General features: G+C 42.5%; 3 protein-coding genes across 3 annotated transcripts in view; all 3 read right to left on the bottom strand.

The window, feature by feature from the left end:
- Nucleotides 1-6670: 6670 nt before the first annotated feature.
- Nucleotides 6671-28170, bottom strand: sucla2 (succinate-CoA ligase ADP-forming subunit beta). The gene is made up of 11 exons (XM_053877262.1): nt 28003-28170; nt 25036-25231; nt 22199-22298; nt 14089-14251; nt 13336-13464; nt 12695-12833; nt 12404-12565; nt 11368-11510; nt 10697-10817; nt 8702-8790; nt 6671-7512 (listed from the first exon to the last, which is right to left on the bottom strand). The coding sequence occupies exons 1-11, from the start codon at nt 28108-28110 to the stop codon at nt 7438-7440; spliced, it is 1425 nt and encodes a 474-aa protein (XP_053733237.1). The 5' UTR covers nt 28111-28170; the 3' UTR covers nt 6671-7437.
- Nucleotides 28171-46610: 18440 nt separating this feature from the next.
- ccnyl1 (cyclin Y-like 1) lies at nt 46611-95045 on the bottom strand. Its single transcript, XM_053876618.1, has 10 exons — nt 94293-95045; nt 86220-86294; nt 84081-84124; nt 83857-83957; nt 83315-83350; nt 83183-83234; nt 64246-64365; nt 55360-55526; nt 53198-53360; nt 46611-47228 (listed from the first exon to the last, which is right to left on the bottom strand). Exons 1-10 carry the CDS (start codon nt 94453-94455, stop codon nt 47112-47114), a joined length of 1038 nt encoding a protein of 345 aa, XP_053732593.1. The 5' UTR covers nt 94456-95045; the 3' UTR covers nt 46611-47111.
- Nucleotides 95046-105830: 10785 nt separating this feature from the next.
- med4 (mediator complex subunit 4) overlaps nt 105831-111081 on the bottom strand; it is a 10450-nt gene continuing 5199 nt past the window's right edge. The window contains exons 4-7 of the mRNA XM_053877959.1: nt 108436-108493; nt 108282-108368; nt 108084-108215; nt 105831-106779 (exon numbers count right to left, since the gene is read on the bottom strand). Coding sequence (XP_053733934.1) covers nt 106607-106779; nt 108084-108215; nt 108282-108368; nt 108436-108493 — 450 coding nt within the window. The 3' untranslated portion in view covers nt 105831-106606. The remainder of the gene's footprint in view (nt 106780-108083; nt 108216-108281; nt 108369-108435; nt 108494-111081) is intronic.

Here is a 111081-nt window from a genome sequence, read left to right as displayed (position 1 = left end):
AGAGCGTATCTTGTGGAGGAGGGGTTCGAGGGAGAGTGCATCGAGCATCCGTGACAGCCCTGGCCAACCCCTCTACACACTCTATAATGAGCACACTGACTGCCGTTGCCTTCAGGACCCTCTCAATATCGCTTTATAACACCTTGAGCTTAGCTACGAAATCAGCACTGAACCCGAAACTCTGCAGAACTTTCCAGAGGAATTGGTGTTCAACACGATCAAATACCTTTTCCTGGCCCAGGGAAATACAAAAAGTCGACAAAATCTTTTTTTTTTTCACATCCATGGAAAACGCCAACAGTTCGTTTCTCATCTTGAAAAAGCTCAGATATTTGTATATGCTGCATTTTATTTGAACTAGATTTATATTTGAGAAAGTTAAAGTGTAGAAAATAGTTGTTTAAGATTGTGTGTGGTGTTTTAATTTAAAAAAAAAAATAATAAAAAAATATTTTTATCAGAATTTTTTTTAATCAATTACTAGATATTTCTGACGACCCCATGTGGGGTCGCGACCCCAGGGTTGAAAAACTTTGCATTAGATCGAACGTTGCCGGTGACACCACTTTCCCATGTCTGGACAGCTCCCTGGTCAGAAATTCATCAGTAATGAAGGGAGTGACGTTGGATAGAACTATCGTCTCTCGAAGCAGCCGTTTACGGCAACTCCTGACTCCACCACACGGTTCACCTTTTCCACATGGTTCAGGAATATGACCACGCCACTGTTCATCCGAGCAGCCGATCTTATGCTGCTGTGCCCGATTTTTTCCCCCACAGCCAGACTAATGTCCTCCATGCTGCAGGGGAAAGTGGCAGTGATTTTAATCTCGTGTTTGTGGGTTCAAGATTTGAACTCCGTGCTAGCCATGGCGTGAGACACGCGGCCGGCAAGACGCAAACAACAGGACTTCAAACCTGTAACCCACGAAACAGCCCACAGAAAGACATCAAAGTTAACTACTAATGTGGTCTAGAAACACTACACCCGTGAAGTTACTATTTATTAATTAACACTACCTGAAATAAAGTACGAAAAAATCCGTTCGAGAGTTGAGAGTTGCAACCCGGTCTTAAAGCAATTTGTTCAAGTTGTCACGAATGTTTATGATCAATAACCATATTTAATCTACGTACACGTAAAAAAAACCAAAACCTTGCGAAATGACATGAAACCATGTGATAATTGCTAAGATACCATACCACGGTATTTGTCAAAGAAAAATCCAACCAGCAGCAGAACCAGGTGCAAGTCATGTTCATCAAACTTAACTCCAAAGAATAAATAAGTAAGGTGTAAATCAAAGTATCGCCATAAAACGTTCCAATTAATTTTCAAAACTTCAAAACTGCTTCAACAGGTGCTTACATGAACAGTGTTTACTGTTGGAGAGGGTGGCATCACTTTTTTGAATCCTTTTTAGTAACTTCTCCACAGTTGGTAACGATCACAGATTTGCAGCTGTCAAGTCAATTCAGTGACTCACTACTGTGGCTAATGTATTAAAACTGAGCACCTTGCAGTGTAAAACAAAAATACGTTTGCAGTGGGAAACAATTCCCACTGCAAACATCACTGAGACCAATGAGCTGATGTACAGAACAGCAACAGTGATCCTTGAGATGCATGGATCCCAGAAGGGCACTGTGAAGGCGAACAAAGGGCTAAAATCAAGGTGACAAGGAGAGAGGTAGGCCAATTGTCAGAACTCCAAAAAGGTGCAACCAGGATACCTGAGGGCTTGCTAATAACTTGGTCACCCGTCTGAAGAGATACACAAAAGAGACTGAAGCCCCGCGAATAAACTGGCTGCTCTCCACTGAACCAGCCAAAGTGTACTCTCAGTGGCACGGTAATAACACAAGAGCTAACCCACCAAGGCTGGAGACTGAACAGTGCTGGAAAGGCATATGGAAGAAAGAAGCATTACATAACACAGATGCACAGTGGCTAAAAGGTCTGTCACTGCCTGATGCGGTCTGCCTGCCTGATGCGGTCTGCCGGAAATTAACTGTGCACTTGATACTTATATTTTTGTTTTATTTGTATTTACTTAGTTTTCAGTGTACGACTTCAATGAAAATAGTAAAATCCTGCTTATTAATTGAATGTACACACTTAAATATACTTATGTATGGATGGTTTAAAATCATGAAAATTTTAATTGCTTCTACACTGACTGAGGGACTGATGAAGGATGTCAAATCTAAAGCTGAATCTAATCATGTCTTTGACAAGACGGCAGGTTGTTCTATACGGGATCCCACCGACAATACCTCCGGTTAGTGGTTTTGTCTGAGGAAGAAAAGAGGTCAGTTCTGCACGAGTGCCATGATCACCCTGGAACTGGAAACCATCGAGGTTTGAGGGCTACAAGAGACAGGGTTGTTTCTGGATACTACTGGCCAACATTAAATACTGTGATAAGTGTTTACATTACTTGCAGGTGATTCAACATAAATCTGAAAACCCTAGTTTTGAGTGCCCTGTAGTGAAAATCGATTACCTGCCAGCAGTTATTGTAGGTGTAGATGTAAAAGTTACTTATTTCTATTTCAGGTGAGGTGTTGCCATCAATGCCAACTCAACGACCCGATGAAGACCCAGACACCAACATTGCATCCCATTAAGGTATTGCGGGCATTTGTTTTTTGAATGCTAGAAAAATATAAAACACTTAAATTGCTAATGTTCCACTAGGTTACCGAAGCTTGGGATGTGGTTGGTTTGGACCTCATTGGCCCTCTCCCTGAAACTCCCAACGGGCACAAGTATATCATGACGATGACGGATCTCTACACCAAGTGGGTTGTTGCTGAACCGCTGAGCAGCAAGACTGCGAGTGCAAGTGTGCAGGGCTATCGTCAACAAGCTCTATTAGTTCGGCATGGTCAGGAAAATCATCACTGATCAAGGAAAGGAGTTTGTCAATGAGGTAATCATAAATTAATTTCTGTTTTTTGAAAGTTTTTACTCTTGATATTTATTATCGCCTACAACTGCAATTACATACACAGTTAAACACCCATGTCTTCAGGCTATTGAACATTAAACATGCTGTTTCCAGTGCCTATCGCCCCCAGACAAATGGACAGGCAAGTACCATGCTTTTTTCGATCCAGACATATTTTTTCCCTTATGTGTGATTTTTATATTTATGTATGGATATAATTGTATTTTCTCTTAAATTGCTTTGTATAATTTACTAATGTATTTGGATCTGAGTATTTTGGCCCAATTTAATATGGATCAATTAATCTAAGATGTTTTTCCCTTTAACGGTCAGGATGAGCGCACCAACCAGAATGTCAAGCGGGCACTGCGACAGTATGTAAATGAAGCACATGATGGATTGGGACATCCACCTACCACCTATCTTGACAGGTCCTTCACAACATCAAATTAGCACAGGAAAAACAGAAGAAATCTTATGGCAGCCGTAAGAAAAAATCTGTCCGAGTGTGCTCCATCAATGTTGGAGATGATGTCCTCATCTCAGAAAGCCAGAATCTTGGAAAATCTCGCACACCAGCTATGTCAAGTAGACACCAGGGACCATTCACTGTTACCAGCATCTCCACAAAAGGTGTGGCAACAGTGAGAAAAAGTGATGGGAGGCACCAGCAGCTCAATGTGAAACACCTCAGGCAATATAAGAGATCGGAGAGTATGAATTTACCTTGCATTTGTCTTCTCATATTCTTTTTTTGTCTGATCAGAGATCACTTTGATTCAAAGCTCCTAGCCATTATAACGGCAAAGTCGTCTCCATATCATTAGGTCTTCTTCAATTGAGTAAGATGGCGCTCAGTCATGACCATCCATATTGGACCAGCAAGAAGGGTGACCATCTTTATGCTTCATCTGGAGAGATGTGGCAGAAGACGTTGGGTCCTCTTCAGGATAAACTGGCAAGTGATATGTATAGAGCAAATGATTGGAATTATTTGATGAGATAATGCATATTTATTCACTAATGGCATGATATGATCTTTCTAGTTGTCCTATGTCCTGTATTTAAGCCTTGTTCTATGGCTGAAGGTTTGTATTATTAATGGAGTTTATGCATGCCAATCATTTGCATGTATGACTGTTCGTGTTTCAGCCTTGTTCCATGGCTTGCAGTCTGGATTTTAGCCATGTTCGATGGCTATGGGTAAGAATCTTTAAACATATTGGCATATTAATGCTTCAGTAGAAGTGTGACTGCGTATTATTTTTATTTGTTTTAGGCACATCGCCTTGTCTGTTGATGCTGGACCATGGAGGGAGAAAACAGGAAGTGAATTGGATGTAAGTCACTGATTGGCATGGCCATATAAATTATTTTTAACACGTTCATTGTGTTCATTTATGTGTATTTACATTTCAATGTTCCGTTTTTCAGAGCTTTCCTCAACAATCATCCAAAAACCACTGTGGAGTTATGATGATCATGGTAAATGCTGTTTTTGTAAGATGTTTTGCTTTTCATCATTCTCTAATATCCACATTCTCTTTGCCAGTATGCACTATGCATTTGCACCGGCCACCCATTCGACTTTCGCAAGGTTTTTTTTTTTTTTTTTTTTTTTTTGGTCACAGGATCTGCCCAGAACTGTACAGGATCTCCACCTGGCTGTGCAGTGGATACATGAAAATTCAGGCATCTTTAGTGGAGAACTGAAGATACCCACTTTCCATGCAATGTCAAACAATGAGCAGAAAGAGGCAATGAGATGTCTGCTGGAGGCGAATGACAGTGGCGATAACGATGATATCATCAGTGCCAGGCATCCTTTCATGTTTGTGTTTAACTACATGGAGGATATGAGAGTGTTTTTGCGTGAATGTTGGGATAAGAGAGGCTTGAAGGTGAATGCGGAATTTGTTCCAGCTGATAGTAAGTAGGTGCATGTTGTCTGTTTCATCTGTTGAATTCTGTTCAGTCAAAATGTTTGGTGGGTATAGATTAAGTTTTGTAAATAAATGTTTTTTGTTCCTAATGAGAGTTGTGATACTTGGGAAAACTTATTGATTTAAGTGACTGTTTCTGCTGTAATAAGATGAGTAACAGCCAAATTTTAGTACATATGATTGAACTGTAAGTACAGAGTCATTGTCAACTCTTCAAGAAGCAGCAGGTCGTGTTGACTGTTAGAAAATACCATTAGCCGAGCTGGTAAAGAGACAATCTGCTGTGGGACGGTTTTCAGGAAAATGTTTAACACTGGTAGTATTGCATGGCTACTCCAAAGAACTTCAAAGATCAGAAGGAAATGAGTCATAGTAACACACAACATAAACAGACTCAAGCGCTGCACCAAGTTAGACATAAGCCTTGTTCAGCTCAAGTATATAAGAGGGACAGAAGCATTAAGCTCCTGCTCCTAATAAATCTCAGTGAAATAAATGTAGGGAGAAATGTTTCCTCTACACTATGCAATGTATTAGAAGCAATTACATCGATATTAAATCTGTAATATCAGAAAAAAACGTTAAAAAAATGAACTGTTAAATATAGACCGTTTTAACAATGATTTTGCACATGCGTGTTACTAACATCCGGTTCCAGTCCCAGAACTTCCGGCGGACCGCATGAGGCAGTGACAAGGTCTAAGAGCAGAGCAGACCATACCAATCTCAAATAAGGTGCCGTTACCATCACAGTAGCAGACAGATCCCATCCAACTATTGGCCAATCACCTGCCACTCCACAACATGGAAACTCCTACCGGGCATTATTGCGGCAAAAATAAGTGGGCACATGGATCAATACATGACACTGACATAGAAGGGCAACGCAAAACACCAGCTGCAGCCGACTCGCTCGAGACTGTAGAACCAGACAGACCAACCTGATTTTGAAATCGATTACAAGAAAGCCTATGACTCACACTCATGGATCCGAGAATGTCTGAGACTATACAAGGTTAACAAGACTCTGAGGGCCTTCATTGCAAACTCGATGAGGCAATGGAATACCACCCTTGAGGCCAATTTCGAGCCAATTGCACAAGTGTCCATCAAATGTGGCATATACAAAGGAGATGCTCTATCCCCACTGCTGTTCTGCATAGGCCTGAACCCCCTCGGCCAAATCATCAACAAGACTGGCTATGACAGCCAAATACCTCAAGCGAGTAAGGCAAGTCCTCAAGCGTCTGCTCGATATCAGAAACAAAGTCTTGGCAATCAACAGCCATGCCCTGCCAGTGATCAGATACCGAGCTGGAATAATTAGTTGGCCAAAGGAGGAAATTCAGGCCACAGATGTTAAGACTCGGAAGTTGCTCACAATGTACGGAGGGTTCCACGTGCAAAGTAGGGGATCGAGAATTAATGAGCATCAGAGCCACTGTCCAAGGTGAAAGCTCCATGACTACATCAGGAAGATGGCTCCCAGAGATAAGGCACTTAGTGAGTGTCTCTGACAATGGAAACTGACAGAGAGGGAGGCTCAGATCTACCACACCAGGGAAGATCCCAAGTGCAGGCTGTGCAAAGAGGGTCCTGAAACAGTCCAGCACCTCACAACAGGGTGTAAGATGCTGGCAGGAAAAGCATAAATGGAACGCCATAACCAAGTAGCCGGTATAGTGTACAGAAACATCTGTGCAGAGTACAAACTGGAGACCCCGAGATACTGTTGGCTGGGGTAAAATGGCACTGAGGCACAAAATAAACAAATCACACTGATGTTCTTTTAATGTACTTTCTTCAACATCAAATTTGAAAGGACATCAAAATTAGTTATTTACAAGATTTAATAACTGACATACAACTCACCATGTCCTCCAGGACATTGAAGAAGACATATGTGACCAAAATGTAAAACAATCAGGTCATGTGTGCAAGGATGGTGGGGTCACACTGAGTCTCACACAGGCAGAGAGAACAATTAGACTCCACAGACCTTCCTCTTACTTCTGCAGGGCCACTAGAAGAGGATAGTAAAGTGAACTAATGAGGAGTTGATACCACTGTACACGAAGCAGGAAATTATTCACAAGCCTGCTTTATTATGAGCCAAAGTAAATCATATGAGGAAGAGCAGATACATGGGCGTGCAAAAAGCAGTTGAATTAAATAAAAGAGGTGCAGCGACGAGGACTTCATACCACAAAACCTGCTTCCAAGTTTCATCTTCTCTCAGTGAAACAAGTGTCATATACCTCAAGGAAATGTAATGTTGTTTTCAAAACCAAATCAGGTTTAGGACCAACTTCTTCTGCCTCATCTCCTGACCTCTTGTTTCAACTGCTAGGTGTTTAGGTACAGTGGTGCCAGGTATTCTCTCCTGCAATGGTAATGAAGTGTGTCCAGTCATCCAATTATTCCAACAAAGGAGGAAGAAGGGCTTAAGAAGTGTTGCAAGTCGTGAGGAGCTACTGCAGAAGTGACCAACTGAAGGAGGAAGTGCTTGTGGTGAGGACGTCATGGTGGTGTAACATTTCTTAGATGGGCAACTGGAAGGTGATGTCCACTTGAGCTTCTTTGGCCAGCGATACAATTTCTGAAAGCTTGACGACCTGAGGGGAGACAAGAGTGTAGAATTCATTCAGAAGTCTCAGACAACATCACTTAATCTGATACATGATGACTATTGCCATCTATTGTGATATATACCAAGGCAAAATCATGTCATACAAAAATAACAGAATTATACAGAGTGCTTGAGAGCTCTGAGTGAATATGTCCATGCCATGCAAGGGGTAAGGGGTGGGGTTGCCGCTCTCTGTATGATGAAGACAGAGCGGTTGCACACTTATGTTGCTGTAAATTTGAAATTTCAAACATTAACATTATATTTTGATGTGAAGCTATTCCATTAGTACAATTACAATAAGATTTGATTACTGAAGATAAAAAACACCACATGATGGGCCCTCTGACAACCAATCAACAATACGAAAAGATCGTAATCAAACATTATCAATATATATGACGGGAATTGCTCAGTCTGTTCTCCTGCTTAATGATGCAGTTTCGAAGAGTCTATCTGCACTGCATGAGTGGAAGGTATATAAAATATATTCAATAAACAGTGTCACATCTAATTGACTGCAATTACTTTAAAATCAATACAATTTTATCACATGATTTAATGTAATTCCACTTGCTCCAGCAAATGGCACCATTGTGAAACACCAACACACTATCAGAGCAGTGTTGACACAGGAATGAGTGTGTGAAACACCCATCAGGCATCATTTATCATTCAACACAAGATGGCCATGCCACAGACAATATGCAGGAGAGAAAACTATTCATTGCACTTACAAGTCACACAATTTATTCTGCAACTCCTTGGTATATGCTAAATTCTTTGTTAGTTTATTTACATTAATAATACAAATGTATTGACATTTGAAATGTCTTTTGAATGCTGCTCATTTGTCAAAGTAAAGGTTACAAATGTTTCTTCATGACATCAAAGAAAATCACGATCAATAATTGTTATTACAATAGTAAATATGACTAGAATCACAACAACATCACAAGTACACCTTTTTCTAGCCTTGTGAATGCGTACAGTAACATGAGGTAAGGATATGACTGATTTAAATGAGATCATTGAACAGCGCAGCAGTGTATGACTCACGGTGCGCATAGCTTTATCTAGTATAACCATGATCAGTGAGACCATGGAGGGCTTGTTTCTTAGTGTTAGTGTATGTCTGAAGTGCCAAAGGCGTGAGGGTGTTAATGCATGCATACCATTTTGGCTGCTTCGTCCAAGTCATCACATGCCAGTATCTTCAGTGGACTGGCAGCAATGAGTGCTTTGGCATCATCCACTCTGGTTCCTGTGGAGAACAATAGAAGAGGGCATACGTGTATCAGACCTCTGAACTGAAAACTGATATTGTGCTGGACACTGTCACTGAAACGGTGACAAGTTGCTCGATGTGTGGCTAAACTAGACATTTTAAGACGTAACTATCCTAGAAACGACACCTTTATTTATTTATTTATTTTTTTAGGCGCAAATTGTTGCCGTTTACCGACTTGGAATGAGGCTGGATTAAGCTTGTATACAAATTGGCACCTCTTCCAGCAGGATTTACAAAATGTATGTGTTCAGTATATAAAAACAGCTGGGGATGCACGGTTATTATAGGCACAGACAATTACTGGCCTGAAATTGGGAAAAACGACATGACACTGTTACATCGAAAGATTAAAATAAAATTTCCCACAACAATAGCCTTCAAAAATAAAGATTTCTTTCAATATGGTCCATACAGGCAAGCGGGCAAGAGCCAGCGGCACTTAAACATCTTGTCGTGGAATTGACTGGTCCAAACTGAAGACTAAGACACAGCAGCATTCCACCTTGGTCCAATGCTGGCACTGTCGCAGTTATGAAGGCAATTAAAGATACACATGGATAGAGGATAGGAAGTTCTGGAAAAAAAATATCGGGATTCCTATCGGTCTTTTTTGACTGTCATTTAACATTTTTAACTTCTGTGTGAAACGTGTCATTATTAAAAAAATAATAATTCGCAAAGACACTGGAGCTGTGTGAACGTAGTCTAGGGCTTTCTGAGCATTTTTCAAAAAGTACACCAGGACTGCAGTGCCATTGTATTGCTCTAACAACAAATTAAGAAGCCAGCATAGTGCAAGCGTACATGTAGCTTGTGCAGTTATCTTAAAGCAACAATAGGTAACATTTATACTTAAATATATTATTTTCACACTTGACATGACAGTGACAATGACAGTGTACCAGACTTGTAAGTCATTCTTTGTTTTTATCGTGGGTCTAGGGTGTGTTGTGAAATGAGAATGAGAAACTTATTTTTGAGATGCTGACAAACATGTCAGTGTCCGTTACTCATTTTATTGTGCCAATCACAGTACAGTGTACATATAGCCAGCAAAACGGAGTGGACTAGGTCAGACATTACAGGCTGGCAGCTAACATCCGTGGGTGATGTCCGCAAGCAAGAGTTTAGCCAATTCACTGTCAGCAGTGTTCAATGATCCATCTGGTTTGGACAAGTGTAACATGCTATAGCTCATGTTCTATCTGCAGCTGCTGCAGGTGACTCCTCTGTTCTGCTTGGAGCTGGTGAGAGACGAGACCAGCGCCAAATTTCACCATCCTTAGCAATCGTTCTGGTACCGATTGAAGAAGAATAGTTTCTAAGACATCTGTCTCCACAGTCAACTCGAAATAAGTGTGAACGGACATTTTGGTGGTCACACTGTGATTTCTGTCCGTATGCTCCTTATTGAAACAGAGTCCTTATCGAAACTGAGTCATGATGTCATAAAGCAAGACAGGAAAAAAGTTGCACCTTTAGTTGCGTACTGCCACGGCTTTAATGAGAGCCAGAAAAATCAGAAAAAGATCCCTTTTTGGAGATGTACTCTTACGTGAACAAACGCATTTATACAAAGTGGAAACATTAATACAAATAGATAGCACATAACACATCATAATAACTAAAATATAGCGGTTTGTTGTCACCAATTCAGTAAATATCAAACTTTCCCCATTGCTCCATTCTGAATGGTGGAGTCAAAATAAAGTTTTATTATCTAGGTCCGGTCTAGCAGCTGCTTCATCCTCTTGCTGGATCCTGTCTCGACCAATAAAGACACATGCTTTTGTGCATACACAGCATTTGTAAATGGGTCTAACGTCAGGAAATGAAGTTTGGGTGGTACGGCTTGTGTATTGAAAATGTGATTGCATACCCTGTAATCGCACTACGATGGGAATCTTGAGGTCCAGATCCCTCACAGCCATGATGATGCCCTGGGCAATGACATCACACCGCATGATACCTCCAAAGATGTTGACCAAGATGGCTTGAACCTAAACAAGAGCAAACATTTCAGACAGAACGGACATACTCGAAAAAAATAGTGATGCAATAATAGAATACACAGGCTATTCTAACAGTGAATTAATTTGCAAGGTCATCATACAGAAGTTTTCTTTTGCTCTGCTTCAAGTCTCTTGTTAAAACAGAGTTAAATATTAGCGATTGTCAACTGGACGATTGCGTCCCAGTGTGATGCAATAGGCACTCATTTCAATTATATGTTTCACCCTCTGGCGGTATATGATGAAAGAGTTGACTGTCAACTTAGTTCCATCCCAAACAGTTTTCACACGACGGCCTGTCATAGCAGTGATATCAAAGTTCAATGATAAAATGACGTCTGCAACAATAAAGCAAACAAATGTTCACTTGACAACAGTCAATAAGTTGCCACATGAAACAAGTAATTAAAATTTTATGTACACATTAAACGAGAAGAAAAGCATAACTACTGCCGGCAAAGCTATTCCGCTTGATTAACATCATTATTAATCCAACAAATAATTTACGTGTCCAATATTCTCAGCATTTTTTTCTTACCTTTCTGTCAGATGTGATGAGTTTGAAGGCCTCTGTCACCTGGTGGGCTGTGGCTCCTCCTCCAACATCCAGAAAGTTGGCTGGTGTACCCCCATGTAGTTTAATGATGTCCATTGTAGCCATTGCCAGACCAGCTCCGTTTACTTTACAACATAAGCAAAAAGTAAGAGTCAAATGAGTATACTGAAGCTGCCGCTGTGTTTGTTTTGTTGTGTACTGATTTGCAAAAATAAATTGGGTGCATGTATGCGTATTGGGTGTTCTCACAGGCTATCCCGTCAGCGTGGGTGAGAATAATGTAAATTAAATTTCACCTAATAGGCATGAAAAATTATTTAGGCATCAAAAATAGTTTCAAGCTGTTTGTGTGCTTAATTACGGACATTTGGCTCATGACTGTAATTACAGCGAGAGGTGAACGTTACTAAGATGAAAAAAGACGCACAGCTCATTTTTCATCTGTAGTCTCTCATTCTTAGATCTTGTTTTACATAGTTCCTTACTTGTTTTGGTTTCTTCCTTCTGCAATGTATTATGATCTGCTTTCGCACTGTGGGATAAACAAAGTCCATCTCATTTTATTTTGACATATTATTCTTAGACTGACTGTCAGACCGAATGCCTTGTAATTCAGTCATTGAACTATGGCGATGTGCATGGCACTGGGGACTCTGCAGGACATGGAGAATGTGGAAAAGTGGGAGCTGTGTGACATGAATGTTGAAGGTACTTTTTGGAACCACAGCTGACACCACACACCAAAAACATGCATGTCCCTCAGTTGCACGTGTGATTAATTATGTGTATTTGGATGAAGAGTTGGTTCACATCCAATTTTGTAAATTTAGCTACTGGCAGGACATTTAGTGGTTCTGAAGCCAGTCACCAGCATGACACCAATACCGATCGTTGTGTGTTTCATTGTCCACAAAAAAAATTGTGTCTCTGGGTAAGTGCAATGCTTGATTTTGCTCTTGAAAAGACCATTGGATTATTTTAAATGTTACCATTCTTTCGAGTTTTTGTGTGCACTAACCCAGACAGCCAATGGTTCCATCCAAGCCAATGTAGTTAAGGTCAGCCTTAGCAGCTTGTCGGTCTCTGGGGTCCTCTTGAGTCCAGTCCTGCATATCAAAGACCTTCTTTTGGCGGTAAACTGCATTGGAGTCAAAGTTGATCTTGGCATCCATGCACATGACTGCAGAAGAGAAAGACACTGACTTTACAATCACCAATACATTATAAATGTGGTAACCTCTTGCGATTAAACTAAAAATATGAACTTTGTAAATATTAAATCAGCCATAAAGTTTTGTGAGCATTTCACCAATGCCAGAGGAGTCCTCCACCATAGGGTTGATTTCCACCATGGAAGCATCATATTTGATGAAGAGATTGTACAGTCTGATCATGTTCTCTGCAGCCTCGTCCACAAGAGCCGGAGGAAACCCCATCTTCTGAGCCACCTGGAACAAGACATCTCTTGTTATGCACACTTATGCTTCTTTCACATTGCCTATTTCTTGCTTATGCTTCTTTCACATTGTCAAACTGAATTGAGTACTTGCAGATGCTGAGTACTGTGACTAATAATTAATTCTACCATAACAACCACTTTAAACAATGCTATTAGAAAAAAAAAAATCAATTTTATTACAATTTTATTTTATTTTTTTTGATGGTGCCTCTGTCATGTTTTGTTGAAGCACCGTTATGAGCTACTTCTGGACTGAGCAGACCTGCTGTCACAGAGCGTTAAAGGAGCACTGCTCAAGAGCTTTCTGCTTCTGGAGTTAAGTTGCAAAGGTTTGAATCAGGTCAACCGACAAAAGTCTTGTTGACGTAATTTAAATCTTTACATCAAATTGAACTTTTTATCTGGGTCATCACGCAGCAGTTTGTCAGTTGGCCAAACCACATGAAAATGAATTAACTGTCTGCAGGGTGATGAAGAATTGTCTATTGTACCTTGACAGCCTGCTCCTTCTTAATACCCTCCACAATGTCAATAGGCTCCTTCACAATGGCATCAGGGTTTTCTGCAGCAACATCTTCAATATTCACACCACCTTGGGAGCTTCCAATTAGTACTGGGCCCTGCAAGAATAAAAAAAACTCACAGGTAAACCTAATTCTGAAGTTCAAATTGTGCAACAGCATTTAAAAAGTCATGTGATGTGCTCTTACCATTATAAGAAATTATGTATAGTTGACTCACCCACTTTATTGCAGCTAATTCACTTTCCACTGAACATATATACTAGGACTGTCAATAGAATGCAATTTAAGGGAAGACTGCCGAAAATGTGAGAAATATCTTAACCCAACAGTGGCCAATAATGCTTTCCTCAAGTATACATTTGTAAATAAGACGAAGACTTAAAAACTAATCTTGAAACTGTGCTTCGTGATGTGTTTGTACGATTCACAACCCGAATACATAATTAACTCTATACATTAAATGCTGTAAGAGATTGCAAAGTTTGATTTTGCTTGTTGTGTGCTTTGTTTAGAAACATTTTAAGCCTTTTATTTAGGGATGTGAACCGCTTATGCAAGACAAATCAATAGAGTCAGATACAATCTGAAGTGACATCACATTTTTCCAGTATTGGTACAAAAGATACATGAAGTCTTATCTCAAAGGAAATACACACATATAGATGCACACGCACGCACGCTCACGCACACGCACTCTCTGCCAAAGAACTTGTGTCTCACCTGGAAGGACCTTTCCATGGTGATAGCAAAGTAGTACTCTCTGCGTGGATATCGGCGCTCACAGATGAAAACCTGGTTGCAGATGCGACCTGCCTCCCCAGTTTGCTTCGTGTACAGTTTTCTACCAATCATTTGGGATGAAATGTCCCGGGCTTCTTCCGGCCTGACGAACAGAGAAAATACGTAACGACAAAAGAGGCAATGTGATAAAACACTCAAGATAAGACACTTCATGTCCACAATTACCCCAGTTGGCACAGATGCTTGGTTGACTCGTGACTATTTCATTGAGACACACTTCTTCTTGAACGACAAACCAGCTATTGGGAGCATACCAGTTGAGCAGAAAAACAAAAAATAGACATTGACTGGTGCGAGGGGATGATTTGAGCCAACCAGGCTAAAGTCAACCTGGGAAAGCAGCCTTGTCTCCACTGAACAGTATTTGAAAAATCCTGCACGACGAGACGGTCACTCATTTGATGTGTTAATCGTTTCCTGTCACTGGCAACTTTGGGCGCACACATGTAGAACATAATAATTTAGCACAAAGGAGACTTTTCTGTTGTTATTAGCAGCCAAGGTGGCCACTTCAGATAGAGACTCAGACACAGTATGGTCAGTTTTCAACCTCCACTCTGCGCTGAATTCAATTATTTTATAGTTTTAGAAGTACATTTCTAAGAAATGGATGAAATGGTCATTAAGTCTCACGGTAAAGTTAGTCGAATCTAACACTACACAAAGTCTGTCCCTACCAAAGCAATTATTTAATGTATATCCATATATTTAAAAAATATGTTTAAATACTCAACCATCCTGAAGAAGAAACATCTGGAGGTCTGTCTGGGATCTTGCATCAGATGACCTCCAGTAAAGGCCAGCCAAGCCTCCAGATGTTTCTTCTTGACCAGCGCTGTCTACGCCCATGGAGAACTCCTCTGCACAAGACCTGTTCCATGGTTGAGTGTGATACCTTGTAGCAAGTAATTCAATCAGGGTCTTGGTTGTTGTCCATGGGTTGTCATGTCATCTAATTTCATCACAACCCTCCAGCCCACTGTGTGACTGGCTGCAACTCCTATGATGCTTCGGTCGTCACTTCATGAACTTCATTTGCCTTTTGCGTTAGTAAAAAATGGTTATACTGGACATGTGGCAATTCATGCACATTAATGTGACGGCATTTGTGGAAACTTTGTAGGTAACTAGCTCACGGCATGTTAGTATACTTTTCATCGGAGCAGCAGAGATGACAGACAGTACATTAAACTGAAAATGTTGGCAGGAGTGTGTTGGTAGACAGAGTCAACATTGAGGACCAATCGGATCGGTCGGTTTTGATTTGGCAGGTAATGTTACAGTGCGAGTGGAGCCACTCATGCTGCCTGTTCTCTCAAAACCTTTACTGCAGAGATAAACCAGAGGACAGAAGAAAATCTATCCACATGCAAAAATAACAAAATTGACCGTAATCACGTTAAGACACTGCATCCTTTGACTCCGAAGGTTTTTATTTTATGTTTGCGTTGCTAAAGGTTAAAGATATATTCTAGGTATAACAAAGCATGTTTATTAAACCTATAAGAATTTGTGGCTTTTCTCTGTTTGTTCTCTTCTAGGAGCAACTGCTTAATCTTTTTTCTGGAACTACTACACTCTCGATAGGTGCACATTTTGGGATGGAGGCCTGAGGAGCTGGACTTCTTGGGTCTTGTGGGGGCGATGGCTGTAAAACTACTGTGTTTGATCAACAGTCACAAGTTCACAGGGACATGTTTAATGAATGAAAGAAAGTTTAATTCCAAATACAGCGGGTTATGCCAGATATAAAAAATGTACAAGTTTAGATTAGATGGCTATTGGTGTATTACAATTTTGTAGTTGGCAATTAACTTTAAATATATCTAATATTAATAATATAATATTAAATGTATTTCTTACATTAAAATGCCCCACGATTGATAGAGACCTGTGGGCAGCTGTAATCTGTATCTATTATGATGTTCTCCACTACTTTAAAGAAGACATTCATCTCTTTCTTCGAACTCATCGAGGACAACGTGCTTCATCGGGAGGGACCACGTGGAACGGGTACCAGAGCTCACCGGCAAAACCAGAGGTGGACGATCACTGGTGTACAGAAGCGACAGTGATTTTTCAACACACAGTGTTCCCAGGTACAAGCAACTGGTAAAAGAACATGATCCAGAGAGCACAAAGTGTTGGACCACCGTTACACTTCGATGCACATCGCTTATGACACCCTTCCTCAAACAGCACTGGGACTCTCTGATCACTTGATGGTTCATCCCAGACCACTGAGGTGTGCATCCGCAGCTGCAGGAAACTGCTGGGGAACAGGAGCACAGTGGTCCGCGATTTGCTATGTGTGATAACTCACATATTTTATTAGGCTGATAAAATCCAATTTTATAAACAGACAGATTTGTTTAAAGGAATAATGCTGCGCTCTACAGAAACTAATCTTGCTGCAGCGCAGCCGCCTGCATGAGGAGAACATCGAGGAGGAAGATGCAAATTTTTCCCACGTTACTGAACATCAGACTATTCATTGATCATTTCTGACGTCTGGATCTGTAATTCAATGATTAAAATCTGCTGTATCGTCAGTAATCTCTCTCACTTTGTTCAACGGGTTATGACATACGATAAATACATTCCGTCTTACGCAACCTGTTTCCTCTATTTCCTTGTAAAACAAACATGATAACACACTTTCATGTTTAGTTTTGGCTATGAAACGCCACATTCTGTTACAGCGGAGGTACGTCATCAGTTCATATCTGAGGTGACGATGACTTGCAGACTGCGAAGAATTGACATAGAAATAAGGTGGTCAAGCCGATGGTGGTGAATCGGTTGTCGTGCGACTTCCTTGAGCCGTGCTTCGTCGTGGGTCACAAACCAGCAATTTTGTGCAGAGTGCCGCCAGCTGAAGAGAAGAAAGGACACTGACTGAAGCGCAGAGAAGTGAGGTTGCACAGCAGGGGTCGAAGTGGGACTTAGGCCACCCGAGACCCACAGTGTGAAACCCCCAGCAGAGAATGCTCCTGTCATGGCAGCTGAGGAATTTGACAGCCACTTTTCTTGTGCCAAGTGCTCCGAGTTCCTAGACCTGCAGGAGTAGAGCTCTTGTTCCGCTTCACCGGCTCTCGTCTAGAGACCCAAGCGTGACAATCAGAACGCAAACAAAAAAATCACTAATTACAGATCATAGTTATATCATGTGCAGCCATTCTCAGGCGTTATTTTGGCAAAACTTTTTTTATCCATTTTTTGTCCTCTTGAGGATTATTACATTACTATTATTGGTATACATTAAAAAGTCTGAATTTAAATGATTTAATGGTTCATGTTTTCAAATTCATTGTCAATCCATCTGATTGGCATCGGTGATTGGCAGCAAAAACCCAGATCGGAGCATTCCTGCCACTACTCTTCAGCACCTCAAACGTCATATGTCCAGTGCTGCAATTTTGTTTTGTCATGGTTTATGTGTGCAATAAACTTGACATTTCATGAGGAAAAGCAATTGTGGCAGAGAATCATGATATTAACTCTTAGCTGAAATTTAAAAAAATGTTTCAAATATGGGTGGGCCGTTTCTCAACCCGGTTGTCCGGCAGCTGACAGACAACCGCACTTAGTGGGTAATGCGTTGCGGTCCACTGTCGCTGTGGATGGACAAAACGCTCAAACGAGGCTACGCCCCACAGTTCTACAGCCAGCCCACGCGCTTCTCTGGAATCAAGCTGTCAAACCCTCAATCTAGGAGAGAGAGTGCTTATGCCAGGATACAAAGGAAGTCTGTACCCTCCTGAAGAAGGGGGGCCTGATGGACAAGGAAGAGGAAGAGGAAGAGGAGGAGGAGGAGGAGGAGGAGGAGGAGGGGTTCTACCTCATTCCAAAGAACCGATTCTCGAGGTACGGGGTCTGAATGAGTACATCGTCCGGTGGAAGTTTAAGATGCTGTCAGTGCACCAGCTGTCAGAGTGGGGACATGGGGACTGGATGACATCGATCAACCAGATGGATGATTATTTCCACATTCCCATTCTTCCCCATCACAGGAGATACCTCCGTTTTGCAATGGGGGAGACATGTTTTCAAGTCAACAGTCTCCCATTCAAGTACTCCCTGGCTCCATGGACCAGGATTGTGGAGGCAGCGCTGGGAGCCGCTCAGGGGCTACGTGATCATGATTCTGACCTATCTGGACGATAGGCTGATCCTGGCGTCGTCCAGGGAGGAAGTGAAAGACCACATCGCGTCAAATGTCTGGGAATTGTGGTGATCTTATAGAAGAGCACCCTGGTTGAATGCATCAAATCCAGTAACTGGGGAACTGACCAGATCCCCTGACTATGACAGCTCGACTGTCGGATGTGATAATGGTGTCACAACTTACCCAGCTTCGCAAGGTGAGAAACAGGCACAGGGCGCGAGCACACAATGTGACGTCGCTGTTGGATCTGATGGTGGCAGCGCATCATTAGGTGCATTAGGTAACATTAGGTAACTTAACATTTCTACACTGCCATCATCGAGCCCATTCTCACTTTCTCTCTCACTGTGGGGTATAACAGTGCCACCTCGAGGGACAAGGGCAGACGACAGCACATTGTGCATTCTGCTGAGAAGGCTGATCCTTCAAACTCCACTCTGCGCTGAACTCAACTATGAAATAGTTGAGGGGCGGGGGGCCCTATTTGTTCTTTTTAGAAGTAAATTTATCAGAAAAGAATGAAACAGCATCATAATGCATACAGTAAAGTTAGACGATTAATCAAATCTAACACTACTAACACACAAAGTCAGCCCCTAAAAAGCAATTATTTAATTATATATAATTATATATTAATTACATGTGTTGGATCAGAACCGATCCTTCTCACCCTGGTCATGGACTGCTTGTCCCGCTTCCCTCTGGCAGGAGGCTATGGTCAATCCAGACTAAACCTCCCGTCATAAGAACAGTTTTTTCCCCAATTTGTGAACAGCCCTTGTTGTTTGTCGTTTATTTATTTATAAATTATTCCCTCTTAATTTCCTATTTGCTGGGATCCTCACTGATATTGGCAACAAAGCTGATTCTGCAACTCAGCAGTTTGCATTGAAAACATGCACCATTAAATCCAAAACAGTGCATTCTGAATATCTATCATACCACACCTGTTCTGTCTAAAAATAAAAGACCATTGAGGAGAGTTTGTTGGAAGCCAAGAGATGCATAGCCCAGTCCTGGAAGGTTCCAAAGCCAAGTCATGGAATTGCTCAAGGGACTGGCTTTCTATGTGGCCCTGGAAATTATCAATTATATCACAAAGAACAAGATTGACAAAAAGTGGAATTTGGTTTTTGACTTTCTGAAACGAAATGGCATGTCATCTGCACTTTGGTCTGAACCAAGCTGAACAGTATATTTACATTTAGAACAGCCCTTTTTTGTGTCTGTTAATTTATTAATTTTCTTTCTTTCCTCAATTGTATGGTGCGTGTTCTGTGAGTGGCATTACAGCCCCAACTCCACCCCCATCACAACACTTTACAGCCAAAGGGCAGAGCAACCTCAGCAGTCAATATAGGAGATGCATTACAGCCTGGCAATAATTGAGAGCTACAAAAGCCTTTTCATCTGATCCTGAAGTGGCGATGTTTCTACTCAACTTGTAAGACAATTTTGTGTTCACTGCTGTCTCTGTTGTGCTGCCAAATCAAAACAAATGTGCATATGTTTATTGTTTGCACATAAGTGTAGTATATATATATATATGTCTGTACTGAAACAGATGAACTGGGGTGCTAAAACAAGCTACATATACTTTTTTTATGGCGAATATAGGTTTTAAATTAATTGATCTCTGATATTGAATGATAGATTCTTCTGGAGTTGCCTTTGCAAGTATAAACTGGACAGTGTTGTGTATATTGCCATCTGTGATTTCATTTTTCATTGTTTCGCCACGGTCTTTCCTGAAAAACAAACATGGTATGGTGGGCGGGACCAGAGACCCAGCTTTACGGCAATTACAATCATTTACCCGTGGCGCCGCCAAAACCAAATATTCGCAATACACACACACACACGTGCTTTAAAATGATGAACACCATAATTTTATGTGGTTAGGTTTTTTACTTTTTTAATGTTGCATAAACAAGGCACCAGACTAACTTTTTGTATTGGTTTCTCAAATGGACCGTTCTTTTTTTATTTACACCCAAATTTTCATCATATTCATAATGCAATAAAGTCAATGTGTTGCCAATTCATATGATTTTTAAACAAGAACACAATGTAAAGAAATGTTTCTCTATATGGCATGCATTTTGGATTTGTTGTATTTTGTCTCCAATGCTCAATCTTGTTACCCCAGTGATAAATGCTCATGATCTGACAAACTCTCTTGAAAGCCCAACTGTTTTATGATGAAACTTATCAGTGGAGTCTGTCTCAAACATCATCATTTGTTTATGTTTGAATACAATAGTTAATTAAGTGAAGAGATGAGATATTTCATGTTTCACTTCTCTTTTAGAACCCTGTTGTGTTTGTAGCCTGGCAGGCTGGTCTTCCATTTTTATTTTGGGGTCAGCTGTCTGATGGCTGTCCACAATGTACTGCATCTCTTAACAGTTTACTGTAATTGCGGACCCATTTGGACACATTTCCTAGATGCTTTTGAAGAAATAAGAGAAATAATGTGGATTAATGATCATTTTGTCAAATGGTCGTTTTTTTTATTTGCATGACTGAAGATTTCACTAAAGGGTTGTAGCATTAGCGCTGCCAGTGAGACACTGTCCACAATCAGTGAACACAAAACAAGGACGCAGTACAGGATGACACCTCCAATTAGGCCTGCACGATAAATGGGGGAAAAAAATAAATGAAAAAACCCAATTTCGATTTACCCTTGTGTCTGATCTAATTTTCTATTAATTTCGATTCACACTGAATTTTCAAGCCAACAGACAGAGAGAGTTTGACCGCATCACACACCGAATGCTCAGCCCTGCTGAATTGCACAAGTGCGTTATATTTGACCGACGAGGTCATATCAAATATGATGAAATGCATTTAGGTCAAAGAATTGTTTGGAATCAAATAAAATAGGGATGCTTGGATCAGGACTTTTGCTGCAGATCACCAATACCGATCAGCCAGAGTTTCGATCACCACCAATCACTGATACCAATCACATGGATTGACAATGAATTTGTAATCAAACCGATGTACATGTCAAAAAATGAACTTTGAATCATTTTAATTCAGACATGTTTTTACATACTAGGTGGCAAAAATAGAAAAACCTTGCTGACGATGCAAGGTCATCTAGTTCGAGGAAATTAATAATCATTTCTTATCATTCCAAACATCACGCTTGGTCTGGCGGGCGTTGCTAAGCATCAGCTGCGCTAACAGCCTGCTGCTGAGGAACCAGCGTTCTCACTTTCATGATCCCAGAAAATTCTTCGTGCTCTGTCAATTGCTGCCGCTTTAAATGGCGTGTTTAATTTAAGGGCGCTTCCCTGCACAGCATTTTCCCGTCCATGTGCTGAAGGATACAAACTTTACATGATAGACTGAAGGAAGCACCACAGCAGATATGCCGCTGTTTGGTGAGCAGCGAGCCGGGAGCAGCGGTCACATCACAACCAGCGGGGCTTCATCAGAGCGCCGGCTGTCACACATGATCAGTTGTTGTGATTGGCAGTGACAGGTAGTGATCGGCATTCACCGATCATGCTGAAATCAGTCGTTCACGATCGGTGATTGATCGATCAGAGCATCCCTAAAATAAAACATTTGTTTGTTCAAAATAAAGTCTTCTCAGGGGATGCAAATGGTCCAGACAATGTCAGATTAACCACATGAGTAAAATTTCAAATTATACGACATTACACATCAACACATGAGCATTTATTTTCCTTTGACTGCAGAAAAACCTTCATGTCTTCAAAGTAGTTTGGACATTTTTACTACATTGATTCACCTGATTATTCAAAATGCTCACTACCATAAAACCAGACAAAGCTTACTTAGGTAACAAAAATTTCAATTCAAGAAAATAGATTCAGTACTTACGAATATACAATCCGAACACCTCCTTTCAGCCCGCCTTCAAATGTCCCCTTCCCTCTGCCTCCAGCCAGGACTTGAGCTTTCACCACCAGGTCCTTGGAACCTGCAAGTTGTCAATCACCATGAGCGGAAATAATTTTGTGCAATTTATGACTTAATATCACACACCTGCTCTTTTTTTCCACTGTTCACCTATGTCTGAAAGTTATGATTTGATTTGATTGGGTATAACCCTGTAAAAGACTTCTTTGTGGGTATTATGGTTATCCACATCTTGTGAGCCACGAGACTCGCATTTGTGGCCAACTGTGGCCAATCCAAGTGCACAGGAGCAGGCAACAAATCTGACAAAACCAGCCTCTTCTCCCCAATGCTGGGTGAATCAAGGTGTTAGAAAACCAAATTATTTCTGTCCATTGGGTAAAAATGCATACTGGTCGCTGTTTGTGCAATCTCACCATCCAAGTATTGTTATTGGAGAGGATATAGCAAGCTTGACATTTTCAATAGAAGCCAAGCTTGCCAAGATCCGAGTTTCGAGTCAGCCTCCCCTTCCCCGCGGTCACATTAGTTGGATATTCGACAGATATTTGCTATGAAAAATAAGTTTATAACTGAGATCGTGAACCAAAGTCCACCACACTCTCCACAACTGTCACACACCGGTGTTGGATGTCTAATTCCGCTGAGGCGAAGAGCATGGCACTCCGTCACGGTCTTGTCACGTTCATGTACTGCAGTGAGTGAGCCGCATGTTTATCAAATTTATCGTGAGACGCACAATTGTCATTGTGGAGATTGTTTCGGCCGATATACTGTGCACAATAAGTTGTCGCCCATCCATACTGGGCACCTATCATGTTTATGTGGAGTCGGGCTGTACATGCAGTTTTCCGGCATTTATCGCCACCTGAGGTGAGAAGCTCACCCTGCATGGAGAGTTTCTTGAGACAAGGTGTAGCTCTCTAGCTGGGATCAAGTCAAAACCCGACTCTCTTGTGTTCACATCTCGTACTTCTGAGCCGAACACAATTTGTCTCGACACAAAGTGCGCAGTGTGAAATTGCCTTTAATGACTGAAGTCCATTGTTTGCGGAACTCAAGGCACGCATTCCAGCTGGATATATGAAAAGACTTGTTTCTCATTGAGGCTGGTCAATTAATCATTTTTTTTCGAGTTTGGAGGGGAACAACAATATATCATAGTTTGTTTGTGCTTGTGTCAGTGCTACGGTAAAGATTTATGGTGTAAGCACATACTCTGTGGAATGTAATACTCTTATTGGATCCGCAACATCTCAAATACATCTTTGGCCATTCAGCCACCACAGAGTAACAGACATCTCAGTGCACTCGCAGTCTTAACAATCACAATTAAACTCCAAAATAAAACTAGCAGAGCACTGTCTGAGGTTATGAACACAACATCCTCACCTATTAACGACTATATTTAAACAGACATATTCTATGTTGATGTTGGTGGCTAACTCCAGCACTGCAGAGAACAGGTTTCATCAACACAAACATATTCTATGAAAATATATACATGGTATATCATTGTATAAAATTATTCATACGGTGAATATTTTTTTCACGTCACCCATCAACTATGCTAGTGTTCATGATTGTAGTTAGTAGTGCTTTTAACACAAGGAATTCAACAGTTTACACTGATGATTTCATTGGATGCACTCATGCATGTGTCTGCCCCGATGAAATAGCTGATTTTCATGACCTTGAACCAGCTGTGGTGCAAACATATAAACTAGTATAGCAGTCTCTCACAACAACATTCTACGACAGACAAACATTGATCTGCCCATCTCTACACGTATTTAACTGATATAAACATATTCTTTGCCAACGTTGGAGACAGACTTTAGTAATGCAAAGAAGTTAGTAACTGTAAAGAATCACCTGAAAGGAGCAGGGCTTTCAAGACAGAACACGCTGAGCCAAACACATGTTGACAAAAAACAAAATCATGATGTCAGATCAGCATCTTGATGTGGCGCATCTGTGAGGTGAGATGGATAATCTCAGCAAAGCAGAAGTGCTCACTATCACACATTTAGAAATATTTGTGAACAATGTTTAAGAGAATTGGTAATATTGTTTATCTGGAATTAATTTTAGATCTTTAAGTCCATCTCATGACAAATGGAAGCAAAAACAAAAGTGTTGTGTTTATATTTATGTTGAGTATATGTTCAAAACTATGATCATGAATTCCTCATTTCCCCAAGCAAATAGAATGGGTCATAAATCAGGTGATCAAAGAGGGCAGGTCAGCAATTTCATCGGGGTAAACGCACAGGTGGATCTCGGCAAATCTATAGTGTGAACTGTAAACTTCCTGTGTTAAAAGTATGATGATGAACTCAAGCATGGTCAGCTGTGATAATGGGCTTTACACAGCGCTGAGACGCATGTCATTATGTCGTTAAGTTGCTCTTTTACAGTTCAATGCAAATTACGTTGACACTGTGTTTTATTATATTATGCCATGATTCACCTCAATTTTCATGGTCTGAACGAGCCTCGGGGGTGCGCAAAGCACCATAACAAAATCATCAATTGCAGCAGAATTGACAGCCCCATAAAAACCTGTGATGCAAAGAATCGGCAGAATATAGCAAGAGAACACCGTAGTAGAGTATTTGATGAGTACTAGTACAGTATTTGATGAGTACAGTACGAGTATCGGAGCGAGTACTGATACTGGTATCGGGACATCCCAAGTCAAGACCACACAGTTTCATACAGCCCTAAATGTGGCCATGTTCTTTCCATTCAACTCCAAAAAACTCCATTTCACACCACAAAATAACACATCTCACCTATTTGCTTAGCTACTGAATAGGCCTCATCAGAGGAGTTGGCTACTAGGCCAGCAGGCACAGAGATGCCTGCATCCTTCAGAAGACCGATGCTCATATATTCATGTAGAGACAGGCTTCTCTGCTGCTGCAGCTGGTTTGGAGGCAGAGGCTGGAAGACATGACATCCAAACGCCCCCAAGGACCCAGGTAGAACCTTGAAGAAACAAAGAATAATTGTAAGCAATTACTGGTCAGACACATGGTGAAATGTCAGGGAAATTGTTATAAGAGCAGTGTCTCCTATGATGGGAATTTAGTAATTTAATACAATGTAATTTAACTTTAGGGAATTTTATTTATTTTTTTATTATTTCTCAAGTTAACTGAGGGACCACATGAATCTGTTCATTGTGAGAGATTTTGTCTACTCGACTCCACCACAGCGTTACCTGCCTATGATATTTAGGCGAAGATGAACGATGAATATGATTCTTTCACAGACTACAATACAATTTTTTTTCTCAATTTCTTCACTTGACCAGCATGCGCTCTGCTACTGGCAATCATTTCAATATTTATTACCTCAACGATTTAGACACTAACGAAGATAGCCCTCAAATAGAAGAAATAGAAGAAGCTGACAGTGGCGTGTCATGCTACTGACTGACATCATGATGTTGTTCTGAGGCAATGTGTTCCGTCCCTCAACAAGTGCCACATGCAGTTCTGCCGAGTCACGTTGGGGAGGGTACCCCCTGAAGCAGCTGATTTTGAACCATAGGGTCAGGGCTCATGGTTGGGACACGAGCACCCCCTAGAGGGCCGCTAAAAGTTTTTTTGTTTTACACTTTTGGGCCGCAAGGTGCTCAGTTTTAATACATAAGCCACATATGGTGGCAGTAGTGTGTCACTGAAATGACTTGACAGCTGCAAATCTGTGACAGTTAACAACTAAGCACAAGTTCGCGCCCATTTGTCCAACTAATTGGTCCCGTGAAAGACACCCAGGAGGTTAGAACTCAATTTCATGTCATTTCAAAATAAAAGCCATTTGAAAATCCTGGTTATTGAATATGGATGTGTACATATCTAAATGATATTTTTGGAGAATTCCTTAGCTTGACCATTATTCCACTGGTCTAGACTTGAACTAAAGCAGGAAGCCACCCAGGCCACCTTTTGAAAATGATGCACATAGAATGTGCATGTCTATACAATTATAATGATATTGTGGAAAATCCCTTATTTGAACTAAAGCAACTCTAGATGTCACCCAGGAAGTTTGAAGTCAATTTCATGTGTCATTTCAAAATAAAGGCTTTTTGAAAATGATGCATATTGAATGCGGGTGTGTGCCCATAGATATTGATATTGTGAAAAAAAAACCTAGGTTGACCACTATGCCACTGGTCTAGATTTGAACTAGAGCATCTCTAGAAGTCACCCAGAAAGTTTGAAGTCAATCTCATGTGTCATTTCAAAATAAAGGCTTTAGAAAATGTGCATCTCTCGAGGCCACTCAAGAGGAAGAATTTATCAATATATTTCAGTGAGCATTTGCTGTTGTAATGTTCAGATGTTCAAGACACTTAATTCCTGTTAAAATGCCATGTCTTCACTGATATTATACCAAGTTCTTTGTTAATTGACAGACATCTTTTAAGCTGCTCTTCATCTGCATTGTTGTATACCTTTTGTCATGTTTACGTTCTTTGGACATGTTGGCAAAAATCTGTTCTTTATCCTAAATTATCAGATTTGTTTCTCTCCCCGCTTAGGACTGTTTTACATACAAAGTAATTTGATTGTACTGAGCAGATGCTTGTAAACTTAGTCCCAAAAATACATGTCAAATCATAAAATCCAAAGAGTGAAAATCACGATATGATGGTTTTACCATATTGCCCACACCTAACTCACTAACCTCAATGCATTTAGGGTTGTTTTCTACTCAGTTTGTAGAGATTGTACTTATTTATAGATAATAAATATATTAGGCTGAGAAATACACATAATAAAAATATAAATAAAAAATATACAATAAACAATAACAATAAATAATAATAATAAATAGGACGATCAGATTTTATGACGACGTATGTGGCACGGTGACGCGCTATTTAGGTTAATTATGTCCGGTGATATTTTTTTAAATGTTTTAATGAGCCATAGGAAATTTAAATAAAGGATTTCAAGGCGATTTTTACCACATGCATTGCATTTATTTCCACAAAATGCGATATTTGTCATCAAATCGAGTTTATGTCCGTTTTTCTCCGCAGTCTGCGGAACAACACGTCGTGATTGGCTGACATGTACGGAGCTTTGTTTTTATTTGATATCGCGCAAGAAATCACAATGGACTTCATACTAGGCACTTATACACATCCAGATACATTTTTATTCATTTACCAGGGAAAATACGCATCTATGAAGGAGTTTTCACCCTTGCCAAATGGGTCCTACCACTTCTTAATATTGTCAAATACTTACTACTAATACTAATCGAAATGACAACGCTGTTTTCAACGCGTCTGCGATTTCATGAATGTTATCTTTATCAAGCAAGGTTGCCCAAAAATATTGGCATTATGTTTGTTTTACAGATACATTGTTACAATAAACATGGTAGGCAATGGTGTGACGAATTATGCAGCCTGTATGCACGGGACAGACCTTGCAACAGCTGCCACTGCTAACAACTGTAGGTCAAAATTCGCTAACAGCCGAGTTTCAGCCACGACACCAAAAAAAGCAAGTACAACACTCGATGAACAGTGCTGTCAACATTTCCGCAAAACTAAAACAGCTGATTTTTCCATCGTTAGTCGAGATTACTAGTACACAGGAGACGTGGTACACACGACCCTGGAGCTTTTTAGAAGGACAGTGGTGGTTTCACAACCACCACTGTCCTTTGAAAAGCCTATTATTGAAAGCATTTTAACACAAGAGGTCTCTTCACCCATAATGGAACACACTGACCTTGGAAAAGGAGCCGACGGTAGTTCTGACGCCAGAGTTTCTAATGTTAGCCGTCAAGCGGCAGAGCAAGGTGGTCGCCATTTCTGATCTGACAGGAACGGCTGACATGCGCGGTGTCACTGCTCTATTTTCGTCTTCATCCCGATTTTCATCCAGGGCTTGTGTTTATGACGTCATTTCTTGCCCGCATGCGCACATGGGTGTTCTAAAACGTCATTTCCTGCCCATATGCGCACACGGTCGTATGCGCTTGTTGCATAAATTAGCATAATTTTCTACGTCACTGCACCCACATGTACTTCATCTACTCATCGAGAGAAGCAGGTTGTGCTCCACATCTGACCGCCAAAGATGAGGAATTTTGAGTACCTCAAGTGTTTCAGCGAATTTCTCTTGACCGGCGTCTGTGACACACAAGACTCACAAGCAAGACAAGCGCCGCTCTGCTCTCATCTTTATAATGAAAGTTATGAAAGTTTGACTAACTTGGAATATCAACATTAGCAGTCATTTTAAGCAATCGTACTTCTAATTAACTTTCATGTTCTATAACATACATTGCAAAAATAAATTGAGGCATATTATTCTTATATTAATTACGTACTAATAATAAACAGGCATATTTGTTAATAATTTATACTTCGTACCTCACATCTAAAAATTAGATAGATGCATGCTTTTATTCTTCCCACAATGGGAAAATGTTCACATCAACTGCATAGATGCAAACAAAAGTTATGTTAAAGATATACACAAAGTAAGGACAAAGACACCAGTGTGTCTGTGTCTGTATGTGCATGCATGTTACATGTTGTGTTTCTATTTAAATGTAACTAAAATTATTATTTTGGAAAAGAGAATGTTCTACACTGGAACTAATCAGCAATATTTTTCATTTGGTGGCTTTAACTGAGGAGGAAAAGAGGTCTTCACGAATGCAATTATCATCATGGTTTGAGAGTCACCAGAGACAAGGATGTTGCTGGTTGCTACTGGTCAACTTTAAAGAAGGTAAGTAAGTAAAAAAAAAAGCTGTGTAAAAATTACTTTTCTTTGTACCAGGTGAGGTGCTGCCATCGATACCAACTCAAAGATCCCATTAGCGCACAAACACCAACGTTGCATCCAATCAAGGTCGGGTACATAACAATTTTGCTGAATGAAATGCAAAAAAATGATCACTAAATATATAATTTGCTGATATTCCGCTAGGTTAATGAAACGTGGGATGTGGTTGGCTTGGACCTAGGGCCCTATGATTTCCCCGGACAGACAGAATCGCCTGATTAAAACGGAATCTACTGCTTAACACAGAATATCATTGAAATCAGTGAACAAAATAATAAACCGCCGTGAAAACCGCCTGGAAGCATTTTTGGGTGGGACAACAAGCCGACAAAGTAGTTCGCAAAACATTGGTCAGCGTTTAGAACCATGGCGAACGCGAGTATGCCTTCGTCAGCAAAAAAGCTACGAAACTGTACACTAACGTCTCAATACAGAGCCGAACAATACCCCGAAGATTTCTATGTCAGTGGAATGTTGGTCAGACTATGTCAGTCTGACCAACATTTATTTTGTAAATTCTGTCAGCGCTCAAGCGACTGGACACGAAAAGATACGTGCGATGACCACTTGCTGACAAAAAATTCACTTAAGAAACGAGGAGAAGAGCAAGATTGCTACTAAGAAAACGTCCCTGCAGACATGCCTCACCGCCACTTCTTTCAATTCATCGGCCACAAGAAAAGAATTTCATGAGGATTTTGTGGCTGTTTGTGCGGAAGCTAACATTGCACTAGAAAAAAATGCCGAAACTGTGTCCGTTTCTGATGAAACACTGCAAACAGGGAGGGGCTCTACCTGAAAACGTGAGCTCTCTTCGCCAGCATCACCTTCCACGAGTATTTCAGCAATATGTAATTGTAAAAAACAATGCTAGTACAGTATTATTATTTTGCTTTTCTTCAATTGATGAAAGGGACATTAGTATAAACTAGTGTTTTCTTCTTTTATTACAGGAGTTGAACACCAATATTTTCTTATGGATGTTGTCTTCATGGATAGATGCAACTACTCCACAGTTTCCCAAATCATATTATATAAACTCCCTACACAGCAGTGGTCTGGATCTGAATGATGCATGGGCAGTGGTTACAGACAATGCCTCCTACTGTTTGAAAGCGTACAGGGAGGTCCTTAAAGGAGTGTTTCCAAATAGTGTCCATGTCACCTGCCTCTGCCATGTCATCAGTCTGGTATGGTGGTCTGGTATTTCTCTGGTTGTACCTCACTTGTGACATGGATGAGATCTGTGTTCTTCAAGAAACCTGCCAAAAAGCGAAGGTGGGTTGCCTTCCTCATCAATAAGGAGTATGTAAATGCAAAGGTTCCTCCTGAGGCTGTGTGTACAAGATGGAATAGTTGGTTTGAGGCAGTCAAGTTCCATGCTGCCCATGTTCACCTGTACGGACAGTTTTTGTTGTCAGAGGAGTCAACGGGAATGGCAGTCAGGAACATTCTCAGCCTGTTGGAATCAGATGTGAAGATACAGACCCTCACCCTAAAGCTGACCTTCATTTCCGAAACCTGCTCCAAACTAATGACAGCCCTGACCATCCTCGAAGGTACCCACAAACCTATAGCTCTATCAGCATACAATGTCACGAAGGATCTTGGCTCCTACCTAGTTAATGGAACAGCAAAAACATATGGTTTTGGGCCCAAGACAGATGAGCTGCTGAGTCAAATGGGGTTTAAAGAGAAGAACAATGTGTTAGACAGTCTCCCCCAACACTGGGACACACATCCAGCCGGAGATGTGTACAGGCTGACCAGGGTCTCTGATCCCAGAATGGCACCAGCAATGGAAAAGCAAATTGAAGCATACTCACAACTGAAGCCCATGGCTAACCCCTCCCCAGAGCTGACTGAACAGTGAATGGCCCATCAGCAGTGTGTTTCAAAGGACCCCCTTCCTACTAACACGGAGCTGTGTTGCAGAGATGGCTGCACTCTACATCTACTCCCAGTCAGCTAAGTTGATTGTGAGCGGAGCTTTAACAAATACAAAACTCTGCTCACAGACAAAAGACAGTCACTCACTGAAGAAAATACTAAGAGACTGTCAATCATGTATTTCAATGGGGATGTTAGTGATAGGTGGTAAACCTTCAGTTACCACTTCAGTGATAGGTTCAGTTCAGTGATAGGTGGTAAACCGTGAGTTAGTCTGACTAACTGCCAACTACCTAAATGACTTAAGAATGTAGAAGAAGTTAAATTAAGTTATGTTAACAATGTTGCTTTATGACAAACCAGTAAAAGTTAAATTGACTGTCATTCATTAATACATTTGTTTTTGCACTTTAACGCATGTTGCAGTATTGAGGAAATATGTTGTTTGTATTGTGACCTCAATAAATTTAAGTTAATTTAAATTCAATTTGTGTACATTGTCTTGATAATTAAAAGGTAATAACAGGAGTCCCAACAATAAAAACGGAAAAAACGGAATTCTCAGAATTAAAACAGAAAAAAACGGAATTTGGGAAAAAATAAAATGGAATTCAGAAAAAAATATAACGATTTTATAGGGCCCTATGGACCTCATCGACCCTCTCCCTGAGACAGCTCCAGGCCACAAATACATCATGACAATCACAGAGCTCTACACAAAGTGGGTTGTTGCTGAGCCACTGTGCAGCAACAGTGCAAGTGAGGTGTGTTCTGCCATGGTCAACAAGCTGTATTCCTACGGCATGGTCAGCAAAATCATCACTGATCAAGGAAAGGAGTTTGTGAATGAGGTAATTATATAAAGTATGCATGAGTCTCTAAGTATTCAGTCTTGATGTTTATAATCATTAATTTTAATTGCAGTCCACAGCTAAACTCGAGCATCTTCAATATTTTTAATATTAAACATGCCGTTTCCAGTGCCAATGCCCCCCAGACAAATGGACAGGTGTTTTTTTTGTTATTATATACAATTTTAAACAAGTAACAGATTACGGGTACCTGTTCAAGTAATTATTTCATTGTTTGCATTTTTTATTTGTATCTTTTGGGTTGTGTTGGTGCTGGTGGATGTTGCCCGGGAGAAGAGCGTTAGGTGTGGACTTTTGAAACTGCTGCCCCCGCAACACAGCAACGGATAAGCCGTGGAAGATGAATGGATGGATGGATGGGTTGTGAGTTTGACAATTGTTGCCAATTAAGTTCAGATGTTGTTTTTCCTTTACTGTTTAGAATGAGAGGACAAACCAGGACGTCAAGATTGGAGAGTATGAATTTTATTTAGAATTTCTTCTTAATGTTCACCTCAAAAACCTTGTTGACCACTCATGTTTTTTTGTTATTAGGTCTCAGTCGTCTGAGCAAGATTTTTTTTGGCATTTTGGGATGATCACCCATATTAGACTGATAAACAGACATCTTTACATTTCATTAGGAGAGATGTGGGAGCATAAATTGGGTCCTCTTCAGGATAAATTGGCAAGTGATATCTCTATCAGTTGACCATGGCATAACATGGTGTGATCTTGCATTCTAGTTGTCCTATCTACTGGACACCAGTCGTCCTACAAAGGAACTTATTGTCAGAGATGGCAATCTTTGTCTTGTTCGCGAGGAATTCTGGACTTTGTGTCTTACGCGATGCATGGATTCCTCTGTATGTTCATTTATGATGGTCTTTGTATTTAAGGAAACGTAAAAGAGTGATAATGTCTTGAACATAGAATGATTTCTTTGTCTTGCACCGTTCTCTTTTAGATTGGAAATTCATATGTGAAGCTCATTCAAGAAGTTGCTCAGTGATGTGCATTTTTTTTAAATTCCTATGTTAATATTTTACATGTACAGTGTATACATATTGATGTCTGATTTACTCAGGGGAAGGACGTTCATATTGTGGATATGTTTGTCGTGCCCACCTTGGAGTTGGATCATGTAGACTCCTTAGTTGGTCTGATGGCGAGTGATTTCACTATTAAGATTGAATGTTTCCGACATGAAAATGTAATGACTGTCTTGTTTTTGTTTTGTTTTTTAAATGCCAGGACAACATGAGATCAAAGGATGTCATCATGTTTCCAGCATGGAGTCGTCAATAGAACCAGTCATATCACTACTTGTTTCATTCATCATTCAATCATTCATCAAATTCATTCAACATCTGCAATGTTTATGTGCCTGTGTAATTGTTATATTGTGGTGTACATTAAGGGGTGTGTTCTCTCACCCAGATGGTTTATGGGTATGGGGCGTGGTGATGTATATATTGACTGTGAGGGGAGGGGAGTGAGTTCTGTTCTGGAGTAAATAAAGTTGTTGGAAGTTTGCCGTCTCATCGCCTGCTCTTGCTTTTGCCACATTGGTGACCCCGAGTTGGACATGTTACACGAGGTAGAGGAGGACGTCTCCTCTTCTGAGGCTCAGCAGAGCGCTTCAAGTTCGGCCATGGAGCATCAACGGCCGCAACCAGCCGTTTGCACCGCATCAATGAAGCTGCCGGAGTTTTGGCACAGCGACCCAGCGCCGTGGTTCCAGCACGTGGAGGCGCTTTTTCATCTGCGGGGTATAACGGCGGACGACGCCAGATATTACCTGGTGGTAGCGGCGCTGGACCAGCAGTCTACTCGGCGGGTGATGCAGCTTTTACGGGCACCGCCACATCGCGGGAAATACGACGCTCTCAAGCGGCTTCTCCTTCGGCGTTTCAGCCCGTCCGCGGCAGAGAGAGCGGATAAACTGCTTTCGCTTCCTGGGCTTGGTGACGGTTCGGCAGTGGACTTAATGGACGAAATGTTGTCTCTGCTGGGTTCGGAGGACGGCGGTTTCTTGTTCCCGCACATCTTTCTGCGCCAGTTTCCACCGTCGGTGCGCGCCGCCCTGGCCAACTCCCCGTGCCTCGCCGCTGGCGATTTCCGCGGTTTGGCGGAGGAAGCGGACCGAATCCTTCTGACGATCAGACGAGCAGCAGAGCACACGTTCGTGGTGGCTCCCCAACAGTCGACGGCGGAGGGCGCGGAACCTGCGATGACTGCTGGAGTCTCCTCCCGAAGACGACGGGGGGACTTGTGTTTCTTCCACCATCGTTTCGGCGTCAAGGCTCGGCGTTGTGTCCCTCCCTGCTCCTTCGACACTTCGGGAAACGAAAGAGCCAGCGCTCAGTAGCGGCTGTGGGCGCTGGCGATCGAGAAGAGCTGCTTTTCGTTAAGGACTCCGTGTCTGGACGACGGTTCCTGGTGGACTCTGGCTCACAGAAAAGCCTCCTCCCTCCAGCCGAGTCAGACTTGGCAGCCCGCGGTACTGGCCCGGTTTTGAAGGCAGCCAACGGGTCGTCTATTGAAACTTTTGGTACCAGGTCGGTCACTGTGTGTTTCAGTGGACGCAGTTTTCACTTTGACTTTGTGTTGGCCTCTGTTACAGTTCCCATTATCGGGGCAGACTTCCTGTGTGATAATGGCTTGCTGGTGGATGTCGCCAACCGTCGGTTAATTGAAGCTGTGTCTTTTGCTATGGTTCCATGTCAGACTGGAGGACCCGGGCCATTGACACACTCTAACGTTGTGGCGTCAAGTGACGTTTTTCTGCCTTTGCTTGCGGAATTTCCGGCGTTGACTAAGCCAGAGTTTTCCACCGCAGTTGCCAAACACGGTGTGGAACATTTTATCCCGACGGTAGGCCCGCCAGTGTTCGCGCGCGCACGACGCCTGGACTCTGTCAAGTTGGCCACGGCTAAACAGGAGTTCTCCACCATGGAACGCTTGGGTATTGTAAGGCGGTCCAACAGCCCGTGGGCGTCGCCGCTTCATATGGTGCCCAAAGCGGATGGATCTTGGCGTCCGTGTGGCGACTTTCGCCGTTTGAACAACATTACTACACATGATCGATATCCGATACCACACATTCAGGATTTTTCGGTCCACCTGGCGGGCGCAACTATTTTCTCCAAGGTGGATCTGGTGCGGGGGTATCACCAGGTTCCTGTGCATGCAGAAGACGTGCCAAAGACTGCAGTTATTACTCCATTTGGTCTTTTTGAGTTTCTGCGCATGCCTTTCGGCCTTAAAGGGGCAGCACAAACCTTCCAGAGACTGATGGACTCTGTGTTGCGCGATCTTCCATTTGTTTTTGTTTATCTGGACGACATTTTGGTCGCCAGCCCTTCAGTTGAAGAACACTTGTTGCATCTGAAGCAGGTTTTTCAGCGTCTCGATGTCCATGGTTTGATTGTCAACACAGCGAAGTGTCAGTTTGGGCTGCCGGTGATTGACTTTTTAGGCCATCGGATTTCGTCGCGAGGCGCCGTTCCCTTGCCTTCCAAGGTGCAGGCGGTCTTGGATTTTCCCCTGCCAGTCTCAGTCAAATCCCTGCAGGAATTTTTGGGAATGGTAAACTTCTATAACCGTTTCCTACCTCACGCAGCACACCTCATGCAGCCACTGTATGCGGCCCTGAAGCTAAAAAAGGCAAACGACCAGGTCATCTGGACCCCAGAACGTGTCCAGGCCTTCGACGGGGCTAAGGCAGCCCTGGCTAATGCAGCGCTCCTTACTCATCCCAAGTCTGGTGCACCTATTGCTCTTACAACGGATGCATCTGATGTGGCCGTGGGGGCAGTCGTTGAGCAGTTTGTGGCAGGTTCATGGCAGCCCCTTGCGTTTTTTAGTCGTAGGTTGCGGGAGAACGAGTGTAAATACAGTGTTTTCGACAGAGAACTACTGGCGTTGTACCTGGCCACGAGACATTTTCGCTTTTTACTCGAGGGACGCTCCTTCACCGCTTTTGTAGATCACAAGCCGTTGACATTTGCTATGGCAAAGGTGTCTGAACCGTGGTCTGCTCGCCAGCAGCGCCACCTTGCCTCCATATCCGAGTTTACGACCGACATTCAGCATGTAGCTGGCAAAGAAAACCCTGTCGCTGATTGCCTGTCTCGGGCGCTGGTGTGTCCTGTGCAGCTCGGAGTTGATTTTTCGGCTATGGCTGCTGATCAACCTAATGACACAGATGTCCAGTCGCTGCGTTCCGGCAGTACAGGTCTCAAATTGAAGGATGTGGTTGTGCAAAGTGGTGGTCCTACCCTCCTTTGCGACGTCTCAACAGGACGACCTCGCCCGGTCGTACCGATCGCTTGGCGCCGTCGAGTTTTCGATTTGGTTCATGCACTCTCGCATCCAGGACTCCGTGCATCAGTAAGACTGGTGGCATCGAAGTTCGTCTGGCCTGGCCTTCGCAAAGAAGTCAAAGAGTGGGCGTCCGCATGCGTGGCGTGTCAGCGTGCTAAAGTTCATCAACACACTAAAACGCCCCTGGAACCATTTACAATTCCCGCCAAGCGTTTTGATCATGTGCATGTGGACTTGGTGGGGCCTTTTCCTCCCTCTCAGGGATTCACACATCTTTTCACAATGGTGGATCGGACCACCAGGTGGCCAGAGGCAGTCCCTCTGTCCTCCACTTCGTCCGCGGACTTGGCACGCGCATTCATTTCAACTTGGGTCGCACGTTTCGGTCCACCATCAGACATCACCTCGGACAGAGGCCCACAGTTTGTTTCTGAGCTCTGGTCAGCAATGGCAAGGTCTCTGGGTACGCAGGTTCACCGTACGACTGCGTATCATCCTCAGGCTAACGGTTTGTGTGAGCGTTTTCACAGGTCGCTTAAAGCGTCGTTGCGCGCTGCACTCTCGGATGCCAACTGGGTGGACCGTCTGCCGTGGGTCATGTTGGGGTTGCGTTCAGCTCCCAAGGAGGACCTAAATGCCTCACCCGCAGAATTAGTTTTTGGACAACCACTTCGTGTTCCGGGGGAGTTTTTACCTGAGATTCCAGCCCCTTTTCCCTTTCCGGTAATGCCACTTTCGACTGAAACCATGGTTGCACCAGTGCCGGTTCACCACTTTTCCCCTCGGACCTTTGTGCCTGCAGAGCTTGCGTCATCTCGTTTTGTTTTTGTGCGCCACGACGCTCACAGGTCACCCCTCCAACCCCCTTATGATGGCCCCTTTAGGGTACTGGAGGCGGGGTCTAAGAGTTACGTGCTGGACATGGGCGGGCGTAGAGAGCGCGTGTCTTTAGACAGAATCAAGCCGGCTCATTTTCTGGCAGGGGAGGAGGTTTTACCGGCCCGGGTTCCCCGAAGAGGTCGTCCCCCTTCTAAAGCCACTGTTCTGTCTCCTCCAGTTGAATGTCCTGGTCGGGAGCCGTGTTCAGATGACGTCTCTCCTGCCTGTCGCCCCCCAGTGGTTCCAGAGGTTGGGTGGCGTAACCGTTTTGGAAGACTCATTAAGCCTCCAAAGAGGGATTGATCTTTCCCTCTGGGTGTTCGGGGGGGGGCTGTGTGGTGTACATTAAGGGGTGTGTTCTCTCACCCAGATGGTTTATGGGTATGGGGCGTGGTGATGTATATATTGACTGTGAGGGGAGGGGAGTGAGTTCTGTTCTGGAGTAAATAAAGTTGTTGGAAGTTTGCCGTCTCATCGCCTGCTCTTGCTTTTGCCACAATATCCACATCTTTCCATTGCAGGTGTTACTGGTAAAGGAAAAAGATATCCTCTTTTTGGATTCTCTTCTTCCTCATAGTTTTGGAGATGAGTCATATAGGGCTATCTTTTGGTGGATACTAAGCAATGTCGTTGTTGGTCCTGTTCTACCGCATGGTTGGGGAAATGAGCCTTGTTCACTGGCTTTTGGTTTGTATTGGAGCCTTGTTCTGTGGCTCATGGTTTGTATTGGAGGCTTGTTCTGTGGCTTCTGATTTGTGTTTTAGCCTTGTCCTACGACAAGCAGTTCATATTCTAGCCTTGTTCAATGGCTATGGGTAAGAACCTTCAAATGATATGGTAAATTAGTGGTTATATGGTATGTAACTGTGTGCTCTTTATTATTTCCTAGACGAATCCCCACATCGCTTGATACTGGACCATGGCGGGAGAAAACTGGCAGTGACTTTGATGTACGCATCTGCATTGCGTGTCAGAAAGTAAACATTGCCTTCTTAGTTTGAATCAAATTTTAATGTGACATACTGTCTGTCCGCAAGTGGTGGTATATGCAGCTTATGGAGAGGTTCTCCATTGAAGGGTAAGATGACATTTCAATCAGACAATCTGGGGTTTTGGCACAAATCAGAGCTGTAGGTCACTGTTTAAGTAAAGTACCTTGAATTGTGGTCAATATTAGTCTATCGTGTGCTTTGGATGACAAAATTCACATTCTCCATAGTGCCGGTCCCAGGTCCCAGTGGCATGGAGCTGACTCCTCAGTCACCTGAAGAGACCTCAGCTCCTGAAGGTCCTCTTGACCTCACTCAGGTCCCCTCCACTTCCACCTTGATTTGGACATGTCAAACTGCTCTGCCACTTGTGCTGTGTTGAAAAAAAATCGATTTTCTGATTCTGATTTGATTTGTATATTAATTCCCTAAAATCAATTCGTAGGTCCAAAGATCAGATTAATTAATTAAAGTTTTAATCTATATTCCCTGGGTAAAGTCCAACCCCTTTGACGCAGGCACGCACCGGTGACAAAGTCAAAACAATATGGCTTCTCACAGTGGCAACACTAGCAACATGTTGGGTTTGAAAACGCCTGAAACGCTCAAAGCGACCGTCTGGCACCATTTTGGATTCAGAAGCGACCAAGACAAAATTGAGCTCAACAAAAGCATAGCAATTTGCAGGTTATGCCAAATGGAGGTGAAACTAACCTGAGGAACCACATGAAGCCATCCACTGGGCCACAACAAATGAAACTTGAGCAAATTTTACCACTACTGAGTAATTTTGCAAAGATATGCGCCCGTATTCCGCTGTTGGACACAAGGGCTTCAGGCGGCTAATGAAAGTAACATAGCCACACTACGTTATGGTGTCTCGCAAACGTCTGTCTGAAGAAGTAATCCCAAACATGTACCAGTCAGTCAGTAAGAGGACATCGTGGACATCCATGGCTTACGCAATCTTACATGACAACTCACTATATTTATTAGGAGTGGAACCTCATCTCAAACGTACAACAGACCACAGAGGTTGAAACTGACCATCGTTCTGTGTGTCTAGCAGAAAAGTTGACAGCATGTTTGTGATTGAACCTTCCTATTTTCACCAGTCTTGCAGCCATCGTTTACTACCAATCCTTCATTAATTTGAATGTCAACATGATACTAGTATTAATATGTTGTGTAACTAGTCATGTGATTATGGTAACAGCTCAGAAGATGGTTTTAATACTAACCTGAATCGAGATCGGATCGGATTGAATTGTGATAATCGATTCTAAGCCATGAGAATCGGAATCGAATCGATTCTTGAAATTAGAATCGATACCCAGCCCTATCTGCCAACAGACTGGCTGACCTAGAGCAGTTGTTCCAACAGGTTCTAAGATAAGAAAGACAAAATGACAGGCACTAACGTAATAGAGAAAAATTTCTGGCACCAACCTCCACCTGTCCTCTTAGTCTGAAATGGCTCTTGAAGTCTGACGGACTGTAAAAGGAGACTATGTCTTCCACAAAAGAAATTACGGAGAGTCTGTTACAACCTACAGATTGTTACATGTCGATGAATAAACATCTTTAGAATGAAGGAAATTAATGTGAAGAAATACTGTATATAAGACACTTGTATATTTATTGTGCATTTTAAAATATTTGGTTAATTTGGCTTGTTGCTGGCAATTTCAGTTGACTTAAATGTTTCACATTTTGCCTTTTCTTGATGTGACAAAACTACTAACCTTCTCCATGAGCACACTCCGATAAAGAATAGTTCCTCCACTTTTAATTCCTCAACCAATAAATCAGCACAAATGATTTTCCCCATTGCGTTCTCCGTGCAAACTACAATCTGACTACAGTAAACCAAGATCTCACGTAGTATCTCGCAAGCTCTCGGTGATGGTCGCTGCGTCCGCCCGGCTGTGTCAGAACGCACCTGTTGTTGACTGTGTTGTGCCTTAAGTTCGAGTTGTTCAGGAGCCTTGTGAGCCTGTGGCATTGTCATAGTTTGCCAAAGCTCAACAAAACACAGCTACACTTCAAACCTCTTTAATCCATTTCATACAGCCATATAACGTTTGTCTGCAAGTATGTGTTCGTGTTGTGTAACTGTGTAGAGAATGTTTTTTTTTATCTTATTACTTTCATTTCGTTCGTTAATCCACACACAGTAGCGTTAGCACGGTAATGGGATTCTCCCTTAACGTTAGCATTAAGCGAGCAGAGCCTTTTGCATGTTATTTCCTTGTGTGTAAATGTATTTATATTGCACGGGACACAAATGAAAGTTTCCTCACCTCACTAGCGTGTACTCTCTGTGTATTGTCATATGAAACCTGCGCTGCTCCTCTGCGTAACTCTGCCGCCCCAATTGGCTCAGTGCATGCGCACGTTTTGACCAACCACAAGCGACTTTAAAAGAAATCAGTTGTTAAACATCAGCCAGCTCCAATAGTTCACTTCAAATAGCATGTCTTCTAGTTGCTGCTTGTTCCATTGTGTATGTAGCGGTGTCACTCGACCGACGGTTGAAGCACCGCTGCACAGGAGGACCTGCGGAAACTGCCAGTTAAGCATACACACGGTCGATGTGAACTGCGATGTGAGTGCTTCATTTTATTGGTCTAATGTCACAAGGCTTTATGTCTTGAAGAAGTCCTGTAGTCCAGAAATTGCAGTAATTTATATTCAATTCAGGACCAATTTTTGTTGTGCAACGTAGAGATCGTATCAGCTGTGCACAATTGCACACGCGCGCAGCTTAGAGGGAACATTGCATCTTACCCTTCAATGGAGAACCTATTAGCTGCACACACTGTCTTATTCTTTCAAGTTCTTTCAAGAAATTATCTGGATGACCCACGAGGAAAGTACTGATACTTTATTAACAGCGCAACATGCTCATCAACTTCTCCGGCCTTCTTCATTTCCCAGAATTCTCTCCCTCTAATCACACCCACATACATACATCATCAATCAATTACAACAAACATACTACAGATGGCGCCACTTGTCACAAACATATTCCAGGAATATTACATATGTATATACTTCACAGGTCTAGTAGACTCTGTCAGGATCAGTATCAACAGGCATTTATACTTGATTACAGGCATACAAACTTGATTCATCAAAACAAACACTGACTTTTCAAGACTCAAAATTTAAACTGTACTTCCGTAATAATACTAACATGCATCACAATGCAATGCAGCAACAAAAACGGATTTGCTTTATTAAGTGGTCATTTTTTGTCGATTATAAATCTGGTCCATAGCGTGTTTGTTGGTTGCCACGGAAAGGTGTGCTGTCATCTTCAACTGGCTTGGCAATTGGAGGCGCTGCTGCAAGTGGTTTTCTCATGATGGACTCGAGTGGCTTGTGGTCACTTTCCACAATGATGTGACGTCCATAGGCATATTGGTGGAAGCGCTTGCATCCGAACAGAATGGCATATAGCTCCTTCTCGATTTGCGCATAGTTGACTTCACTTTCACTCAGCGACTTTTACGCATATCCAATGGGTTTCCCATCTTGCATGAGGGTAGCACCTAGCCCATACTTGGACGCGTCTACTTGTAGCCTGGGCTCTTTGTGAGGGTCATAATATGCCAAGACTGGACCTGGCTCTCTTGTGATCAGTTCTTTTACCTTTCTGAAGGCTTCATCGTGCTGTGTATCCCATCTGAATTCACTTGACTGTTTGAGGAGTTGACGCATGGGAGCATTGATGTCAGACAGCATTGGTTTGCATAGTTGCACTTCTTCACGAGCAATTTTAAGTCAGTTACGAACTGGTCAAGTGGCTCTGCGATTCCTTGGACCTTCTCATGAAATTTATAGCGAGCGAAAATCACGTTTGACTTCGGCATGACGTACTCTTCCAAGCGATCATAATATGTCTGCAAATAATCATCAATTTGGCAGCAACACATTGCAACAAAGTTGGCATATTTTTACCACTGTGTTACATCGCCTTTCCTTTTAACAACACTCAGTAAACGTTTGGGAACTGAGGAGACCAATATATATATATATATATATATACATATATATAAAATTCATAAAGACTTGTAAAACAACTTCTGCGTGCGTCTTCTGTTGTCCCCCTTAATTAGGCGTCTTATTAATCGCCTGTTTTCTGTTTGAGGTTTTCTTCCCTGCCCCTGCTCGTGTTTCCTCACTCCGCGTTTGGTGATGACGTCCTGGGTTTATTGTTTCTGTTCGTCTTTTTTGTTTATATTATTTATCTTGATAAATTACTAAACTCACTACTAAATTACTAATTCAACCTCCCTTGACGTGGTGAGCTCCACCCTGGACCCGCTGGAGTTTGCCTACAGGCCCAGCTTCGGGGTAGATCTGCAGCAGGCGGTCAGCCACTGAGCGTCCACAGTACGTGAGGCTGCGCAGCTGTAAGTCAGAGGTGCTAGTCTGCAGCACGGGAGGGCCCATCTCACCCTTCCTCTTCACCAGCTACATGCAACGGCGGTCACAACTGACGGTCCGTTCAAAATATTTTTTTATTTTTCAGCAACTGTGAAAATAACAACAATGGAAATTAAGTCTGGACACAGCCCACAGCAGCACCTACACACACATAATTTACACATTACATGTGAAGACAACCACACAATCACGTGTAACACAAAACACGCTTCTTTCAACATTGCGGACAAAATACAGTACGTATAATAACAATGACAATACATTAGACATGCATTATACACACCACATTGGAAATAAAACAATAAATGACACGGATGTCATACGGAGAACAGATGCTGCAACTTACCCTCTCTGGAATACGCACAACTATGAGGGCAAGTTGAGCAGGCGGATTCATCTGGAGGGATTTCAGTTTTACCGCACGGACCGGGTTCCAGTGCTTACCGGCAAAAACAAAGGTGGTGGAGTGTGTTTCTACATGAACGATCACTGGTGTATGGACATGACGGTGATTTTTCTCTGGAATGTCATATAGTGAACTGCAAGCCATTTTACTCCCCGTGTGAGTTTGCTTCATTCATTCTGGCTGCCGTATATGTCCCGCCCTGGAGTCCTGGTGCGGCCACAACAACCTGGAGTGAATGCCAAGAAGACAGTGGAGATGACCATGGACTTCAGGAGAATCACAGCTCCTAAGTCCCTTCTCATGTTGGCTGGTTCGCCCATTCCCATTGCGGACTCCTTCTGCTTCCTGGGTACCACCTTCACCTTGGACCTCAAATGGGAGCTGATCGTTAGGTCCCTCATCAGGAAAGCCCAGCAGAGAATGTTCTTCTTGTAGCAGTTATGAAAACTACGACTGCCGACAAAGTTGCTGGTGGAGTTCTTCACACCATCATCGAGTCCATCCTCACCTCCTCTATCACCGTGTGGTACAGCAGTGCCACCACCAGGGACAAGAGCAGACTGCAGTGCATTCCATGTCCCATGCCAGTATCAATTAAATCCATATGAAGCTTAGTCTGGATCAAAGCTGCTCCGGCCTCTGTAGACAAACAGATTTCTGCTCCATGCCCACTGAAACTCTGCAAATAGCTCACCCTTTTAACGAACACCAGCTTTTTTTCTCACAGCAGCAAAAAGGTTGAGGTTCTAGCAACTGGCCCTTTTTGGCATAATGTAATCAATCGCAGGTATGCCACTTGTGTATCACAATCGATGAGAATGTAAGTACTTTTATAGTAAAGAAAAAAATATATATACTTTTGTGGTGGCCTAATAAAGACTCACTTTAACAGCGTAGCAACATCAACGAACATTTTTCAAAGCTTTGCAAGTGTCTCAAACCATGCAAGCATAAGATGGTCCTTTGGGAGCAAATGCTAGAGAGTAATAAAATGATAGTTATATTGTTTTAGTGTTTCATTTTTAGACTCTCATGCAATGCAATTAAAACCAGCACAGAGAGGAGTTTCTGACCTCATAGTTTCAGATATTACGATCCTGCTTCCTATAATAATCAGTCCATCATGAATTGAGAGTTCATTTCTCTCATGAAAATACTCTTTAGCGACACTGTTTATTTCCTAGAGTGTTCAGGCCAGCCATTGTTGATTGTTGAGGTCTCTGTCTGACGATGTCTCGCTGTGGATCCATTTCATCGATGATGCTGGGATGCTGCTCATCACTGCAGCAATATAGTACCCTATATCTGCGTGAATGTGCTCCTCACTTCCATTCTCCTACAGTGGCCTTCTTGAGAGAGCGTCAGCCACTACCAGGTTCTTCCCTGGTACAAAAACAGCCTCTATGTTGAATCTCATCAGCCTCATCAGGAGTCTCTGACAGCGTATAGGTGAGGTGTCAAGAGTTCATCAGCGCCACAAGAGGTTTGTGATCTGTGATCAGTCAAAACTTTGGCAAGCCATACAGGTATTTTTCAAACCTGTCACACACACTGAAGCCAGGCACTCCTTTTCTATTTGAGCATATCTCCTTTCAGGACTAGCAGGACTCCTCCAATCCCATAACTGCTGGTATCGGCCGATATCAGGATGGCATCAGGATGGTGCTCCTGTTAGCATAACAGTATATAAGAGTAGGTGAGGTGGAGTGAAGTTCTTTGACTTTAACAAATGCCTCCTGTTGGGCTGGGCCCCAAATCCAAACAGTTCTCAACTTCAGCAACTCATGCAAAGGTTGGCTGATTGTTGCAAGGTCAGGTACGTATTGATCATGCCCAGTGGTCTCTTCAGCTCCTGGATGTTCTTTCAGGTTGTTTATGGCTGAAACTTTAGATGGATCTGGACATACTCCATCTTTGTTCATGACCTGTCCCAGGAATTGCAACTCTGACTTCCCCATCGAACTCTTCACTGTGTTCAACTTTAATCCAGCTGACTCCAGTCGCTACAAAACGTTCTTCAGGCACTCATCTAGCTCTCCCATGTTTCTGCCATGGACTGATGATGTCATTTACATTGCGGCGTATTGGGGAAGGCGGAGTTGAGAGGTTTCCCCCAGCATGCTTTACAACGGTTTGTTTTGGTGTTCTGGGTGACATTGGGTGTGTTTTGCTTCACTACAAGTTGTTTGCTGCATGTTGCTGTTCTCTGTGTTGGGATTGATAGTTCTCTTTTGTTATAACTCCTGTGTTGGGGTGAGCACCGTGAGTGGGGTTGTTAGTTTGTTTTGTGACCTCCCTCCATTTATGTGAATGCATGTTAAGCTTGGATGTTAATAAAGTGGCTGTACTTCCTGTAGTCACGCGGTGTATGAGGCACAGGAATAGCAATTGACACTGGAAGAAGTCTCCGCCTGTGATTTGTTAATTTAATACCCTAGCTCGCCACAATATATACAGGTACAGCCACCCTTGCAGGCCTTCCAAGGTCTCCATCATTTTTCTTTGGAAGATTTCAGCTGCATTGAGATGTCAGATGGAAGTCTTTTGAAACAATATCTTCCACATGGAGTGATGAAAGATGTTAGATGTTGACTGTCCTTTTCCAATGGGATCTGCCAGCTCCTCTGTCACAGCTTTCAGTCGTGGTATGGCGACTCTGTGGGCTGTGGTTACAGCTGTGTTTATCACAGTGTAGTGTAGTATTCCACTGCCGTTCCGCAGGTTTTTCGAAACAAAAACTTTCAGGTAGTTAGAACTTTGCCAACAAAGTGTTACTGTGTTTATTACAGTGTAGTATAGATATAGCCTGCACAATGGATTATCTCCAACATTAGCCACCTGCGGACAGACAGACAGAGAAAATAGTCGATTCACTGTCATTTGCAGTGTATATGGTCCATCTGGTTTGGACAAGTGTAACGTGCCATATCCCGTGTTCGATCTTTAGCTACTGCCGTTGAGTCCTCTGATCTGCAGACCTGCTCGGAGCTCTGAATCCGAATCATAATCAGATTCATTGCCATGGTCAGTGGTCCTTCTCTTTTCTTCTCTGGACAGTTGAAAGTGTGCCGTCTTCCTTTCACCTACCGGGTGCGAACAGGCTTGGGTCACACTCTGACCCGACAGGGCATAGACTCTCTCTCCTTTTCGAGCCTCTGCCATAATTAATGTCACCCTCCTGTGCTTCTGTACATGAGGATGAGGATGAGATTGTGCATGCGTTTTAACCTATATCTTATTTGCAGCACTACCCAACATTGGAATGGGACCTCAGAGGCCACCAATCAATGCAGCACTCTGAAACAGGTGGCTGACGCACTCCCACTGTCAGCTGACACTCCTCTGCATGACATCAGGCCGGGTGATTCCATACTGATCCGGATCTTCCGGCACAAATCTTGGCAGCATCATCGTTGGTTGGGGCCCTCAAAGTCCTGCTCATCACACATACAGCAATCAAAGTTCCTAAAAAAGACACTTGGATATACTGGAAGGTCGTCGTAACGCCAAATAAGTGTCAACCGAGGGACACTCCATCACCTCATCTTAACATTCCGCCTAAGGACAGTGTGGGACAAAACCTTCAAGGAGAGACGCCCACTCTCCCAACGAATAACATCTGTATGCTGCACACACACACACACACATATATATATATATATATATATATATATATATACCATCTGATCTGGGCTGATCTGCGAAGCTTGTAATTAAGTAGTCACAACATTTCTGTTGAAGGATTAATGTTTATTTAAAATACACCATCTGCAAACGTTTCAAATCAGAACACGACACAACTAATCGCCTACATAGTAAGCAAATAGGGATGTCTGACAGTCATTCTCCGTCACTGAGGATCAAGTAGGTGGTGACACTTCGATGATTTTGGCTGCAGCCACACAGACAAAAAAAATAAATCTACATCTCCCCTCCAAAACTCAAAGGTGTAGTGCTATGTCATGAAATCTGAGAGTGAGAGGTGGTCATAGTCATTTTATTTCTTCTGTCTCACATCCAATCCAAATGGCATTCAGAAAAAAATTGGAAGGCTGCATTGATCACTAATTCTCTGCTACATTTCACCTAAAGATGCTCGTTAACAACAGTCATCTTCTAGATAAAGATCTTGAAAGATGAAGGTTGAGAGTGCAGAAAAGAGAGGCTGTAAAAAAACGAAAAATGGGCATAATCGTCCTGAGCTGTCAGCAGCTTGGATGAAGTAGTGGTGACAGTCACTGACTAGGAGAGCACGGCATTCGAGCGCTGAATGCAAATCAGGTTGTCAGCACTGAGAGATCGCTTCATGGCTGCTCGACTCAAGTCCTTGTACTTGTCTTCACAAAGTCTGGAAATGGCCTGTGAAAAAGAAATAAAATATCTGGATCAGTGAGCAACACATGATTCAAAAACTGTTCAGTCTTACACAATGTAATGATCCCAGTTTGTCATGCCATCAGAGGTAGATGAGCAAGAGATGCACAGCACCAAGCAACAAACCAATACAGTAATTTGAACTGCTTATTATATAGCAACCTATGAAACCGATTCCTTTGGAGACCAGAAAGTTGCGGTGTCACTGCCTAAGGCCGGATCAGTGTTGACATTGCTCATCACTTGTATCTGCCTCAAACAAATAAATTTGAGTTTTATTTTGAGTTTTGAGTTTAATTATTGTAGTGATTCCTTCCTCCAAGATACAAGAGTGCAGTCCCATGAACGGTTAACACCAAAACCCATGACAGCCCCTGGCTTTACGACCTCATTATCCAGCTTCAGCAATTTGGGGGTTTGCCCAAGTGGCCATAAAGTACCGATTGTTTGGAGAATCTAATCGGAAGACCATTCCAGAAGATAAGTTGATGAACCCAAGGCTGGCCTCGCAGGCCTGACCTGTGAGTCACCTCCTCTCAGGCTCACATGCCTCAGAAGGAACAACAGTCAGATCTGTATATGGAGTTTTAAATATATGCTTCTCTGAAAAAGAAAGGTTGATGCCAAGAAACCATCCCATGAGGCAGTCACGCAAACAAGACATCATTTTTACATGTGATTCTGAATGTTTAATTGAATGGTTCATTGTCATACTGTGATTACTCTCCCTTGAGTGTTAGAATGGTCATGTTTAGTCACGTTTGAAATCTTAAATTGAGATGGGAAAGTTTTGACAGATGTGAGTAAATCCATACCTATACTCTATGTAGTTAGGATCACATTCCTTAAAGCCAAAACGGACTTATGACTCTTCCTCACCCGTGGTTTGCAGTGGACCGTCCCGTCAAAAGGTACCGCAGCTGAGAGCACAAAGCTTGCTTGCATTAGTGCTTCACTGTGTGACCTTAGGCCGATGACCACCGCTTCATACAGCAAACAGTGAGTGAGCACGGAAGACAGACTCAACAACCTGCTGATCACGGAATGTCATCTGGCGACAGCTCCTCAGGTTGTAGCAGACTGATGACCATCTGAACTGAGTAAAGTTACATTTTCAGTTGGTGACACCGACTTGTATAGCAACAGCACTTCCCGTCTGCAACGAAGGACTCTCGACAGCCCGGAAGACACTCCAAGGACACCACCTCCACCTGGACACAATGATTCCATCCCTGCTTGACAGCCAGGACTTTGGCTCCGAAATGCTAGTAATCATCTCCCACGTCTCCGGTCTCACCAGTTCATTGACTCATCTCATTCCTCATCGATTCATCTCGTCATCCCCCTCCTCATCCTTCCATCCAGCGCCAGTAAGACGCTGTTTGTCACTGTGCACAGATTGGTGTGTTGGGCTTCTTACTAATCAGAGGTTGACAGTTAGACTAGAAAGTCACAACTTTCCCATCAGGTGTACGCATGCGTCTGTCATGTCCGCACTTTGTTTGTCTGCTTGTCTTCCATGATTGTCTCGTGCTTTTATTTAGTAATCCCCGGTTGTTCCTCTGTTTCCTTTTCCTTCCTCCCTCCAGCTTCACAGGCGGCACAGCTGGTGTTCATTTCATCATCAACCTTCCATGGTTATGAAACCATTGACGCCAGCTCGTGCTGCCAGATGGTTGCTTCCCGTTCCGTTACGGTGGTTTGTTTCAGATTCTTCCCCCTGTAGTTCCCGGTCCGTGTTCTGGTTCCGGCGCCTTTTGTTCACGTTATTTGTCTGTCTGTATATTGTCTCGTTCATTGATTAAATTCTTAATTTACTCTCGTCTCCCGTGCCTTCTGTCGACCAGCACATCCTGCACTTGGGTCCCTCCCTGAATAACCATGACAGCGTCTGAGATAACTTTGACATTACATCACGGCTGACTTACGTCTCGCACCGCAATATTGAAGGGATCATCTCCATTTCAATTCATTGCATATTCTTTCTTGTTCTATCTGTTCTGCTTTCTTTAATAAACTACCGAACTTGCGTTACTTTGGAATGTATTATAATCAATGTAAGAGCCTCTGATTGGTAAAGGACATTAAATCACGGCAATTAAGCAGTGACTTCAGATAAAGAGATTGATTACATGTTTTATTAATTTTTTATAATTATCTTAGTCGTTTCCTGACAACTTTATCTCAGGTGGTGCGCCACATTTTGTGGTGATATTATTATAATATCCATGTCAGAGATACTGGTGTCCGTTCCTATTTTCACTACATATGTTCAATAAAGGCCAGACCACTCTGGTCTGTGTGTGTGAGGTCAGCGGGCAGATCAAGCAGAGTGAACTCCAACTGCATGTATTACAATGGACTCAATGTTGACAATTCCTCCTGCTGCAGCGCTGCTTTCCTAGCTGCTAGGGTAAATACGTTAGGTAAGTTCAGTTGTGAATCGCAGCTACGGATATTTTATGCATGTTCATTTTTTCCACTCATCGCATGATCAGGAAGTCGATGATGATGTAAGTTTCACTTCTCTTACATATATTGGGTTAGGGTTACAGTCATCACAAACTTTCATTGTTGCTGCGTGTGTGGTGAAGAGTACGGAGTTGGCAATGTTCACTGCAACTACGGTTCGGCTGGTTAGTTCGAATTACCGAGCAGTGCAGTGCAATCTGTGTCCTGTGGAGCGGGGTGAAACAGTTTGTTTGGGATTGTTTACATGTCAAAAATGACATCCTCACTCGTGGTGTATGTGATCTGAAAGATGCAGTTTGTGCACTGCACTATTGTTTTATACTGTACTAATCTCACTATGATTATGTTGTTGATAGAAAATTCCTGGTGATCATTACACCCATCTCTGGAAATGAAAGTTTGGATTTCATCTCACGACTCCAGTTCTCTGACTGGAACTCTGCAGCGGTCAATATCCTTAGTGAAGAACATTATTACTTACCTTCAGGAGGAAGAAGCAGACAAAGCTAGTGAAATGCCTCCAAGTCGAGAGAGCTCGCCAGCCTCAGTGCTCAGCGAGCACACTTTCAGTTGACTACAGGACTAGCTCTGCAGCAACGACAGTTACAATTACAGACTTCACCACCAACTGCAGCCCTTTATCCTCCATTCTCCGATCACGTAGGTGGACAGCCAGACTGGGTCCGAACCAATCACTCAGAACAACGTCAAGTGAACAGCCAGTAACTAACACTACTCTGTCCCGCTTTGTCATCCTCCATCACAGCCTCCAGCACCATTTAATGCCCCTCTGTTGAGTAGTGCACCAAAGCCTACAATCACAGATTTTTCCTCCGACAGCAAAAGGGGGTTTGCTAATAACTGCTGTTCACATGTGGATCATCTACTCATCAAGCTCACTAAGTATTTCTGAGATGGATTTATTGAGTCATTACAGCTACATGGAAAACTTAATTGAGCAAGCCTGAATTCATGCAATCTACGGGACTTTGCTACATGGCTTCAGTCCAAAGCTCAGCAGTAGCAATTGTTGAGCAGGCTAATGCAGAGATACCAGCAGGAAAAAAACTCCAAACCACACGAAGGAGAGGTTTACAGTCAAACACAAGAGCGTGGCTGTTCACTGCGAGACGGAGACTACTAAGTCCAAGACAACAAGTTCTGAGACTCTACGGATTTACTGCCCCTTCTGTAACAGCGATCAGCACTACATCTCTCGCTGTGACAAAGTCAAAGACCAGTCTACTGAAGATCTGATGAAGTGGATCACCGCAGAGAAACTTTGCTGGAAGTGTGCTTGTTCTCACACACCTGACACATGCAACCTTAAGAAGCTACGCTGAGCATGCGGTGGCATAAACCTTCAGGTTCTCACACTCACTACATTTGCGTTCCTGGATGATGGAGCTCAGTGGACTATGATACTACCACAGGCCACACAGCATCTCGAGTTGAACCAGACTCCGGACTGTTCGTCCAGATGTAACACACCTACGTGGATCCAAGGTAACTTTTGAGATCTCACCGAGAGATGATCCAGAGAAGCGCTACAAAATACAGTGTGCATTCACAGCCACAGGTCTAGACCTATTGTATACAGACCCTCCAGAGACGCCATCGACACTTGGGTAAGGTTCCACTCCGATCCTTTCACGATACACGACCAGTGGTGTTAATCGAGTCAGATCATGTCCAACTGATCACAGCTACCGAAACAGTATGCAAGGGGGCCAAAGGTGGCTCCATCTTCATTTATACTGCACTAGGGTGGGCTGAACAGGGAGCTCAGGGCTATGATGTGGACCAACCAACAACACAACAGTGTCTCTTCCTTTCAGCTGCCAGTCAAGAAGACCTCCTTTACAGAAATGTGGAGAGACTATGGCAATTAGATGTCCTTCCCTAACGCAGTGAAAATGTGATTGTCTGATCTAGAGAGGATAAGGATGCTATGAGACTTCTCGAGGACAAAACACAGATATTAAGGGAGTCCAACGTTACATTATACATATCTCTGGAAATAAAAGTTTAGGATTACATCGAACAACTCCAGTTCTCTGACCGGAACTCTACTGCGGTCAATATCCTATTCACCAGCAGTCACCCCCAATATATGTCTAAGCAGTGGCGGCTGGAAGGTGAGGAGTGCCGCTGCACCACTCCCCTCATTAGAAATTGAATATGTAAATATATATAAAAACAAAAAACTACTTTTCTGAACAATTTGTTCATACCTGTAAAAGAACATTGCCTAATTTCACATTTAATAAGAATTATATATATAGCTGGGGGTTTTACAGTTCCAAACATTATTACAAACATTAAAACTTAATCACTGTGAAATTTCAAACTGTGTAAAAATGAATATATACTTTTTATCTGTCTGTTTACCTGTTTTTGGCTGTCAATGTTTGCCATTGATCACACTAAAGCTGTGTTAATGTGTTATGACATTTTATTAGATATTATGAGTAATAATGTGTGTCTGATGAAACAGACTAGTGAGGCAGTTGAATCATGAGAATTTTATCATGATAAAAACTGTAATAATGTAAAACAAGATGAGTGAGTTCGTTGGAGTCTCAGGATGTGAGCTCAGGCATAAAAATCAAATGATTGATTATAATAAATGAAGACATCAGAAGAGGTGAGGACTGACATCTTGTTGATTTTTTAAATAAATACATTTTCAATTATGTACATCATTTCCACAGTACTATAAGGGTTTGGGTCAAGACGTGACTAGGTTATCAGCTGTACTAGAACACCCCACTAGTGTTATAAATATTTATTTGGTGAAATGCTGCATCATTGTGACACATCAGTGGATTTTGGTCTTGTTTTAAATTGGGCCACCATTGAGATGTAGAAATGTGTTTTAGATTTGCATCTCTGAAGCCATTTTATATGTTGTTTGTGCCTTATGAGTAGCATAACGTTACATGATCATACTCCTTGTCTGATCATGTAATACTTCAACTTGACATTGTGTTTTATTGAATCATTTGTTTTTCACATTATCCGTGTTGTCAGAAAGTTGTTACTTAAAGAGCCAGTCAACCTAAGTAACTGCATTTTCCCTTTTTTTAAACCAATATCAAATTGATTTCAACTAAAACATGTTAAACCATGGACCTGTGTGTGCTACTGCTGTTGAAATATTTAGCATACACATACAGACATTAACATTTTATTAAAAATGTTGAAAAAAATCAATATAGAAAGATCACATAGCATTTATGAATATTTTGCAGTATAGATCACTTGACATAATGTATATCTGCTATTTACAATCTGTCATGTTTCCAATTTGTGCACCCCCGTTTAACTCATTTCGGCCTTGATGGTATAAAACAATTATTTTATGAAAACCTAGACTGAATAGTCTTTAGTATTGATTATCTTCCTGGATATTGATATTTACTATTTTAGTATCAAGGTAATTCTACGCCATGGACGATTGCCCGCTCATAAATACTCACCTCCAGCTTCTGTGCACGCTGGTTGTTCAAAGGCTCAAGAGGGAAACTGAGGTTGTTGTCGTCTGCCAGCTGCCGCAGGTCAAAGTAGTACTTGGCATAAACGCTGGCTGGCACGTTTATGTTGAACTGCAGCAGCTCCAAGAAGTGACGTTCCATCTCATTCCTAAAGTGGAGGGACAAAGGGTCAGTCTGCTGCCCAGTATTTGTCACAGGTATGCGCATCGATACCAATATCAGACCAACAGTATTGGTCCGATACTGTGCTTGACTCGTACTCCTACTCCTACTCATAGAATGGCCACCGATATCATGAAACCAATATCATCAAACTGATACCACTGCAGTTTTTGAATGTCAGTTCATGATGATTCTGTAAAATTTGTTTGTTCTGCGATGAAACTTGTGACCATCACCCATGTACAAGAAAAAACAAGCTGAAGAATGTTGTTCAAATAATGATATACTGTATATGGAAATAAAAATACTATACTCTTTACTGTACTCAAATACTACTTGTACACTACTCATTTTGGAAAAAATGTGCATCTCTAGTCATAACACATTGAAAAGGGACACATTCGGCACTTTCAACTTTTACAATTACAGTGGAACTTCGGTTTTCGAACGTCCCAGACTTCGAACAAATCAGAGTTCAAACGGAAAATTTTTTTGGTTCTGATTTTGAACGGAAATCCAGAACGCCCCCGAAAAAAGCTGGAAACATAAACGTGCGCGGACCGATCAGCTGACCCATGACGCACTTTGTTATTGTATACAACTCAGCATCTGAAAGCAGACGTGTCCCGTTAGCTACATTTACTGACTGTTTATTCTTCATATTGAGGTGTAAAACCTTTCCTGTCTCCGCACTGGACCGTGGTAGAGTGTCACAGGGGAGGCGCTGGAGCGCTCACTCCAGGGTTTGATGTCCTGTTGTCGGCTGGAGCTCGGACAGGGATGAGGCGAGTCTCGGACAGAGCGTTACTTGGTTTATGACTTTGTCACAGCCAAACTGCACAGAAGCACACATTCAGAGCTGGACACGCACCGGGCACCTCTTCACTTCTCGAGAGACGTCACTCACTCGGCAACCCCTCCCACATGCAGCGGCCACACACATAGACGAACAGCCCACTGACAGCAGACACTACATTCACTCCAACAACAGCCTTTCCTTTTCCATTAATTGATTTCGAACAAATCACTTCTCGAACCGCCTTCTGAAACGGATTATGGTCGAGAACCGAGGTTCCACTGTATGTATGGTCAAGGTCTTAAAATGATATCTATCCCTGGCACAGTTTGACTTCCTAACCCTGGAAGTATATAACAGTGGGACGCTCAGAGCACACAGCAAGACTTGCTATGTGGGCAGCAGGTGACATAAAATAAATATGCCAGTGGGGTGAGGTAAGCCATGGGGTGCTGCTCCATTTGTTCTACCTGTAATAAAGGTAACCAGTAAGGAATACAGCCACATAATGGATTATACATAGCAAGAGATAGCCAATGTATTCCCCTCCAAACCCTAACCTTGCATATGTACAAATCAAATAAACATAAATGAGGTTTCCATCAGAATGTCAAGCATTTTTAGCAAATTTAGTGAAAATGCACAAAAAGAAAATGTGTCCATGTCCATTTATTTTGCGACGTGCACCATGAGATGACACCTGTCTTAATAATTACTTGCTGCTTGTACTGGCAGACAAGTAGATTTAGCGCTTATACTGACAATAACCGGAACAGTTCTTGCCAAGTGTTCACTAATTTTTAGTGCACCAGCACTGTTGTGAGGTGATGACTTTTGGGGAGACAGTCAAACAGGGCTGAGACATCATTGTTTATCCGCAAAATCTGTTTTCATTGCAAATGTTGTAATTTATTTGTACTGATGGGCAGAAAAACAACAAGCAGATTTTGTGTTTTCCTTTTTAAATTTCTAGCATATCCATTGATGTTTATTTCTGCTATTTGAGAGAATTCGAATAAAAATAGGTAGATGCTCTATCAACATTCAGCACACGCATACACAAGATGTATTGTTCAGTATCTACAACAAGTTACAACAACTTTTCAGACCATATCAGAGGGAAATAGTGTTTCAGACAAAAAGAAGTAAGTATTCATGGTATAGATGAGAGTGGTTGCAAGTCACTCACATATCCTCCACAGTCATATCTTTCAGTATCTGGCAGTAGTCCACATTCCAAACAGCCTGGTCATCCCAGACTTTTGAGGCCAGCAGAATGGCTCCCAAAACAATCCGTTTCCAGTTAGTGGGGCAGATGTCCAACTCAGCGTAGGTCAGAAGACGCTCCAAGTACACCTGAGAAAGTATAAGTTACCATGAAGCAAAGCCAAAGCCAGCAGCATAAAAATGAACCACAAATATGTTACTCTAGCAAGAACATGATTTGACATGAACAGTTCAATTTCCTCAATGATTCATTGAAACTAAATCTGAAATACAGAACACTCAGAATGGCAGTAGAACCATAAATTGCATATATACAATCACCAGCGTGTATCAAGAGTTATGCAGGCATCTCTGTACAATAATCTCCTAATCACTGGCAGGATGGGTTTGACCAGAAAGCAAGACGAATAAATCATGGAGTCAAGCAAGATGTAGCACGGGTTGCAAGGTACTTTAAATTTATTAAAAGAAAGAAGAGAAAAAAAAAGTTATAGCAAATGTACATCAAGTTTTTTTTTTTCTCAGTTTTAAATTGTTTTTAGAGTGGGTTTTCTATTTTTTAATTTTCTTTGTGTTTTTTTTTTTGTTTTTTTTTTTTTAAATAAGGGACGGCCAAGTAAGTGGAAGCAGATTCCATTGAACCTGCATGTTGTCATTTAGTTCAGCGTTCCAAGGGCCACTGAAGTGAACCGCTGGCTGCATTCACGAAGATCCAAACAGGTATTGGAGCTGGAGAAACCAAGCAACCACTGGGGGGGTGGTTATTATGAGTGATGCTCTAATCAGGAATTTTGCTGCTGATCACCACCACACCACAATGAATTTGTCAATAAAATGAAAAAAATTAACCATTAAATCGATTAGATTCAGATATGTTTATAAAAAAAATAGAAAAACCTTGCAAGAATGCAGCAAGCATTCTGTGAAAAGGACAACTAAAAACATTTAATTCGATTTGGGATGTCACAGTTTGAATCTCGTGAGACTTTGCTACAGTATGTCTGTGAAATATTTACATACTGTCGGCTTGTAGCAGGACTCAGAGACAGAGAGCACCGCATTTATGAAAGTTTCCACTCGAGACGTTTACCAAAGTTTCAGATTGAGGTGGACGCAACTTCAAAACAGCGAAGGTTTGGTTCCGTTCTGAATGTCACGCTCGGACCCAAGGTACCCTGGCTGCAGCCTGGAGAACAGGGTGCATTGACCTGCCCACTTCATAAAACCGGCATGAATCATAACGAGGGGAAAACCAACAAACTAAAAAATGTCATTTATCTCGACGCATCGTGACAAACACATCGTGACTACAGAATACTGAACAACACTTGAAACAAAGTTTCAATACAAAAGTAATCAAGGTAATACACAATTGCATTTTTTATTGTGAGCCTCTCATCCATCCATTTCAAATTAAGACATTTTTTTCCCCAAATAACCTCCTCCCAGAACACATCATAATCAGATTTAAATTGGAACGTGTATGGTTCCCTCAGTTCATGAGATGTTCCTTCATCCAGGCCATCATCACATTCAACCTTATGCAAGATTTCTTGCCAGTCTCCAGCATCCATCCCGAATGCACTCTGCTGACGAACAGTTGGGCCTGCCCCTAAGACGAACATGTTTGACCTTGAAGAAATAAGGATTAAAATTAGTCAGACACAACAGGTAGAAATTAAAGAGAGTTTTATTTGACACTTTGCCTATGATAAATAAGACCACATACTGACTTTTTACTTCGGCTTTGTTTTTCCTCCTATAATACATTCATAGTGGTTTCACCAGGAAGAACGATATCACTAACTTACACCTACTTGTGTGCACCTTTGTTCTCAGCGTCTGAAGACATCATTATTCTGACAAATATATATCGTTTGTACAACATTATGAAATATTATCCAAATGTTATTACACTAGAAACCTAAAATTATGAAACCCAATGCAATATAAAATGTAACATACTAACATTTTTTGCTAGATTAACTCATAAATATTATGCTCATTATCATTATACTGGAAAATATTGATAATGAGATGAACAAAATTACAGATTTAACGTCGGTAATGTTACCGTAGCACTGTTGCAACACAACAATATAATATTGTAGCATGTTGTGGGGGCAAGGTGAACTCTAGTTGTTGTGCTTGTGCTGTTGTGTTCAGAGTTTGCCCCGTTCTCCATAATGTCACGTGTGAGTGTTCCTCTTGTTTCCATTTTACCTATTTACTGTGTTTAACTTTATCATGCGGCACCATGACTTTGCAACACCCTCAGTTTGAGGACCATGGTTGAGAATGTGGCAGAGGGTTGAATTTGCGTCTAGTTAGTGTTTGATGCAATAAAAAGAGTGCTGATAACAGAAGTCTTGCTGTCAGCTCATTCTGCACAAAGCTGCAACATTATCAACGTCACAATATAATATGATAAGCCATCTGTTAAAAGCATGCATCCGCATTTTGCTGAAGGGCATATGTTAACGTTGAAGATGGGCTGAGTTGAATGTTGAGTCACTGAAGTGGGCGAGACCCTCAAGCTTAACGTGGGCGGAGCTCAACGTGAGCTCTAATGACAGGCAGTGATCGGCATTCACCAATCACGCTGGTATCGGCCGGTCGCTGACCGATCGATTGTAGGATCCCTAGTTATCATTGTTGCGAAAGTCTCATAAATGCATAATCAGCTTCACAAAGGTGTAGCTGTATCTGTACCTGCATCCGCAAATGTGTACGTCAAACTTCAAATGTGTATATTGATATACAAATGCGTAACTTGAGTGACAAATGCAAAACAAAATCTACAAATGAGTAATCTTCAAAAAATATGCAAAGAAATAAAGAATTATGCACAAGGTAAAAAAAAAAAAAAAAGACAACTTGCTCTGTTTACACAAGTGACTTTTGCAGCAGCCCTGCCGACGGCATGAGTCATGCGTTTACAATATAACATGATTCATCTGTAATTTTAGAATTTGCTGCGATAACATAACATTGTCAGCAGGCAGCGCATTTAACATCTCTCAGCCACCTACTGCTGCATGGACTTCAACATGAACAGTGAAGATTTTCTGACCGATTTTGATAACTTGAGTGTGATTATAGCTCTCAATCAGGAGCGACGACTTAAATGGACAACATGCACACATAGTGCACCATCATTGCAAATACGTCTACTTACATCCCCATTTTCCCGTTGTTATGTCACCTGGCAAGGATGCCAGACAGGGCATGCATTTTTTGCCAAGAGAAAATCAGCACCAACAGACTAGTTTGATTACATGTGAGTTTTAATGAAATGTGTTGTCATTTACACCAGTTTGCTCATAATTATTGTAGCTCCAAAGGCAGAAGGAACATTTGTACATTGAGTATTTTGTTTAGGAGACACTACTTCACAATGATCCTCTTAGTATGTATTTTGCTATTTATTAAGCTTCGTCGCTGTGAACACGGAGAGGCAGCAATAAACACGGACATATGACTAATCAGTGTCCTCTATTGACAAATAAAAGAGCAATGGAATATACAAGTGTTTCGAGTCACACTTACTTTTTGTGTTTTAAATATTGGTGACGTGAACTCTAAGCCATGCGCAGTCCCGTGAGGGCACGCACTTCTGGTAGAACTTTTCGACAAACACTAGTTTAAACGAGGAGAAACTCTTTCACTTGCTCTGTTCTCAAGGACAGAATCCTTGGGAAAAGAACCTGACCCACCAAAATAAAAATGCCAGTAGAGAAGGACAACACAGATTTCATGTGGAGAGTTTCTTCTAGAAATACAAAGGCAAAAAAAGTTTACTTAACTGTCAATTAACCAATACGACCAAGAGTGAGTATGCTACAGCCCGGTTTCAGCCTCAATTTCACTTTCAAACGAATTAGCTTGCTAATTTTAGATTTTAGTGACAGTAAAAAGTAGTGATGGGCTGATGAGGCTTCATGAAACAGTGTCCTAGTTTACCGAGCCCACCAGATGGCGCTCTTGGTTTAAAATGATGTGAGGTTTCATTGAAGCTGTTGTTTAAATCCAAAGGTTTTAGAGCAGAGAGCGCCATCTGGTGGCCTCTGAAAATAAGGACACTATTTCATGAAGCCTCATCAGCCCATCACTAGTAAAAAGGCTTTGAAGCAAGAGCTTAACGTAGATAGATAAATGGCAGATAAATGGGAGAGTTAGGGGAAAAGCTTCGGTTCTCTACATTGATCACATTTGAAAATCCATTATACTCAAGAAACATATTGTCAGATTTTTAATAATGTGTGCTAACCTGATTTCCTCTTTTTGTCATCAGGTTTATAGGCGCAGCTTGTTTGCTGAAGTGCCAGGTTTCTGTTTAATCAAATATACCTATTATTTTTGTCTTTATGTGCAACAGTGGCCCGATGGCACACAGGATACCCTGCATCGCGTCATTGACAATATAAACCCCGTAATTTATAAGGTTTATAAGGTTTGCATAACTGCCAAGTCTGGAGACATACAATTTCAGTGAACTAAGTGTACAACTCTTCACATGCAATGGTTTAATAAACAATGAACACCACAGTGATTCCAAAACAGTGAATGTGATTGAACCTTTCATCCATTTATTGGTCAATGGCATGGAGATAGAGGCACACACAGCCCATCCAAGACACACACTTCACATGTTACTGATGTATCCAACATCTCAGGGAGGGGAGAGATGACCATTCCGACAATGATGAACAGTCAGATGACTTTCGATCCTCAAACTAAAAACAACTAAATGTATGTCTGTATTATATCATCAGCAGAGTTCAATGCAATACAAATGCTGAAGTTCGATTAAGGAGCTATGTGCTGATGTTACTTTGTTACATTAAATAAATGGGAATCTCTTTGGGCAGTCAGGGCATTGTGGGACAAGTCAGTCCACTCCAGCAAAGATGGTGCACCTGTAAACACAGACAGAAAAAAGGAAATCTCGTCAACAAACACTGTTGAAAATCTGACATTACATTTCTCTAGCATAAGTTGAAAGCCTCGTTGTTGTAGTTCCAAACTACTTGGATTAATCTTGCCTCGTATTTACTCCTCACATGCTACTGATATTAAAGTACCTTCATGTGAAATACGTACGTACGTTTCAGATGTGATCACTGTGGAGAACCGAAGCTGGTCCCACAACTCTCCCGCTTATCTAAACGTAAACCCCGGCTCTTACATCATTGCTCCGAGGCTTTTTAAGTGAGTGAATTAGTTTAAAAATGATGCGCTGTGTTTTTTCACCTTCGTATTTCTGGAAGAAACTCCCCATATGAAGCTTGAAATCCATATCGTCATCGGTAGTCATTACAACAAATTTTAATCCTGTAAGGCACGAATAAATCGCCTCGCCGGCAGGGCTGTGCCAGCAGTCATACGTGCTAAGAGAGCAAGCTGTCTGTGCTTTTGCAACTTGTGCGTATTTTACTTGGCATTTGTCACTCTACGCATATGTAAATCAATATACACATTTGAAGTTTGACTTAGGTATTTGTGGATGCAGGTGCAGGTACACCTACACATTTGTCAAGCTGATTAAGCATTTGTGACACTTTGGCAACAATTATAACAGCACAAATATGCTAAATGTCAGACGGTAGAGGATGGTACCAATTATCTGGCTACAATAATTCTCCTCCCCTAACCCTTACCAAGTAGTTATTTTACTAATGAATGAACAACTCGGCTTAAAACCTTTGCCTCCGCTAAGCTATTTACCTTAGGTGTCCAACCTGCCATGTACACAAGATGGCCAAATGAAATAGTTAATCAGAGGCCGAGGTACTTTCCTCCACAAGCCTATGTTGATGAAGCAGGCAGGAACTCTGTGGCTTCACTGGTGAAAATGAGAATTTCATTTATCGTGACGACTCATCTCTTGGCAACTTGTAGTTTGCTGGGGCCTCATGTATCAGTACATGTGTAGATTTCATACTGTAAGAAGCATATGTTGGTAATGTACAAACTCATTGTCTCAATGTGCAAACGTCACTGTGCCGACAGCAACAACCCAATAATCACTCTTGAAGAAAACGATGAATGAATGCGTTAATTTCATTACTTTAGTGTTAATCTGTCTCTCATGTGCACATCTCAGAAACACCACATGGACCAGGTGAAGGAACGTGAATACGCCAGCTCAGAAGCTGGGTGACATTTCCACCCTCAGTTCAACTTCAATGGGGAACCGGGAGCAGGGAAGTGCATTTCCTTTCATCCCAAACTTTGATTTTTGTCTTTTACAGGAGAAATAGTGATATTTCAGTTGAATATTTCATTGAAAAATCTACAACTTTCAGCAGAAGTAATGACAAGGACTGCAAAACGCATTGTGGAAGTGCCGTTTCAGTTGCAGCACATGAATGGGTGTGCTAAGCACCATAGTAGTTACACTTGACGGAGATCCGTTGAGGTTTCAGACAAGTTGCAGTTGAGAAGATTGTTTATACAGGAAATCAGACAGAAAAAGTAAAAGTACCTCAGATTACCGCAGATAAAACAATGCTTCATCAAATGCATAAATGTATTGGCAGTAATTGAATGTTATTTACATCAGCTTCTTATTTTGCTTAACTGAGTATCTTATCATATATTACCATAGACGTGCATTGTATTTTACATGAAATAATACCACCATGCTGCATGCATTTTGTAGGTGGGGGGGAAGCCCATGAAGTAGTAATGATGCGGGGTTATCTCTTACTTTCTTTTTAACCTAGTCTTTAAAAGGATAATTAAAAATCTCTTATCTTTGTATAAATATACTTCAACTTATTGAACAACTGGTTGTTAAAATGATGACAGTAATCTAAAGCATTCCAAACATGTTAATGAGATGACTAATGTTACAGAATACATTACAAAATATTTTCCGGTGGATCTATTCTGTAATATGAAATAGAATACATTTTAAAAGTAACAATCCCAACACTGCAGGTAAGACACATAAAATAAAATATCAAGGAGCATAGCCTACCTGTGTGATGGCTTCCTTTTGCTCAAGAAGCCTCGCAGTCATGCAGCTGCATTGATCCCCACCTGGTGGAGCAAGTGTTTTTTTTAGCTTGTGTTGTAGCAGGTTCAAGTCTATCTGTGCCCTACGATCTTTCTGCCGACGTTCATGACCTGACCCACAGCAGCTTGATTTTTCAGAGCATTTTCTAAAACCGACATGCAGCAGGCACACACACGTTAAAACTTAAAACTGCTATAACTCTTATGTGCCTACTAAACATCATTTGATATTTTTATGGCCAACATTGTACAATGACACACATATACATAATATAGGACACACATAATATACAGCTGTAGTTTTTTTAACTGTCATGTTATACCTATGCACTGTTGAATTACACTTAAAATTATTTGCCCTACATTGTACAGTCATAGTCACAGCAACGCACACGCACAGTTGTAGCACATTTATCAATAAAACCTTAGGCTAATATTTCAGTCAAGTCACCACCAAAACATATCCCCATTAGATTAGAGCATACTTACTGATTGCAAGATGCAGTATGTGTCCAACGCACTACTCCACTGGTTGAGCTTTGCAGCTTTCGCCTTCAACATTGGCACCATTGTCAATTGTGATGCACAGAGCAACAGTCTCTGGCCCTCTGCGATCAACTCTCCCTCGTGATCATCAGGGAAAAAAATGATGTTGCCACTTGTTGGTAATGTAATGCACAGTCAAGCTCATATAAGGCTCCATGGTCCAACTTTCCCATACGTCAGATTTGGCTCTAAAATGTTCGACATATCTGTGGATCTGACCTCTCTTTGTTATACATATTTGATATTTTAAAATATTTTCTCAATGGTATGGTACTCCTCATCAGCTACCAACATGAGTCACCAGCTTATTCTTTAGGAGCCATATCCTTAGCAATATATTAGGTTCCCAGACATTCTCTTGTAAGATGTCGCTGCTGCAAAGGCCCCGTTATTGGGTGTCTGAGAGTGGCACTTCTTGAACCTTGCTTATTCAAGCTTGCTTGGAAGTCTTTGTACTCAACTGAGTGGTTGCGCTGCAGATGTTGGAAAAGGTTGGACCATTTTCCTTTCATGATAACGACAGTTTTCATATACCCTTTGCATTCGCAATTCTTTCGCTCAACAACATCTTTGTGGAACCCACAATATTTCCAAACAACCAATGTCCAAAACTTACAAGGTCATGTCTGTGAAAATGTTGGGACCAAGCAATGGTGCATGGCTGCGGTTAGGGGAATAGAAAAAAAAAAAATGAACCCACTGAGCATTGCGGCAGCTACGAAAACTACGACTGCCGACGAAGACGCTGGTGGAGTTCTACACAGCCATCATCGAGTCCATCCGCAACATCTCTATCACCAGATTGAACAGCAGTGCCACCTCCAGGGACAAGGGCAGACTGCAGTGAATTGTGCATTCTGTTTAGAGAAGGTGATCGGTTGTAGACTGCCACCTCTTCATGACCTGTATGTCTCCAGGACCCAGAGACGTGCAGGTCGGTTCAGAGCCGATCCTTCTCACCCTGGTCATGGACTGGTTATTCATGATCAGATCTTGTTTGTGGATTATTTTATTAGTTACTTCTTTTATCATTGTTTATTTGTATTTTATTTTATTTTCAGTCATGATTGCAGGTTATTCGAAAGCACTTTGCCACTTGGTGGGATCCTCACTGACCACGGCAATAAAGCTGATTCTGATAAATCTTTGGCTAGATCATTAGAAATGGTAGATGTGGTAATATGTTTTATAAGCAATTTCAACTTACAAAAGAGAAACCTTATTGGATGAAAATCTTTTGTGTCCATGCAATTATGTGTGTTCAGAAACAAGGACTTACAAGAGTGACAATGGCACATTCAGCAGTCAGCTGTGCAGCACTGAACAGTGTTCTGACAAAGCGGAATATCAGCTTGTGCTCTGGGTCGATCCAAGAGTAGTCCTCAGGCACTGGTTCCTTCTGTGGCAGACAAAAAGATATGTACATTTGAATAACTAATTTCTTCAACCTAAAGCAGAATCAATGATAAGAAGCATTGTTGGATGAAACGCAGAGCAGAAAACTCACAAATATTTTAGTACTTCCGTTTTTTTTTTGGCAAAAAATTTTGAATTGCACCACTTCCCATAGTTTTCCTCATACCAAAATTGTTTGTGTCGTTCGATCGAGAAATATATTTTTATTTTGGAAGATATTTAATTCTATTTTTCTTGGCCCTATGCCATACAATTTCAATGAAGGGATGGAAGGAAAAAGGCAAAACAATTTCACTACTATTTAACTGGCTTACAGCTTGTCCATATTCCATGGACATTCACCTCCATTCAAAGTAGGGATGCTCGGATCGATCGGTCACCGATCATGATCGGCTGATTTCAGCGTGATCGGTGAATGCCGATCGCTACCTGTCACCAGAGGTGGGTAGTATCGAATTACATTTACTCCGTTACATTTACTTGAGTAAGTTTTGGGAATTTTTGTACTTCTAGGAGTGGTCTTAAATCACTATACTTTTTACTTTTACTTGAGTCAATTTGTGAAGAAGAAACTGTACTCTTACTCCACTACATTAGGCTTCATTGAGCATGTTACTTTTCTTAAATCGCTTCCGGGTGCATGTCCATCTCCCTCTCAGGGAGAGAAAGGCGCATTTATTTTGTCAGAGAGAGGGAGACTTCCGCCAGGCTTTACCCCGTGACTGTGTTGCGCCAATCAAACATAGCCGTAGCCTTGCAGTCTCGTCATGTGATCACATCCAACCTCAACTCGGCAAGACAGAGTTGTTCACTGATGAAACGGATTGACAATGTCACTTCACAATGAAGACCACGCAGACCCAGAAAAAGAGGAACACCACTGATCTCACATAAAAAGCATGTTCACCTTAAAAACAGTGTGAAACGGCAAATACAGAATGTAGTGTGTCCTTTGTTTGCCTAGCGTTCAAGAACTCAACATCTAACTCAAAGTTTTCATTCATTTTTTTTAGATTTGTTTCAAACAATTCTCATGTGTGTATATTTATGTATGTTTATATATCATATATAATTTATGTCCAATTCGATGTGATAAGTCTCTTTTAATATCTTGACCTCCCTGTAACATCACACATACATTTTTAATCAACAGAGGGTTGAAGGTGAATGCAAGCTGCAGACCCAATCAGACACGTTGGACCTCCTTGTACCTTGCTGTAGAAAGAATTGTGCATATTCATCAAGAGCAAATAGAACAAGCTCTTCATATGTCTGCACAGACAAGACAAAGATGTAAGTTGACAAAACTTTTTTTTAAGAATAATAAAAATAAATTAGGCTTGCTGATTAACGGGTAAATCTACTAGTCTCAAGTAACTCAATTTTCTTTGCATGGTGGTGTGACAATGGCTTTAATTAAATAATTTAACTATTTTTTTATTTGTGTATTTAACATGTACGATTTTTTTTTTATCATTACATCTTTTATAGGTTTCATCCAACGGAAAGTGGGTTTTTGGTCGAGTATGCTGCTGTGATGAAGCCTGTTTCCATGGCCCTTACTATCCTCCAAGGGGAATCGTCTGTGCATATGGGCCTCCTGCAGCCAACACTTTACCAGTTGCTGGACAAGCTAAAGAGGTTGGAATCATCTTGCAAAATGTGTACCCCTCTTGTTCACGCCATGCAGCAAGGGATCCAGAAACGCTTTGGAGACATCATGAAAGATTCCAACACTCAGAACCTTCTGGACTAAATGCTGGTAAACATACTTGTTTATCAACTAAAATGTGACATATACATTTGTGCAATATTATTGGCATTGTGTGTCAGTGACAAACCACAGTGTGGCAATATAGCTAGAAGGTAGCTTCTCATGTGAAACATCAGCAGCTTGATTTGAAAATCTTGCCACAGGCCTTGACTACATCAGAAATCACCTCGACACCGACTTGGATGATGTCACCAGCACAAACGGCAGGCCCTCTGATGAAGACAAGTGCTTTGCATCCATAGAGTCAAGAGAATCAGAAATGGGAGAGCTGGAGATGTACGTTCCATGTATTTTTATTATTCATTAAAGTAGTTGATTTGTTTCTTTATTTTATTACTTTATTGATTGGATGGACTTAAATTTCTATGAAGATGATTGCTTTGTATTTTTGATTTTATTGAATGGTTGTGTAAAAACTAAATCAGACATTACTCAACAGTTATCCAGCATTAGAGTAGTTTTTTTTCACCAAATACTTTTTTTTACTTTTACTCAAGTAATTATTTAAATGAGTACTTTTTATTTCTACTTCAGTCATATTATTCTGAAGTAACAGTACTTTTACTTGAGGATTTTTTTTTGGCTACTCTACCCACCTCTGCCTGTCACTGCCGATCACAACAACTGATCACGTGTGACAGCCGGTGCTCTGATGAAGCCCTGCTGGTTGTGACGTGTCTGTTTCTCTCTGCTCGCCGCTCACTAAGCAGTGGCATGTCTGGTAGATGACCAGCCTTTGTCAGGTGTCGTTTATGCAGAGACGGAGACAGGAACGACCGGATCTGTCTTGGAAACAGGTGCAGCGTTCGATAGCCACCTCAATCTGAAAACTTTCCAGAGTGGAAAATTTCCTGTCTGTCTCGGAATCCCGCTACAGTATGTAAATATTTCACAGACATAGCACAGTCTCTAGTCTCTCTACTCTAATAAAATGTTTTTCAGTTGTTCTTTTGACAGAATAATTGCTGCATTCAGCAAGAATTTTTTGTCACCTTGAAGAGGTATCTCAAACATGTCTAATTTAAGTTCTTCACATCATGGACACAGAAGGTCTCATGATTTTAATTCCAAATACATTGTCAATCCATGTGATTGGTATTGGTGATCTGCAGCAAAAATCCTGATTGAAGCATCACAAATTCAAAGGTCCAAATGTAAAAACACTGAAAAAGTTAATTAAAAAAGAAGTCATCAGAAGCAGGGAAAAAGAAATAAAACAAAAAGCCACGACCTGACACTGCTGATTAAGTGTGGGAAAAACGAACTCCTCATCAGTTAAGTGTTCATTACAGGTATTTACAAATTGTTATTAGTGTCAAAGTATTTCAAACATTTACGTGATTACTGAAATACACAACATTCCCCTGAAATGGACGAATGGGACCAGAAAGCAATACCTAAACTACTGAAGCTAAGATAAGCTTAGTGCTATAAAAAGATTGCACCTTCGGAGCAAAACCTACCGCACCTCCGTTGCAGAATAAGAGACTATGACATGACCAGTCTAATTGAAATAGGTAACTAATGTAATCTAATCTCCTTAGGGGCATGAACCATTTACCGTATTTTCCGGACTACAGAGCGCACCGGAATATTAGCCGCACCCACCAAATCTAAGAAGGAAAATGGATTTTGTTCATACATAAGCCGCACCGCTCTATAAGCCGCGGGTGCACCGTTGCTGTCTGCGCCACAGAAAATGCATGAGGATCACTTCTAGCGATCCTCTAGTACTAGTTTTGAAAACGGGGTCCAGTGTCGAGACTGACTCATGAAACAATCTTGCCAATGTTCTGAACTCCAGTCATGAACTCCTCACATCTTATTTACATTTAAAGTGTTCAGAAAGCGCTGTTTTCACCCTCCAGTAGATCGTCTCTGTCAGCAGAGCTGCGGACACGCGGGCGAAAACAGCGCAATTTGAGCGCTTTAAAGGTAAATAAAACGCCCGTGATGTCATCGGTTTGATGTGACGAAGCTCAATATTTTTGCCAGCAAAGAGCATGCTCATTAGACTGTAAAAACTCGGGATGCTCCGAGAGACAGGGAGAGCACTCAGCTGAAGCAGCTGTCTTCAACCTCTTTCATGAAAGTTCTCACTCTGGACGAACGCTGCATCTGACACACACAAGACTGCAGCGGATTCGGCCGCGGTTAATTCCGTCTTAAAACGACACCTGAGAAAGGCTGCTCATCTCGCGCGGTGAAATTAATGATTATTTCTCGGGCAATATGCTTCGCGTTCTGAACGTCACGCTCAGAGCGCCGAGTGTCACGAGTGACCGCTGGTTCCTGCAGTTTCACTTACACCAGCACCAGAAAACTCTCTGTGCTCCGTCAAGTGCTGGTGTTTTAAATATCGTATTGAATTCGTGGCGTTGATGCCTTTTAACGTGCATGTGCTGCAGGATGCAAACTTGACAGACTGAAAAAAGCTTCCGCATTAGACACGCCGTTGCCAAGCGAGTGGCGAGTCGGCAGGGAGGAGCGGACGCTTCACAAACCGCGGGCGGTGCCTCATCAGAACGGCTGCTGTCACATGTGCTCGGATTTTGTGACCGGCAATGACAGGCAGTGGTCGGCATTCACAGATCACAACGAGTTCAGCCTTTCATAATCGGTGGCCGATTGATTGGAATATCCCTGTAAAAATCAATATATTAGCCGCATCGTTTTATAAGCCGCAGGGTTCAGACCGCGAGAAAAAAGTAGCGGCTTATAGTCCGGAAATTACGGTAATTTGTTTTCTCGCTCCAATGGAAGGTTGGATAAAGATCTGCTCACACAGTAATTGGTCAAATTAAACCCTGCACAAACAGTACATTCAGCCAAGTTAAAGATGATTCGCATCTGGTGGCGACAGAAATATCTGTTTTGTCCAGCAAAAGTTCAGGTCATGATGACCCGGCAAGGGCCTCGAATTCGGGAAAAAACATAGCATTTCCAGTAATCGAACAGCCTGCAATACTAAATATGGACGTGTGCATGTGTGATATTGTGTATCAGATACAAAAAACACCCTCGCTCCAGTCCCTATTTAATGTGTCTGTACTTTGAACAATTTGATGTTAAACAATACTGAGCAATGCCAAATGATGATACTTTCTTATGCTGATGCTGATCTGGAATAAACAGAGTGGTACTTTCTGCTCCCGACACTACACCCTGAGATATGTAGAACCCGCTGGCCGGACAACGTAATTGGTGCCCTAACGTTTGCACCAAAGAGTGAGGAGCACCTGACTCAATCCCTGCAGCACAAGGCGCCTTGAGGTAAGATACTGCTCTCTTCCTCAGTGTGCTGCAGGGTGAGAGCTGGATGCAAAATTGACCTCACGGTGAAAGAACCAAATTTAGAGAGTGAGGAGACAGGAGCACAGAAGCAATATGATATTGAGAAGCGCTTGTGAACTGAGAAATGCTTGTGTATTTTGAGAAAACGCAGTGAGTTGAGATGTGCTTTTGAGTTGCAACGATTTTGAGAAACGCCTGCTTTGTTTTAATTCCTGCAGGCCAGGCTTTTAGCTAGGGGGGCATCTGAAGTGCAAAATGTGAAAAATTGGAAAAATTTATTTTTCAGACAGATGGCCTAAATTTTTAATCAGTGCCTGTGTAATGCCCCAATCATAGTCTCATCATATTTCCATGAAAAGGAAGTTTCCGTGCAGTATTTTCGCTGAATACGATAAATTCCCTGCGTCTCCGGACTCTTGGCCACCGCGGACGCCATATTTGTTTACGGGCCAAATCCCGCGATTTGCGACACTCACATTTTCATTGGTCGATGCGGCATGGAAGAGTGACGCTATCAGTTGGCTGTTTGACGCTGATTACAAGAGTCAGGCAAGTTCAAAACATTAAACTATTGTTTACAAAACAAACTGAAAGTCTTTTAATCAAACGAGCCATGGTGACAACGCTGCATGGACTCCCCATCCCTCAGATTGTGAGAACTGCGCTCGGGTGTTCGTGCAGCGTTTGCCGAACAATGTATGAACAACTTGTACATATTTTATAGAGAAATATTTACAGTTGTTGCTGTCCTTTTTTATGTAAAAGCTATAAAACATTTTCCAAACCAACTCGTTACATCATCATGAAAGAACAAGAAGAAGTGGATTTGCTGATTTTGACTTTGCAGCTGCTCGGGAAATATACTTCCAGACTCCCAGGCCCTTCTGCATTATGAATTTGTTATTGTGACAACATATATGATATTTGACGCAATATGCTTGTTTTTATAAAGTTATAAATTACGTTTGTACAAATACAGTGGTACCTCGGTTCTCGACCACAATCCGTTCCAGATGGCCGTTCGAGAAGCGAATTGTTTGAACTCTGAATCTATTTTTACGATTACAATTAATGGAAAAAGAAATAGTGCGTTCCAAGCCTTAAAATGGGCTTTTGTAGGAGTGAATGTAGAGTGTCTGCTGCAGGTGCGCTGTTCGTCTATGTGTGTGGCCGCTGCATGTGGGAGGGGCTGCCGAGTGAGTGACGTCTCTCGAGAGACAGCACTCTCTCGAGGTGCCCGGTGCATGTCCTGAATGTGCAGTTCTGTGCAGTCTGGCTGTGACAAAGTAATAATCCAAGTAACGCTCTGTCCGAGACTCTCAGGACATAAAACCCTGGAGTGCGCGCTCCAGCCTCGGAGGTGTAGAGAGCGAGCACCTACCCTGTAACACTCTACCACAGTCTAGTGCAGAGACAGGAAAGGTTTTACCCTTCAATATGAAGAAATGTAGCTAACGGGACACGTCTCCATTACAGAGGCTGCGTTATACACAATAACAAAGCACGTCGTGGGTCAGCTGATCGGTCCACGCACGTTTTCCCGATTTTTTTCCGGGGCGTTTGAGTTCTGGATTTTCGTTTGAAATCTGAAGCAAAAAAATCTTGTTCGAATTGCGAGACGTTCAAAAACCGAGGTACCACTGTATATGTTGACAGCGCCTTTTTTTCTTTTTTTTTACACAGCAAGTTATGTGAGTGGACAACATTCATCCTGCTGTGTCATAGATGGGAATGGGCTGGGGGTGGGGTTATGGGTTGGGGCGGGACATGTGGGCGTGGTTATGGACGCCCTGTTTAAAAATCCTAGCTAAAAGCCTGCTGCAGGCCCTAATGCCTGTGGATTGTTCTATTCTGGTGAATAAAGACACAGGAGTGTGGCTTAGGAGCCTAAAAACTGGACACCCCACACGTTGCCATGACCAATGCTCTCAGGGTCTTGCCGTTTAAGGCATCCATACCGACAAGCTAGTCGTAGCCTATAATGTACATACAAATATATTCCTCCAGTGACTTTGACCCTTGCACATCAAAATCTGGAAAAAGAATACCACAGATGAGAATCTGGTAGAGACAACCTATGACAAAAAACAAACATTGTGAAACCAGGTCGTGAGATCCTGAATAAACGACAGCACACTCACTAGGGGCTCATAATTAATGAAGCTATTATTATTATAAACAAATACATCATTGAAAGAGCAGAACAGAGACCTCTGACTGAAACTAATAACAGGCAGACGAACTGTGTGTCTAGCTATGACGTGCCGGTGATATTGTGTGTATCTTCGTGAAGCTTAACCATTGAGCTATTTACACTGCGTGATGGTTTCTTGGCATGAAACGGATAGAGCTGCGAGGTGTGTGCACATGTGTGAGCAACCATGAGAGGCTGATGATCATGCATACTCAGTTTCTTTTTCCAGTGAAGTTGGCCCCAACACACAATGAATCTAAAACATTCGAAACAGGGCAAACCATGTAAATGCTCTCAGAGAAATGGAAATGAAGAATTATAGATCATCCCCAACTAAAACAGTTTAAAATGGAGACTTTGAAAATAATGCATATGTTGATATTCACAAGACAAGTCTCATTGAGCACCTACTCTCGGTTGCAATGTACGGCTGCTCCAAGCTCAAGGAAAGGAAGTCACTGTATGTCAGACATCTAACACGTGTTTGCACTTTAAGTAAGAAAACTGGAAGTATTCCTTCAATGAAATAAAATAAATAAATAAATAAAATAAAAAATCGGGTGTTGTCTCCTACTGGTCCAGACCAACTTATTTAAGAATGTATTAGGGATTTGGAATTAATAAAATGGTTAGTCAGGAGCTAGAAAGGGACTTAGGTAACTACCATGAAGATAAAATACTGTGGTGAGTACTGGTGAGTTTTAGGCCATGACAAATAGAAACTAAGGCCAGAACAGGAAGAGAGATCGACAGAGTCTGATCGACAGCTAGTCTTGGTAAGCCCTCAACCTTGCTGCATTGTTTAACGATTCCTGACATCCACAGAGGGACAAGTGGACTCAACCCTTGGAGAAAAAGACTGTTGGTAAACTGTTGGCTAGTGGTGACAACAAAGCTGTGTGAGCTCAAAGAATTGGAGCTTCCACGATTGAGAACGGGTTACACCACAGCTGAAATGACTGGGACGGTGCATGCTGTGTTTGATGGACTGAGTTCTTTGCATCCCGTCAGTGCTGTGGAGTGGACTATGGGACGAGGTTCCTGCAAAGCCCGGCGGCTGAGGATCCAGTGGGTCCTGCTCTGTCTTCCCTGCCAACAGCAACATCAGCGACATCACCAAGTGTCCTACCCAGCCTACATTGGTTGTTAACATCTAGCAACCGTCACGGGGACAATGTGATCAAGCAAGAAAGGACACTTCAAGAGAACTTTCAAAGATCAATACGACGCCAGACATTTTGAATAATTTGATGTTAAGGGATGATGAGCAATGCCAGATGGAATAAGATGGAATAAGCCAAAGCTTGCATCCTACTACTTCTGTGGTTCTTTCTGCTCTTGACACTACGCCCTGGGAAATGTAGAACCCACAGGCCGGACAACAGCTGTCCTTGTCCACACTGGATTTAATCAAAGCATTGATTTCATGTTTGTGAGCAGGACTACTCCATGTAACATGAACATGAAGTGTAGAGTTTATCGATTAATTCAAGTTGTTTTTGTGGAGATGATATATACAATATTAAAATAACAATCACAATATTAAAACAAATTTTTATTCTCACTTGCTTACAGGGCACATTTTTGCCTTCCAGAGCTTTCGTAGATTACCCTGCATCCTCTACCGTTTCCTTCAAGGTGTCAGAGCAGTCAATGACAACAGATACCCTGACACATACCAAAGACATTAAAGGTACACAACAAATCAAAGACATCCACAAAGCATCAGCATACAGTACATGAGACAAGACAATTACCTATGATATATAATCAAATATCATGACAAAATAACAAAATAAATAAATATAAAATATAAGTGAGTAAATAGAAAATAGGAGTGATTTTGACACTCCTTTCTGTCCAGTGCTGTCAGACTGTACAGCAGTAAATGTCATGATTCACCTTCAGCTTCACCTTCTTCTACCGCTTATCCGGGGTCGGGTCGCGGAGGCAGCATTCGGAGCAAGGAAGCCCAAACTTCCCGGTCCGCACAAACCTCCTCCAGCTCCTCCCGGGGGATCCCGAGGCGTTCCCAGGCCAGACCGGAGACATAATCTCTCCAGCGAGTCCTGGGTCTTCCCCGGGGTCTCCTCCCGGTAGGACATGCCCGGAACACCCCCCCAGGGAGGCGTCCAGGGGGCATCCAGATCAGATGCCCGAGCCACCTCAACTGGTTCCTCTCGATGTGGAGGAGCAGCGGCTCCACCCCGAGCTCCTCCCGGATGACCGAACTCCTCAACCTATCTCTAAGGGTGCGCCGAGCCACCCTGCGGAGGAAACTCATCTCAGCCGCTTGTATCCGCGATCTCATCCTTTCGGTCATTACCCAAAGCTCGTGACCATGGGTGAGGGTGGGAACGTAGATCGATCGGTAAATCGAGAGCTTCGTCTTGTGACTCAGCTCCCTCTTTACCACGACGGTCCGATACAGCGACCGCATCACTGCTGCCGCTGCACCAACCCGTCTATCAATATCACGCTCCCTTTTCCCTCAGTCGAGAACAAGACCCCGACCACCACTTGGGGCAAGAACTCTCTACCGACCTGGAGAGAGCAAACCACCTTATTCCGGTTGAGAACCATGGCCTCAGACTTGGAGGTGCTGATCCTCATCCCGGCCGCTTCACACTCGGCTGCAAACCGCCCCAGCGCATGCTGAAGGTCCCGGTCCGATGAGGCCAGCAGAACAACATCGTCCGCAAACAGCAGAGATGAAATTCTGTGGTTCCCGAACCGGATCCCCTCCGACCCCTGGCTACGCCTAGAAATTCTGTCCATAAAAGTGATGAACAGAACCAGTGACAAAGGGCAGCCCTGGCGGAGACCAACATGCACCGGGAACAGGTCTGATTTACTGCTGGCAATGCGAACCATGCTCCTGCTCCGGTCATACAGGGACCGGACAGCCCCTAGCAGAGGGTCCCGTACCCCATATTCCCGGAGCACCCCCCACAGGACATCGCGAGGGACACGGTCGAACGCCTTCTCCAAACCCACAAAGCACATGTGGACTGGTTGGGCGAACTCCCATGAACCCTCGAGCACCCGATGGAGGGTATAGAGCTGGTCCAGTGTTCCAGGACCGGGACGAAAACCACACTGTTCCTCCTGGAGGTTCGACTATTGGCCGAAGTCTCCCCTCGAGTACCCTGGAATAGACCTTTCCAGGGAGGCTGAGGAGTGTGATCCCCCCGTAGTTGGAACACACCCTCCGGTCCCCCTTCTTAAACAGGGGGACCACCACCCCGGTCTGCCAATCCAGAGGCACTGTCCTCGACTGCTACGCGACGTTGCAGAGACGTGTCAGCCACAACAGCCCTACAACATCCAGGGATTTCAGATACTCAGGACGGATCTCATCCACCCCCGGGGCCCTACCACCGAGGAGCTTACGAACAACCTCTGTGACTTCGGCCCAGGTGATGAGAGAGTCGTCTGAGTCCTCAGTCCCCGCTTCCTGAATGGAAGACTAGACGGCGGGATTGAGGAGACCCTCGAAGTATTCTTTCCACCGCCCGACAACATCACCAGTCGAGGTCAGCAGTCTCCCCCCTGCACTGTAAACAGTACTGGTGAGGCACGGCTTCCCCCTTCTGAGGCGACGGACGGTTTGCCAGAATTTCTCCGAGGCTGACCAATAGTCCTCCTCCATGGCCTCTCCAAACTCCTCCCAGACCCGAGTTTTTGCCTCCAAGACTGCACGAGATGCGGCACGCTTGGCCTGCCGGTACACACCTCAGGAGTCCCACAGGCCATCAAGACCCGATAGGACTCCTTCTTCAGCCTGACAGCATCCCTTACTTTCGGTGTCCATCACCGGGTTCGGGGATTGCCGTCATGACAGGCACCGGAGACCTTGCGACCGCAACTACGTGCAGCCGCACTGACAATGGAGGGGAAGAACATGGCCTACTCAGACTCCATGTCACCGACCTCCCTCGGGATCTGGGAGAAACTCTCCCGGAGGTGGGAGTTAAAGACGCCACTGACAGTGGGTTCCGCCAGGCGTTCCCAGCAGACCCTCAAAATACGTTTGGGCCTGCCCGGTCTGACCGGCTTCCTCCCCTGCCAGCGGATCACACTCACCACCAGGTGGTGATCGGTTGATCATGTCATGATTCCACTTTTATTTTGGTCCTGTGAGTCCCGTTTTGCTTGCTCCCTCCTTTCTTCCTGTTCCTGTGACACAGGGCTGGAGCCAATCAACCCCTAATCTTCCAAGCTTAAGAACACCTAAACTCCAGCAACGTGTGCCAGATCGACTCAATTGCTCCGACTGGTAATCTGCTCCGTTCGTTTCTCTCTAACCATCGTACATTTATCCGTCGTTTAAATTATCTTCAGTTCAGCTATTTCTAAACCCTGGTGCTCTGATTTTTTTTATTTTGACTCCGTTTGTCCTCCCTACTACGCGTGGCTTCTTGGTTCTCTCTGTTACTGTTACTCCCTACTCAGGCGTTCGTTTTGTCGACCTCGATAGTTTACTTTGTGTTTTTGTGCTCATTGTGTGTGTGTTCTCTTGTTACAGACTGTTCTAGCATTCTTTCTCCCGATTCGGGGACGCTTTTGTTTGGACTCAATCCGTTGTGGACTCTTCCTGTTTTTGGTGACACTCTGGATTTATTTTGAGTTTTCTTCTCCCAGTTTGTTGATGCCTTTTGTGATATATTTTTGTATTTTCTTATTAAATAATTGTATTGACTCGCTCCAGCCTACTGTGACTCTTTCACCACTGCACTTGGGTCCCGTCCCACAACTGTAACAGTAAAATCTGACGGGACTGACTGGTCCTTTGTTGATTGGGCAAAAAAAAAAGAGTCTGAATCGCTCCTTCGTGCAATGAGGGTGGATCAGATAGCGCCGACAAAGGCTATCCTGGAATTATCAAGCGTGTTATTTTGTTTGTTTTTATGTTCATCCGTGTCTCCTTACACCTGAGATGAGTTGATTAATATCAGGTCTATCACTCCGTTTGACTTATTACCTGTATTTTTGGTGTCAGTTTCGGAGTAAGTCCACTTTTTGTCTGGACAGAAGAGACTCAGGAGGAGAGGGAAATGTACCGGTTCACTCATTCGCCCCTCGGCATATTCAGCAATCATTCTGGTTGGTAAGCGGGGTAGCTTACACTACTGAATGCTCACAAGATCTCGCTGTCTAATATCCAAACTGAAGCTTTACTGCAGAGGTCAGTGATGATCCCACCATCTAGGAAAGTGCTTTGGTACAACGTGCAATAATGAGGGACAAACAGTCCATGACCAGGGTGAGAAGGATCGGCTCTCATCCGATCTGCACGTCTCTGGGTCCTGGAGACATACAGGTCATGAAGAGGTGGCAGTCTGCAACCGATCACCCCTGTCCCTGGAGGCGGCGCTGCAGTACCATACGGTGATAGATAAGGTGAGGAATCAATGATGGCGGTGTAGAACTCCACCAGCATCTAGTCATAGTCACCGCAGCTGCCACAAGAAGAAAATTCTCTGCTTCTAGATGAGGGAAGTGATGGTCGGGCCCTGCTTTAGGTTCTTAGTAATGGTGGTTTCCATGAAGTGGAAGGAATCCACAATGGAAATGGGCGACTCAGCCATCATGAGGAGGGATGGAGGTACTGTGAGTCCTCTGATCTGATGAGTCCACAATCATACTGTCTTCTGGCCATTCAGCTCCAGGTTGTTGTGGCTGCACGAGGATACAACCCTCCTGCAGGCAGACTCATCTCCATCTGAGATGAGCCTGATGATGGTGGTGTTATCTGCAAACAAGATCAGCTACACGGACTGCTGACAGGACTCCAAGGATGATTGAAGATGACCATGAACACGCTCAGTGGTACAATGCTTTTGGATGGCAGGGGAAACTCTGTCTGGATCCACAGGTTTCCGAGGTTCAGCTTCCTGAAATGACTGAGTACGGCCTGCTCCAGAATGTCAAGAGAAGGAGGTGGGGGGCTCGTCAGTGACAATGTTCGTCCTTGAGGTGTCACTATGAGACACCACAGTCCTTTGCTGTATCTTGGAAGGGGCGGCTGGAGAGTATCCAGAGGACAAAATGGCTGCTCGAAATAACAGCAATAGTTGTTCTGCGCAAGAGCGAGGTTGTTCAGAGTAGTCCAGTCATTGGCCGAGAACTGCTGCCTATGTTTATCTGACTATACAGCCTTAGCTTTCTTCAGCTCCCTCTGAAACACTACAGTTCCTGTCCCCACTCTTGATGCGCGTTGGAACAATACACTCTTCACAGTAGCTGATCCATGTAGTCACAGTGTCTGTATACTCGTCCAGATTACTGGCAGCAGCCCTACACCTCCCAGCAAGGCTGGTCAATTAATCAATTAATTATGTCGTCCCTCGATTATGAAAACGTGACAATGCATACGAACAATCGCTCGCACTCAACCTGAGACTGGGGTGATCAAATCAACCGCTCATTGTTATTCATCACGCTGCAGAGATGCAGGAAGAGCGTTTTCTAACTCACATCTTCTCCCTTGACCTCATGAAAAATGACTAAGAAAAGCTTGGAATGTGAAATCACACCTTACAACATCAGGACCACAGAAAAATCTATGTATCCCAGTCAAGTGTGTGCTGAACTCAAAATAATGGTCAGTCTCCACTGACCATGCAGATTGGATCGTCTACAGAGAAACATTTAACCTACATGATGGTAAAATATAACTGTTAAATTATTTACATTTTACGCATTGTTTTAATTAGGCCTGTACAATAAATTGTTAAAAATCGATTCACCCTTGTGTCTGATTTAATTTTCAATTAATTTCGATTCGCATTTAATTTACAAACTGACTGGATTTGCATCACAGATGCTACTTTCCTTCCTTTTACGCTCCCAAGCGGCGCTGCCAGCTACTACTTTCTGAGTTCCCACAATGCTCGTGACTTCTCCATCAACCAATGATGAAGCGCCTTGTAGTCACGTGTTTCACTGGCAACGTGAACACGCTAGTGATTAGTTAGTTCAGCAACAGCATAGAACCTGAAGGAATATGGATGACAAACCGGGAACTAGTTAGGAGAATCAGGCCCCCAAACATCCTCAAAACAAACATGTTACAAAAAAAAGGGCGGAGAGTGTTCCGGGAGCACGGAGAGTGTTCCAGGAGCATGGAGAGTGTTCATGAAAGTGAGAGCACTAGTTCCTCAGCAGCTGTTCACATCTGAAGTGGAAAACTTTCATCAATGCAGTGCTCTCTGTCTCGGAGTTCCGCTACAGTATGTCAATATGTCACGGACACAGCACAGTCTCAAGAGATTCACTGATATATATATATATATATATATATATATATATATATATATATATATATATATAGTGACATTAGCTGCTCCTCCATGGACCGTCACCTTATCGTGGTGGGGGGGTTTGAGTACCTCAGGAAACTGAGTTAGTGCGGGAGATGGAGCGTTACCAGTTAGATCTGGTGGGGCTCACCTCCACGCACAGCTTGGGCTCTGGAACCCAGGTCCTTGATAGGGGCTGGACTCTGTCCTTCTCGAGTGTTGCTCATGGTGTGAGGTGCCAAGCTGGAGTGGGGATACTCACAAGCCCCCGGTTAAGCGCCTGTTTGTTGGAGTTCTCTCCGAGGGTCGCCTCCCTGAGGCTTAGACTTCAGGGAGGGAAAACTCTGACTGCTGTTTGTGCGTATGCACTGAATAGCAGTTCGGAGTATCAGGCCTTCTTGGGGGTCCTGGATGGGGTCGTATGTGAGACCCCACCCGGTGACTCCATTGTCCTCCTGAGAGACTTCAATGCACACCTGGGCAATGACGGAGAAACTTGGAGAGGCGTGATTGGGAGGAACGGTCTGCCTGACCTTAACCTGAATGGTTGTGTGTTGTTGGACTTCTGTGCTAGACATGGTTTGTCCATCACAAACACTATGTTCGAACATTGGGAGGCTCATAAGTGTACTTGGTACCAGAGCTCCCAAGGTCGTAGGTCAATGATCGATTTTGTGATCGTTTCATCTGACCTGCGGCCACATGTTCTGGACACTCGGGTTAGGAGAGGAGCAGAACTGTCAACTGATCACCATCTGGTGGTGAGCTGGCTCCGATGATGGGGGAAGCCTTTAGACCGACCAGGTAAACACAAACGGATAGTGCGGGTGAACTGGGAACGTCTGGAGGACGAAGCCGTCAGAGGAGCATTTAACTCACACCTCCAGGAAGCTTTTTTATGCATCCCAGTGGAGGGGACATCGAGCATGAGTGGTCGGTGTTCAAAACCGCCATGGCTGAAGCTTCAGCTGCGAGTTGTGGCCTGAAGGCCATCGGTGCCTCAAGGGGCGGCAACCCAAGGACATCTTGGTGGATACCAGAGGTCAGGGAAGCCGTCCGACTGAAGAAGGAGTCGTATCGAGACCTAATGTCTTGTGCGATTCCTGAGGCAGTGGCAAGGTACCGTCTGGCTCGAAGGGCTGCGGCTTCGGCTGTTGCTGAGGCCAAGCAGCGGGTGTGGGAGAAGTTGGAGGAAGACTTTCGATCGGCACCAAGGCGCTTCTGGAAAAGCAAGTCAAGCACCTCAGGAGGGGGAGGCAGCGGAACATTCAAGCCATTTACAGCAAGGATGGTTTGCTGCTGACTTCAAGAGAGGATGTAATTGGCCGTTGGAAAGAGTACTTTGAGGAACTCCTGAATCTGGACATTCCGCCTTCTGTAAGGGAGACAGCGCTGGAGGCTGATGGGCAGTCTTCGTTAATTTCTCAGGCTGAAGTCACTGTGGTAGTCAAAAAACTGCACGGTGGCAAGGCTGCGGGAGTTGACGAGATTCGTCCTGAAAAGCTGAAAGCTCTGGGTGTTGATGGGTTGTCTTGGTTGACACGCCTCTTCAACATTGCGTGGAGATCTGGGTCTGTACCGGACGAGTGGCAGACGGGGGTGGTGGTCCCTCTATTTAAAAAGGTGGACCAGAGGGTGTGTGCAAATTACAGAGGCATCACACTCCTGAGCCTCCCTGGTAAGGTCTACTCTAAGGTGCTGGAAAGGAGGGTCCGATCGATAGTAGAACCTCGGATTCAAGAGGAACAATGCGGGTTCCGTCCTGGCCGTGGAACTACGGACCAACTCTTTACTCTTGCGACTGTTCTCGAGGGTTCCTGGGAGTATGACCAACCCGTCTACATGTGCTTTGTAGACTTGGAGAAGGCGTATGACCGGGTACCCAGGGATCGTTTGTGAGAGGTGCTTCGCGAGTATGGGGTGAGTGGTTCTCTACTGAGGGCAGTTCAGTCTCTGTATTCCCGGGGCGGGAGTTGTGTTCGTATACTTGGATGCAAGTCCGATGTATTCCCGGTGAGGGTTGGTCTTCATCAGGGTTGTGCTTTGTCCCCAATCCTATTCTTGGTCTACATGGACAGGATTTCCAGGCGCAGCTCTGGTAAGGAGGGTTTGCGGTTTGGTGGCCTTATGATCCAGTCTCTGCTCTTTGCAGATGATTGACCTACAGCTCACGCTGGATCGGTTTGCGTCTGAGTGTGAAGCGGCTGGGATGAGAATCAGCACCTCTAAGTCCGGAACCATGGTTCTCAACCGGAAACGGATGGATTGCTCTCTCCGGGTAGGGACTGAGATCTTGCCTCAAGTGGAGAAGTTTAAGTATCCCGGGGTGTTGTTCTCATGTGAGGGGATTAGGGATTTGGAGATTGGTCGGCGAATTGGGGCAGCAGGGGCGGTATTGCAATCCCTTTGCCGCACTGTTGTCCATAAGAGAGAGCTGAGCCAGAAGGCAAAGCTGTCTATATACCGATCAATCTTCATCCTGACCCTCGCGTTCGGTCATGAGCTTTGGGTCGTGACCGAGAGAGCAAGGTCCCGGATACAAGCGGCTGAAATGGGTTTCTCCAAAGGGTGGCAGGCGTCTCCCTTAGAGATAGGGTGAGAAGTTCTGTCACTTGGGAGAGGCTCGGAGTAGAGCCGCTGCTTCTCCACATTGAGAGGAGTCAGTTGAGGTGGTTCGGGCATCTCATCAGGATGCCCTCTGGACGTCTCCCTTTGGAGGTGTTCCAGACACGTCCAGCTGGGAGGAGACCGAGAAGCCGACCCAGGACCAGGTGGAGAGATTATATCTCCACGCTGGCCTGGGAGTGTCTCGGGATCCCCCAGTCAGAGCTGGTGGATGTTGCTCGGGAGACGGGCGTTTGGCATGACCTCCTGAAGCTGCTGCCCCCGCGACCCGGTAACGGATAAGTGGACGACGATGGATGGATGGATGGACATTAGCTGCTAGCGACTAACGCCTGTGGCTAACGTCTGCTAAGCATTTATCACTGACATTCACTGACGTCTGTTTCCACAGTCAACTCGAAATAAACGTGTGAACGGACGTTTTTATGCTCACGCTCTGATTGCTTTGATTGTTTGTCTCCTCCTTATTGAAACACATGACAGCCATGATGTAATAAAGCGAGAGAGGAAAAAGGCAGCACCTTTGTCTTTATTATTCTACAGCTGTAAAGGACAACTAAAGCGTGCATTCCATGCATTCCAGACGGACATGTAAAGGAGAAGGACCCTGATAAAGGCTCCATCTTACAGATTATTTTGTTTATTTGTTTGTTGTCACCTAATCAGTAAATGTTCTAACGTCCCCTTTTGCTTCATTCTGAAACGTGCTGTCAAAATAAAGTTTTATAATCGGGGTCCGTCGGTCTTGCAGCTGCTTCCGCCTCTCGCTGGCTCCTGCCTCTCCTCACTGGCTGCATGACGGAGTTCCATCCCTGATGTTGAATGATAGATGCTTCTAGAGTTGCCTTTGCAAGTGCAAGATGGACAATGTTGGGTATATTGCCATCTGTGATTACATTTTCCGCTGTTTCGCCATGGTCTTTCCTCATAAACAAACGTGGGATAGGGGCAAGACCAGGCACCCAGCTTTATGACAGCTGCAATTACACTCATTTACCTGTGGCGCCGCCAAAAGCAAATATTCTGATCAAACACACAGCTGTTTTAATTACCTTAAATTATTCCAGTGATTGACATTAGTGATTATTTGAAACTGGAACTGAATTGTGCACAGTTCATGCCCCATGTTTGCAGTTCTTTATAGCTTGAGGGAGCGTTGTGAGCGAGGCAGTCATTTTGCAAACTTCAAGTTGTCATAACTTGTAGTAGTCTACATCCACCAGATGTGAGCACAGCATGAAAAGGTCCATTTACCAAAAGTTCATCAGGGCAAGACTGGCAAGGAGCAGAATATAACTAACTATCTTAAATATCGAAAAAAAAATATTTTTCCATGCAGACTGTCATGTTCTTTGTTCTCAAGCATCTCATCTCCTCACAACCCCAAGCCCTTTCTTGTGCCCGAGGTCTTGCTGAGGAGCCTGAGACCATAGTCAGCAAGTAATATTCTGGCAACCCACTCCCAACTATTCTCGATACGCTGAGAAAAAAACACAATCCTCCACTTTCAGCAATGACAGCAAAGACCCTGCGACTCGCTGCTTACATTTCCATATGCAAGTTCAATAATGCCAATTTGTTGCATACATTCAATCTAGTTTGTACTCACAGATAAAGGGTGTAGCTTCTCATCAAAGATATCCATTGACCGATCCGAGTCCCTAAAGAACAAATAAAAATGATTGTATGAATGTTTCACTGACTGGTGGGCCAGTTTATGCCAGTTAAAAGGGGCACACACCTGTTTTTGATGTGGTAGTATATTGCTAAAGTGACACTAGAGGGGGAAAAAACAAAACTTTGGTGAGTATACTTTGGAGATATTAGAACCCTATGTGATCAAAATGACACACTATTTCATAAATACTGCATTTTTATTGGCAACCATGACTATTATTTCACAGAAATTGGAAATCTATTGGCTGTGGAAACAAAACAGTAGGTGCTGGAGCCTATCCCAGCCACATACAACAAGAGGCAAGTGGGTTCCTAGACAAGGTCCACTCCATTACAGTGCACAAAGACAAAACAACCATACAGAGGCATATGATTTAGAGTGAATACCCATGTGGAAATAACCCCAGAGAAGCACCCCCAGAACAGATATGGATGAAACTGAAATTCGAACAGAGATTCTGTTGCTGTAAGGTTGCAGCACAAGTTTCATTGATCATTTTGGACAACTGGTAAAAGATGGGTATTCGACCTCTTTAATCCAACAGCATTGTTACAAACCATTCTGCATCTGTGTATTTGGAATGAATAAAAAAGACAAACTCTTACCATTTAATCGTGCTTTTGAGGTTTGGCTGACTAACGGTGCTGTCGTCTATAAAGATGGTCGAACAGGAGCTATACTTCTTAGACAGCGGCCCAGGAGACATCTGGAGTCATGAAAACACATCCAGGAACTTATTAGTATTACTGTTAAAAAGGGACACCATGTCAAAAATTTGAAGATTCACCAAGCTGAACTGAAGTGGAAACAAAAAAATCAGGACACTTACATGGCTGATGTGGTTAATGTTGTTGCTTTTCCTTTTGTCACGGACTGGAAAAGAAGCAGTGGTGACTCAACACAATTTTAAAACACACGTAACCATGCTTATAACTGAGTCTATGTTTGTCCACCTGAACTCCTTGGGTACATATTTGTGACAGCAGCAATGAACTAGAGGCTAGACTTCCCACGGTAATGAAAACCAAATGAGAAACCAACCTGAAAAGTTTGAAAGGGGCTAGTATTGTTCTTGTCTGAGTATGGTCACAACAACACGGTTGTTTCTAAGGTAGGCTGCAGGCCAAGAAAGTCTGGCCAGTGAACCCTTGTCTGGAGAGGTTCCATGAGGAACAGCAGCACAACAATGAACATGAACTTGCAAACATAAATGGCAAGGACCAATATTGGTGCTGAGCTGTCAGTAAATGTCACATTTAACCACAAATCAACCAAAACATTGGACATGTTATAGACCATTATCAAGAGATCCATGTTCACTAGATACATATTCCACCGACATTAGCTAGCCACTTACGATGACTGTCGCATCAAAATTAGAGCCGGTCACAGCCTGCCGTGTCAACGAACTTTGCAAAGCCGCTTTGCAGAGAACACGCTGGTCAACTAGTCTTTCTAACGTGCGTGTACAGCATTCACGTTCAAATAACAAGCAAATAAATTGTTCTGTTAACAGGGTATTGGTACTGAGGCTACTGAGGGCTCATTTTCATTCAGCCTAGGCTTTTATAAAGAATTAATACTTAAGAGCGTGATATTGAAGAAAGAGAGGACGGCACATTCTATTTTTAATGAACACATTTGTAAAACACAGCAAGCTTCAATAAATGCAGCCAAAGACTCACTTGGTCATCAATACTTAAATGGACATCCTGTCAAAGTGTGTTCTCCATTGTTGTAGTGCTGTTCTTTAGGGCATGTGTTTACAATGTTATGATTGTACACTACCGGTCAAAAGTTTTAGAACACCCCAATGTTTTCTGTGTTTTTATTGAAAATCATGCCGTTTAATGTCTCATTGCACTCAGATGTGAAAGCATAGTACAAATAAGCAATTAAGAGTCAAAAAAGAAATTATGGAATCAATTTATAGACAAAATGTACTGTTTGTCTTTCACTCTTCTGTCCATCTATCCTCTTCTGTTTAGGGTCATTATCTTGCTGTAAGATGAACCCCTGACCAACTAGATTAGAAACTAGAACACTATGCTGTGGTAGCCGTTTTGGTTCAGGATGCCTCTCACTCTGAACAAGTCAAAGTTGTTTTGCTGGATCCAGGGTTAGTGACTTGTTCAGAGTGAGAGGCACCCGGAAGACCCAAAACATAAGTCCAAGCTATGCCAGAACTATCTTGCGAAAAAATAAGCTGGTAAACTTGAAAACAGTGGCCAGCAGTCTCCAGACTTAAACCCCATTGAGCTGGTTTGGGATGAAATGGACAGAAGAGTGAAAGTAAAGCAACCCACAAGTGCCACACATTAATGGGAACTTCTGCAACAGACATGCAAAGAATTTTCTGGAGAATATTTGATTTCTATTGTAGAAAGAATGCCTTGTGTGTGTTCAGCTAATATATCTGCCAAAGGTGGCTAGTTTGATGAGTCAACAGCTTAGAATACATTTTGGTTTATAAATTAATTCCATAATTTATTTTTTGACTCGACTCCAGACTTATTTGCACTATGCTTTTACATCTGAGTGCAATGAGACATTAAACGGCACGATTTTCAGTAAAAACACTGAAAAAAATGTCGGGGTGTTCTAAAACTTTTGACCGGTGGTGTATTACCAGTGTCTCTGAGGTTACTGACAGTTATTATTCCCGAAGCTAAATGCGCGGTATCGCTGGTAGTGTTTGAAACAACCCACGCGAGTGCAGCACCAATCAGTTTGTTTGAGTACCATATGCAGGTGGACATGCATCAAATGCTGTCGTCAAAAGGAAGGGACACATGATGCAGAATAATTAATGCTCTTACATTGTGGTCCCCCAGTAGGAAAGTACACACTATAGTTAAGCATGAAGTCCAACGCATTGTTTACCTACTATAAATGCCTCAGTGTTAAGATTATTATAGACAGTCTTGCTAATTATTTCAGTTTGTATTACCGGGCTGAGTGGGCTTACCATCTGTTTGGGACTTGCTGAGGAAAATAGTACTCGATTTGGCATGGTCTGATGGGTTGGATTCAAAAGCCAGTTCTGAAAAGTAAATAGATATGAAACATTAGAGTAGTGATGCTACACAGCAAAAGCTTAAATATTAATTCAAAGATTGTATTTGTCCAACAGTATGCAATAAGTCAAACACACACCTCTAGACCCAAATGACATAATTCTGACATAATTAGAAGACAAACAGGCATGTACAACAATCGTTTGAAATATTTTTTTGCAACATATTGACAAAGCAATGTAATAGACCATGTTTTCCAAATACAAAAATGCACCTCAATTGTGGTAACCCTCTCCACCATTCTCGTACGTGCCATTACAGGTAAAATCCCCCCCCTTCAGTGGTGACAGCACTGACTCCCCGGAGAAGTACTAGGGTTTGAAAGAAGAGCTGGAAAAAATGTGGAAAGTCAAGAACACCGTATTCTCCATGCTAGTAGAGCACTTGGAGCGGTGAACCCCAAACTGGGAGAGTGGTTTCAACAGATCCCAGGAACTACATCTGAAACCTCAGTCCAGAAGACAGCAGTCCCATAAACAGCTGAGATACTGCGCAGGACCTCAAACTTGTGGACTCTGGAAGAGAACCTGAGCTTGAGATACATGGTTACCACCCTAAGAGGGTGAGAGGGCCATTTTTTAAATATGTCAAAAACACAATATCATACAGTTTCTTTGAAAAGCATAAATAAAAATGTTCTAGACCATTACAATATTTTTTAATCATAAAAAATTACCAAATTGGATATTAGGTATTCTGTATTATTCAGCAATGCATTTTAAATTTGAATCTGCTTTAAAATTTTATTTTAAATAAAATTATTAATAATAATATTATTCCCACTCTAAGGCTACGCCTCGCACCTGAAAATTGATCAAATAGATTGGCTCTCCGCCCAGGAAGGCTACCCCTCTCCCAGAAACCCCCCTGACTCCCTTGCACGTCTCCTTTTGGAAACTCAGTAAAAGAAAGATGGCCTGCTGGGCGGGCCATGAGTGAGCTTAATAGAAGTGAAGTTATGATAGGTTACTGATATTTCTATGTCACGCGTGCTACAGCTTCTAACAGGCTAGGCTGTTAGTTTCACCCCTCAGCGAAGACCATAGGCATACGTTCCGTCCTAGCATGGCCCACTCCCAGAGGACCAGCTGGAACAACAAAGATGAAAAACTCCCATATTTGTTCTGAGCAGGTTATAGTAGACACACACACACACACACACACACACACACACACACACACACACACACACACACACACACACACACACACACACACACACACACACACACACACACACACACACACACACACACACTAACATCGACACCCCACTAAAAACAGTTGTGGACGATGACACCACCCTGGTTGAAAGAGCTCTCAATCCAGTCGGTGGTGCATCTCCGTTAGCTTCGTAAGCTCTAATGATGGCACTACAAATCCAACAAGCCAACATTGGTGTGGTCACTTCCCTTCCAATGGAGCAACCACAAAACACACAAAGAGCCTGTCTGGCTGACGGAAAGACTCTGTAGGTTCACATAAAGCGCCAAAGCCCTCACCGGGTACAGCAATTGTTATCGAGCTGACTCCTCTCCCTGACGTGGCAGCAGGTGAAAAGCGTTCAATGAAATGACCCTCAACCAGATTTTCAGGATAAAAGATGAATAGGGATGAAGTGAGGCAGAATCCATGTCCTTCCCAAAAGACCAGCTGTCCAGACTCACTGACAAGGCAGAGCGATCTCTTAAGGGACACCATCTCGATCGGAGCTGTCTCCAACGGCTACAACGGTGCCTGACTGAGTCCCTCCAAAACTGTTTGTAGACTCCACCGAGGGATGACAGAGCTGATTATGGCTCTGACCCTGCAGGCTTGTAACAAGAACCGCTTAATTAAAGGATGTCCCACAGTGTGGCTGCGGCTCTGCCTTCATCCAAAAGTTCCACACCCAAAGAAGGGCAGTCCGACTGTCTCAAGGAGTACCAAAGGGGACATTTTGCATTCTCTCTTGCAGCGAACAGACCTTTAACCGGGGATCCGGACCGGTTCCACATTATTTTTACCATCTGTAGAGACAGCTCCCAGAGCGCCCCCCCCCCTTGACATTTTGTCCGCACCCACTTTCAGGAGACCTGGAACATCTCAGGGCACTTTCACACTACAGGCTATGTCTCAGGTGGGTCTGAGGCCGACTTGCCCCCCGCTGCGCAGCCTTGCACCTCTGCGCCTCAGGCGATTGTCTTTTTTCTTCTCAGCTGGCGGCGCTCTGCGGAAATTAGTTTTTGACCCACGATGAAGCATGTCTCAAGGAAGTTGTCATCGGCCACGCAACAACCTATTTACCACCACCGGCTTCACCTCCTTATTTCTCTGTCAGTTCTTAACATCATGAGTCGTCCTCACCTCAGAACTGAACTGATGACGGAGCTCCGCCACGGCGGCAACAGAATGTGACGTTTCACAGCCAAAACTAAACATGAAAGAGTCTTGTCATGGTTGTTTTACAAGGAAATAGCCAAAATAAGCTGCGTAATACGGAGCATCTTGATTGATCCAAGCTGCTCTCACAACACGTTGAACACAATGAGAGAGATTACTGACGATTGAGAAGGTTTTAATCAGTCAAGTTCAGATCCCGACTCCAGAAATGAGCAATGAATAGTCTGGTGATCTTCAGTAACTTAAATAATCAATAAAATCAGATTTTCAGTTTATCAGCCTAATAAAGGTGAAAACATGTGCGTTATCCAACACCCGCACACATCGCGAGTCCCGGACTGCTGCGCTGCAGAGTGTAATTTTTCTGCAGCTCCCGGCTGCACACCTCAGTGTTCTGGGAGTTTGAAAAGTTGCTTTTGAACGATGTTGTCCACCTAGACAGCGATCAGACCCTTTACTGCCCGGCATTTATCATGTTTGTGTGGAGTCGCAATGTACACATAGTTTCCGGCGTCTTGTGCCAAGTCACCAGAGGCGAGAAGCTCACCCCCGGCTGAGCAACCCGCTGAGAGTTTCCCAAGACGAGATGCAGCTCTGCAGTGGGGATCAGGTCCGTGGCCAAAACCCGACTCGCTTGTGCTCACATCTCGGACTTCTGAGCCGAAAGAGCTTTGTCTCGAGACAGAACCCGTAGTGTGAAAGCGCCCTCAGACACAGCAAGTGTTTGGCTGCTGGAGTCCGACCTGATCATCACAGGCTTCACTGCATTAAGGGACCATTTACTGGACTATATGGGAATGGTTTATTCCAGTCCTATTTGCTGAGTTGCAGCAATGGGGTTGAGAGAGAGAGAGAAAGAGATATAGAAACTACTGAAACTGGCCAGCCAAAAAGATGTCGAATCTGTAAATACCTCCAGAACTGCCGTTGCGGTAGGTGAAATTGCTCTGTCAAAGAAGTAAATGACATTAGTGTGTCTCCCTCATACAAGTCCTCCAATGTAATTATTCCTGATTCCACCCATTCTTTCCAAATGAAAGGCTTTTTTTTAATCAATTTCTAGTTTTGGGTTCAACCACATACATGGAGAAGAATTCAAATGTGGATCATTGTTGAATATTTTTGAGACCATTTTCCATTTCAACTTGAGGTTGGACACTATCGGATGGGAGTTGGTCTCTTTGGGCCGGACTGATGTAATTAAGTGAATTGGTTGGAGAGATTGATTCAGTGTATGTTCAATGATTAACCAGGGAGGGGCACGCTCAGGTGGCAAAGACCAGTGCGCTAGATGTCAGAGGCTAAATATATCGCAGTAAAGAGATTGGCCTGTAACTTTTGCACTCAGTAGGGTCTTTACCTTTTTTTCAAATTACTGTAATTAGTGCCTCCCGCATTGTTGTGGACAGAGTACCTTTTTCATATGCATCTATGTATACATCTAAAAGTAGTGGGGCAAGTTCTTGGGCATAGCGTATATAAAACTCACACGTAAAACCATCAAACCCAGGATCTCTACTAGATCAAAAACTTCAATGATCCCCTCTGCAGTTATTGGTGCATCGACTAAATCACAGTTCGATTTGGTCAAAGTGGGCAAATTGATGCTGTTAAGAAAAAATGTTATATCCTCTGTGTTTGACTGAAGCTCAGATGAGTATAGCTTTGCATAGAATTGTCTGAACTCTGAGTTTATATCTTTTGTGTTTGTTAGTAACTGGCCTCTGTCATCTCTAATTGCTGTTATCACACGCCTTGTGTCCATATGTTTTATGTATTGAGCCAACATTCTTCCTGAATAAAAAGTATATTCCCTGGATGATGGATTTTGCAGATGTCAGATGTCTGTCTTAGTGAATTTACTGATTGACAGGGACGGTTTATTGAAGGGTGTCTATCAAGTACCACATCCAAAACCTGATTAAAATTACCACCAATGATGAGTGGATAATTTCCCATCTCGTTAAGTCTGCACTCTAATTGGCTAAAGAAAGATGGATCTTGCATATTAGGTGCATACACACTTGCCAAAATAACTGTGAGACCTTGAAGTTCAACCAGAATGATCAGGATTAGTATTGATTGCTACACCCCTACTATTTGTAGTTCCAGGTGAAAAAGAAAAATGTCCTATCCAACTAGTGCGAACATCAGAACATTCTGAATTAAGGTATGCCATCACCTTCCTTCTCTTAACTGGTGCTCGCAAACCCTTAACGTTTAAACTCAGGTAGTTTAAATACTTCTATACTACTATGTGACTGCATTAACTGTCCAGGAAAAAATATGCCTGTCTATCTCAACATCTGCCAATATATAGCCAAACATGATGACATAAAAAAACACAAACATCAAACAGGTAACGGTCCAGTGAACATTCCGAGAACGAGACATAAACAAAAAACCATAAACTCCTAACTGCATTTGAACAACGCGTAAAGTTCAAACAAAAAATACTATGGTCGGTGACTCAGTCAAAGGTTGTCAATGATAACAAGGCTGTCTCGTGGCAAAGTTATATTTAACTATATATATATATATATATATATATATATATATATATATATATATATATATATATTTAACTTTGGCAGTATGTGATTTTAGAAGTTTCAACAGAATAACTACATCATCACTCCTAGAACTCTGTAGATGATTAGTATTTCTGTTTAAGTGCAAAAGTAAATATATCAGAAAATTATTTCGAACTTGTGAAAGCTATTCATTATTATCAAACTCAAAAGCAAACGGATTCCTATTTGCATACTTGTATTAGCTAACGCTTGACAAGCATCTGGAAAATCTACCACATAACAATTATCAAGATACCTGGTCTCAATCCAGTATATTTACGGTACTCGGCGTCGTCTCTGTCTTACTGTCATGTTAATCAACACCACCAGTCGGTTATTATGTAGAATCAGTTACAGTGATCCAATATATTCCAGAGTCTTTTTCTGGTTGTCAAACCCACGCCGCCGCCCTCCTTCACCCGTCGGACGCATTGCCAGGATAGCCGGGAAGTGAATGGAGAATCCGATGCGGCGTTCGTGTAGCATTTCCTCCTTGAAGCGTCTCCTCAAATCACTCACTTCCTTGGCGTATTCAGTAGTGATGGCTAAATGAGGCATCATTAACCGTTTCGACACAATGACACACTGCTGATACTGTGTTGATACTGTGTCACTGAATACTGACACCTGTTGGACATTAAAAATCCCTACAGGCAACTGACTTGACAGACTGAATTGACACTGATTTGATGACCTATTGTGTATAATAATATCATAAGTCTTAAGTCTTTGCATTCATTATTATTCCATATCTTTAAGTAATGTGTGTGATATACCAATGTTTTTAAATTTTCTAAATTAAATTATATCTTGAAATTAATTTGAATTATGATGGAAGAAGACAAGTCGAAAATCTGAGACAAACTGAGGAAAGGAGATCAAAATGGTCCCACACGGCAGACAACTTGCGTTTCCTATGGAGCTGCCCCTTAGATCCACAAAGACATTCACAAGGAACCGGGAGATTAGATAGTTCCAGCAGTTGCATCCTGTTGACAGATGCGCTGCCTTATGAACACAGTTCGGTGCGCTTTTGCCGAGTCGACACAGTCACGTGATTATCTTAAAACGGTACGCGCACCGACGGGGGGATTGCTCTGTGAGCTCAGAGGAAAGCCACAATGTTAGCTTTGAGGCACCCGTATCTTCACATCACTGATGGACTCCTTCATTAGCTTAGCCATGTTAGCTCGTTCAGAGTTCAGAGAAACTGTATTTTCTCCCTGTTTCTGTCTTATGACTTGGCATCTTGTGTAAGATGGTGTTGTTTTGTTCTTGATAGTAATTTGTCCGTTTTCTCGCCTTTTGCGGAATTGAGAAAGTTTTATCAATGGTTGGCAGGAGCCCGTTTTCAAGCAGCCATCGCCGTCAGTTTGTCACGTGACTCCCCAAGTTTAAATCATTTTAATTCAGACACGCTTTTATACATATCTTCAGGAAGGCAAAAAATAGAAAAACCTTACTGAATGCAGCAATTATAATAGTCATATGGACAACTAACATTTCATTTGTCTGTGAAGTGCCAATGCTTTAATCGGCGTGTTTAATTTGAAGGCACTTCCCTCACTGCATTTTCCTGAGCATGTGCAGCAGGATGCAAACTTAACATGACAGACTGAAAGAAGCGCCACAGCAGACATGCCGCTGCTTAGTGAGTAGGGAGGAGCGGACGCATCACAACCAGTGGGGCTTCATCAGAGCACCCGTTAGAGGGCGTAGCACGTATGACATAAAACCTACTGTGTACAAGGGATGAGCGATAACTTGTCGTACACGGTATACCGCCAAACACAGGCTCCACGATGACAATTCTGCAACTCAAGATAAATTTGATAAACACGCGGCTCACTCGCTGCATTGAACTTGCACACGTGAACATGACAACATCCAGCTCGGAGGTGTTAGACAGTCAACACTGGCGTGTGACCGTTGTGGAGAGTGTGGTGGACTTTGGTTCACAATCATAGTTTTAAACTTATTTTTAATACAGGGAACCTTTGATAATGACAATGGTCGACTCTGAGTCTCTGGATCTGTGATTATTTTATTAGCTTGAGTGGTCTCATAGGTTCTCTGACGCAGTCGCCTGCCTTGGTTCATAAACCCGGCATCAGCTAGGGACCATCAACAAATTCTAAAACGGTCAAAGTTTCAGTGAAATCTTCAATTAGGCAACGAAAAACAGCCATTTTAGGAGAGAGAATTGTGAAAAGGTTTTTCATCACACAAGAGAAAGGACTGACAGTTAGTATAATGATTTCGAGAACAGAATATGACTAAATGTTCATCTATACACGTTATTTCAAATATGTCTTCAATAGCATTGAGGAGATGTGTCTAGTGGACCAGCCATAATTAAAGTCAACTGTTAAGAGACATGAGATGCAGCAGACAGACCCAGTTTAACCCCTAAATTAAGCTGGCAGAGCAGTCTGGCAGAGACGAGCGGGTTCAACCATAGACATGAAACATTGAATTTCTCATCACTGCACTTAGTTAACTTAGTTATATTTAAACACAGCTATATTTAAACATAAACAAACTCCAGTAATAAGTTTCATCATAAAGCAGTTTCAAGAGAGACTGTAGTGTGTCCAAGATATGGAATAGAATGAAAATGCATTTATCATGATAATTATCATTATCGCCGAAATTACATTCCATCCATATCGCCCATCCCTATAATGGTTTTGAATGTAAAAAGTTATTGTGTCTATATTCTTCAGAACAAATTATTGTTTGATTTTATACAGTATACTGGAAAGGCGTGTGGGCTAATTCTGCTCTATTTATGAATGATACCTCTTGGAAGAAGTACTGCAATTAAAATTTCAAGAGCAAAAGGATCCTAAACAGATTGTAAACACTCTGTCTTTGTAACAAAAATCACATTCTATGATACCAACACTTTGTCTGAGCTTGAGAACCAATTAGTCAACGAATCTACTTAACCAGAAAAAGTGTTAGACATTAGACATTTAGAAATAAAAGCGTTTGGTGTCAACCTACCATCAGGAACTTCTCTGTCACTGATGTGCTGCAAGTAGGGTGCGGTGTTATCGTCGCTCACCTCCGTGCTCGTCTGGAACTCCTCCAACCGCTCCGCCGGTTGTCTGGAGGGCAATTTCGGGCTCGACTCCGGGGAGACACAACATGATACGGTGTTTCCCATTCCGCCTACGAGTGAGAGGCCAAAACTGTGTCCGGTTGAGTAGTAGTCGTGGAAATATTTGTGACTATGTCAGGAGAGCAGCCGCGGCGGCCTATTACACTTCACCAGCGTTAGCACAGCGACTATTCCCACAAACGGTGTTCCGTCAAGTTATCGACATACAGCGTTGAAGTATGTGTCTCCAGAACTCCTACGTTTTAAAGAAGTTCCCTGATTTACACTAAACTATGCTTCGGTAATAATGACAGTTGCTTCTGACTTCATTCATTCATTGTGCTTAAGTTTCGATGCAAGCAGTAACAGGTACAAAATTCGCTCTACTCAGTAGTGGGATGCGTTTAAATTGGACCTAATGTACATTAAACGATTCCAAGTACGTCACTTTCACATACGATTTGCTTAAGAAGTGCATTTCACTTCACTCACTAAACAATTCAACAAATAATTTAATGTTACCGAACCATGACCGAGTTATCCAGTGGCAATCAGTAGTTATTAAATACCGTCGATAAAAAATATGGTTTGCGTAATCTGAAAACAGAAAATAATACGAAGGACTGTCAACACACGGTCAGGGAAATCTGCACATCAGTATACGCATGCGCGCGCATGCTCAACGGCATTTCCCGTGTCACCCAATTCCTATGGCAACCGTGGAGGGACAAGCTGCAACACCGCGTCATACTGCATGTAACGCAGTTCATTCATCATCAAGAAGTATAACAAAAACAAAACTGTTGCGAAAAGCCTCCCTTGAAGTTACTGCAATCATATTTTGTACAAACATATGCCCACATGACAGAAGTATTGATCAATACATCATGAAATAGACCTTTTTTTGCACAAGAACCATTTAACTCTGAAAAATGTCCAATATGTTACCCAATGAATACTATTAGCTTTAAATTGTAAATGAAATTAAAATTTGTCAGATAATTCCTTAATCAGAGTCAGAATCAGATTTATCAGTCCAAGCATCAAGCATAAAATAATGTAGTAGTAGTAGTAATAATAATAATAATAATAATAATAGTAATAATAATAGTAATAATAAATGAATATCATTGAATTTGCATGTCTGTTTGTGGCTATATTGCACTGTCCTTAAATTTATTTTCAGGTACCTGAACTTCTGAATGCCTCTCACAACGTGAGCTACACCTGGATGTGATAGTCTGGCAAGCACCACCACACCCGTACACACCCCTCCACCCCATCACAAGTAGCAATACCCACCATATGAGCCAGTGAGAGACACTGGAGATAAAACAAAAACATAAGCAATCTCTGCGCCCAAGCTCCTCAGCTCATCTCAGAAAACAGGTGTGAGCTAAAGGCAGGCACAGCCCACTGTGGCCTTCTTTTATTTCCTTTTCTAGCCTTGGAACTAGAAGACATTAGGACATTATGACAGACCCCTCAACAACAAGCAATCAAGGCAGGTGGAAAGTGTGTCCAGCCCGTTTGCATACAACAGAGCAAGCAATACATCCATGTATGTATCGCCTGTCTCTTGTTTGGACTCTCGGATTCGAAACAAGCACACAAAGTGGTGTGTTGATCGACATACATTCATCTGCAATGGTCGTTGTGCAATTGCACATAGGCAATGAGACATTGAGTGTTGCTTTGGACTTACTACCTGTAAACACACTGAGGACCATTGACAGACATGAAGGACTGTCAATGTAATGCTCAGATGCCTTATATAGGGAGCCTAAGTCTCAGTACTTTACAGTCGTTCAATGGGACCTAAGATCAGAAAAGGAAAAAAATGGATGGAAGTCGAGAGATGAAAGTTATTTTCTGGTCCACTGGATCACAAATACCTCTCCACCTTCTGCCTGACAGTTCCAACCTCAACATCTTCCTACCAATGTACTGGCCACCCTCCTCTGTACATGTCCAAACCATCTGACTTTGTCTCCTAAACACCTGACATGTGCTGTCCCTCTGATATACTGGTTCATGATACTATCCATCCTGCTCACTCCCAGAGAGAACCTCAGCATCTTCATCTCTGCTACCTCCAGCTCTGCCTCCTGTCTTTTCCTCAGTGCCACTGTTTCCAAACCATATAACATTGCTGGCCTGACCACTGTTTTGTACACTTTCCCTTTCATCCTTGCCGATACCCTTTTGTCACACATCGCACCCAACACTTTTCTCCAATTAGTCCATCCTGCCCGCACCCGCTTCTTCACCTCTTTCTCACACTCTCCATTGCCCCCAACAGTTGAGCCTAAGTACTTAAAATCCTCCACCTTCTTTATCTCTGTATCCAGTAACTTCACCTGTCCACTTGGGTCCCTCTCATTCACACACATGCATTCCATCTTCCTGCAGCTCGCCTTCATTCCTCTCCTTTCTAAGGCAAACCTCCACCTCTCTAGCTTATCTTTCACTTGCTCCCTGCTCTCACCACAGATCACAATGTCACCTGCAAACATCATCGTCCAAGGGCCTCTTGTCTAACCTCGTCTGTCAACCAGTCCATAACCATGGCAAACAAGAAGGGGCTGAGAGCCGAGCCTTGGTGCAGTCCCACCTCCACCTTGAACTCCTCTGTTACACCTGCAGCACACCTCACCACCGTCTTACACCTGACTAACATGTCTTCCACCACTCGAACATACTTCTCTGCCACTCCAGACTTCCTCATACAATACCACAACTCTTCTCTTATATGTATAATGTGGTTAACAACAATTCGGATGGATCCAGAAATGAATCCTTGGTATGAATTTCCCACAAGTTCTTGTTTGATTCATGTTTGAAAAAAGCTTTGCCTTTTTTTGCCCCTCGGTTAACCACACAGTCTGTACTTCCATGGTATTTTGTTGACCTGATTGTTCACAGTATGAGGGACCAAAAATGACGTATTGATAAATAAAGAAATACATCAATGCTGGTATAAAAGAACAAATAGATGAATGAATTAATAAATAAAACCTTAAATAGATAACCAGATTTTATATTATTTAGAGATTTATTTCCATGCTTGGATTTTAATGTATATATTTACTGTTTTCTATATTTATTTATTTTTGCATTTCCACATTCATTAATTCATTTAGTGATTTACTTATGTATTTCCTCATTTATATTTCTGGATTTCTGGCCCCACTTGATCGGAGGAAAAGTTTGTGACTCCTGGATAGGAGGCGAAACGTTAAATCTCTTGGATTTAAATCAAATGAGTCAAGAATACACAAGCCACACTGAACAATGAACTACAAGCTCAGGAGATATCTGATGTAATTACTAATCTGAAAGGTGGGAAAACGCCTGGGACAGATGGCATCCCTGTAAAAGTGTATGACATATTTAAAGATAAGCCGATCTTGCCACTCTTGGGTATGTTTCAGGGGTCTTTCAATCAAAATTCACTCTCCCCTCGCTAAACACTAATTACTCATTATTAAAAACGGAAAAGTCACATACCTAGGGCGGTGTGTGTCTATGTGTGTCCAGTTCACCTAGACTGAATAAAATGGAGAATTCAACCCAAATATTATGAAGTTAAAAGATACATTTTAGCAAAAATATCCACAACAAATGTGGTCCAAAAATTTAGTTACGAGACGCCAGAAGAATCATCACCCATGACAAATATTATGGGAACAGCCTGAACTTAGATCAAACGCAAATTCATAATACTTTAACACGTATTCCTATGACACATAATTCTATAACATGCATAACACAATTATGCAGCCATTATCATTTATTCACTTATCAAACTATTTATCAAACTGTACAATGTTGAGACATTCATTAATGCAAAGATTTTTACTTGTCCTACCAGAAAAAACGAGTACGTCAAGTAAATATCATCTGCTGCTGGATAACACTTCTTTTTCCTTCCCCCCATTTCTCCTACAGCTATTGATTCTTTGAAAATTCTATTTTGAAGCTCATTGGTTCTGCATTGAAACAGCAAGTTTCCTGAACCATGGAACTGCGTGTCAACCATGAAGAAAATCAGCATGTATGGTGTATAGAGAGAATGTGATCGAGTAACGTTAGAAGATTGTCCACACGTTCTAATTGTTTATGATTTAATGTCATCATATCGCCACCTCTATCTCTGGTCAAATTAGGTTAAACTGCTTCATTTCCTGTGGCGCACTAGTGGAACACCAGTTGTACAAAATCCAGTCACATACAGTCACGATCACAGCAAAGAAAACAACGGTTTCTCGTGCAGAAATTGCATAAAAGGCATCCAGATATCATAGAAGTCATGCACTTTCCTTTTTGATAAATAGGTCAGTTTTTCGAGAGCGAGATTGCTGGACATTTCCCTGATCCATTGACCAACTGTAGGAGCTGAAACATTTTTCCAATTCAATGCAACAACATGTTTGGCCTGTAGCAAACAGAAAACTATCAACTTTTTCTTATGTGCATTAATAGAAAGATTTATAGGAAACTTGTGTAGAATAGCCAATTGAGGATCCAAAGGAATCTTTATTTTTGTTATTTTTGAGATCAAGTCCATTATGTCCTTCCAGAATTTTAGTATTTCTTCACACTCCCACATACAGTGGAACAAGGTTCCCTTCTCCTTGTTACATATAACACAGACATCTGGTATATTTGGATTAAAATGGTGCAACTTTGCCGGTGTAATATAAATTCTATGAAGCCATTTGTATTGCAGTAGTCTGAATCTGGTGCTGATTGTTTGGGTTTGACATTTAAAACAGATTTCCTCCCCTTCTTCAACCGATGTATCAGTTTGCAGATCATTTCTCCAGACATGAAGATTTGAATGAGAGTTCTCCTTCGATCCACTTAGTAATAGATGGTAAAACTTCGACAAATGACCAGTTTTACACAGATTCTGGACAGTGAGGTTTTCAATTGAAGAAAGTGCAGGTTCCAAACACGAGCCACTGGTGGTCACAACATAATTTCTCAATCGTTTGGTGTTCCAAATGAAATTGTTGAATTGTTTCCTTAGCAAAGAAAAAAAAAATATCTGGAGGAGGGAGAGGAATAGACTGGAAAATGTACAAAAACTTTGGCAGAATTGACATTTTTATAATGTTTACACGACCAATCACTGAGATAGGCATGCTATTCCATCTTTCAAATGAGTTCAATATTCCTTGTGTTACAGGATAATAATTCAGAGAGACAATGCCATCTATGTTTGGAGAAATTTTAATACCCAAATAGGTAAAACCATCAGGACTAAGATTAAATTGCGTATGTATTGGAGGGGACCTTCTCTCTTTATTTATTTTATATCCTGAAAACTCACCAAATGCCTTTAAAAGGTTTGTTAGCGATTGTAGTGAGTTGTTTATGTTTGTTAAAAATACAATAACATCATCTGCAAAAAGAGACAATTTGTGTTCAGTTTGACCTATCTTTACTCCAGCTATTTCAGGCTTTTGACGTATTTCTATGGCTAGTGGCTCTATTGCAAACAAAAATAATAATGGTGATAATGGGCACCCCTGTCTTGTTGATCTGGAGAGAGTGAAGGGGCCTGATCTTTGATAATTAGTAGATATTATTGCAGTTGGATCTGTGTATAGCAATCTCAGCCATTTGAGATACTTGTCTCCAAAACCAAATCTCATGAGAACCTCAAAAAGATAACGCCATTCTATCCTATCAAACGCTTTTTCAGCATCTAAGGCCAGCATGGCGTGGTCAGCAGCATTCTTTCTAGCGTATAGTATTTTTAACAGTCTACGATATGATTGTATGGGCTTGTCTGCCCTGTACGAACCCATTCTGATCTGGCATAATTATTTTGGGAATGTGAGATTCAATTCTTCTGGCCAATACTTTACACAATATCTTGGTGTCACAAGACATAAGAGAAATGGGCCGATAGGAGGCCATTTCTGTAGGAGTTTTGCCTGGTTTTAACAACATGGCGATTATAGCTGATCTCATTGAGGGTGGGAGAATTCCAATATCATGAAATTCATTAAACACTTCAAGAAGATGCGGTAACAGTTTTCCAGAAAATTTCTTGTAAAATTCTATTGGCAGGCCATCTGATCCTGGTGTCTTACCAGTACTCATGAGGTTAAGTGCTGCTGTAAGTTCTTCCACCGTTAGTTTTTTCTCCAGACTTATTTTAACCTCAGTATCTAGTTTTGGAATAGCAAGATTATCTAAAAAGTGTGTTTGGTTTTCTGTATTTACAGGATATTCTGATTTATAGATATTCTCATAGTATGTTTTAAATGCCTGATTAATCTCAACTGGATCTACAAGAGTGTCCCCATTATTTTGTATTATTTTATTAATAGACCGATCAGATTGTGCCTTCTTTATTCTCCAGGCCAAAAGTTTGCCAGCCCGTTCCCCCTGACTTCAACCATAAAAGGCTAGTTGCAATTTTATTTGTAGTTAACTCATTGTATTGTCCTTTCAAGATAAGTAATTGTTGTACTTTTTGATTATTAGTATTGTGGTAGAGTTCCGTTTCTAGCTTTTTAATTAGATTTTCGAGATGTGATTATAGTATATTTTCGATGTATGTTTTGTAAAGCTTATAATTTCACCACTAATGTAAGCCTTAAATGCTTCCCATCTTACTGAAGCACTTGTTTGATTTGTATTTATAGAAAAATATTCACTTATTTTGTCTTCTAAAAAACATACGAAGTCTGGATGGTGAAGCCAATTAGTCTGGAATCGAAAGTGGGGTGTAGGTGAAGGTATTGGAAGTAAATTAATTGTAAGTGATATCGGGGCGTGATCAGAAAGTAATATACTGTCATACCAGCACTTTTTAACTTGAGACACCAAATTATAACATATTAAGAAATAATCTATCCGGGAATATGTATCATAAGTTGTTGACAGGCATGAGAAGTCTGTTTCCTTGGGATGTATATATCTCCAGGCCTCCAATAGATTTAAATCACTCATATATTTTTTAATGACTTGTCTTGTGTTTTGATGTGTGTTATCATTGCCTGTTGAACGATCCATCAGTGGGTCTAACACACAGTTAAAGTCACCTCCTATAATAATGTATCCATTACAAGATGATAATGTGAGGAATAGATTTTGGTAAAAAGAAGGGTCATCTGCATTTGGCACATACCAGATACAAAGTTTATTGGGATATGAGTTATTTTTCTGCTAATTATAATGAATCTGGCCGATGGATCAGCATGTCTGTTGCTAACTTCAAATGGAATTGATCTATTAATTAGTATCATCACACCCCTTGAATGAGACGTGAAATTAGCTGAAAATAATTGCCCAGGCCACCTATTTTCAATTCTACTCATGTTGCTCCTCACCAAATGGGTCTCTTGAAGAAACACGACATTGGATTTCATTTGTTGGATGCGTCCCAATATTGTTCAGACCCCTGACATTCCAACTAGATACTTTCATAGCTAATAAGTTAGACATGTGAGCTCACTATAATATATTTTCAAGCAAGTTTTCTTTCCCATCTTTTGCTGAGCCTAGAATTAAAGATTTTGAAACTTCTACAGAAAACAAGTCAACAAACAAAACAAAAAAACTAAAAACCCACTGAGAGTAAAACAAATCCCCCAAAACATTACACATTTAGTGAACTTGAACATATTGAACCGTCCCACTGACAAAAAACTTCCGCCATGCATGTTGCTACAACCACAATGTGGATGATAACGTTCCAATGTTCATACATCTCTGCATGTAGGCGCATCTTAAGCTTGGAAGACAACCTCTGAAACCTGGAGCACGTCAACTCTTGAGTTAATGCCTCAAATGTTTATTCCGCTGGCGGCAACGCGCCCGACATTCCTTGAATGTAATCCTCCGCCTCTGTAACGGGTCCAAATATCTTGGCTTTCCCTTTGTGTGTGATAATCAAACGTGCCGGAAAAGGCATACCACATCTGATGTTCAGAGCTTGGAACTTAGCTTTCACACCATCAAAACCTCGCTGTTGTTGTCTGGTCTCAGCTGACAGGTATTGGAAAAACCTCACTCTCCGGTTCTCGTATTTGACTTCTTGAAGATTCTTGGCGGCTCTAAACACTGCTTCGCGGTCTCTGTAATTGAGAAATCTTACCAAGATTGTCCTGGGTTGTGAAGTTTTCTGTGGATCGACATTTCAAAGTCGATAGGCTCTCTCCATGACCAGTGGGGCAGTAATGACGTCTCCAAAGGTCTGCGCGAACCAGTTGTCCAGAAATCCGCGGAGATCGTTACCTTCTACCTTTTCGGGGAGGCCAACCATTCTCAAATCAGAACGACTTTCCGATTTTCTTTTGTGTTTCCGCTCAGATTCGTCGAGCGATGGTGTCATCTTCCGTCTGCGCAATTCGCTCTTCCGCCTCTCCAATTCTTTTTGACAGTGACACTAGTTCTGATTTAATACCCTTTATTCCGTCTAGCATGTCAGCAGATCTTCTCTCAAAGTCCATCTTGAGCGACTTGACAGCGGCCAGGATGTCAGCATTAGAAGCGTCCTGGTCGGTTGCTGCACCGCTTGTCGGAGGGTCTTCATCTCGCGAGCTAGTCATATTGGTTTGTGAAGTCGTCTTCAGGGATTGTTGAACTAATTTCTGGTTCTTCGGTGGCATTGCCGTATGTAACTGGTTAATGAGTTACCAAACATTTGCTGTATGTGTAGAAGTAGCTGTCTGTCCTATCTGCTTTACAAGACTGTCTTCCTGCCTGAGAAAGCCGGGTTACTGAACGTTATACCCAGAGATGGGAGGAATACAGGAAAGTGTAGAGTTGCGCCAATCGGGTTCCACCTGATACTATAGGCTACCTATCAGGTCATCTTGACCAAGAGGAAAGAACTTTGCCTCTCTTCATGCCCTAACCATCAGAACCATGGGGTGTAAACCATGGCCGCCCTGAAGGACGACTGTAGCCGGACCTTGAGTGGTGGGCACCACAGCGCACGAGAGCAAGAAAAAGGTCACCAAACTACGTGGAACCACCAGTGACCTGTCTCTGTTCAACGAGAGGTGAACGGAGACAGGTCACTCCAATTGCAGAGTTTTCACGCCAGTCCGGCCTACTAGACTTCTTGTGCAACCAACCTTGCCCCGCGGTCACGCACCGAATTGACGGCACGGTATGTAGAGAGACATACCGAGGTCTGGACATCCTCCTGGGGCCCCCTCATTGACAAAATCAGGTGCAACACTGCACAGCTGCCTGGTTAGGAGAATCTGTTGCTATCACTTAATACATACTTTGTGCAATCGTTCATGCTTCTCGTCCGTGTGACGGGGAGGGTACAAAGCCCTCACCGAAAAGCTGCTGATCTGAGAAGAAGCAGATAAGAATTTGGGAAAGAAAGCAGGGTGAGGTCGAATTGACACTGCTGCATCGCTGGCACCAAACAAAATGCAATCTGGGCTCATTAAGAATGCGCATAGGTTCCCCACTCTACTGGCGGAAGACAGGGCCATGAGAAGTGCAGACTTGTAAGCCACCAATTCAACAAGGGCCTGGTCAAGCGGCTCAAAGGACGCCTCTGCGAGGGCCCCGAGCACAAGCTGCAGATCCCAATGAAGACAGATGGGCCTTGTGGATGGTCTAATCCATGAACAGCCACATCAGTGAGTGTTCGCCTATTGGGCGGTCGTCCACACCTTGGTGTAGTGAGGACATGGCCGCTACATAAACACGAGGGGTGGAGATCGATCTTCCATCAGCCAAAAGCGCCTGCAGAAAAGAGAGAAAATTAACATGATTGAAGCAGACTCAGGAGGGGCAGCCGGCCACTTAGCTAAATGCTTTCCTGATCAGAGGCGCTTTCACATTCTGAATAGCACGTTGTACCTCATGCCCTTCTCCTGAGTTCAGGAACACCCCCAAATACGGCATCAACTGGGCTGGCTTCAGCGAACTCTTCTAAAGGTTCACAGTGAACCCGAGCTGACTCATATTCTCCAACACCATCCTGGTGTGAGCCAGTGACTCCTCCTGAGATCTGGCGAGGATTAGACAATCGTCCAGTTTCGATAAAATTCTGAGACCCTGGGCTCTGAGGGGTCCTGAGGCTGCCTCTATAATTTTTGTGAAGGTTCTCGGAGATAGCGATGGATGGAATCTCCATCATTAACCTGTCCACACGATTCCACTGTGGAGGGTCCTGCTGGAAAAGGCTTCTTCCTTTCTCGTATATTCGCAGTGATAGCATATACCATAGATTCACAGAAATATGAAGAAAAAGAGGGGTCACTCACCACATGCTGTGTGTCACGGTGCAACGGACTTCCGTGGTGCAACAATGCATTGTTGTTGGCCCTGACATCCTCCTAGCCATGGGAGCCGGTTCAGCCGCCGTTTAGCTCGGTAAGTTGCATACCCTCCTTCATCCTACAAAAACATAACTGCAAAACATCTGAAGAGTACGGAGACTCGAGACTTGGCGGTGAGCGGAGCACTTCGCTTGGGCGGTGAAGTCCTCGGGCAGAACCTTGGCACTGCAAGAGCTAGGGGATAGACTTGCCTCAGCTGCGTGGACACAGCTCCAACCATGGAAGGACTCGTGCTCTTCTTTGCACATGAGGCTGGAACTTCAACCTGACTCACTGACTCAGCATTCGGTCTAGACACTCTGACCAGCGGAAACCTAGCTGCTGTCGTGTTGATGCTGATTTTAATGAAGGATCACTCAAACCATTATATTTGTGGAGAAATCCGGCGCCACGGCCACGTCCGCGGGAACCTTTCTGGGTCTGGCTGCTCTGCTGGCGTCTCCGCCATCTCGGCTTGGCCCGCCCTCTTGGCTCCTGGTCCTGGTCCTTCCAGCGTTGATGGCCCAGGGTCCTGACATCTCTGGCTTGTTCATCAAACGTTGTCTGGGTGACGCGTATATCCGCGAACCTCTTCTCCTGCCTGGTTCCCCGCATTCATGGCTGGATGTAGGGTCTGAGGCCCTTGGTGGCTTTATCAACGGTCTCCTGGCGGGCTGTGAATTCCTCAAGTACTGGTCCGAAGAGGGAGTCGGTCAGCAGGGTTTTCAGGATGGTCTTTTTGTCCCTATCGGACATGGAGGAATGGGACAGCCATAGATGACGCTGACCCACCTGTGCTGCACACTGCACTCTGGCCCCCAGGATTATGAATGCCTCGGCCATTCTAAGACCCACGTTAGCTGTGTTCTGAAAGAGGGACACCTCTTCCTCCGTCAGGCATGTTTTATCCACGTCAGCTGGTCCAGAGCTCCACACAGGAATGCCATATTGCTGGAGAGCGCTATGACCTGTGTGCCGCCCATAAAAGCTCTGTTGAACAGACCGGCCGTCATCCGATCTCCCAGGGCTGGGAGACTAGAAAGTATGAATACTATTTTTGGGATTTACTCATGATAACGTCATGATAATATCAACAAATTGTTGCATTCCTTCACAAAATTACTCAAAATGTGTTTATTCACAGATATGTGCAAGAACACACAAAGAAAACAAGTTTGACGTGCTAACAGAGTATAAGGGTGCTTATAACACTTGCAACAATGCTTACAGGAATGTGGGATTTTGCATAGCATCGCCATAGAAAGCCTATGAACATATACCATCAACCACCAATATACAATATTGTTGTGGGTGAAAACGTGCCAAGGCAAATGAGCACAACAGAGACTTAATAGCTTTCGAAAGGAAGTGACATAAAACGGGTGCAGTGGTGAGACAATGCAAAATGTGTAGGAAATTTGTAGATGACCGGCTACAAGAATCTACGTGTTTGCAGTCCTTAAAAGGGCTCTTGTTTTTATGTGCCATCAGATAGAATTATTGAAAACTAAGCATACCAGCATACCACAAAGAAGTAAGCGTATCACATGCCCTTGCTGCAGAGAAAATAAATAAAATTGACACTCTTGAGAGAGAACACTGATATTCATGGAGATCAAAACCTTACACTTTCAGTATGTGACCAGCATCTAGTTTTGCCTCAAGTCAGTATTTCATTCTTCACAGTGTTATCCTGCATATGACCATGGACTACTGTGCAGAAAGGATTGTTCTAGAACAATTTATTCTGTGTAAAAATAATCAGTTGCGTGTATCCTTCTATCCTCCACCTCTAGATGTATGATAGACAAATAAGGGACACTGGATCCCCTATGCTGCATTATATGACTGCGGCCTTATAGAGAACATTTTGAGATACATATGCTCTGGCCTAGTTTGTGCCCTCAGTCAGAGTCACTGCTGCTGCTCGAGGAATCTGTAGACATGGCCTCCACATCATCTTCATTCTCCTTGTTGTGACCCGGAGGATCCAGGTTGAAGTCGTTGCCATGGTGAGGGGGCAGCATTCCAATCGCGATGTCAGTTGACTGCCATGGGTAATGTGGTGTTAGGACATCTGAGAGAGCACAGGAGACAAAAAAAAATAACATACACTGCATAGTGAAAGGCTATTTCACTATGTATATATATTCTGGGAGAACCAGATGATACAGTTCAACAGTGTCATGGGGTCAAGGCCTGCAAAACGTTTCCAGCTGGCCTAAACATTATCAAAGTAGGAAAGCAACGGTCAGCTGTGCTGCTTCTGAGACAATGCATCCATTCGCCTTAACAGCGCCACAAGAAGCACATTCTGAAACCAATTCCCGGTCAAAACTGTGATGGAGATAGCATAAGTGTAAAACAAAAACGCAGAAATAACGTTAGGTGCTGAAGTAGCTGTGGGAGAAAATTCATCACGAATAGCAGTGGATGCAGCAGTGGTGTTCCCGGTCCCGCTGTAAACGACTGTGATGATGCCAGGCCATCATAACTGTTGCTTGAGAGATGTTGATGAATGTCACTAGTGAATCAGATAAACATCAGGATAAGTTGTGCAATTAACTATGGCAGGTGCTCGGTGACGTCATGATATACACATGAGATGAGTGATGAATTTACTCCCATCCTAATCTTTGGGCCATAATGAAGTTCTCTTTCACAGTATAACTTCATCCATAACAGTTTCATTTTTTTTAGCCTTGCAAACCTAATCCCTGATTCCAACTGAATATTATATTTTACTTACATTTATTCATACTAATCAATCACATATAATATACATTTAATCTCATAGTTAGCAGTGTTTATCGTTTTACCATAGAAATAATTTTTCCTATTTGTATTTTATTAATTTGTAATAAAGAGGGGGAAATTGTGATGGGAAAAGTATTGTTACTGTTCAGAGTAATGGAAAGTTACTGACACTGTTCACACTAATAGAAAGTTACTGGCAAAGGCTGCCTCAGTGCAGACTGAGCGTCTCAAAAATGCTCAAGGTTGTTGCTACATTCTTATATGTATCTCCAATGTCATTCTGCATCCCACTCGTCCAGTGATTAAAGTGTACGCACACAGAGAATTCCTCAATGAGTTTCTACTTCATACTATGAACTTGTGTACTCACTCTTTTTGCATAGATTCTTCAATAAAAAAATCATAAAAGATATTTGTCTCTATATTGAAGTCAAGAAATTCCAAAACAGTGGCAGATCAAAAACAATGATAAAGGATGTCTCAGCAAATCTAAACACCCACTGTTTTGTATGGGAAGCGGCGCTATGATGCAGAGACTGCAGTAAAAATGCCTGCCAGTTTCAAGATACATCGTAGCATCGATAGTTTGGTACATCCCTACTAGGATTAAACAGCATGACTTACCTGGTAACCTTCCCGCAGCCAGCGCATCTCCAGGCAAATGTCCGTTCACACCATTAGACGGGAGGTTGGCAATGTGACCCAGCAGGCCGCAACGCATTTCAAGATCAGTGGGGTATGGCCTTCGGGGATCACCTAAGACAAACGTGTAAGACTTAAGGTGCAATCAAATTTGTGCACATGCAAGACACTCTTTACTACCAGGGATCCAGTTGAGCGGTGCACACACAGCATTGCTAGCACTGATTCTGTGTGCATACTTGATGATTTCTTCCGATGAAATGCTTCCTGCAGAGGACAAGGAGTTTGAGATTTAGCGCAAGTCAGTGGTCAGGCAGGAGGGATTGTGACCGACCTTTCCGAGCTTTTTCAATGGATTTCAGCTTCTCTTTAGCCTGGTAGACAGCCGTGGCCTAGGGAAGAGACAGATATTTATTTGCATTTACAGGTGATTATCGTCCACCACAACATTTTCTATATTCAGCGTTTCCTATACAATTCTTTAGAGGACACTGAGGGCCCTCCCAACGCTACGGACCACAACCCCCTGGAGGACCTGGAGGAAGAATGTGCGGGTCTACAAAAAGCACAATGGTGTGGAAAGCACTATGGCGATGGATAGAAATATGAACTTGCATGTGAATGTCATTGTCTGTTTTTCTTTTCTTTGATTTTCATGCTGGGATTGTGCAGGTGGTTCCAAAAAGAACGTTAGTAACAAGCAGTCAAGGGAGGGAGTCGCAACATGAACAGCCTGTGGACAGGAAAGCGCTTCCCCTAGGTTTTTGTGTTTGGAGGGGAGGAAGGCAATAGGTCGTCGTAGGCTAAAGTGACTGAGGTAATAGTTTCTAAACATTATTAACATTAAGAAATTTGCAGAATTTACACTGAGGAATGGAACTCGTCTAATTGTCTATGAACTGTATGGATTGATTAAATATATTTTTAACTGGTAATTCAAAATATATGACTAGAATCTATCTTCACATACAAGTAGACTGACACATTTTATCCATGGTATTTATTCTTTCTCACACTGACTGATGGACCTCATGAACCCATATATAGTGAGACTTACATTTTGATTGCTTGAGGCCACCATAGCACTACCTGCCTGTGTTGCTTCGGTTAAAATGACCAACAAATAGATTGGTTTCACAGACTACACTACTTTTTTTCCCCAATATTTTTATTCATTTATATCAGCCACAATAATAATCGTATAAATGCACATACACAATCAAGACCTTGGCTGTGTGAAAAAAAAAAACCAAAACTATCATTTACATCAACTATTTAAAAAAAAAACCCAGACTGGATAAAAAGTAGAAAAACAAAAGCAAATACGGAATTAAAATAAAATAAAAAACAAAGATAACAATATTATTCACTTATATTAATATTGTTCACTTAAAGTCCAATGTCTGTCGTGTGTGTGTGTGTGTGTGTGTACACACATATATATATATATATATATATATATATATATATATACACACAAGAAATGAACCCCAGACCCTTTTGAAAACACTTTCCTTTCCTTTGATCAAAAAATACATCTTTTCACACGGGGGCTCAGTTCAGTTAACCAGTTTTGAATACTTGCAGGATTTACACATTTCCACTTCAGTGCTATCATGCGCTTTGCTTCCAAAAAACAAAGATCCATACATACCTGTTGGCATTATATAGTTATTTCTGCAGGATAAATACACAAATCAAATTTGATGCTAAACTATTTTTATTGCTGGCCAATTGTGCAGATATCAAAAAATAGTCAAAACGTGAATATGATTTATATGAACTTCAGCAACATGAATATATTTTACCTAAATCTTTCATAAAGTTTAGTATTACTGCTCTACTTCTTGAATGTGATTTATCCTTACCAGATAATCGGTCTAACACTGGGTTCAGTGCGCAGTTAAAATCACCTGCAATAATGAAGTTTCCTGGTTATGTAGAAAGAGTATAAAATAAGTCCTTAAAGAAATTTGGATCATCATTACTGGGAGAATATATATTAACCAAATTTAAACGTTCTGTTTGTCTTTGATTTGTGTTTCATTGTATTTATAACATAAGGCACATATTTATGAATTAAAATCATAACCCCCTGTGCACAAGTAGAAAAAGATGATGAATATACAGAGCCTCTCCACCTCATTCTTATCCTGATCTCACTCTCAAGTTTTTGCAACCCTCTTCAGTTCTATGATGAAAATTTAACCACCACCCCTTAATCACTAATGTTAAAGCTCTTCAATGTAAAGACGGACATACACTCCCTGGCCAAATTGTGAAAGACTAGTTCAGGGAGCATGAGACATCATTTTCACACATGGATTGGCCACCACAGAGTCCAGACCTTCACCCCATTGGGAATCTTTGGGATGTGCTGGAGAAGGCTTCGCAGCAGTCAGACTCTACCATCATCAATGCAAGATCTCGCTGAAAAATTAATGCAACACTGGATGGAAATAAATCGTGTGACATTGCAGAAGCTTATCGAAACAATGCCACAGCGAATGTGTGCTGTAATCAAAGCCACGTGGTCCAACGAAATATTAGAGTGTATGACCCTTTTTTTGGTGGCAACTTTTTCTTAGCCAAGCAGTATATGTTTTTAAAGGAAAGTTCAAACAAATTGAACATAGATTCTTCAAACTGCAATTCTATTCTATTCCCACCCCTTATTAAAAAAAAACTCCCCGAACTGCAAACATCAAGTGTTTGACAACAAGCATGACAATATATGTGTCAACTTAACGTACGAATCGCCACTCTATTAGTTATAACCCATTTTTATCAGGACCAACGTATGTTTAAACATAAAGTCAAATGCGATGGACCCGGGTTGTCGTCAGCTCCTCTGTCTGCTGGCTCGTCCATGCAGAAGCCTTGTCCTCGATGGACGTCCTCTTGGCTGGTGTATGTGTGAACTCCAGAGTCCCAGTCAATCCGCAAGTTGGTATGGAGATTGAAAAGGAACCCCGTTCTC

This window comes from Synchiropus splendidus, chromosome 10 (assembly GCF_027744825.2).
Source record: "Synchiropus splendidus isolate RoL2022-P1 chromosome 10, RoL_Sspl_1.0, whole genome shotgun sequence".
Taxonomy (NCBI): domain Eukaryota; kingdom Metazoa; phylum Chordata; class Actinopteri; order Syngnathiformes; family Callionymidae; genus Synchiropus; species Synchiropus splendidus.
The sequence above is the reverse complement of the archived record's forward strand: the minus strand, read 5'-3'. Positions and strand labels throughout refer to the sequence as shown.

What these genes read in the sequence shown, in the direction of transcription:
- sucla2 (XM_053877262.1), bottom strand. Translation starts at nt 28,110, where the DNA reads ATGTCAGCCGTTCCTGTCAGATCAGAAATGGCGACCACCTTGCTCTGC. An exon ending in GGTGTTCGGATTGTATATTC is followed by an intron (nt 14,252 to 22,198) that starts GTAAGTACTGAA and finishes TCTGTTCGTCAG; the next exon opens with GCCGGAAGAAGCCCGGGACA. An exon ending in CCATGGAAAGGTCCTTCCAG is followed by an intron (nt 13,465 to 14,088) that starts GTGAGACACAAG and finishes TTATTCTTGCAG; the next exon opens with GGCCCAGTACTAATTGGAAG.
- ccnyl1 (XM_053876618.1), bottom strand. Translation starts at nt 94,455, where the DNA reads ATGGGAAACACCGTATCATGTTGTGTCTCCCCGGAGTCGAGCCCGAAA. An exon ending in TGACAGAGAAGTTCCTGATG is followed by an intron (nt 86,295 to 94,292) that starts GTAGGTTGACAC and finishes TTTACTTTTCAG; the next exon opens with AACTGGCTTTTGAATCCAAC. An exon ending in AGCGTGCACAGAAGCTGGAG is followed by an intron (nt 47,229 to 53,197) that starts GTGAGTATTTAT and finishes TCTTTTTCACAG; the next exon opens with GCCATTTCCAGACTTTGTGA.